Raw genomic sequence first — 111,705 nt, 5'->3', positions numbered from 1 at the left:
AGTTCCTAGCCCCATAACAGGAAGGTCAGGACTACCTATAATTCTAATTCCAGGGATCCAGCCCTGCTTCTGTTGCATGCACGCGCACACACACACACACACACACACACACACACATTTAAGATCTTAAACAGCGAGATGAGTTATTATACATTTCAGGACATTTATGAAATAAATGTAGATTCTAACAGATACATTTATATAATTAGGAATGTTTATGTGTTGATATTAGTAAGACTGGGGGGTGTTTTTGTTCAGGTGATAGTAGCAACAGTTACATAAGACAATATCTTTTTAAGGTTTGTTTTTGTTTTATGTGTATCAGTGTTTTGCTTATATGTAAGTCTGTATACCATATGCATGCGGTGCCTGTGGAGGCCAAAGAAGGCATCAGATTTTCTGGAATTTGATAGTTGTGCCCAGATAGTCACTGTGAGTGCTGAGACTAGAACCTAGGTCCTCTGGAAGAACAACATGTGCTCTTAACTGGAGAATCATCTTTCCGACACCTATATTTTTTTAAAGATGCATAAATTGATTGTTTGGAATTTACTTTAAAATACTTCCTAATGAAATTAATAGGCTTTACCAGCAATGGAGGTGGTGTAACACCTCCTACCAACAATTACTAAATTTGGGGACCACTGGTACTCAACAGGAGGAGCCACAGTAAGGGAAGTTCAGAAGGTATGAGCTAGTACTGGATCCATCCTTGAAAGATGGTGACATCTAGAGAGGGAATTCCAAAACCAGGCCTGTCTGCCACTTAAACTAGGCCTATAAGCAGGAAGGAACTATCCGACCTGTTGGACTGAAGCTCATATAGAGTAAAGTGGATTTTGTGTACATAAATGTTTTATCTCAGTGACTAGCTATCCTGCGATGGTCAGCTAGTTAAACCATGCTTTCCAACCTAGTTGGCTATTTAAAAATTTAAAAATACGATGGGCGGGCTATTGGTGGTACATGCCTCCAGTACTCTGGAGGCAGAGGCAGGTGATCTCTGTGAGTTCAAGGCCAGTCTGGTCTACAAGAGCTAGTTCCAGGACAGGATCCAAAGCTACAGAGAAACCCTGTCTCAAAAAACAAACAAGAAAATTAAAAAATACCTCTTTTTGTTTTGAACATCTAACATTTAAGTCAGGCACTGGGCAGTTGGTGGTACATGCCGCTGAGACCAACCCTGTCTCTGTCTTAAAATGATCACACACACCTTTTTGAGTACTATGAGGCAGGGGCAGGTGAATCTTTGTGAGCTCAAGGTCAAGCCTGGTCTACACAGCAAGTTCCAAGACAGCCAAGAGAAACCCTTCCCCTTACCACCAAGGCTGCAGATGGTGGCATATGCCCCCAAAGGAAGCACTAGAGACAAGAGAGGCCAACTTACATTCCATAGTGAAATACAGAGCAGGCTACATCATGTCTCAAAACAGTGAATTCACCACCTACTAAACTATTCCTATAGTTTATTTATGCTTCACAAAATGACACGAGAAAAGTGCCGTCTGCCCTCAATGAGCTCTAATTATAGGACTTGACACAGGGTTTTTTAATAGCTTCATTTCGCTGGGTATGATGGCACACACCTTTATTCCCAGCCTTTAGAAGGCAGAGATAGGTAAGACTCGGGGCAGCCTGATCTACACAGACAGTTCAATGCCAAGCCACCCAGAACTACATAGTGAGAATGACTCAATAAAATAATGACAACAGTAAGCAGAATTATCAAAAAAATCACAATTATCTTCAGAACAAGAAGCTGTGAGACTAAACAAGATTTAATGTAATACAAGACCCTACGTTTGATCCCTAGCACTGTCCCAAAATAACAAAACCAAAAAAGAAAGTTTATAGTAATAAAATATATAAGTTGGTTGGTAATGATTTCCTGGGGAAACTATGTGGAGCATGGGGAGGGGAGTGGGATGTTAGAGATGAAGATGCCTGTTAAGAGAAAATAAGGTATGTGAATTCTCAAGGAAGATGCTGAATCGATCTTCAAATGAAATGGGGCAGTAATAACTATTGATAGGGCAGCATGAGATGAGGCAGGGCTATCACAAGGTCTGCAGACCATACTAAAGTGTGGTGGCACTAGTCTCTAATTCCAGGTTACTGCTCGGGAAGATGAAGTTCAAGGCCAGCCAGCTTCAGCTACATGGCAAGTTCAAGACCCTGAGCTATATGGGACCTGTCTCAAAACTAAAAATGGGCTTGTTCTGAAAGTAAAGGAAATGTAAGCAGAGGGTAATATGTGGGGAACAAAGGTTATAGATTTGTGCCTCTTTATTCACAATGACTGAAGATCTGCTTGCCTCTCTCTCACACATGCATGGCATTCACTGAGGCCCCAGTTCAGTCTGTCTGAGGTGGGGCTTGGAGGAACATGATCACAGATGGCGCTGTAAACGGATCCTATTTCTGGCTTTCAGAGATTTAAATTTTAGTGAAACTACCTGAAGACTTTAGGGGAAGCGAGCAGGGTGATTCTCTGCTGGCTTTACATCTGAAAAGGGGGCTAAGGGAAAGAGCAAGGGGCCTCCCTGGTAGTGCATAAGCCCTGCACCAAGTAATGAGTCTAGCCAGGCTTCCGGGAGTTTAGATAGTTTTTGTTGCGGATTTTTTTTCTTTGTTTGTTTTTTTGGTTTTTTTTTTTTTTTTTTTTTTGGTTTTTCGAGACAGGATTTCTCTGTGGCTTTGGAGCCTGTCCTGGAACTAGCTCTTGTAGACCAGGCTGGTCTCGAACTCACAGAGATCCGCCTGCCTCTGCCTCCCGAGTGCTGGGATTAAAGGCGTGCGCCACCACCGCCCGGCTTGTTTTTTGTTTTTTGAAATAAGGTTTCTCTGTAGCTTTGGAGCCTGTCCTGGAACTTGCTCTGTAGACCAGGCTGACCTCAGACTCATAAGAGATTCACCTGTCTCTGCCTCCTGAGTGCTGGATTAAAGGCGTGTACCACCGCTGCCCAACTGGGTCTTTTTTTTTTAAAAAAAAGATTTATCATACATGTATGTGTGTGTGTGCCCAGTGCCTATGGAAGCCAAGAAGATGTTAAGGTGTTGAATCCCCTGGAATTGGAGTTACAGATGACTAAACCACCATAGGGATGCTAGAAATCAAACCTGGATTCCCTGCCGGAACAAGTGGACCTAACTGCTGAGCCAGCTCTCCAGCCCAGAGCTGAGCATAGTTTTAAGAGACTGGATTAAAATTATTGAATCATTTGGATTTTGTCTGCTAGCAATTAAATTCCAATACAGAAGTCAAGCTGGGGCTTAATGTGATAGATCTGAGGCAGGGTTCCCAGCTGTGATTAACTTACAAGAAATTAGGGCCTGAGCCAGCTCAGAGGGATGAAGCGGAAGGAAAAGGTTTGAGAGACTGGCAGATCTGCCCGGTAGCTTGAAGACAGAGGACATGCTCCTAACATCCCTTGACCAAGCAGATCATTTTTGTGGCTTCAAAGCCATTTGAAATAATTGCAGGGAATAATTATAATTATCTCAGTCTGTCATACTCCTAAACTTCCCAAGTCCAGTTGAAACCTAAGGGTGCCGTCTTGTACCCCTCTGTCTCTGCACATGCCTGCCATATTCCTCACTAGACTTTTCACTCCCTAGATAGTTAGGTTGTACCTAGACTCAAAGCATGTCTGCTTCCCCACAGTGGGAGGGCCTCTTTTTTTTTCTAAATCTGTAGAAAAAATGAGTTTTTTGTTTTTTTTTTTTTAACATACATGTGTGTCTGAACCACATGCATGTGGTGCCCAATGAAGCCAAAAGAAAGCATCATAGCCTCTGAAAGCAGAGTTAGAGCTATGGGCTGCTATGTAGGTGCTGGGAATTGAACCTGGATCCTCTGGAGAGTAGCCAATGCTCTTAACTGCTGTGCTATCTCTAGCCCTGGGCCTCAGATCTTTAAGTTCTAACAGGAGCCAGTTTACTGCCATTGCACATTCCTTCCTCAGGTCTTCCTTGTCCCTGGAATGAACTCGGTGAGATTTTCTAGAACAAGGCTTGGAAGATGTGCCTGAGAGACAACAGTCCTATTCCTGATCTGCAGTCATCACAACACACACGTTTCCTCCCACTGCTTCCAGGGCAGACTAAATCCCCCCAGTGTCTCTGGGGACTTTGCTCCCACTGTCTATATGTTCTGCAGTTCCTCTTCTCTGGCTTTCTCCTACCACCTACAGCTTCTGAACTAATGGACACATAATGAGCTTTGACCCTGTGCAACTAACTCTCTCTTGTGCAACCTCCCAACCTTGCTTAGTATTTCTCTTAAGTGATAATGCCTCTTTAAAAAAAAAAAGGCTTGATAATCTTTCCATTAAGGAAGTACTATCTGATAATTCAGCAAACTTCAGAATCTGCACCTCTTCAAATATTGTGTATTGTGTATTGAGTCCTAGTGCATTCAAGGCCCACAGCTGTGTGCACTGGATATGTTCAATAAATATTTGCTGTTTGGTTTGATTTCCCTGAAACCCAAACTGAACTTTCTAACTGTTCCGAGGACTGGGGCAAATTCCAGTAAGACACTTCAAGAACCTGTGAAAAACGGCCAACGTGATAATGCATGGTTTGTTTTTGATAAGCTTCATCCCACCTTAATTGTCACCCTAAGATGCTATTATTAGTCCAAGATCTTTTTTTAACAATCCAGAGGAGCTGGAGATTCCCTTGCTTTTGTGCTATGTGTTGTGCCAAAGCTCCATGGAAAGGCCAAGCCTTGAGTTACTCAGTAACCACAGGAGAATCCAAGCTACTCTTTGCTCCTTGCCAGAGTCTTACTGTGGGGGCCAAACAGAACACATAGCCCAGGATATGAGACAACAGGCAAAGACCACATGAAACACCTCCACAAGGGTTACTACTCACACTGGAGGCTGGTGAAGAAAGGAGCTAACTGACCTGAAGGAGGTCAGAAAAAATGAGAGTGGGGAGGGTGGTGGTGTGACACACACTTTTAATCTCAGCACTCAGGACGCAGAGGTAGACAGATCTCTGAGTTCTAGGCCAGCCTGGTCTATAGAGTGAGTTCTGGGACAGCCAACCCCTAATAGCAAAGAACGGGAAGACCCATGCATGCTTTCCAATCTTGCTTCCACTCAGAGTAAAGAAAAATGATGGGGATCCTCCCAAAAATTTTTACCTGATAAAAGCATTTTAGGAGCCAGAAAGATGACCCAGGAGGTAAAAGTGCTTGTGATGCACACTTAACCTGAATTCCATTCCTGGAGCTTCATACAAAGCCAATTGCAGTGGCACACATCTGGAACCCCAGTACTCCAATGGTGATATGAGAGGCAGAGACAGATTTCCCCAAAAAGTCAGTGCCAAACTGCTCTGCAAAAACAAGACAGAAGGGGAAAATCAACTCCCAGAGAATTATCCTCTGATTATACAGGTTTCATAGTATATTCACAGCTGCACATGTATCAGACACAGTAATGAAAGGATGTTTTTAGAGTTTTGTTTTTAGTGTTGGGGATCAAACCCTGGCTACCCTTACAGAGCCTGCACTCCACTTTTGAACTGCATCCCTGGCCCCCTTATAAAAAGTTTGCCCCCAGTTCCAGATACGACTAAAGTTTCCAAAAAAAAAAAAAATAGAACTTTTTCTTTTATTTTATACAATTATTAAAATATCAGCCAGGCAGTGGTGGCACACATCTTTAATCCCAGCACTCGGGAGGCAGAAATGGGTGGATCTCCATGAGTTTGGGTCAGCCTGGTCTACAAAGTGAGTTCCAGGACAGCCAGGACTGTTTTACAGAGAAACCCTGTCTCGAAAAACCAAAAAACAAAAACAAGACAAAAAAGCAAACAACAAAAAAATATTCTTCATGAGAGGGGGAATACAGTCTCTTGTTAGTTTGCCTGGTATATAGCCTTTCCCCCTTTTTTGAACCAGCCTAAGATGAACCAAAAGAAAAGAGATTTGGGATCCTTCAATGCAGCAGAAGCTGATGGGAGCTGTGTGTAAGAGAGAGCTGAAGCCAGGCTGGCAGGAAGGACTCCCAAAGAACTCTGGGAATTCTCGAAAAGCTGCTGCAGTATAGAGATGAGCACAGCAGCATTGTCTCCTGGCTGTGATGTCTTCCTGATGGCAATGTTGGACAGCGAAGAGGACTGTCTCCTGGCAGTGCTGCTGTCTTTCTGATGCTAATTTTGGATAGTGAAGAGGAAAACAGGTATTTGCTTCTTGGTCAAAAACATGGTCATTTCTTTTAGAAATGGAATCCCAGAAGCCAAAAACATTGGGTTCAAGAGCTGTAGAATCAGGAATATTTTGGCTGGTAACTTCCAGGCCTTTGAAGTAGTTAGGACTTCATCGTGCAATATGCAAGCTGAGCTGCTAAAAAGAATTGGTTACACGAATACAGAGGCTATACTGTGGCCATGCTCATCTGGGATGCATATCAGAGACAAGCATACTCTACAATATCTGTAGCCAAAGAAACAGCCTTTATGTTCATTTCTGGGACCTGGGTTTTGAGAGCATTATGAACAAACTCTGACTATCCAGAGGAAAAGAACCAAATGGTGGGTGAAGGTCTAAGCTTTGTGTGAAGAAAAACAACCAGTTGAGGAAAAAAGACAAAGAGTTTGGTACTAACCTTGTCTCAAAATGAGGGAAGGGAGGAAAGAAAACCAAGTGAACCCTATTTTGTAGCCAGGGAAGACGTGGACATTTCCTTAGTAACACAACAGAAGAGCAGCTGGAGAGAGATGGCTCAGTGGTTAAGAGTGCATGTTAAAAAGATCTGTGAGTTGGGCTGTGATGGCGCACGCCTTTATGCTCAGCGCTCAGGAAGCAGAGGCAGGTGAATCCCTGTGAGTTCAAGGCCAGGATGGACAACCAGGAGTACACAGAGAAACTCTGTCTCAAAAATCAAACGAAACAAAAACAAAAACAAAAACAAAGGTGAAACGGGCATTTAGATAGTGGCTTGAACCTTACCACCCCCTACTGTGATGGGGGAAAAGTACTCAAACCAAGTAAACAGCAGTTTTTCCCATCTGTAAGCAGAGCACAGTAACATCCCGGTAGAGCAGATGGGGTAATGTCTGGAAAGCAGCCAGCAGAGATTCTGGTATTTATAGTATTTGAAATGGCACCTATCACCCTTGAATATTTGGAACATGATACAATCCAATTGCTGACAGCAAAGTAATGTTTACAGACAATAGAACATTATTAACTAATAGAAATTATTTTGCTAGGCAGGCACCTAAATACCTCTCCTTGACCAGCAGACTGAAGTGGGCTTTTCCTATTCTCCCTTCCCAGCAGCTCAGGGATCAGTCAGTCCCTCTTCTTGGGTGCTGCCACCCTCGTCCTGCACGAGCCCCCCACCTCAAGCCTCTGTGACACAGCATTGACATCCTTGTTGCTCATCAAGTCAAAATCTTTCTGCAAAAGTGACAAATCAGAAAACCACCTGGTGGTGGTGGTGCACACCTTTAATCCCAGAACTCGGAGGCAGAGGCAGGTGGATCATAGAGTCAAGCTAGCTTTATGTCAACTTGACATAAGCTACTATTTTGGAAGAGAGAACCGAAATTGAGATGATGCCCCCACTAGATTGGCCTCTGGGCAAGCCTGTGATGCATTTTCTTGACTGATGATTGATGTGGGAGGGCCCAGATCACTGTAATCACCCCTAAGCTGGTAGTCATGAATGGAAGATGCTATATCAGCCTGCTATAAGGTGGCAGGCTGAGCAAGCCAATAAGCAGTGTGGGATTCCCCTCTGTATGCTGTAAATATCAACAAAAAGCAGGAAACAGTATGGAGACAACTACGCACCTATTCCCAAATCCTGTCTATAAATTTTTATTTACACTTAAAGAGGGATATGCTATCAGTATTTGCATATGGATCTTGTTTATTGATACAAATTTAAGGTCAATTCTGTTATATGTATATTTCTGCTCTTGATTAAGGTATTGTGTTTGTCTAGCTCATTTAAAATGTAAAGTAAAATTAAGAAATACAGGTTAATAGATAATTATCTAAAAAATAGATAATCATCTATAATAGTCAAGTTTGTGGTCGTGTTAGTTAGATTTTCTAGATGGACAGATATGTATTTCAGATTGATGGGCATTCTTCAAAGCTTTCAAAGACTACAGAATATGACATTTAGAATATTTTAAGAGGTTAAGACTTTTCATGACAGTGAGACACATATGCTCCTGGCAGCACCAATTACTTAAAGAGGATGATGGGCATCGGAGAGACTCCTTATGGAGTTGGTTAGCTATTTGGGCAAGAAACTGCTCTTGTCTGGACTGCTTGTTGAACTGGACATTCGGGACCCACAGAGAAATGACTGCTGAAATTGCCTAAAGAAGGTGAGAAATTCCTTCAGGGTTCCTGCTTCATTAAAGAGTCTGCTAGACATTCTGCAGGACACAGAAAATGTGACTGACAAACTGACAATATAGGCGGAACTATCTTTGAAATTTCCTACTTCATGGAAAAGTCTACTGGATACTAAGGGCCTGTAGGCTGAAGATGGATGCCCCAATGGTACAGAAGAACTTTGGGTGACTCTCCAGGCAGCGAGATGTCTCTATTATTTCTAAAGTTTTGGGAGTTGCTTACAATGCACTTCCTGTTTAGTTAGGTAATATTATACCCTTCTGGAGTCTTTGATGGAGTTGAAGAATTTATAGTTATAGTTTTCCTTAGTTATAATAAAAGATATAAATATTATAACTGTAATTCTTGCTTGATAACTGTTTTGTTATATGTAATTTTTCTATGTTAAAGTTAAAACCTTCCTTTTTTATTTAAACAGAAAAGGGGAGGTGATGTGCGATTCCCTTCCATATGCTGTGATTACCAATGGTGAATAAAGAAACTGCCTTGACCTGTTGATAGGGCAGAATTTAGGTAGGCGGGGAAAACTAAATTGAATGCTGGGAGAAAGAAGGAAGAGTTAGAGAGAAGCCATGGAGCCTCTGCCAGAGACAGACATGCTGAAACTTTGCTGGTAGGCCACAACCTCATGGTGATGCACAGATTAATGGAGATGGGTTAAACTAAGATGTAAGAAATAGCAAATAAGAAGCTAGAGCTAATGGGCCAAGCAGTAATTTAATTAATACAGTTTCTGTGTGATTATTTCGGTTCTGGGTGGCCAGGACGAACAAGCAGCCCTCCTCCAACAAAGCAGTGTCCTTCTAGCTAGCCCCTTTGCTTTAGTTTCTGCCTCCAGGTTCCTACTTGCCCTGACTTCCTTGGATGAGGGATTGTGATTGGGGGTTGTGATGAAATAAACCCTTCCCTCCTCAGGTTGCTTTTATGATCTTATCACAGCAATGGAACCCTAAAACAGACATCAAAAACAAAAATAGAAAATCCAGTTGGTAGACTGCTTGCTTAGCATGCAGGAAACTCAGGGGTAGATCTTCAGCACTGTGTAAAATGGGTATTGGCAGAGGCAGGAAGACCAACACTTCAGGGTCAGCCTTAGTTATGCCTCAAGGCCAACCTGAGATAGCGCAGACCCTGTCTCAAAGAAATAGGGGCTGTTTACATATTTTTGGGTCTTACACTGTTTCCTCCACCACCCTCCCTTCCATTACAAAGGTGCAGTACTGTAATACCTGCAGTCCCTTTCTTCCCACTTAGATGCTTAGAGATCTTTTTTTTTTTTTTTTTTTTTTTTGGTTTTTCGAGACAGGGTTTCTCTGCAGCTTTTTTAGAGCCTGTCCTGGAACTAGCTCTTGTAGACCAGGTTGGCCTCGAACTCACAGAGATCTGCCTGCCTCTGCCTCCCGAGTGCTGGGATTAAAGGCGTGCGCCACCACCGCCCGGCTGCTTAGAGATCTTTTAGCAGCACAGTATTTTCACAGTAAGGTAGTTCTCATCATAGGGATGCTGCTATTCTTTATTTATCTGGTCACCTCCATCTGGGAATCATTTCCAGTCTTTTGCTATTACAATCTGGGTTCCAGACAGGTAGTGCTAGTGCATGCCTTTAATTCTAGCTCCAACACTTGTGAGACAGAGGCAAGCAGATCTCTCTGAGTTCGAGGCCTTCATAGTCTATAAAGCAAGTTCCAGGACAGCCAGGGCTGTTACACAGAGAAATCCTGTCTCAAAAAAAAAATTATCAGCAAGCAGCTTCCAATTGCTGATGGTGGAGTTTATGCTCATATGTAGGTTGGATTCCTGATGTGGAATGGCAGCTCAAAGGGCAACTTTTCTATCAAGACATTCTGGCCATTTTTATTCCTCAGAGCAATCAGTGAAAAGGCCAGCTTCCTCATATCTTTAGAAATGTGTGTCCTCCAGTTTGAATTTTTTTTCCTTTCTCTTTTAAAGATAGGGTGGCCACTGTGTAGCTCAGGCTGATCTCCCAACTCTCAAATCCTGCCTCAATTTCCTTATAGGTGTGCACTACTCTGTGTGTGTGTGTGTGAGAGAGAGAGAGAGAGAGAGAGAGAGAGAGAGAGAGAGAGAGAGAGAGAGAGAGAGACAGAGAGAGTATAGAACCTCTTTTGGGGTGATAGAAATAATAGAAGAGAAATAGTACTTAAATATCATGCAAAAAGTCAGGCGGTGGTGGCACACTCCTTTAATGTGAGTCCTAGGGACCAAACTCAGGTTGGTGGCAGGTGCCTTTACCAACTGAGCCATCTTGCTGGTCCTATACCCACTTTGTGTATATTGTGGTTCTGTTCATGGCTACTCCCTGACCCTAAGGAAAACCTCACATGGTTCCTAGCACATGCCTGTGCTAAGTCGTGCCCCTCCATTTGCTAAACAGGCAACTTTTCAGTTTTCTTTGGTCAAGGATGATGGATTCCTGTGAGCAACCAGCTTGACTATCTGTCCTGGAAGTATCCTGCTCCATCAGGCAAGAACTCAACATGGCTGCAGTCTTGATGCTTTCCTGTCCAGAAAGGGAAGCATTCCCTACAGTTCTTGAGGACAATGCAAGTCCTCACATCATAGAACATTGAACGCAGTAGCAGTCATTCTGGTGATAGGATTTTTAACTATTTAGAAGAGGAAAACAGGGGCCAGGTGGTGGTGGCACACACCTTCAATCCCAGCACTCGTGAGGCAGAGACAGGCGGATCTCTGTGAGTTTGAGGCCAGCCTGGTCTACAGAGCAAGTTCCAGGGCAGGCTCCAAAGCTACAGAAAAACCCTGTCTCAAAAAACAAAAAAAAAGAAATAAAGAAAAAAGAAGAAGAAGAAGAAGAAGAAGAAGAAGAAGAAGAAGAAGAAGAAGAAGAAGAAGAAGAAGAGGAAAAGGAGGAGGAGGAGGAGGAGGAAGAGGAAGAGGGCGAGGAGGAGGAGAAGGAGGAGGAAAGTAGAAATAAATAGCCCTTTGTCTCCATTAGTTTGAATTTACTTAGCTCCCCCCCCAAAAAAAAACTATTAGTAATAACACAACTTGGCTTGTTTGGTCTTTAAGAACTATTTTGAAGTTGGGCAATGGTAGCCCACACTTTAATCCCAGCACTTGGTAGGCAGAGGCAGGTGGATCTCTGAGTTCGAGGCCAGCCTGGTCTACAGAGTGAGTTCCAGGATAGCTAGGGTTAAACAGAGAAACCCTGTCTCAAAAAACAAACAAACAAAATAAAATATTTTTTGTCATGCTGATCCTACTGAAGAGTTACCATGCTCCCTCCCTCGCTCCCCCAAACTGAAGACATTTATGGACAAGAAGTTATTGCTGACATTAAATAGTGGCAGACATGTACAAGGAGTTCTGTGGGGCTTTGATCCTTTTATGAATCTTGTGATTGGAGAGTGTGTGGAGATGGCAGCCAGTGTATGCGACAGAATAACACTAACACAGTGGTCATCCGAGGAAACAGCTTCGTCGTTTTAGAAGGTTTGGGAAGAGTCTAGACACTGGCCATTCAGTAGAGGCATCAACATGGTGTCCCAAAGGGCCTGTTGACTTTGGTCTAGAATTGGGCTGTGTACATATGAAACTTCTTTGCTAAATAAACTTTTGATATTAAAAAATAAAAGGAAGATATTTCAACAGCTGCTGCTCTTGTGGAAAGGAAACAAGAGGTGGAGGCTCACACCCGTAATCCCAGCATGTGGAAGGTAGAAACCAGAAGATCAGGAGTTCAAGGTCAATTTAGGCCAGCCCACTGAGGTGGGGAGCCATAACAGCGGCTGTTCCCTGTTGCTGCCCTCCACTTCTGCTATCTCCTGATTTGATTAATCAGACTCTTGTTTTCCTTCAGAGCCCTCCTTAGTCAGGTACCTCCTAAGCAGGTTTGAATTCTCCGTGTTCTTCCCTTTTCCTCATAAACATGATGGGAGAATGAAGGGCTGTAGGCAAGAAAGGGGGACCACACTTTCCCTAGGCCTGACTGAACTTTAACTTGCCTACTAACTAAACAACACTGAGTTCTATACTTTGCTTAACCCTGGGAACTGGTCATCGGCCTTTGACCTCAGCCCTTCTCTCCTGACCAGCTCCCTCCCCCTCCCCCACCTGGCCTCTGGACCTCTGTCAGATTTAGAGGAAAGAAGCAGTTTTCAGAGCGACCGCCTCAGCCAGCACCATCTCCTGTCCTCCTCTGTAGAAGCGCATCGGCCATGTATTCCAGTGGGCTAGGGAGTGCAGCTGCTGGAGACAGGTAAGGGATCTCACTGAGTTTTCTGAAGGACTCACAAGGCTGACCTCTGACACTGAGAAGACCAGGCCCTCTCCCTGGTAGTTAATGACCTACTTGGAAGATGTCCTTTCACCCAAGCCCCATCTTAAGTTCTTAGCTCCCGACTCAAGGGAGGCCTTCCCATGGGAAGAGATGGGCCATGCGGAGGACGCAGCCAGGGCAGCCATCTAATTTGCTTGATGCTTCTCTCGGAAGCAACTGCCCCTGTCTCGGGGACCTCTGACTAATGCCCAAAGCCCTGTTCCCTTTTCACAGAGAGACTCCCTCCTGGATACCACACCCTTCTTGATATAAGTGTTGAAGGAAGCTGGAAGCCAGGACAGCCTGACCACTGTGGTTTCTATTATGCTCCCTCTTCCACTCACGTTTCCAAATGCCCCGAAGTACAAAATGAGTAACACCAGACAATGGAGAGATAGGGGCCATCTCTCTCTCTCCCTTTTCTCACCCCACCTCTGTCTTGTCACCCTACCTTCCCCCTTTCCCTTAGTGGCTCCACTTCTCAAGCTACAGAATTGGTTTCAGACCACACAAAAGTCCACATACCCTTTGCCTGCCCTCAGCCTCGACAGCCCACCGAATCTCCCATGGAGCAGACTTCCTCAGCAAGTCTTCTGCGCTCTGTACCTGACTCTTTCATCCAGAAGGGGACTGGAAGGACTCAGTGCCCAGATACAGACTCCCTTCTGGTGGCTCAGGTACCCCAGAGCAACTGGGGGTAGCCTGGCCCACACTGTTTTAGCTACAGACGTATTCTGGGGAATTTATTCCTTGGTTTGCTTTACTGAGTGTCCAGATTCTCTTGCCTATCTCACTACTTCATTTTTTTTTAAAATTGAGGTATTATGTAGTTCAGGCTGCTCTCGTTCTCATGATCCTCCTACCTCAGACTCCCAAATATTGAGATTAAGGATATATACCCTACCACACCTGGCTACTATTTCGGTTTTTTTTTTTTTTTTTTTTTTTTTTTTTTTTTGTTAGAAAGATATCAAACTGGGCATTACACCTGCCTACCATCCTAGCATTTAGGGTCCGGAGGCAGGATAATCAGAAGTTCAAGGTCATCCTTAGCTGCACAGTGAGGATGAGGCAGCCTAGGCTCCTGAAACCCTATTTAAATCCCATCTTTACTTTTAGTGACCCCTGTTAGAAGCTATGGGGGAAAATTCAGGGTACAGAAAAGATTGAGGGCAGTAAAGGTCAGAGGGTACAGAAGTGGCCTTAATAGAATCTAGGGTCAGAGTAAAATGAGGAGGGGAGGGATCCAGGGTGACTTCCTGGTTCAGGATCCATGGGTTGCAGGATGGAAGAGCAGATGTGTGGGTGGGAAACCAGCTCAGCAGGTCACATCTCACGATGGCAGCACCAGGCCTTCCAGACAGGACTGTCTGGCCAACAGTCAGGCTGGAGCTATGGATCTGGTTACCTTCAGCAAGCAGACACTGAACTGGCTGCATTCACTCTCTTACCCTCTTGGGCAAAGCCTCCCAGGCATCTAAGATTCTGGCTATACTCCATCTGTGTCTGGGGGCTGTCTCCCTTTGCTCTCTGTCTCTCCAGAAGGCACATGTGTGTCTTCCACTTTCCAAGGGAAACTGCGTTCTCCTTTTCAGCGCAAGAACACACACATACTTCTAGTATATAACTGTGTCCAGGCAAGGAGCCTAGGACTGGTCTTCTGGACAATGACACTTTGTTCAAAAGCAAAGACAGGAATCCTGTGCTTCTCGGGGATGAGGCTGTGGTGGCCAATGTGCACGGGTAGTCACAGTTCTGTCCCCTTGCAGGAAGGGACGTCTCCTCTCCCTGCTACTCGTTGGTGCCTGGGTTTGTGTGATCTGTGACGGAAACTCCGTGGATGACATCTGCATAGCGAAGCCCCGGGACATCCCTGTGAATCCCATGTGCATTTACCGCTCTCCAAACAAGAAGGCCACGGACGAGGACGGCCTAGAGCAGAAGATCCCAGAAGCCACCAACCGCCGGGTCTGGGAACTGTCCAAGGCCAATTCTCGATTTGCCACCACCTTCTATCAGCACCTGGCAGACTCCAAGAATGACAATGACAACATTTTCTTGTCCCCCTTGAGCATCTCCACGGCTTTTGCTATGACCAAGCTGGGGTTGCCTGTAATTTACACCCTCAAGCAGCTGATGGCGGTACAGTGTGAAGGTCTCTACCTCTTTCCTTGCTGGGAGCATCTCTCAAACTTCTTCATGTCTAACGATACGTGTAGGCGACACTCCACTGTGTGGGTTTATGACATTCTTTGAATCATTATTTCATGTCTTGGGATTTTTCTTTCTTTCTTCTTTCTTTCTTATCTTATTCCTTACTTCCATTCCTGAATTTTGCTTTCGGATTTCTTTTATCTCTTTTCTTTCTTTGTCTTGCCTGCATGTGTCTCTGTTGGTTCCCCTGGAACTGGGAGTTACATACAGACCAGTTGTGAGCTGCCATGTGGGTGCTGGGAATTGAACCCCAGGGCCTCTGGAAGAGCAGAAGCCAATGTTCTTAACCACTGAGCACTCTCTCCTGTCCAGGACTATTTTTCAAAATGACCCTTCAGTTTTTGAGAAAGGTTTTCACTATGTAGCCCAGGTTGACCCCACACTTACTATAAGTAGCTCTGACTGGCCTTGAACTTGTGACGATCACTTGGCCTCAGCCTCATGAATAGCAGAATTACAAGTATTAGCTACCATATTGCTATTTTTTAAAATTAGTTAAGGAGTTACTACCTGAATGTCTTCTTCATAAATGTTTCCTAGTCTCTGCTTCTAAAAATTATTTTACTTATTATTATTTGAGTGCTGTGGCATGTGTGTGGAGGCCCAAGACAACTTTCAGGAGTTGGTTCTCTTTTTCTATCTTGTTGAGCGAGGGTCCCTCATTTCTGCCCCTCTGCAGAGTCCAGGCTAGCTTCCCTGCAAACTTCCAGGTGATTCTCTGGTCTCTCCACCTCATATTATAGGAGCACTGGGATTACAGATGCAAGCTACTCATGTGGCTTTTTGTGGGTTCTAGGGATCAAATGCCAGCTGTCAGGGTTGACAAGAAGTGCTTGTACCTGCTCACTCCTCTTGCCAGCCCATGCTCTGTACTATTTATAAATGGGAGAAGGCTGGTGTCGCAACTTCTCTTGTTAGCCATTCTCTCTCATTCACTCATTTTTTGAAACAATGTCTCACTCATGTTGTGATGTGGGATTTCCCTCTGTATGCTGTGAATACCATTGGTTAATAAAGAAACTGTCTTGGCCTATGATAGGGCAAATGAATAGAGCTAGGTGGGGAAAACTAAACCGAATGCTGGGAGAAGGAAGGTGGGGTTGAAAGAAGCCATGTAGCCCTGCCCGAGACAGACGCCGGAACTTTACCTGATAAACCACAGCCATGTGGCGATACACAGATTAATACAAATTGTTAAATTAATATGTAAAAGCTAACCAATAAGAAGTTAGAGCTAATAGGCCAAGCAGTGATTTATTTTTTTAAATATTTATTTATTTATTTATTATGTATACAATATTCTGTCTGAGAGTATGCCTGAAGGCCAGAAGAAGGCACCAGACCTCACTAAAGATGGTTATGAGCCACCATGTGGTTGCTGGGAATTGAACTCAGGACCTTTGGAAGAGCAGGCAGTGCTCTTAACTGCTGAGCCATCTCTCCAGCCCCCAAGCAGTGATTTAATTAATATAGTTTCTATGTGGTTATTTTGGGAGTCTGAGCAGCTGGGAAATGAACAAGCGGCCTCCTTACAACAATATTGTCCTTGAACTTGTGGTCCTCTTGCCTCTACTTTCCAAGTGCTGGGATTATATGTATGTACTACTATGCCCAGTTATGTGTATATTCATTTATTTTATCATTTATATGTGTGTATATATGTATATGTATAGTGTGTGTGTGTGTGTGTGTGTGTGTGTGTGTATAGCAAGATAAGAAATACTATGAATGAAGTGGCCACTGGTATCACCCTAAACCATGGGTGGAAACATTAGAGTCTTACTCTGCCCTTGACTTGAGTGCCCTGTTGTCTTTTTTCAGGTTGAATCTTATAGACAGAGACAGCTTGTTCATTTCCCAGGTCCCCAGACCCAAAGGAATTATACAGAAACTATATTAATTAAAACACTGCTTGATCTATTAGCTTAGGCTTTTTATTAACTAACTCTTACATCTTAAATTAACTGATTTTTATTATTTTAAGTATTGCCACGAGGCTCATGGTTTACTGGTAAGGTTCCAGCATCTGTCTCCTTCAGCAACTACATGGCATCTCTTTGACTCCACCTTCTTCTTTTTTTTTTAATCTCTGCTTAGAATTCCCATCTTGCTCTATTCTGTGCTGCAATAGGCCCAAAGTGCTTCTTTATTAATCATTGGTCATAAAACATATACATAGCATACAAAGGGGAATCCTACATCAGAATCTCACTCTGGAAACAAGGACAAATGACAGGGAAGGCAGAAGACCCTACAGCATGGCGTATAGTGGTCCTGTGAATCCAAGTCACTGAATTCTGGAAGTTAGGAAGGTTTACCTCTATCTTTGCCAGTGGCCGGTTTCCACTAAACTTCATTTGTTCAGCTCAGGGCTGAGGGAATGTACACCTGCTCACCACAGAAGAGGGCTCAGCTTTCAGAGGCTCCACGCTGCTTCTTCCGTGTCACCAGCACAGTGGACAAGAGACTGTCCTTTCCCTGTAGTCTGTTCCTGGTACTCTTGTGAATGACGCCAGACGGCACATTAGAAACTTCTGTCACAAATGCTGCCCCCTATCAGTAAGTTCCCATACACTGGCCTCAATATCAAGCAGCTCCTGTCCCTGTCCCCAAATGTGAACTTACATGTGATCCTTCCTATGAAAAGAAACAAGAGCTAGAGACGTGGTTCGGGGAGAGCACTTGACTAGTAATGCACAAAGCTCTTGGCTTAATTTCTGTCAACGCAAAATAAAAACAGGAAGAAAAACCCACCAGAGATAAAACAGCACTTGTAATCAAACATGTCCCGAGTCTCTTCTACAGCTCTTCCCAATGTGCACATGTGATGTCAGACATAGAAAAACAGTGTGACTCTCTCTCCAAGAGAAACCCACAGAGCTTTTAACCAAGAGTGATTCAAAAGGGGCCTGGGGAGAGGGTGAAGAGCTTGCCTTGCAGGCACAAGTCCTGAGTTTGAGCTCCAGACCCATAAAGCTGGGCGTTACACACATGCTTGTAATTCCAGAGCTGGGGCAGTAGAGACAGGTGGATCCCAGGGCTGGGGCAGTAGAGAAATGGCGCGATCCCAGGGCTGGGGCGGTAGAGACAGGAGGATCCCTTGTGGCCAGCCATCTCACCTAATCAGCCAGCTCCAGGCCGGGAGAGACTGACTCACATAAGGGAAAGATGGGTCTGGAGAGTAGAGTTCAGAGGTGAAAGGAGCTACATTCTCTTCCAGAGGACTCAAGTTAGATTCCCAGCTTCCACATCCGGCAGCTCATAACCTCCTGTAGTTCCAGCAGCAGAAGATCCAGAGCCTTCTTGGACTCTTTAGGCACACCCACACACGAGGCATTCAGTCACCACCCTCCAAATAAACATTTTTTTAAGGAGGAGAGAAAGGTGTGTGGTTCCTGAGTAACAAGACTCGAGGTTGTCCTCTGACCTCTACATGCGTGTGTGTGTGTGTGTGTGTGTGTGTGTGTGTGTGTGTGCGCGCGCACACCCACGTGCACATGACACACACACAAGCACAAAGTACATATTAGAACAAAATCAGGAAAACCTGAATTGCAGAATAAATAAAACCGAAAAGCCTTTTCCCACCAAGGACAGAGCATAGAGGGGGAGGGGTCAGCCTCCCCACTGTGTGCTGGTGATGAAGAAGGTGGTTTGGGTCTGTGGCAGCTGCTATGGCTCTGATTGGTATGGGGGACTTTTAAGTCCTTTTAACCCCAAGACTCTGATTCTGGGTTCATTTATTTCCTTGCTGACGCAATCTTTGCCTTTCTCAGCCCTTCCACAGCCAGCATTGCAGAGCCATGAAGAGGTGCTGCGGAAATGCTTGTTTACAGTGAGATACACTATCTTGGTTCCTCGATCTGTCGAGAATTACCAAGATGCTTTCTCCCCTTGTGGTCGGAAAGTCCCCTGGGCTGGTCTGCAGTCCCTTAAGGAGCAGGTGGCAGTCCTGTCTTTTGGTCTTTCCCCATTACATTACATTTCCCTCCTTTTACTCTTCTTTTTCTTGCATAGTCGTTTTCAAAACATGAGCTGCTCATGCTGTGCCAGGCACTGTACTGGAAGGAACTTAGCTGCTGTTGGCTGTTGGTCCAACACTGTACCTGGTACCCATGGTAACTGGGCTGCCCGATCTCACCGACTGTTTTCTTTGGTCACTATAGGTTTTTAAGTTTGATACCATCTCGGAGAAAACATCTGATCAGATCCACTTCTTCTTTGCCAAACTGAACTGTCGACTCTATCGAAAAGCCAACAAGTCCTCCAACTTGGTAGCAGCAAACCGCCTTTTTGGAGACAAATCCCTTACCTTCAACGAGACCTATCAGGACATTAGTGAGGTTGTCTATGGAGCCAAGCTCCAGCCCCTGGACTTCAAGGTGAGTTGTAGATGTCAGAGTCCTCTCCACTCACATTGAGAAGGGATCCAAATGAACACTGCTCTACTTGCCAATGGCTGGTGGAGGCTGAGGACAAATCAAAACCCTTGGCACACTAACCCTTACTCCAGACTTCAGAGAACAACGGCACTCATGCCTTCTGTTATAGCGGGTACTCTAAAGAAGTTGTATAAGACATTACTTTTTCATTTAATCTTACCAAGCTCAAATATGTCATGGTAAAATAAAATTGGTGCATGCCCCCTTGGAGCTTCATGAAGCACCCAAGCCTATAAAGTATAATACAACAAAGAAATACCTGACTTCTGTCTTAGTTACTGTTCTATTTTTGTGAAGAGATACCACGACCAAGGTGACTCTTTAAAAAGAAAGCATTTAGCTGGGGGCTTGCTTACGGTTTCAGAGCGCGTGGTCCATTTTCATCATGGTGGAAAGCGTGGCAGCAGACAGGCAGCCACAGGGCTGATCACAAGCAGGGAGAGAGACTGAGGCTGGCATGGGCTTTTGAAACTCAAAGCTGATTCCCAGCTACATATTTCCTCCAGGAAGGACACACCTAATCCTTTCCAATAATCCTTCATCAGCAGGGGACTAAGTATGCAAACATATGAGTCGATGGTGCTGTTTCCATTCCAACCACCAAGCTTTATTCCGTCAGCATTTTATTTCACTCTATAGACCAGGCTGGCCTTGAACTCACAGAGATGCACCTGCCTCTGCCTCCCAAGTGCTGGGATTAAAGGTGCGCGCCGCCACCACATTTTCTAAACTTATTTGACTACACAGGACTGCCCCTCCCACCCTCTTAACCACGTCGTCACTCATTACTTCCCACAGACCATGTTTGGAGATGATGCTCCTGTGAGTCCAGGTTTTCCTGCATCAGAGTGGATAACGCCGGGCCTTCTGCCCTTCAGACTGCATTCCTCGTCCTTCTTTCCTGATCCTTGGTCTCCTCTTTCTTTCTCTTCTTCCAACATTTATTAGTGGGCTGGTTCCCAATTTGACCGCCGGCATGACAAAAGATTAACCATAGGAAATCACAAGTAACAGCGTCTGCGAAGTGCGGGGCTTCCCCCTGTGGGCTAAAGCGGCGGCCTCTCAACCACACACTGGACGAGGGCAGAGAAATGAAGAACAAAATGCATTGTGCAGGGGGGACCTGAAATTCAAGGGTAACTGAGTTGCACAGGTCACAGGTTACTTCTTTTTTTTTTTAATTTATTTTTTTTTCCATTCAAAAATTTACACTTCCTTCCCTCCTCCCATTCTCCTCCCGCTCCCCCACTCACCCTCCTTGTTTTCTTTAGGAAAATGCAGAGCAATCCCGAGTGAGTATCAACGACTGGGTAGCTAATAAGACTGAAGGCCGCATCAAAGACGTCATCCCCCAGGGAGCCATCAACGAGCTGACAGCCCTGGTGCTGGTTAACACCATTTACTTCAAGGTACTCCAGTTGGTCCTGGAGAGACCCCTGGGACTTCTCCTCACTATGAAGCTCACCCACTTCCACATCTTGGGGCATGTGTAGTCAGATCCCTCCTGAGAAATGGTCCGTGCATGATCTAGGCAACCATATAAATTTTTGAAGACCCTTAGAGCACACAGTTAACATTGTAAAGCCATTGGCTCTTTCTAATGCCTAACTTGCTGGTGAGAAACCACCACTCAAAAGAGTTAAATGACTTATTGCAGGAGCAAAGAGTCAGAAAATGAGAAAGAATGGTGCAGGAAGTCAGGCAGGATGTACTGTCTGCATGGTATGATTTCCAGACGGATTCCTGGTCTTGCTGTCTGAGTCTGCCCTCTAATCCATAGGAACAGAACACCGAGCTCTGGAAGCTGTCAATAGAAACACAAGGCGGAATGTACTTGCAAACAGGGTTGTAGGCTAGTCTTGGACTTAGACTTTTCTGATAAAAAATAAAACAAAACAAAACAATACTAGGTTGGCAAGATGGCTCAGCTGATAAAGGTGCTTGTCACCACGCCTGGCAGCCCAAGTTCCAGCATGGAACCCACAATGGTGGGAAGAAAGGACCAGTTCCCGCATGTTGATAAGGTGCCCTTTGATGTCTACACACGCACAGGGGCAAGCCCCTCCTCTCACATGTAAAAGTAATAATACTAATATCGCTGGAAATCTGAAAAACATAGAAATACACAGAAGTAACTGTACCATTCACACATAATTCTTAGCCTTTTAATAGATATTTAGCTTTTCTAATAGCTGCATTTATATGTTGATGCACTCAGACAATGATTATGTCCCATATCAGGAAGTATTCAGCTAGGATATTTTTGATCTTGCTTTATGGTTCTCCAATCTGACATCTTTTAGGGCCTGTGGAAGTCAAAGTTTAGCCCTGAGAACACAAGGAGGGAGCTGTTCTACAAGGTTGATGAGCAGACATGCCCAGTGTCTATGATGTACCAGGAAGGCAAATTCAAATACCGGCGCGTAGCAGAAGGCACCCAGGTGCTGGAGCTGCCCTTCAAGGGCGATGATATCACCATGGTGCTCATCCTGCCCAAGCCTGAGAAGAGCCTGGCCAAGGTGGAGCGGGAACTCACCCCAGAGCTGCTGCAGGAGTGGCTGGACGAGCTGACGGAGACCATGCTTGTGGTCCATATGCCCCGCTTCCGCACTGAAGATAGCTTCAGTCTAAAGGAGCAGCTGCAAGACATGGGCCTTGTGGATCTGTTCAACCCTGAGAAGTCCCAACTCCCAGGTTGGTAAAGGAGAAAACTGCCTCCTCTCTACTCCAAGGTGAAGACTTGACCACACGTGGGAGAGTCAAGGAAAGCACAGAAAAGAGTGTCAAATCAGGATACCTGGATTCTGATCTGGGCTCTGTGATCAATCAGTTGTGGCAATCCCTTGCCCTTCCCAGCCCCACTGTGAAAGGCGGTGTTTCCCAGAGTCCAGTCAGTACTGTCATCCTGTGATTTTGTATCTAATAGAGGAGAGGATACCAGGTGGAGAAGAACTGGAAAAAGCTTTGGAATTCAAAGAGACAGACATTAAAAGCAAGGCATGCTGAGACATGCCTATAATTCCAGCAGTTGGGAGGTAGGGCAGAAGATAGTGGTACAGGCTAGCCTGGGCTATTTAAGAAGCCCTTGTCTCAAAAGTAAAATAAAAAAGAGGCTAGAGAGATGGCTTAGAAGTTAAGAGCATGGATCATTATTGCAGAAGACCCAGGATCAGTTTCCAGAATCCAAGGCAGACATCTCACAGCTTCCTGTTACTCCAGCTCCAGGGGATCTGATTTCATAGGTGCCTACATACACACACACACACACACACACACACACACACACACACACACACACACACAGAGAGAGAGAGAGAGAGAGAGAGAGAGAGAGAGAGAGAGAGAGAGAGAGAGAGAGAAATCTTGAATAAAATAAAAATGAGATGACAGTAAATTAAAGCTAAGAAATGGACCTTATAAAACACTTTTTATTTTTTCTGTTTTTGGTTGAGACAGGGTCTTAGGCAGCCCAGGTTGGCCTGGAAACCACTGCGTGCTGGGATTATAGGTGTGTGCCACCACGTCTAGCATTATCTTTTGCTTATCTATACACTTATCTGTGTATGAGGATGCACAAGTGCCACGGTGTGTGTGTATGTGTGTGTGTGTGTGTGTGTGTGTGTGTGTGTGTGTACAACTTTCAGGTGTTCAAAGCCTGTGTATCCCAGGGATTAAATCAGGTTGTCAGGGTTGGGGGCAAAGAGCCCTTACCCAATGAACAATCTCATTGACCCCCGATATCTCTGTCAAAAAGAAGCCCAAAGGCATGGTGGCACACAACTATAATCTCAACACTCAAAACTGTCACGATAACAGTTTAAAGCCAGCCCAGGCTACCCAAAGAGACTCTATCTTAAAAAGGTATCAACCAGGTAATTGGGTTTTATCTTTACTGAGTTACCTTTAAACTAGCTGTCAAAGCCAAACCTCTCAAAAATGTTACCAGTCTGGGAAAACATTTTTATTTGATATAGTCAGGTTTTTCTTTAAGAACAGAGTCCCACCCTTCCACCTTCCCCAAGAAGCTGACATGAGATTAAATTCACAAGATCCAGGTCAAAGAAGTCCAAATACCTCCCTGTTTTTAAGAGGTATCCATTGAGGGGGTGGAGGTTATTACTAGGGGAGTTCAGCGTCCTACTTCTCAAACCACCCAAAGGGATGTCTTTATTCAGACTGATCTCCTGTGTGCCTGGAGTCAAATCACACACCGCTTTCCTGATCTTCCTTTCTAGGGATTGTTGCAGAAGGCAGGAATGACCTCTATGTCTCTGATGCATTCCACAAAGCATTTCTTGAGGTGAGTTCATCTCCACCTTCTGCCTTTTCTGCATTGTTACCAGTCTGCACGACTGTCTGGAGTTTCCCGCTGCACTCTTAGGCAGACACAGCAGGTCTGTTAGCAGCAGGACAGAATGGGGAAGAGGCAAGTTTGCAACATTCCTTTAATCATACACGTGGAGAAGCTTGAAGCCTTCTCCATGAGGTCTGCCTGTGTATGGCATTCAAACTCCAGCTGTTTGACCTTCTCTCCTGCCAGAGAAGCATATTTAGAGGGAAGCCCAAGGAAAAGGAGCCAGCACAGGTCACTGAGAGGGAATTCTGGGATGTTTCAGGAATATGGAAAGCTTGGGGCAAAAGACTAAAACCCAATCTGGTCAGAATGGGGAGGGGCGTGTGTTTAAGCGAAGCAGGTGAAGAGCAAATGAACATAAGAAAGAGGTAACTAATGAGTGTGGATCACCTTAGTGTTCCCAGGTGTGTTCCAGGAGACTCTTGTGAGAGACAGCATTTCAGGAAACTTAGTTAGGCAGGCACACTTGATCCTGAGAGATTAACTACACACAATAGTGTACTGAGATCTGAGAAGTCTCAGTGAGGAAAATCGTGGAGTGTTGCTCAGCCTGTCTTCCCCCAACCGAGGCGAGCACAGAACTCTTAGGGTAAGTCATGCCAGTTTGTAGTTCTGATTCTCAGATACTGAAGTGTGGCTCCTCAGCATTAAGTGGAGATCTTTACCCTTGGAGACTGATGGGGGTGGGAGGAACCCAAGAATCTGTTTCTTTACACAGATCCTCAGGGAGTTTTCACATACGTTCAGGTTGGACACCGAGTGGTATAGGCTGTTCATCCTGGGAGCAAAGACTGAACAGAAGGAAATGGGCCAACATTAGACAAAGTTTACAGGGCTTGAGTTTGCAAAGAAAAGCTGCAATCAGAGAGAAAGGTTCAGAATAAGTGCCAGAGAACTAATCGTAGGAGCCAAGCTCAGTGGGACCTGAGGGAAGCAGAAGGATGAGGGACAGGAAGTGGGAGCCAGCTATATCTTATCTTCACACTACTTGGAAATTTAGTCCTAGCATGAACAGGGAATAGATGTGGGACAACCAAAGGGAAGGGAAAGAAACATTAACCAGTCCCACAAAGCACAGAGATCACAAGTACTTAATGGTCCAGGAGAGGAGGCAAAGGCAGGAGGATTGGCACAAGATCCAGGCCAGCCTGATCTATAAAGAAAGCTAAGCCGGGCGGTGGTGGCGCACGCCTTTAATCCCAGCACTCGGGAGGCAGAGGCAGGCGGATCTCTGTGAGTTCGAGGCCAGCCTGGTCTACAAGAGCTAGGTCCAGGACAGGCTCTAAAAAAGCTGCAGAGAAACCCTGTCTTGAAAAACCAAAAAAAAAAAAAAAAAAAAAAAAAAAAGAAAGCTAAAAGCCAGCAAGGGGGTATATAATAAGACTGTTTAAAAGAAACCAGAGTAGATCCTATCCCAGAGAAGACAGTAACACATAATGTTATCAATGGTCAGATTTTTCTGAAAGCAGCCTGCCCTTCAGATGTGTCATTCAAACACCCTTTGCTCAGGTTATTACTCCAAGAAAAATATCTCATCCAACTGCGGCACTGGCTTTTCATAAGGCACAGCTTCTGTGTAGCTGTTTGGGGGTAGTTATACCAAGGATTTTTTTTCTTTTTTTGGTTTTTTCGAGACAGGGTTTCCTTGTAGTTTCTAGAGCCTGTCCTGGAACTAGCTCTTGTAGACCAGGCTGGCCTTGAACTCAGAGATCCGCCTGCCTCTGCCTCCCAAGTGCTGGGATTAAAGGCGTGCGCCACCACCGCCCGGCTACCAAGGATTTTTTTATACTTCAAGAGTAAATCTATTTCAATTATAGATGTCTGATCTCGCTCCTGAATTTCTATTAGCAGCTGGTTCAAAACAATGCCATATGATAGCGTTCCACCATGCTATCAGACTGTGACTTCTAGTTCAGGAATCACACTTGTACAACTCTCGCAAGACCTTGGATGAGCTCAGTGCATTACATCCACTGGATGTAAGAATGAGGAGGTTTCTGGAGGGAATCATTTGTGTCCAAGCATATTAGGGCTGAAGAGATGGCTCAGCGGTTACAGCCTTAACTTCCAGAGGTTCAATTTCCAGCAGCCACATGGTGGCTCACAGCCATCTGTAGTGAGACCTGGTGCCCTCTTGAGGAAGAGACCTGGTCAGTCATCCTCATCAGCTTAAGACCATGAAACCCAATATGGAGAAGTTCAACGGAACCATCACGTATGGGCTGCAGCATTGCCAGGGCATACATTTCATTCATACTAGCTACTGGAAAACATCAGTATGAGGAGCTGCACAGTCTGTGTGTGTGGACTAGCAGGGTAGCTAATGCTTGTTTCCTGTGTGACCTGCAGGTGAATGAGGAAGGCAGCGAAGCAGCAGCGAGCACTGCTGTCGTGATTGCTGGCCGTTCACTGAACCCAAGCAGGGTGACCTTCAAGGCCAACAGGCCCTTCCTGGTCCTTATCAGGGAAGTTGCTCTGAACACTATTCTGTTCATGGGGAGAGTGGCTAACCCTTGTGTGAACGAACACAGTCTTTGATCTTTTCCTTTTGCTGTTTGTGACCAGAACTAAAAATAAATATGGCTGCCACCTCACAAGAATGGGCTCTTCCACTCAAAACGAAGACGAGAGAGGAAGCGCAGATTAAGATGCTGTGGGGGAATCTGGGAAAGTGACATTTCCAATTTTTCTCAACCCAGTAACAACGTCTGGGTAAATAAAGGGGAAGAGGCCAGCCATGGTGGCACACACCTATATCCTAGCACTCTGGAAGACAGAAGCAGAAGGATCAACAGTTGAGGCTGGACTGCATAGGGAGAGACCCTGTCTCAAGATGACTCCCTTTCCCTAAAAGTAGAACAGAAAACCATAAGAATAAAAGACGTAATATGTTATTATTTTATTTTGGAGGAGAGCAGGCTTCTTGAAAGGGTAAAGGGCCTTAAATTCTCAGTCTTCCTACCATACTACAAAATTCCAAGAGTATAAACAAATTAATCTCTATATATAGAAAAGACAGATTCAAATTTGAGTATTAAACCTTTTATTTCTCAAACCACTCACATGCATAATGTCCTTATACAGTGTCAAAATAAAGAGGAAATGCATTTTTATACAAACAGAATTTCAAGTATACATTAATAGACGTTTCAGATTACTAGCCAAGTTGCTAAGGTTTCATTCACATTGTTCTTAAAGCTGTTCAATGAGAAAGCTTTTGCTAACTGCTTTAAATATGTTTACATAAACCCACATCTTAACTCTTCTTTAATTTCCCTCCCCTGGCCCTCCTGCCCTCCCCCCCCTCCCTGACACAACAGGGCTCTAGGAGACATGCTAGCCCTCCAAGAACTATTGGCTTGTCACCAGGGGAAAGACAGAATCTACAGGAGGAGAGTCAGAGGACACCTGCTAAATTAAGGAGAATTGAACCCGGTACTTAGACATGACGTAATTCTGAATATTTTAGTGCTATTGTATTTTCATTTGATTTTTAATCAAAAAAAGAAGAAAAGAAAGCTTACCACAAAATAACACAGACTTTTCTTTTTATACTTTGGTAGCTAAAAAAATAATTCAATAAAAATAAAATTTCCCTCAGGAAAAATTCCAAAATCAGGGTAAGTATTTTGGACTCTTTTATTTAGTGGTTCCTTCCCCCTTTGGCAGGAGTGCTCGGCGGCAGTTCACAAACAGATGGTACTTTGTGTTCACTTTAAGATACTTGTGACTGGGGCAGAAGTTGCCTAGCATGTGTAAGGCCCTGGGCTCAATCCCCAGCACTAGGGGGTAGAGGCAAAGACATTTGGTTAAATCTTACAGGGTCTGGCAAAGAGTTTCTTTCTTCAGCTCTCCTCCTGAGTTCTGGCTTAAGGGCCAGGAACAGCCACACTCCTTAGGAATTAAAGTGCATACCTTTTGTGGTTTTTTAATATATATATATATATATATATATATATATATATATATATATATATATATTTTTTTTTTTTTTTTTTTCTCAGTAAAGGGGTAGAAGGGCTTACACTGAAGTGACAGTTAAAGGAGGCTGGGGAGAGAAACCTACTCCTATATAGATCCTTATAACCAAGGTCACAACAACAAAACACAAAGTCTTAGGAGATAAGATGCACACAGCCCACCTGGCATTCTCAGAGGTGTGGGAGCGCTTCCCGGGGCACCTTTTCTGAGGCATCTTTACTATGAACAGAGGAATTGTTGTAGATGAAAGACAAATCTCAAACGTTAAGACTCTTCACAGGGAGAAAACTGACTGGTAAGTTCTTATAGTTAAAAATATACCCCATTCCCGTCCAGGACTAATGTCTTAGAAAGTGATTGTCTGTTTCAGTATGCATTCAGTATCCTTGATGAACAGCCGTGGAAACTGTCTAGGTGAGTCTGCTGCTTAGAACCGCTACTGTGTCAGCCTCAGAAACAGGAAGAGACCGCAGTTGTTCTTGCTGTCACTCAGTAGCAGCTGAAGTGAAATCTTTCTGTGATTTCTTAAGGTGACAGCTATAGCCCAAATCTACTTTTCTGTTTTCTTGTAAATGTTTTACTGTTTCCTGGGAAGAAAACCCTCAGAGTTCTCAAAGAGAAGTTAATGCTACATTATAAGCTGCATGAAGAAGTAATGGGCTCAGGAAGAGGGATCTTGTCCTGGATTCTGGCCTCTGAGTCCAGTGTGACCTACTTTTCACAGTGACCAGTGGGAAGGCACAGTGCCAGGGACAGGTAGCTGGGAGGCAGCTGTCACCCATTAAGTAAGCACCATAGAGTAGTTGGAGCTCCTTCAGAACAGGCCCATCTGAAGGAAACCAGCTTTCTGCTGCACTGACTTTCCTCTTCCAACCCTCAGCCTTTGAGAGGCAGCACCTGAGTGGGCCCCATCCTAAGACAGAAGCCAGGAGATCTACGTGCCCTGCAACTGCTTTTCCCTCACTTAGGTAGGCTACAGTGCTGCTCTTAAGATGTCGTAAGGGGAAAGGAAGCCACTGGGCCCTGAGTAAAAATCCACCAGAACAGAAAACAATGCCAGACTGAAGCTGTGAAGAGATACTGCAGGTGAGAATGGACGCGGAGAGAACACCCCTTGGCCTAGAGTTCAGCAATGACTTTTGCTTTTACTGAGGGCCAGGAGATGGAGCAAGGTCACACTGTGATCAGACCATCAGTTGCTTAGCTATTTCAGAAAGGATTTGGATCTGTAACTATATAGCTCAGTGGTAGAATGCTTGCCCAGCATGCTCCGGATTCTTGGGTTTAATACCCATTTAATACCCAGCACTAAAGGAAAGACAGGCAGGGCCAAGAAAGCAAGAGGGCAAGGAGGAGTGAATGAATGAATGAACGAACGAGTAAGACAACACATTAGAGCAGAAGATGATCTGACTTTATAGTAGTGCTAGAAATCTCTTTTACCCCTTGCTCGAAATATCAAAAGCTAACATATTTACCGTTTACTGCCACTTCCCCACTTTCCTCTTTTGTCTCCTCAAAATCTTCAAAGTCCAGTGTGGTATAGTCCACACAAAGTTCAACAGCTCCCCAGTTCTCCACAAAGTTCTCCAGCATGAAAGCTCTAGGGTTCAACAGTACCTGCTTTCCTAGCCCACTCCCTGCCAGCAGTTCAGAGCTTCCTGAGGCTAGGGAGGCAGCTGGGTCTCTGATGCCGCAGGATTTATACAGCCAGTCAACACCAAAGCCTTTATGCTACTCAGGACAAGTGTTCATAGTCTGGTGCTATTAGTGCTCCACTCTCACCAGCTTTTTCCCTAACCCTTCTTTTCTTCCACCACCTATTTCTGAAGTCCAAATTATCAATTACTAATTGGCAATACATGAACAGAATTTTCTGTGTCCAGGATTTGCTGAGAGTCTGCTCCACTGAACTTGCTCTCGAAGCACACATTTCTTTCAGCAGACAGAAAAGCTGCTTCTTAGTAGCTACTTTGACAAGTGGTTTCCATTTTTTATGGCTGCTGGAACAACTCTTCCTTCCCTATAACCACAGGTAAGGTTGCCATAGGCAGGTAATAAGGTGTCATGGCCATTACACATCTCTTCTACTTAGGGTAAGAATGGAAGCTATAGAATCTCACTCTGGAATAACTGGGTTAGGTCTTTTAACATTCTAGAACAAAGTGTTAAAATGTCACATACTAGTCAGAAATAATTAAGCCTTGGCTAGTTCATTTCATTCAGAAAGAAACAGCTAAGGAAAAGCAAGAGTCCCTTGACAAAGAAATTCTACTAGGCTGAGACAAATAATCCAAAGGGTTATGATTGCCCAAGACAGGATTATTTTTTCACCATTAAGTAGCAACACAGCTTGTTTGATTTACAAAGAAAAGTAGCCGCAGACAGCTTGGACTTGGACTTGTGTTTCTACAGTCTACTGAAGTGCTGCTCTAATTCAGAACTGAGCAAGCCTCACTCAAGTCACATATGCAGAGGAAAAGGACTCGAGAGAACAGAACTGCTTTCATTTACTTAAGCACACTTGGTATTTGGCACAGAGGCTACTATATCGATTGTAACATTTCCCTCCAGACATACTCTGAGAAGAAACAGATGAGTCTGAGCTCTGGCCCACAGCCAGCTTTAAGAGAGATAGCAGCAAAGGTACCTGGGTCAAGAAAAATAGCTCCAGGCACTTTTCTCCAAGGAGTTCTTTCTCTTTTCAAACAACAATAACCGAACAAAACCCACTTCTGTTTCACTTGGGGAGTTGGGGAAGGAGATACTGCTACTTGAGGCTATCCAGCCCAAGACTAGGAATGACTACCCACAAAATCACTTCCAACCCTGACTGTACATCAGAACCATTCAGGCAGGTTTCTATTGTTGTTGTCCAGGGAAATGAACCCATGGTCTTGTGCATGCTAAGAACCCAGGGTCTTGTGCATGCTAAGTAGGAGCTCTCCAACAAAGCCACAATGCACGCCCACTCCATCCCTAGAGAACTTTTGAAAGCCTGGGCTGCAGAACAGATCAGTCAAATGTGAATGTCTGGAAGGGATTTCAGGTGATTTTAAACGGACAAAAGTCAATGCTCGTCCAAGCCAGAGAAGAGAGTAAAATTCTGTTTCCTTCTAGATTTGTGAATTTAACGTAACTTAGAAAATTATCTGGGCACATCTTTACTTTTTTCTTTCCAAATAAATCAGTTTGACCAAAAAGGCAGCAACACTGACAAAGTATTATTAGGTAAGAATTAAGCATGTTGTTTTAAAGTATAGTTTATAGCAAGACATCAGGGGGCAGGCCTAGGACAAGACTGTGCAAAAACAATATGCCGGAGGAAGAAACTTTCCTAAGCAAACTTAATTCCTGAGTCTGAAATCCTAGCATGGCTAAGACTGAGAGCTACTATGGTTCAGCATGGAAGAGCTGTGAACAGACTCATCATGTTTGTTTTACCTGCCTCTCTCCCTGGAGAACTCAAGTGGATTTACTCACACACTGCTCACAGCCACTTACATGGAACGCTTTTCTCCCTGTTGGGAGTTTCACATTGTCTGTGTTCCCTACCTACCCTTGCCTCATGTCACAAGAAAAGAAAACAATACCCAGAAAAAAGTGGCAACCCTAAAGATCTGAAAATGGATAATTTACTAATTTTCATTTCTAACCAGAGAATTCCTGGTTTTGGACATAACCCAGACAGAGCATGAGAATGAAAAAGTAGTAAGCATTCTAGGATAGCTGTTAGAGCCAGCAGTTACACCTCAGCAGTAACAAGTGTTTAAAAGGTAGGTAAGCTGACCCGGGAACTACTACCTCAAGGAAAAATCAGTTCTGATTAGGTGGCATTTTACTGTTGAAATGAACTTTTCTGCCATGTACAAAATCCAAATCTTGATTATTATGATAGTAATTGGTATTTTAAAAAGCACATCTCTCTTTAGAGTAATCAGAAGCAAAACAGATCTTCCAAAAATCCTTTTTATGTATACCCACGTAAGATATTGGTAGCAGGCTCATTATCGGGAAAATGTAGTTAACATTCCAGTCCCTACAGAATGAACTGTAAATGGCAATGAAGGGACAGTGATGCTCAGTCATTCAAAGGAGTTGGGGGCGTCTTAAAGACCAAACACAAAAAGTGGGTGTGGTGCCACATGCTGGTAGTGGCAGCACTCAAGAGGCCAAGGCAGGAACAGTAAGAGTTGAAGGTCAGCCTGAGCTGCACAGCAAGGCCTACGGTTCTTCCTTGGGGACATCACAAACAAACAGCAAAAATGGAGGGTGAGTCAAAAGGACGGAGAGCTTGAGGCCAGTCTGGGTAACACAGGAAAACTGCACATGTGCAGCACACACAGACAGCAAACCAGGAAAGCCTCTTCTCTCCTCTACTGGACACTTCTACTAGACAGGTGCATGGCTTGGGCAACACGAATCAAACATCAACATCTACATGATAACCTCTGTTCTTTGAGTCTAGCTTTCCCCTGCTTGCTACAGAAAGCTAACCCGATTTTTTTCAGGCAAATGCCCAGAGGTAGAGGAGCTGAAATGTAGCTAGAAAAGGATGGGGGTAGAGGAGCTGAGGAATTAGGCTCATGTCCATGGGCTACCGGGCAATCTTGAATATGCTAATTTTCATATTGGTGGGAGGTAGGATATTTTACATTGACTTATCTGCCTTCATTAAACATCTTTTCCTTACATACATGTAATTCACACACATACCTGAAAACCCAGCAACATATTGCAATTCACAGCAACACTAAGTTTATCCCAATAGCTACTTTCAGGTTGTGTTCTGTATTGATCCCTAACCCTTTTCAGGTAGCTATATGTATATTTTCTTTTTTGAGGGCTTTAAGCATATATATCATTTTAATACCTACATCTGCTGGCTCTAAAAAAGCAGCTGCACTAACTACTAGATGTGTTATAACATCTTTATAAACAGAAAGTGCAAGAAACATTTTTTTAAGCCCAAATACAAAGTTAACTAAAGCTCTCATAGCCCACTATGCCAAGAATTTAATTTTTAGTACAACACAACAAATGAAATGTTTCTATGCTACCAATATCTAGGTGGGTGAGTAAATATGTTTATAAACATACATTTATGAAAAGACATTAAGAAAATAGCTAAACTTCCGATAAAAGTTATTTGCATGAACTATCTTCAGTATACCATTCTGTGTTTAATACACATGCATATACAACTGAATTCTTTAGTGATATTTTTATTGAGCCATTTTTTTCTCAAAGAAAACAGGCTCATTAAAACAACAACAAAACTCATTACTGGATTTAAAGTTAGTTTTGTAAAAACACTAGAAACTCCATATAAATTCTAGGTATGTCGCCATCTGCTAGCATTTCAGAGGTGACTTTCAGCACACTTTTAGTGACTGCTTTAGTAATTTGGCTTCCAGAGAAAACACATTTAAGCTTTCTTCTCTGCATAGCATTTCTGTTTCTGAGTGGTTTTTAACCACTACAGTTGGGTTTCTATGACTTTGGGAACAGACCATTCTCTCAGACTGCTGTGACCGTGATGCTGAAACCAAAGACTGTCAACAGCAGGACTCTCTTTTCTCATCTTGCTCTTTTTCTATGCAACCATCCAATGACTGCAAACTTGAGACCACAGAGGTTCCAGAGAAGTTTCCAATGAGCCAGAAAACAACCACAGTAAAACTCATTTCCTGGGACTGCAATTTCAAAGTTTCTCTGTCAAGAAGGGCAGAGTTTGTTGGGCTACTGTAGCAGTGTACGCCTTTAATCCCAGCATTAGGGAGGCAGACAGTCAGGTCTCTGTGAGTTTAAGGTCAGCTTGGTCTATACAGAAGCCCTGTCTCGAGAAAAAAAAAGGGGGGAGATAAATTATATTATGATGGAAATGAGAATCAAGAAAAAAAAGTTTTAAATTAAGTTCTATTCTTTCTTTTCTTTTGGAAGCTCTGCTCTTTTTATTCACTAAAAACTTCCCCCAATGTTTACATGATAAAATCTACTTAATCTCCACTCTACCTTTGGATATCTAACTACAAGACAAGTCCCTGGCTTCTAGAACCCTTCCATTTCCCTAGGCCTCACTTAGCAACAGACACCATTATATTGCATGAGAACTTGGAATCTACTCTCTTGGAAGGGTACTGACTTGGGATAACTAGCAGTATCCCTAGAATGAGTACAGCTCATTCTCTACCATCTTCTCCTCAATCCAGAACTAGTGTAAGTTTTTCAGTCTGATTATTTTAAGTCACCAGGGGCTTAAATAAAGCATTATAAATCTGACAACTCCAGCCTCAAAAAACTTCAATGAGAGAGAGGCTGGTAACTGCTGCTAAAGACTAAAGACACACAAAATTGGCAATTGATTTTCCTGTAAGAAAAGCAGTAAGAATGGGATCAACCAATTCATCTTTAAGCACAAAATTATATGAGAAGTGGTAGAGATAGAGATGAGATAAAGAGAGTAAAATGTTTACTATCATAAGCTGCAGGTGTAGCTCAGTGGTTAAAGTGTGCGTTTGCCTGACGTGTAAGACCTCCGTACAAGAACCTTTTATGATCTCAACAATATGATATGTAGCCACACAACAGAAATTCCTGAAAACGATTTAGTAGCCACATCACGGGAATTTTCCACTTAAACTTAAAATACAGCTGTCTCAAAACAAACAAACAAAACCCCAAAATTTCAAGCAGTAAGCTTTTTACTTCCTTGGGAGTATTTTTGGCTCAGCCTGTCTATCATGGTTTCACGGCAACTTTAGCAAAGGCTCACAGCCTGGGACATAGTATAAAGTGGAAAAGGAAAGACTGCTTTAAAATATGTAGAATCTGAGGTAAGGCTAATAAAATGAGCCTCAAATATTTGTCTCATTCTCCTTCTATATCTTTTACTATGCCACAACAGATCTAATAAATGGCTTCAATGGCACTAATAACTGACCCTCAAAGGTTTAAAAAAGAAAATTCAAAACCTAATATTTCCTGTACACAATTCAACATGGCCTTGAATCTCTTCATATTTTTCATAAGTGTTAGTGTATTTCCTTTCTTCTAAGATCTGGGCTCACCACTGACTAAAGTATGACAGTGCCCTATGATGATTGTAGGTCTGGCCTTTAAGAAGATCAGATCTTTTGTCCAGCTTTTAGCAGTCTATTAAGAGCTGCCATATTAAGAAGCCCAACTATCTGCCAGGCAGTGGTGATGCACACTTTAAATCCCAATACTTGGGAGGCTGAGACAGTAGATCTCTGATTTAGAGCCCAGCCTGGTCTACAGAGCTAGTTTCTAGGACAGCCAGGGCTAGAGAAACCCTATTTTGAAAAACCCAAACTCCTTGAAACTCGATGGAAAGGCTAAAGCCAGCTTTTCAGGTCTCCCCACATTAGGCATGCATGACATATACTCTTGGACCTTCCAGACCAGTTCAACCACCTGCCCCTTCTTCTTTAACCTATAACTTTTTACTATGTCAAGATTTATAAAATGGTTGTTAAGTCACTTTAAACTTTAGGGTACTTTGTTATGCAGCAACAGATAGCCAGAAAAAAGATTCATTTTAAAATAGTTACTCACCCAACTTACTCACAATTAGACATTCCAATGGGCAATTATTTTGAGTAAGTGGGCAATATTCCTACTCAAGTCTGCATAGAGACCAACTACAAGACTCTTTGAAGAAATTTGCTAATAACTTACTCTTGGGTTATACTAAATTTTACTTATGTCTATGGTTGTTTTGCCTGAATTTATGTCTTTGTACAATGTGCATGTCTGTACCTGAAGAGGTCAGAAGAGAGCTCTGAATCCTCTGGGATTATAATAACAAGCTGTGAACTGTCATGTAGGTGCTAGGAAAGCAAATCTAGGTCCTCATGAAGAATAGTCAGTGCTTTAACCACTGAGCTTTAACCATTTCTCCAGCCTCTACCCTTGATCTCAAGTTCACTAAAAGTAGGAATAGTACTAGATACTGTACAGAAAGTAAATGTGATATACTGGAGGTAGTCAGGACTTTGGAATTGGATAGGTAAATACAAGCTGTAAAGTTATATACCCTTAGGCTCATCAGCTTTCTCATCTATAAAATGTGCCATAATTATACTCACTGAAGGCGCTAGAGGCTATCCAGAGAAATCTGGATGAAGAAGATGAAGTGTGTCCTTCTCTCTGAGATGAAGGTAACAATAATCCCAACAGACTGACGGGAGGATTAGATAAATTAAGAAATCGTGTCTGGCACATAAACACCCAAAAATGTTGGCCATTTTTCTTGTACTCTTATCACCTCAGGAATATTTTGACATAACTGCAGTCATGCTAATAGAGCACACAGTATAGGTAAGTACTTCTTTAGAACTCTCTCTATAGTAAAAAGTGCAAGCTCTCTGAAAAATCATGTCTCAGACTCCCAACAAGTAGGTTTGAGACTCTCAAGAATGGGATGCCATGCTGGGTATGGTGGAGCACACCTTTAATACCAATACTCAGGATGCAGAGGCAGCAGATTTCTATGAATTCAAGGCTAGCCTGGCATATGTTCTAGGTCATCCAGAGCTACCCAGAGAGACTGTCTCTCAAAAAAAAAAAAAAAAAAAAAAAACCAAAAAAACAAAACAGAAAACAAAACAAAAAAAAAAAAACCCAAAATCCCCAAACAAAAATCCCAAAAGAATGGGAAGCCACAACTAACTAAAGCTGGTTTTGTTTTACAAATTCCAACCACATTGTCAGGTACCAAAAGTATTTAACATTTTTTAATGGACATAGTTTCCTATATATTACCTACCAGTGAAGATAAGTAGTTGCATGTGTTTCTATGAGATACTTTAACTTCTGGCATTATGGAATAATTCATATCCTAAGATTCATGGCATTAAATTATGGTATTGGTCACATGGGACGCTTAATATAGATTACCTATGCACTTAAGGGTCCTCCATAGGACCTGTGAGTAAACACAGAGAGCAAGCATTAGAAAAGCACCTACCACACACACTATGCTCTGCCTTCCTGTTAGCTTTGCTGTTTAAAGCTTGTACTAGTTGAGCTACTGGGGATCTTGTAACTGTGTTAAGAAGTATTTTTAATATAGAAGGGGAAGGATGTGAGATTAGAAATTATTTATAGCCGGGCGGTGGTGGCGCACGCCTTTAATCCCAGCACTCGGGAGGCAGAGGCAGGCGGATCTCTGTGAGTTCGAGACCAGCCTGGTCTACAAGAGCTAGCTCCAGGACAGGCTCTAAAGCTGCAGAGAAACCCTGTCTCGAAAAACCAAAAAAAAAAAAAAAAAAAAAAAAAAAAAAAAAAAAAAAAGAAATTATTTATAAAAATTCTTTATACCCTCTGTAAAGGTAATGTAGATTTCAGGAAATTGTATGTGTTTCTAGCATTGCTGTATATCATCTGAGAAAAGATGGTCTAACACAACTGAAATGGATGATCTGTACAGACACCTCTAAGGGTTTCAAGTCACTGTCCTTAGCAATAATTCTTCTTTGTAATGTAACAAGCTCAGGTATTCTAACATACACACACTTTTCAACTCTGGCCTGTCCTGAGGAAGAAAGCCTACTGACTATCTTAAGTAAAACACCAGCCTGGGAAAAAGCACCATTTAAAAATCCTGCTCTGAAGATCAGGAAAAACACTAGAAAGCAGAGAAGCAAAAACACTGAGAATTAGTCACAATGCTTGGCAAACTCCAATGCTTTCAATCAATCCCTAAATGACATCTATTAGCAAAACCTCAAATAGTGCACAGCTGAAATGATTCAGCCAAGTTCTCTCTCAAGTAATACGTCCCAGATCAACCAGAAAACCCATTATGACTAAGTGTAATGTGCTCTGAGACAAGTAGACTTAACTTAGATGAATATTCTGAAACTTTACAATGAGGATTATCTATTTTTCAGAGGTGATATCACATAAAACACAGTAATATCTTATTAGAAGGCAACTTTAAGAACAAAGCAGTGGTCAGCGGGGTAACATATGCCTTTAGTCCCAGCACTTGGGAGGCAGAGGCAGACAGATCTCTTGTGAGTTCTAGGCCAGCCAGAGTTACACAGTGAGACCATGTCAGAAAACAAATAAATAAAAAACAAAAGTAAAAAAAAAACAACAAAAAATAGCAAAACTAAACCAAACCAAATCAAACCAAAAGAACCAAAGACATGTCTTATGTGGAGACTAGTGACTCATCCTATCTTTATCTACAACAATAGGACTTATAGCAACAAATCAAACTCACTGTACTGCGTTAGCATAGTCTAGAAAACCACCCAAATGAAACTCTGAAGCCCACGTATTTCCAAATGGGGAAGAATCATATTCTCTTCTTACAAGGATTTCTATGAAAACATTTAGCATTTCACATTTCTCCACACCTTGTGTAACACTAAGAATGAATCTTCCCTAAGTAAATATGTAATAGTCCAACATGTATTTTAACAAATTAGACAATAGCAGTTATATAAGAATGAGCCTAAGAAATATTTGAAATCTTGACATTTTACTATGCTTTAAAACATCCAAAAGAAAAAGATTTGAGTTTTTTTTTTTTTTTTTAGTCTAAATGAGGACAGAGTGAATTTACCTAAGAAGATTAAAATGAAGGGAAAAATACAGGTATCTAATCTAGAAAAACAGTACATCTGATAAGAATCAAAACATCTTTTGTTTTGTTTTTTTGAGACAGTCTCACATAGCCTTGGCTACCCTCAAACTTTCTGTAGTCAAGGATAACTCTGAACTCCTGAGCCTTACCTTCACCTTCCTTCCTAAGTGATAGAATACAGGCAAGAGTCACCACAACCAGTAATAACTATCCATAACAGAAATTACTCTTTAATCCTAAGAGGTTAAGTTCATTTATGCCACTATTATGCAAATCAGTTTAAGCAAGATCAGAAATGGCAAAACTTACAAAAGCATGAACTTTTTGAATAGGGTACCCATTTAACTCCACACTGTTATAAGTGGGAATTTTTCTTATAAGGAGATGTTTTGTTATAAACAACTACTATGCTAAACTTAATATACTTATACCTTTCAGGCAAGGGCAAATCATAATCCAGCTTCTTTTTGGCTTATAACCCATTCTACTTTTCCTTTCTGGACTGGGAATCAAGCAGAAGAAAAAGCAAGAGGATTTATGGGGATCTAGGAAAGATGACACACTCTTCTCAAGTATCCAATGCAGATGTGATTATGAAGTTAAGGCCTCAATCGCACTATGCTAACGGTGAAATATTAGGAGTAATAATTTAGAGTCAACCTTACAAAAGTAAACTGAAGATGGCAAACCTTTGACACCTTCCAGACACAGTATTTTCAGGTTTTGTTGGCCAAGTACTCAACTTTATCATCATAGTACAAAGAAACCATAAACAATAGCTAAACAAATAGGTGTTAGGGTATAATTTTCTTCATATTTGATTTTAGGGCCATGGTTTGCTGAACCATGATTTAACCCATAAACCCTAGGGATCTGCTTTGCTGAGGACTACTCTCAAAGTCAGTGATTTACCTGGCAATAGCTTGCTGTTTCTTTCCTAACTCAGGGATGAAAATATTTTAGTATTTTAAGTTCTTTTCCATTGTGGCCTCATGTAAAAAGCTCCATTTCCAAAGACTGCTCAATAATGATTCACTGAATATTCCTTGAATAAATAAGTGCACAAATAAGAAAAAGAACATACTTGGAAGAGAAAAGTAAATTATGCCTGCTTACGTATAGGATATCAACTCCTTCTCATTAAGAGGTTTTCTACTACATTGGGAAGTCTTTCCTTGCCAGGCAATAATAGCAAATGCCTTTAGTCCCAGAAAAGGCAGAGTGTGAGGCCAACCTGGTTTACAGAGCAAGTTCCAAGACAGCAAGAACTACACAGAGAAACCCTGTCTTGAAAACCAAAAGAACAAGAAGAAAAAAGTCCTTTTCCATTTTCCACTGCTTCTATTTCTTTAAATTAGACCTTCTTGTTAAACAAGAAATAATTGTGCCAGTTAAAAGAAACAACTAGTATGCATTAAAAAGTAAGGCTGTGCAAAGCTATTTTGTGGACAAAGGACTACTCAGTTATTACAAATGAAGTTTTAGACATCACTCGTCCACCAGACAGTCCCAACTAAAGCTGGATTCCCACTATGAAGAGGCAGGGACAGTCTCCGTTTACTCTCATACCATCTTTGTTTCACTGACGTCAAGGGAACTGGAAACGGAAAAAAAGGCAAACATACAAGAAAACTTTTCTTAACTGCTTTCTTTCTTTTTTGTCTTTTACAAACTAATTCAGTTTTATGTAGTCCAAATTAGATTTAGTTCTTTAGTAAAACAAAATGGAATGGGGGCCAGGCGTGGTGGCACATGCCTATAATCTCAGTACTTACGAGGTTGAGCTCAAGGCCCTGCTGAGCTATCTAGTGAGGACCATGACAGCAAGGGGCTACATAGCAAAGACCCTGTCTCAAATACTAAAAACAACACAAGATCCCCCCAACTATGAAGTTGCTTGGAATTTATATAAAATAAAATTCAACTTAGCTTAGAGGTAATTATGGTTCTGTGTAAAAAGAGAAGAATTCATTAGGAAGAGCCTTTCTGAGTAAATACAGTGTTACTGCCATGTGAACGCAACAGTTTATATCAGTATCAGAATTTAGAGAGAATACAAAGTCTATTTAGAGTAAAAACAGAAACACATGTGACCAACTCTCTGCTTTTGATGACAATACTGGATAGCTTCTCTGCTGGTGCCCCTCAATGATAATAGTCCTGATACTGCAATTCCATGGCATTAAGTTATCTACTGATTTAGCTCTCATTGCTAATGCAGTTCCCCTCACAAGGTGACATGTGCAAGTCAAGATTTGGTAGTAAGTTTCAGCATCAGCTAAAGCCCATTTAGTACACCCTTAATGAGCATACTCCTTGTGCATACCAATATTCATTAATATATATATATAATATATATATAATATATATATATAATATATATATATATATAGCATTCTACTTATGACCCGACAGTGATGCTAGCAAAGAAGTAGGGCGATCTCACAGTGAATCTGGATAAGAATCCTGGATATTTGAATTAGGTACCACTTCTAAATAAAACATGTTATTTTTGAAAACTTTGTTTCAAAGGTAGCCTGGCTACAAGTCTCATGAATTTCATGGCTCTGGCTAGGCCAATTAGAGGAGAGACTAGCAAAGAAGATTGTGCTGATGTGGTCTTAGGACCAGAAGCACTCTATTCACAGTATCAATATAATGAGAACCTATTAGAAAAGAATGAAAACAGAAGGGAACCTGCCAAACATGCCTGACATCTCAACAGTCTCTATCCATTCAAAGATGTTAGTGGCTGAACTTGATGGAGTTTCTCTTTACAAAATTACTGCACCTGAACCTTTATAATTTGGTGATAGTTAAAAGCTCTATTTTCTCATATATAGCCTAAAAAGTTAACAATGCAAAAAACAACTTTTTAGCATACGCTTAACTTTTCAAAAGTAGGGTAGATGTAAAATATTTTTGGCTGGTTTAAAAAAAATAATCTAAAGCAGCATTTTTTGTACTTCCCAGGTACCTGCCTGTTCAGTAATGACAACGCCTGTCCACTGAAAGTCTTGAGTATAAGCTAAAATGTTTCCGAGAACTTCAACTCTATGTTTTTATGCCACAGAGCATAGCAATCCCTAAGGTAACTCTACGAGACAGTTTTTACTCTATCATGCTGTTGTCTAACTAAGTAGCAAGAAGCCTGACTATGATGATCAACAATAAGACACAACTCCTCCGTGCTGTTTTTGAGGGCAGGCTCTTCTATTGGAATACTCCTTTTAAGATGAATTTCTTTTCTTTTTCCACAAGAGAAAACCTTTCTCTAGTGATACAGTATATACAATTATCAGATTGCTTAAAGCTACCCTTTGCATTCCAGTTTATCACCAACAATGCATTTTCTCCACTTTTCCATACCCAAGGTGCTCACAAGGAGCACAAACTTCACATTGTCATAAATGGCTCACTAGTGCAGGCAGGACCAACCCCTCTCCCAAATCTCTTAGAATCATCCATATCCCTGTACCAAAACAATTACTTAAACCATTACACCTTTAAATATTCTTTAAAAACCACTCAGAAGAAACTAGAGACTTCTACTTGCACTGTAGACTTCTGGCATCTTTTTGCCTGTACTGTCTAACATTCCTGCTCCTCTCTCTGCATGCAAGACAGGGCATATAAAGCTCTATGTGTTTGGTAAATTCTTTCAGAGCTGGGTTAAGAATCTCAGAAAAACTCAAAATCACTAAAATAGTCCCTTGATGTTTTAAAAAAATCTTAGGAATGATTATGTAACCACACCTGCTAAAAATTGATCCCTTGATCATTTATTGCAACATGATTGTGCAAGATATTGTCTTGTAAGTGAAGTGCCCTGTAGTGTATTATTTAAAAAAAAAAACTCTTAAGAGTTACCAGCAATTTGCTAATTGGTTTATGAATTATATATAGACTTGCAAAACCAAGACATAGATTTAAGTGAGGTTCTTCATTGGACTGAAAATATAAAGTACAAAACACGTAGAAGGGAATGAAACTGTGGTTGCAATAAGAACAACGGTGTTGAATCTCTCTTCAACTACAATATTGTGGAAAAAAACGTTTAAAAACTTCATATAAAAGTTATCAAATGTGGAGACCTGTGGATTTAAAAATACAATCCAGGCTCATTTGACTGAAAAGTGACGTTTCTGATGTACAATATTGCTGTTATAGGAAACTAGGAGCTGAAGAGGAATTTTGGTAGTCAGCCTAACAGGATAACTCATAACTAGAAACATTTTTGTAACACCCAAGGAGGCATGCAAGTGTTATGGTTTACAAACACCAATCAGAAAGTTGCAGTTCAGCTCTGCGATGTATAGTACTTGCAAACGTAAGTAAGAACACTTTCTTCCCTGCTCCTCCTCCTCAAGCTCCCAGATGTGTAAGCGTCCACTGAAAACGCTTGGCTTCTCACTTTACTTCTACCTACCTAACGAGCTTCAGGTGATGATGCTTGCTAGTAGATAGCCAAAACAACAAGACCAAGTATTAGATGCCTCCCCAGGGCAAAGACAGTCTAACCTTTTAGAATAACAAGAACCACCAGTATTCACTTTTTTTTTTCTTAAAATACGGAAATGCATGCTCTGGCAGGGAAGAGGAAGGAAAGATTCCTCTTTCTCACTGGTGTGACTACCTTTCCCACTTCTGATAGGCTGCTTCCGTTGGCCAAAGCTCCTGTTGTTGTTGTTGTTTTTTTTTTTTTTTTTTGATTGTTTTTTAGATCTAGTATTCACCCATCAAGATGATATGAACCTAAGTACAGTGTTCAATCATGACGGGTAGATAAATGACCATTCACTGATCAGTTTAGTTAAAAACATTTTTTTCTTATAAAGTTAACAAACCAAGGCTGTTGATCCCTGAATTAGAAGCTGATTTGCTTGATTATTTTCCAAAGTGTGAGTGAGGTGGGAAAGAGGAGAAGAGCCTTTCGTTCTTTCTGCATGTTGATCCTCTAATTTGGCAACACCATGGGAACATCTTCTAGTCAAGCGATGTGGCATTTTGTCAATCTAAGTACCAGCCCATGATTTTGATATAGGCTGCTTACCGCCCAGAGGGGAAGAGGGTCTGCCCCTTCCCCCTCAATGTTTCAATCTGGCCCAGTAGTAGACACTGAGCCCTGGGCAGATTCCCCAGGAGCAACCATTTCTTCTTGAGAAGGTGACCCTTCCTCAGCTTGCCGGGATGTGACAGTTGTTTCAGGAGAAATGCTATGAGGCCCTTCCAGGGGTATACAGCCAGGGTGGTTTTTTCGAAAGTGTTGATTCAAGATGGCCTGGAAGGGGAAACTTTTGCCACAAACATGACAGTGAAAGGGCTTGTTGCCTGTGTGCTTGCGGATGTGATATTCCAGCTGATCTTTCCGGGTATACTTTTTTCCACACATGCGGCAGACAAAGGGTGTTATTCCCATATGCAGACGCATGTGGCGGTCCAGACTTCCCTTTTGGTTGAAAGATTTGGCACAGTAGATGCAGGTGAGGCGGGGATTATACCGGAACCAACGCTCAGATACCTCCTGTTCTCGGAGATACTCCACATAGCCGCTAACTCCCATCATTGCTGACTCTTCTACCTGTGACAGAAGAAAATAAGCTAATATTATATAACATTAAGCATGTTAAAAGCAACCCAATCTACCTATTCTTGTTACTAAGATATATACATTTGTGTGTCTGTGTGGTGTAAGGACTAGAATGTAGGACTTTGTGCAAGCTAGGCAAATGCTCATTACATTCCTAGCCCAAACACACTTATTTGTAATGGAGAGCCAAGAGGGTAACTCATTACCAAAAAAGTAAATATATTAACATAATAATTTAAGAAGAATTCTGAGAGTATTCTTTTATTGTTGTAAAAAGAACAGAGGGGCTGGAGAGATGGCTAGTAGTTGGGAGCACTGACTGCTCTTCCTGAGGACCAGGGTTCAATTCCCAGCACCCAATAGCACCCAAACAGCAGCTAACAGCTGCTGTAACTCCAAGATCTGATACCCTCACACAGACATACACCAATGCAGGCAAAACACCAATGCAAATAAAGTGAAAATAAATAAATTTTAAGGAAAAAACAATAAAGAACAAGCAACACAAAGTTCTGGCTGATGAATTGCATGCTTATTAAGCCTCTGCTACACTTGAGAGGTAGAAACATTAGAATTAGGAATTCAAGTTTATTTTTGGTTACATAGGGAGTTGAAGATCAGCCTGAACTACATGAGACATGTCTCAAAAACTAAAACCAAAGTCAAACTGAAAACTTCTTCTTTAATACTATTTTACAGTAATAGGAAAATATGAGCCCATAATACCATCCTTTGAGTCTATCCTTACAACTATATTCTAGACAATCAACCACAGAGTATATAAAACTTTCTGTGATGGAAATGTTCTATAATTTGAACTACTCAATGTAGTAACCAAATGGCTATTAGCATTTGTCATGTCTAATGCAACTGAGGAAAAATTTCAATTGCTTTTAATTAATTTAAACAAAAATTCAAATGTGCTTATATGTCTACTATACATGAAAGAATGGAGTATATAAAGGCAAATACAATCAAATTTCCCTTATGATACTATCATTACTATGTTAACCAGCAGTTATCTACCTTTATAAAATATATGCAATAATGTAATATCAGCACATCATTATCATGCTATAAACTAAAAATCATTTCTTTATATTTTTTATTTTATGTTTATTTTTATTTTATGTGTTTTGCCTGCATGTATGTCTATGCACCATGTGTGAATGATGCTCTTGGAGACCAGAAGTGGGTGTCAGGTCCCCCAGAACTGGAGTCACAAACAGTTGTGAGTACCTTGCGGATGCTAAAAATAGAATCTGAGTCCTCTGGAAGAGCAGTCAGTGCTCTTAACCACTGAGTTATCTCTCTGGCCTCCTAAAAACTAAAAAGCTTTAAGTGATTTCAGACTAAATTGGCTGAAGACATGGTGTTTTCCCATCTGAAAGCTGGAAGGATAAGAACATATTCTTTGTTTATTTGTTTTGTTTTTTGAGATAGGGTTTCTCTACCTAGCTGTGGAGCCTGACCTGGAACTTGTTCTGTAGACCAGGCTGGCCTTGAACTCACAGAAATCCACTTTTTTCTGTCTCCCAAGGGTTGGGATTAAAGATGTACACCAACATCGCCTGGCCAAGAATATATTCTTTTAAACAAGTAACTTATGAAATTTTAGATTGGGGTCTGGAAAAATGGCTTAGTTTTTAAGAGTGTACATAACTCTTGCAGAGGATCAAAGTTTGGTTCCTAGCTCCCATGTCTGGTGGCTTACAACTGTCTGCAGCTCCAGATCCAGGGGCATCTGAAGCTTCTGGCTTCTACAGGCATCTGCACATAGCCCCCAACCACAGAAATAAGCATAATTTAAAAAAATAATAAAGCAGGGCATGGTGGTGCATGTCTTTAATCCCAAAACTTGAAAGGCAGAGACTGGTAGGACTCTTTTGAGTTTGAGGCCAGCCAGGACTACATAGTCAACTCTATCTAATAAATAAGTAAATAAACCAATAAAAATAAATCTTAAAATATGTTTTAGAAGCCGGGAAGTGGTGGCGCATGCCTTTAATCCCAGCACTCGGGAGGCAGAACCCACTTTGTGAGTTCGAGGCCAACCTGGGCTACAAGAGCTAGAGCTAGTTCCGGGACAGTCTCCAAAAGCTACAGAAGAAACCCTGTCTCAAAAAACCAAAAAAAAAAAAAAAAAAAGTTTTAGAGAGATAAACACCTTTAGCTCAAAATTCTATATTAAATACTACTATTCAGAAATTACTAATTTTTCTGGGTGGGGGGCTGTTGACTACTAAAGTCATTACAGTCAATTTTCTTTCTTTTTTTTTTTTTTTTGTTTGTTTTTTTGAGACAGGGTTTCTCTGCAGCTTTAGAGCCTGTCCTGGAACTAGCTCTTGTAGACCAGGCTGGCCTCGAACTCACAGAGATCCACCTGCCTCTCTGCCTCCCGAGTGCTGGGATTAAAGGCGTGCGCCACCACTGCCCGGCTACAGTCAATTTTCTTAAACAAAATCATGCAGGAAATAATTACAATTTTGAACAGAATCCAAGGTATTAATGCAAAGAAAATATTGTATTAACTAGAGAAAGATTCAACTAGTTAACAATTCCATAAGCTTTAGTTCCTAAAAGCAATCTTTTGTCTCTTTCTCACATGCTAGCCTGACCGGGCTTTTCAGCATTTCCAAAGGAGGCAGCTCCTCAGCAGATCTAGAAATCAGTACATAAAATCAAAGTTGATGGTTTTTTGTTTTTGTTTTTTTTTTTGGTTTTTTTGACAGGGTCTCACTATGTAGCCCAGGCTGGTCTTAAACTTTTGGCAATCTTCCTACCTCAACTTCCCCATGAAGAGAACAGACTATGATCTGTAGCATCTAGCTTTTGAGTTGTTTCACAAAGAATTTTTATTAATTTCCCTGGGCCATCAAAATAGAACTCATAGAAAGAATAGGAAGAATCTTACTAATAATCCTAAGTGACCAAGGACAAAACACAGGAATTTCTCTGGGGTTGTTTTTTCCATTCATAAAAAGGTCATCAAATGTTGCTCTAACTTTATAGGTTGAGATTAAAAATTGCTAATAGTACCTTGAGATATATTTTTAAGAACCATAAAAGACATGATGGCTCATACTTGTAATCTGTAATTCCAGCACTGAGGTAGACACAGTTAGATTACCAGAAATTCAAGGTCAGTCAGGACTATGTGTGAGACTTGATCTCAAAAAACAAAACCTTATTTTAGCAACAGAATCTCAATGTATTTACCGGGATAGCCTCAAACATTCCTAGCTCAAGATATCTTCCTGCTTAGTCTCCTGTGTGGGTGGTATTATATTATCAAACTCAGGTACTTTGGAAAAATCTGAAAGCATTACATCACACAACAGTTAAGAGTGCCCTGGGTTCAAATTTGAGTTCCATTTATTATCCTTAGTTTTCTTAATCATTTCCTGCAGAGGCTGTGTTGAGCATTGAATGAACTAATACACTTGAGCACTTTAGTTCAATAAACAGTGATAACTAACACAAAATCAAACAGGAAAGAAATAATTTATATGAATTAGTAGAGAATCAGGAAAAGGTAAGAGGCTAGGGATTTTCTTTGGTGTAGAGCGCTTGCCTCCATCAAGAAAAAAAAAAGGAAAAATAATGCAGTGTGTGAAATGCTATAATAGTTGTTTAAGAAAAAAAGGATCAGAAAACATTTAGGAGATCTTTGGAGTGGGACTTTCAGTAGATTCACAAGAATGAGGAATCTCAGACTAAAGACAGAGAGAATCTGATGTAGTTATAGTATGCACTGAGAAGTCTACAAGTCAAAATAAACAGCAAATGCTGATTAGTGGGACAGCTGAGCTGGAAAGACTGTAACTTACATGGATAATTAGCCAAGTGGTAGTGGTAACTTTCCAATGGTAGAAAAAAAAATGTTTTTAAGAAAACTTTGGTATCTGTTCCAGATTCACCCTTTATAGTCAGAGTCTAGTCTATCAATGAGTTAGAAATCTTTTATTGCATTTATTTCTTTGTATGTCTGTTCATGAACTATGTGCACAGAAGTCAGAAGACAACTTGGGGGAGTCTATTTTCTCCTTCTGTCATGTGGGTGCTGGGGATGGAATTCAGGCCATCAGGATTGGCAGCAAGGGCTTTTACCAGCTGACCCATCTTGCTGGTCCCAGTTGTTTTTTTTTTTTTTTTAAGATCAAATCCAGAACCTAATACATGTTAGGTAAAACTACCTTTCAACTGCTGGGATTAAACATGTGTGCCACCATTGCCCAGTTGCTCCAGGATTTTCAATACATCAGTTTTCTTTTGTTGTTGTTGTTGTTGTTCATAATAATGTAAGTTGGCCAGTTGAGATATCTTAGCAGGTCAAGGGCCTTTCTGCCTGACAATCTAAGCTGATTCCCAGTGGCCCACATGATGGAAGAGAACCAACTCCTGCAAGCTGTCCTGATATGTTTTGTGGCATGCACATGTGCATATCCACCACCACCACCACCCACCCACCCACACCCCTCCCCCCCAAAAGCAAATATAAATCTTTGCTCTGCTTTGGTCTTCTGTAGCATAGGGAAATAACTGGTAAGTGGATTTACCATAATAAATCTCCTTATATATTAAATTGTATAGATGTATTTTATCCTTTGAATCATTTCTAGATAGTATTTTTTTTAAATATTACATTTATTAGGGAGAGATGGCTTGGTGGCTAACAGTATTTGCTGTTCTTCTAGAAAACCTATGTTCAGTTCTCAACACCTACAATATCAGACAGACTCCTTGGGCACTGTCCCCCAGCTATACAATTTTTAAAAAAAATTCTAAGATTAAATCTATTTATAGTGAGAAGGGGGAGAGAGGGAGGGAGGGAGAGGGAGAGAGAGAGAGAAAGAGGGAGAAAGAGGGGGAGAGAGAGAGAGGGATGGAGGGAGAGAGGGAGAGAGAGAGGGGGAGAGGGAGAGAGAGAGGGAGAGAGGGGGAGAGAGGGAGAGAGAGAGGGAGAGGGGGAGAGAGGGAGAGAGAGAGAGAGCGGGAAGAAGGGAGGGAGGGAGGGAGAGAGAATGTATGTGATGTGTATGGAGGTTAGAGGACAGTTTACAGCACCCAGTTTTGGCCTTACCTGAGGGAGCCACTGTACTAGCATTATGTAGTACTATTTACATTCTATTTCTTTATAGACTATCTCTTTTGTTTTAGTCAGGTAAACACCCTTATGTACTCCAATTTTATTTCTATCCTAATCACAATTGAAAACTGTGGCGAAATATTGCTTGTGTTTTTAACAAACATAGCTTTTCTGAAGATCAGAGTGCGGAGCTAGCCACACTCGTTAGCCGTAGAGGCCAGGCAATAGTGGCACATACCTTTAATCCCAGCGCTCGGAGACAGAGATATATAGATCTCTGTGAGTTCAGGCCACCCTGGGCTACATAAGACTGAATCAGTCTAAAAGACAAACAGAGCCAAGCGATGGTGGCTCACACCTTTAATCCTAGCACTAAGAAGGTAGGAACAGAAAGTGATATGGCTAGGTGGAGAGAGGAATATAAAGCAGGAGGAGACAAGAGCTCAGGATTTAGTCTGAGACAGGATACCCATTTCCATCTGAGGATTTTGCAGAGTTAAGAACTAGTGGCTGTATCTTTCGCTTCCATCCCCTAATATCTGACTCCAGGTTTTTATTATTAGGACCAATTAGGTTTGTGCTACAGAAAACTACATTTAGGCCATGATGGTGTTGTATTTTTGTTAATTCCAGCATTTGGGAGGCTGAGGCAAAACTCAAAAACATTTAAATCCTGACAGAGTAATGTATAACAGCAGCCCCAGTTATTTGGAGAAACTAAGGCAGGCAGATTTTTAACCCAGAGTTTAAGAACAGCCCGGGCAACATAGTTTCCTATCTCAAAATAGGGAAGGATGGAGCTAGACATATTGCTCAGTAGTTAAAAAAGCATTTGTTGTTCTTCCAGAGGTCCTGAGTTCTATTCCCAGCATTCACAATCTCTTGAACTCCTGGAGGTGTCTTAGGGTTACTATTGCTCTGACGAAACACTATTGCCAAGGCAGTATATACAATAAAACATTTAATTGGGGGCTTGCTTACAATTTCAGAGGGGTAGTCGATTATCATAGGTGGGATTATAACAGGCATGGTGCTGTAGTAGTGGCTGAGAGTTCACATCTGATCCAACCCTTACATAGGAGGCAGAGAGCCAGATGGCCAGGTGTGGACTTTTAAAACCTCAAAGCCTACCCTTGGTAACACCTCTCCTCCAAGGCAACACCTCCTAATCCACAACCGGGAACTAAGCAGTCAATTATATGCACCTAAGGGGGCCATTCTCATTCAAACCACTCCAGGCACCAAGGCTCTCTTCTGGCTTCTATAAGCACTTGTACTCATGTGTACAAAACTACACATAGATACAGATAATTAAAAATAAATCTTTTTCTTAAGGAAGAGGAAGAAAAGGGAAGATGGAAACTGCATTTAAAATCTGCTTAGTTAGAAGAAAAAAATCCACAGCTGGGAGATGGTTCAGTTAGTAAAGTACTTACATGTCATGCAAACATTATGAGTAAATTCAATCCTCAGAACCTATGTAAAAAAGCTGGGTGTGGCAGCACGAGTTTTTAATTCCAGCCCCAGGAATAAAGAGACAAACAGGGATCCCTGGATAGCTAGCCTAGCAGAGCCTTTGAGTCTGAGGCCAGTTAGAGACCCTTTCAAGAAAAATCAAGGTAAAAGGTGCAACGTCTGAGGTTTACTTCTAACCTCCACATATATATGTGTGCATCACTCTATGCACAAGTACCTTCACACACGAATACACATCTGTTTAACTGTACTTGCATTATGTGGACACTAAGTCTTGTAAATGCCTGTAAGTACTTGTATTCTTTTAGGACATTTGTATGATTAGTCTATAAGGCTGTTAATATCTGCCCTAATCACTGCAACTATTTGCATAACTAGTTACCTCTGCATGCTATTATATAAGATTTGAGAGATGGGGAGAAAAAGCATTCTTATTACTTTTCCACTTAGCTCTTAACATTTTTCTACCACTCAAAACTAAAAAATAATGCAGTATATTGGCATACATCTGAAATCCAAGTCCAGAGAGGCAAAGTCAGGAGGATTATGTTTGAGGTCAGCCTGGGTTATGGAAACCCTGCCTCAAAACATCACTACCACCACTAATAACAACAACAAAAACCCCCAAACTAAAAAATTCAGAGTGTAACAATACCTTACTGCCAGTACCATACCATCATACACAAAAAAATATCTCCAGTGGCTTAGATAACAAGAAATTGTAATGGAGGTTAAATAAGCTATCTTTTTTTGTTGTTGTTGTTAAAGATAGGGTCTTACCATCTAGTCCTGGTTGGTTTGGAATTTGCTATGTAGACCAGGTTGGCTTCTAAATGACAGAGATCCATCCACCTGCCTCTGCTCCCCAGTGCTGTCATGTCTGCAAGGTAGGCAACCTTTTTTTTTTTTTTTTTTTTTTTAAAGTTTTTCGAGACCGGGTTTCTCTGTGAAGCTTTGAAGCCTGTCCTGGAACTTGCTCTATAGACTAGGCTGCCCTCGAACTCATAGAGGTTGACTTTCCTCTGCCTCCTAAAAGTTAAACAATCTTTTTTTTTCTCCCAAGTCAGGGTTTCTTTGTGTAGCTTTAGAGCCTGTCCTGGAACTCACTTTGTAGCCCAGGCTGGCCTCGAACTCACAGAGATCTATCTGAAGTTAGGCAATCTTAACCTACTTGTTTTCCTTTTTACGGACTAAAGTATCTAATTTATTGCGTTCTATGTTGTTACAGCTTTGAAAAAAATCAATTCTCAGTATTAAATGTCTGTAAAAGACAAACAAAAATGTCAACCAATCACTTCAATAGCTAAGGAGAGTTGGGAAGAATACAGAAAACATCATTTTCATGAGTCTTTGTGTTTTTAAGGATGGGGTTTTACTCTATAGCACTGACTGGCCTGGAACTTATTAAAAGCAGCTTAGGCTGGCCTCAAATTTGCAGCAATTCTGCCTCCTCTATTTCCCAAGTGCTGGGATTAGAACTGTGCACCACCACATCTAGCCTTTAGAACTTTGTAGTAAGATAGAAGATTCAGGATGCAAATACATAAGAAGATACATTCATACAAAAGAATACATAAAAATGCATAAGCAATTTACTTATATGTACAAAATAAATATTATATAGACTAACAACTATATACCCATATATATTCCCTACATAGCCTAAATCAAATTATTTTTAATCTAAGTTCTAAATGACCCAAAGGTATAAGGTTAAGGAATTAATTTTACTCTCAGGTTTATAGGTATATCTACAATCAGGAAAAAAATTCCACATTTAAAATACTTATTTTTGTGTAGAAGTGCTTTGCCTACACGCACACACACACACGAACATAAATGTGCCTGGTGTCTGCAGAGGTAAGAGGAAGAAGGCACTGGAACTGGAGTTAGAGATGCTTGTGTACTGGGAATCAAACTAGGATTTTCAGCAAGAGCGGTAAGTATCTTTAACTGCTGAGCCATTATTCCACCCCCACAGTTATTTTTTTTTCTTTCTACATCTCAAATCCTAATTCTAGCATGATACAAGTAAGATTAAGAAAAGACTAATATATATCAAATCCAGTATTTAACAGGGCCACTGTTGTTTGTCCTACACCTTTCTTATTCATTATGTTCTGTTTACTCAGTGACAAGTTCTTCCACCAACACAGCAACCCTAAGTCCAAAACTACATACCTGGGAGCTAAGTTGCTTAGGCTCATCCACTCTCCCAGGAGACTCACTTCTGGCTCTGTATCTTTCTGTCATGGAAACAACACTGCCGGAGGGACTAAATCTGTTGGAAAAGGAGCATAAAGGGGACCAATAGACAAGTAGTGCCAAAGAACTTGAATGCTGTTTCTCCTCTATCTTATAGCTGAGGAATGGGACTAAATCACACAGAAATATTTTCAAAGTGACAAACAGATCATACAGAAGGTGAAGATAAGACTAAATACAAGCTTTCTACCCTAGTAAGCACTTTAAAGGGAATAAAAACATGTATGAAACTCAGTCGTCATTTTGTTTTGCTTCTATGAGCTATGGTTCTGTTATGAAGCCTTTGGGGGTCTGGTACTCATTATAGAGGCTCCAAAGTTGTCCTGAATTTATAGCAATCCTTCTGGTTCAACACCCCAAGTGCTAGGATTCCAGGCATGTTCCATTATGCCTGACACAACTTCAGTTCTTTTATGTTAACTATTGGGGTTTTGGCTCTTTCTTCTCTTATGGTAATCTACTCATAGTTCATATAGACTAAAGCTTTTTTTTTCCAACTTCTGATATAGTTCTAATATAGGACAACAGTTTCTAACACCGGGGATGAATATATATTCTGTGTTCAAGAATATTTAGACTATTAAGGTCACATAATGGGAAATACTCAAATCAAGACCATCTATGTGGCTAAAATCTCCTACTAAATGTCTACATTAGTTATAAACCAAAGAAATGATTTAGTTGGTTTTAATTGCTCCGAAGATCAATTTCAAATTTATTTGTTTATGAAGCATATATGTGCCAGCATATGTGTAGAGGTCAGACAGCAACTTATTAGAGTCCGTTCTTTCCTTCTACCATGTGGGCTCCAGGGACTGAACTCAGATGATCAGGCTCTAAGTGCCTTTACCCATTTCAATCTGTTTCAAGAATAGATTATCCTGTAATCTAGGCCTGGATGCATAAGGTAGGAAGAATGCATGAGTTTGAGGCTAGCCTAGGCTACATATTAAGCTATAGACCATCTTGAGCTATGGAGTGAGACTCTGTCTCAAAGCTGGGTGGTGGTGGTACACACCTTTAATTCCAAAATTCGGAAGGCAGAGGCAGGTGGATTATCTGTGTTCCAGGACAGCCTGGTCTGCACAGTGAGCTCGAGGACAATCAGGGCTACACACACAAGAAAAAAACCTATCTCAAAAACAAAACACAATCAACAACAGCAACAAAATCCAAATATGGTAGCTCATGCCAGTAATCCCAGAACTGAGGAGGCTGAGGCAAGAGGACTACCCTGAATTTCAGAAAAACCTGAGCTACAGAAATATTTTCTCAATAAAAAAGTGAAAAAAAGAACATAAAAAGTTACCAATCTAAACTAATAACATTTTTCTTCCAATTGACTAGATGAAAGACTGCTTTTTCCATCAAAAGGAAATGTTCTAAGATTTGGTACATTAGGAAGAAAACAGTGACGGCCATGGGCCATGGCAGCACGGGGGGGGGGGGGTGGTGGTGGTGGGGGGGGGGGGAGGACACTCAGGCCTAGAGCAGTAGCGATTCTAAGGGAAACATCACTAGGTGAGATGACACTTGAAAAAATTCAAAAAGCTTTTACTGTACTATATTATTCTAATCTGAAAAAGAACAATCACTGATAGCACCAGACTCTAATTTGGTAGGTAAGGGCAAATGGAAATAACACACAGTGCTATAAGGAAAGTAAAACTCCCCAAGGTTACCTACCTGTGTGTGCTCTATAGAGAAAGGACAACGTTACTAGGCACCTTCTGACAATCGGCTCCTTGCCTAGAATCCAGAGAGCCCTGGCAATAACTGATCCTAGAGTGGCTGCAGATGCTATCTGATTCATGGTAGAAGCTGATTTTACCACAGTTCTCATAACATCATGAACTTCAGAACCAGGAGCTTCCTGCTTTGAGAAAATAATGCAAGTCTTCTGACATATTTCCAGTCTCCCAAAGTAAGTTGAATAGGAACATCAGGTAAGAAAAATGCTCTCTGTAACACAGAAGGCTCATTTAATTATGTTTACACAATAGTTTTAAATAGGAAAGCAAAACTTACCTGTCAACTTCACTGCTGGTTGGCCGAGCTACCTTGGTTCCTGAAGACCCTAAAGTGTAACTTTCCTGTCCTATAGAACCATGGCCTGTGGTGTCAATCACCATGGCTGTGACTTCTTCTGCACTACTTCCATCTTCTCCAGAAGGCTGATTCTCGGGCCCAAGCCACTCTTCCAGATTTTCAGTTTTGATGTGCACTGCTCCAAGAACCCTAACTTCATCACTGCTCCGCGCCCCTTGGTCTGCTATTCCTGTTTCCACATACCACTGTCCTGCTCTGTTGATTCGAAGAATGGGCTCCCGGCTCTCTACATCAGAACTCTGCTCAATTATCTGAGGACTGGTGGACTCCTCAGGGGGACTAAGCTCTCTGATATCCAGCACAGCACTGACCTGTCCTCTCCAGTTTCCCTTTGTAGCATTATGTCGTGGGCTAAGTGAGCGGTTTAGAGGTGGTGTAACCCTGTGAGACTCTGGAGGTCTCTCTGGGTGCTTTGTCCTTGTTTGACTTAATTCTGCTTCAACCTCAGCCACATTAATTTTGAAATGAATGCCCTCTAGGATCTGTGTACATTTGTCTATAATATGCTGCATCTGCAGAAAACTAGCAGCTGTGAGGTAGCTGATAATATCTGCTAGTTGCAGGCATATCCGTCCTGTGTAACAGAAAGAAAGGAGCTGTTCAAAAACAGTAGGGTTCTTGATGACAGAAATGGACACAGTACTCATTTCATTCAAGGACATGTGATCCCGGAAATAAGGAGAGCTGGCAGCCAGAACTACTTTGTGAGCCCGAAAAGCTTGTCCTTGCACGTTGACCACGATATCACAGAGACGGCCTTGCATTCGCAGCTGGTTGAGATGGCTCAGAACAGAGTTGCTGAAGTCAGGGATCTCCAATTGTATGTTCCCACTTTTCTCCATGGTCATGCCTGGAAGTACAGGCAGACATTCAACCCTGCTGAGAGAGCAAACCATATTCTTAGCACCATCTTTACTCCCTTTGTGCTTTCTAGTTTAAACATCCCTAAAAATGTAAAATCTCCTGGCCAGGAGTGCCAGGTACGCATATATAATTTTAACACTGGTGCACTGAGGCAGGGGAATCTTGAGTCTTGGCTACATAAATGAAAACTTGTCTCAGAAGAAAAATTGAAATCTCCATGTACGAAGAGGTACCTTCCTCATGATGCTTGGATGCAGTAATGGAATTGCCAGCAGGTATTTTGTTTTGTTAGAAACAAGGTCTCATTCTAAGGCAGCCCTCAAACTTGTGACTCTCCTGATCCCACCTCCAGTGCTAGGATTAGTGTGAGCTGCTAAGCCTGGCAAGAGGTGTTACAGACTTCACAGTAAAATACAATCAAAACAACAACAAAAAGTGATTGCTAGACTGCTAAAAACATAAGCTACAACCAGACTTAATAAGCTATATAATGTCAAGAAAGGAGTTTATCAAGGAGGGCTATCAAACAGAAGAATTTCAGACAGAATACAAAAATCCATTATCTTTTTCTAGAGGAAATAAATTTTAAAATAAATGTAATTATATGCAGGTTGATTATAATTTACATGTGGCACAGGCTGTTTAAGGGACTAATTTCCTATGTGAATGGTCAGTGTTATCACTTTTTTTTTTCAAGACAGGGTTTCTCTATGTAGCTAGCCCCGGCTGTCCCGGAACCTGTTCTGCATATGGAACTCAGAGACCTACGTGCCTCTGCCTCCCGAGTGCTGAGATTAAGACACCACAGCTGGCATTTATTTGAGACGGACTATTTCTGGAAACTCACTATGCAGATAGATCAGGCTGCTCTCTAAATCAGAGATCTGACTGCCTTTGCTGAGATTAAAAAAGTGTGCCACCCCCATGCCAGGCTAGGCAAAAACTAGGTAAATCTTTCTTTATCCAACAAACTTGAAGTTGGGAATTCCAAAGTGGTAATATTACTTTAATTCAGGAAGTTGGTTTTCCACAGCTGACGAGGATAAAGCATAAAATTTTACACTGACTGCAAGTGCATCAAACGGTCTCAGTTGAGGGTAGCTCGGGGATATCACAATGATTTTGGCTCGCTGTGCATCCAATCTACCTCTAAATTTATGAGACTACACAACACACCAGGAAGTGGTCCTAACAGACTCACATTATCACCCCGCATTGACAACACACTTAATGAGTAAACAGGGAAGTGCAAACACCGCTTTCAAGAAGCAACTTTAGCCAATCTGACCTTTTTCCAAAGCGTTATTGTTTGTTTTGAAACTTTTAATCCATTAAGAGCCTCTGTCGATGCCATCACGAATTCAGATGTTTATTTTGGAGCCTACACCAGCGCCTTTTTGTTTGCTCTTTCCAGCAATTCCCCAGTGAGGAAGAAGCCCCTGGAGTAAAGTCTTTCTCTAGCGTCGGCCCTGGAGGGGCGAGAGCTGTAAAAGGGAGAATCGGGAACGCTTGGGGTTGGCCAGTCAGGTACCGGAGAGGCTTCCGTGTGAGTCAAAGAGCACGGGAAAAGCGGGGAGATGGCACAGAACCCGGGAAAAGAGAGCAGAAGGAGCTAGCGGAGGAGCGGGAGCTCAGGTGCAGGGGGAAGGGGGCGGCGCCCCGGGACCCGGTGCAGCCCCGGCCGCGGTGGGGGTGTGTCTGGGTGTGTCCCCGCCGCGGGGTCCTGAGGGAGGGGCTGGCAGGGGGCGGGCCCGCGAGCTCAGCAGCCCCGAGCCAGGGGGGGGGGGAAAGGTCGCCGAGTGCTTGGAGGGGGAGGTGGGGCGGAGCAGCCGAACGCCCCGGGAGCGGGCTGCAGCCGAGACGCGGCCGAGGAGCGTCCGGTGTAGGCTAACGGGGCGGGGGTGCGGGGACCGAGCCCAGTCAAGGAGCAGCACCTACCTCCGGGGGTGGAAATGGGCCGGAATGGGCCGGAACACCGTCCCGGAAGTGAAACCCCCCGCCCCCCCCCACTCCGGAGCGGGCGGCGTGCCGGAAGGAAATCAGTCACCCTCACGCCGCCCCTCCCCCAGCGCTTTCCTGACGGGAGCCCCCTCCCCTCAACCCTGACTCCTCAGGGAGGCAGGGGCCGGGCTGATGTGATCGCGGGGACTCCGCCCTCCGGGCCTTGTAGGGCGGGGCCAGCGGGAGGACTGGAGGGCGGGAAGGAGGTGGGGCTTGAGGAGGAGTCTGAGGGTCTGGGAGGGACTCCTGTGGACGCATGCTGCGGACGGCCGTGCGTCGTGACGTCAAGGAGAGCTTAAATACTGGACTCAGCCGCCATATCGGTCTTTCGGAGCTCGCAGCTAACTTGGAGCAGGTAATGTTTATCGTGTGCATGGGTGGTGTCGGCACAGGCCTTGCATGTTCTGCGGTTGGAGCCACAGCAAATTGGCGGGATTTCGCGGACAGTAATGCGCTTGTAAGGTGCTGAAGCTGAGGGGAACTTGGCTTTGCGTGCATGCGCGAACCAAAATAGTACTTTTAGCTTTTTTATTTTTTTTTGCTCTTTTACGGAAAATCTCCATAGAAGACTTGGCATCTGTGTTCTCGCTGTGATGAAGATTATGTTGGTAGGGACAACTGACCTTGTTGATGAATACCAACAACTCTGATGGGGGACCATGCTGAGTAATCTCTCGAGGCCTTTTGTAGTGACTTTATTGTGCGGTTAAGGAACGCACTTCAATGCTATCTGATTGTAAAGATCACAAGGTTAAAGCCTTTAGCGAACAACCGGCTCAAAGTGGGATTTGGTAAGAGACTTAAGAAATCCGCAAGCGCAGTCTTCGGCAAGGTATGCGGTAGAAATTTGAGATACTGAAAGATGTATTCCACGGTACCACTTAGAATAGTTTGTGAGCTTTACACTTGTGTAAAATTGGTGTAACTAAAACACATCTAAACTGGCATGTTTTCTTTAGATATGTTGCCGTGTACCTGTCTGGGACCGTTGGCATCATACAGACAGGTAAGAATTGAGTAGTAGGGTGAATGTCTTAAACCACTATCAACCTAAAAGCCCATGATGGTATGAGAGTAGTGGACAGAAGGGATTTCTGAAAAACACTGTTCTGAGGCTTTAATTCGAAGAAAAGGAAAGGAAAACGCTGGAAAGGGGAATCTTAATATTACTATGTTTTTTTTTACAGTTCTTCGGCAAAGTTGGATGAAGAGTGAGGTAAGTACTGAATTGTGCACCTGAGAATCCTTTCAGGGAACAGTGCCACAATGATGACATTGTATTTGCTACTCTTGACAGTGGGATGACGATAGCTTTAAACCACCAAAATTGTAACTGAGGCATACAGGGTAATGACTAAGGGGTTTCTTACAGACTTCACAGATTTTTACATTAGGCTGTTTTCCTTCCAGGCACTGTGAGAGAAGCTGGATTAACCATGGGTGTGCTAGTAAGAAGCTTCTTTATGTCCTATTGAAAGACATCTGTTAGCACAAAGGAAAGGTTGGCAAATACAGGGAACTGACCTGGAACTAGCCCCTAATTCTCAGATCTGCCTGCATCTTAAGAGTAAGTGTAGGTTAAATTGGTAGACCTCAGCACCTCAGTTCTCATTCTTAATTGTTCAGACTCACTATCTCATTAGCTACAGTTATGCTTTCAAAAGACTGGCGCTGCCACCAACAGCTGGCTTTCCCTTTATTAGGTGCTGTGAAGTCAGTCCTTACTCGCTAGCTGCCCTGGGTGTGGGATGAAGACAGTCTTGAAACTAGATCTATAGACCAGGATGGCCTTGAGCTTAGCTCCATGCCTATACCTTCCAAGTGCGGGAATTAAAGGCCTCTTGTCACACCCACCTGAGCAGAAACTGGAAGGTTCCCCCCAAGCTAACCGATGCAGAGACAGTATTGTGGAGTACTTGTAGAAATACCTGAAGCCAAGTAGGCGATTGCTGTTGCCTAAAGCTGTCTGAAGAGGTTTGAGTTAGCTCGACATAGCTATTCATGCAGTGTCAGAATGGTCGGTGGAAAACTCCCATTTGGAGGGCTCTGGGCCTTATAAAGTGCTCAGTCATGTAATAACTTTAACCTGCATGTGGAAGGCAGAAGCAGGATGGTCTGCGTTCAGGCCCGCCTAGCTTACAAAGGGAGTTTCAGTATAAGCAGAGTGGTGGCGCATAGTTGCAGAATAAATCAGATTCGCCATTTTGTGTCATTTTTCTGGTGATTGTACTGACCTAGATTTCTTCCTGTTAAATTGTAGGTGCTATGATGGAAAAACAAGATGAACTGCGAAAAGTATTGGAGATGGCAGATAAATGGGCAAACATGGCTTGGTATGGTTGTATGTTTTAAATGTTGCTTGCTATGTTTTAAGTGTCCTTTGAACTCAGCCTGCATGATGACAAGCAAATGCTGACTAACATGAAGGTCTTAATTAGCTCTATCTGATAATGGGCTTAGTTAGCATTTCACACGTCTAATTCTGCCTTTGACCATACTAAAATTGATTTTTTTCTTAGGTGATGGAATTACTTGGACAACTTTTCAAAGTAAGTATTGGGAAACAGTGACTACTAATTTAAAGACGCATGCAAGGATTGTAGATCAGACAGCGAACATTTAGTGTCTCATGGATGTTTGCTGTGCTCTAATCAGGGTTTCTGTAATGATGTTGATCAAATGTCTGACCTGAAAAAAACCTGTAGAGAACACATCTTAACACTGAAGAGCCCTGGCACAAGCAATTAAGGATAATTAAATAATGCTTAACATATCTGTAAGAAGTTTTTCCTTTTAATTCTAGCTACTGGTTGCATGTTTTCATTTGGATGGCTTGCATGGGTAAGAAGCCAGTTTATTGACTCTTGTGCTAATGAGGGTTGTATATAATATTTAAACAGTAAATTTGAACATGCATGTGTTTCTTCACCAGTACTATATGTTGCCTTAATTTTTTCAGCTCCAACTTGGCCTTTTAAAAGAATGTGTATTTTCTTAGGTATGAATGCTCTGCCTACATACCAGAAGAGTGCATTGGAGAAGCAGCCTTTGCTTTTAAAAGTTAACCTTTTAAATGAAGGTAAGAAATATTTTTTGTAGACTAATTAGAAATAACAATACTACTGTTAGTGATGTATAAAGTTAAACAGATGGGAATCTCTCTGATTAAGATTGAAGACTGATTCTTAAGCTGAAACAGTACTGAGGAATTTTAGTGTGTGTACGTTGTGAATGGCTTTTTATAAACGGGGTTTAATTTCTACAGGTGTCTTGGATGGCTTGACTGAAGGCACCAGGAAGCTTTAACGTGAAGGTAAGTGTACTTTACTTTGCTCATGAAACATGGAAATGACGTGATAGTGTTTTTTTTTAAATGAACAATTCTAAATGAAAGCCGATACTGTGATGATAACATAGTTCAGCAGACATAACCTGATGAACAATCCTATGTCTTTCGCTCCTATCTGATGTATCTGGCTGTAATGTTTGAAAGATTTTTTTTGTGAAATTTGAAGTATTAGTATACAGTAGAAGTGTGATTTTTGTGGTTGTAAGGCTGAAGGACAATCACAGGCACATGGAACCTTGGCATTGGGCTTTGGTCTCAATCCCAGTTCATAAATTGTCAAGGCTTTTTAATTGCCAGTGTAGTTTTCTAAGTATGGTGGCAAAATAATCAACCAAAAATGGTGGCAAGATGATTGAGAGCTAATCTAGACCCTGTCCAAACTCAATACCCAAAGAATAGAAAAATGGACTGAATGGCTCACTCCTGGGCTGAAATTTTTTTCTTGTCTTCAAACAGGTCCTTCATTCTCAATTTCAAGGTAAGTCACCTTGGATTTTTACAGATTATAATTGCCTGTAACCAGTGATGCGATGATTCTGCCAAATGATAAAAAGTGATATCACCTTTAAAACCGTTCCATTTTATTTCTGAGGTTACTATAGTAATGTGTAGTCTACAGGTAGTCTAAGCCAGAGAAATGAGGTTTTGTTTTTTTTAATAGGGTTCCCATGGCAGAAGTGGACAGATGCCAATTTCACCTCACTATTTAAAAGGTGAGAAATGAAGATGTTAACCATGAATCTACTACAGAATATGTGATGATCTCACCACAACTTGAACTCTCTCACTGATTACTTGATGACTGTAAAGGATCTGATATTCTGTCTTAACAATTACCATTTAAATGAAAATGTGGAGATGTGCCTAACAGTTACCTCTGTTGCAGGCTACTGGATGGAGACTCAGAAGATAATACCTCAGGCTGTTTTCCCATCATAGTTAACTTCAAAAAGTTATCAATAAATGGAATGGAATTAAATACAAAGTGTGTGTTTGGTTCTCTAACAGGAATAAGACTGTTCAGGCATGGGTTTATGTCTACTTGTGCTCCTAAGCCTTTCTCAGGATGAGCTTTTAAAGCAAGCACAAAGTGTCCTGACTCATAACTTCTGTTTAAAAAAAGTTTTCCTAAACTATGGGCCTTGGCTTAGGTGTTTGGTTTCATGTTGGCAGGTAGTGGTGCCTGCTTGAGTTGCTAGCACTGAAAAGGTCTGGATTCCGTTGATAGCAACTAGAAAAGAGGTGTGAGGACCGCAGGTTAACTATCTCAAGTTACTGGAAGCATTTGGTTTGGGAACTATTGGAATGGTTTTGTTAAGTTGCAATCAGCCTGTCTGCTTTGTCAGAGTTCTGATGGAGTCAGGACTTGATAAAGCAAAGAGGGAAGTCCAATCCACCAGAGAGGGGGCTGGGAACTCCCCAGTTGCTTTGATAGACTGACCAGGAAGCTTTGGGGATCTCCTTGTCCCTTCAGTGTTAGAATGATTTGTCCCATCCATCACTTGCCTCACGAAAGCTGAACTACATCACTGATTAGCAATATTCCACGTCAACTCTATTTTTGGACCCTCGTGTTAGGTTTGCATGTGGATGGAGGACCAGTCTTTTTTTTCACCATGTAATTTAAGTGGACAAAAACCAGGTCTAGATTTGAAGGCAAGCACTTTTATCCAGTGTGCCATCTTGATTGACTGGTTTCTTTGGAAATAGACTCATTGTGTTGCCTTAGCCTAGGATTCCCAGTGTAGATGAGGCTGGTCTCACAAGTGCTAAATTTTTTTTGTATGCAGTGCTGTCTGCACACATGCCTGCATGCCAGAAGAGGGCCCCAGATGGTTGGAGATGGTGAGCCTCTGGGTGCTGGGAATTGAGCTCAGGACCTTGGGAAGAGCAGACTTTTTATCCCTCCTCCCCCTTCCCTCCCCTCAACCCATACCCCCCCCCCCTCCCTCTCCAGGCCAAAGAGCCATCAGGGTTCCCTACACTATGTTGAGTCCAAGGTCCTCCCAACTCCCTCCAGGTCCAGGAAGGTGAGCAACCAAACTGACACACAGAGTCTGTCCTTGTTGAGACCAAGCCCATCGCCATTGTCCTTGGCTTCTCAGCCTCCACCGTCAGCCACTTTCAGAGTCCGGTTTGGTCGGATGTTCCATCAGACCCATTCCAACTGGACTTGGTGATCTGTTCTGTCTCGCTGTCTCAGTGGGTGAATGCATCCCTCACGGTTCTGACTTTCTCATGTTCTTCCTCCTGCACATCAGGACCTTGGGAGCTCAGTCTGATGCTCCAATGTGGGGCTCTCAGTGTTCTTAACCGGAGCCATCTCCAGACCCTAAAAGGGCTTTATGGTCAGTTTCTTACAGAACACATAATGTGACCTTTCCCTATAGGGAAGTGTTGCATCCCAGTATTTTAGCCTGTTAAATTTGTAGGAACAAAAAGATGGACTAGTTGCCAAATAGGTGCTCATTTTCTTTGGTCCTTCCATCAACATCCTGAGCACTGTATAATGGGATGATGCTGGTGATTGAACTACAAGTTGTGTTCTATACAAGTGGTTTACCACTGAGTTGCTCTGGTGGTTTGACTAGGCCCCAGTAAGCTCATTTGAATGCCTAGCAGTGAGTATCACTTTTTTAAAAGTGGTAAGGGTTAAGGGGTGTGGCCTTGTGCGTTTCCAGCCCTGCTTTACAATATTCCAAGTCATTTCTCAACTGATTGAGGCAACATAGGTTCTGTAAAATAGCCAGGACAAGTGTCATTAACATATGAAAGTGACAAAGGCTTAAGAATTTAACTTGCTGAAGGTACAGTACTGTAGAGAATTTTGAGATTTTTTTCCCAATTCTATTGTGCCTACTTCGCAGTATATTATACTAAGGTCACCATAAAGCTCAATTTATATGGTTCTAGTGAGGCTAGATGAATTTAAACCCTCTCCTCACATCATTTGGTAGTCTACAGAGGTAAATATTCTGTATGACTGACCTAAATAATCTATCTGGGTTATGTAAAACACTAGAAAACATGAAGACTTGCCGGGGTGGTGGTGGCATTCAGAACTTGTGAGGCAGGCGTGAGTTTGAGGACAGCCTAGACTACAGAGCAAGTTCCAGGACAGATTTCAAAGCTACACAAACTGTCAAAACAAAAATTCCAATAGGTTTTCTGTTTTTACAACGCTTCAATTAAAACTTCCACAGAAAGTCCTAATGGTACATGTTAACAAATCACAATTGGGTAGCTTCTGTTTCTTATGAAGCAATGATGACTACTTCCACTCTGGAACTAAGAAGACAAAATTTAAGAGCTCAAGTTTTTGGAAGGAGTGGCTGCTGCATTCTCCTCTTCTGAGTCTGCTGGCCATGTGACTTGGATGTGGTAAGGTTTCAGTTCTTCAGGAGGCACAGAATCTGGGGCACTGCTCATGAGGTCATGTCCTCGATAGGATTTGGGGAAGGCTATGACATCTCTGATGCTTGGGGCTCCAGTGACAAGACACAGCAGTCTGTCTAGCCCTGTGATATAAAATATAAAGTTAACAGACGAGAAATGCACAGAACTTAACTTTTGGGAAGAACCTGATATTTTCTACTCTCCTTTTTGGAGATGAAGTTTTACTATGTAGTCCTGGACTTGCCCTGTTGTCCAGGCTGACCCTGAACTCACAGAAATCTGCCTGCCCCTGCCTTCACAGTGCTGGGATTTAAGGCATGTGCCACTAATGCCTGGCCCAGTGTTCTTTCTTTAAAAGATGTAGAGAGCTTTTTTTTTTCTTAACCTTGCTTCAAGCATTCTAGACAAGTACTGTACCGCTGAGTTGTGAAAACCTCAGGCCTATAGAGAACGTGTATTTCATTTTTTGTTTTATTTTTGAGAAGATTTCATTCTTTGTAGGGGTAAGACAAGGTTTCTTTGTCTAACAATCCTGACCTTCCTGGAACTCACACTCACTCTGTAGAGCAGGCTGGCCTCGAACTCACACATCTGATGCATCTGTGTGTGTGTATGCGCCACCACCACAGGATTTCACGTACTCTCGGCTGGCCTGGAGCTCTCATATTTTTACTATTTTTATTGTGTTATCTGTGCACATAAATGCAGGTGCCCACTGAGGCCAGAGGGGTCTGATCCCCGTTCCCCAACACTGGAATTATATGGAATTCTGAGCTGTCTATGTGGGTGTTGGAATTAAAATTCAGGCTGTATCTGGTGCACATAAGAAAGCAGACTGGCTGTATGCACAGACTTAAGCCCGATGGGGGTCCCAGTGGTGAGAGGGAAGTGGACATGAGCTCCCCTCTCCTCTAACTAAGAAACTAGCTCTTATCAACTTGAGCTTCCCATCCCTAACTAAGAAACTATCTTCAATCAACTTGTAAAGGAAACTTAGTCATCTCGAATTGAATCCCAGTGGGTATATTAACTGGCAGGCCCCATGCCCAGCAGTAAATGGTAACACAAAAGGAACCTAGTGATATTTTTATAGAATTTTTATAGACTTTCTGTCTCATTGCTCTGTTCAGATATTCTTTATCTTTCTGGTCTTTTGTTTGTATATTATAGTTTCTGATTTTGTGTTTGTTTTTTTTTTTAAATATTTATTTATTTATTTATTATGTATACATTATTCCGTCTGTGTGTATGACTGCAGGCCAGAAGAGGGCACCAGACCTCATTATAGATGGTTGTGAGCCACCATGTGGTTGCTGGGAATTGAACTCAGGACCTTTGGAAGAGCAGGCAATGCTCTTAACCTCTGAGCCATCTCTCCAGCCCTGATTTTGTGTTTTTATGTTTGTTTGGTTTGTGTGTGTGTATGTTTACTGATGTTTTTTGTTTGCCTGTTCTCTCTCTCTCTCTCTCTCTCTCTCTCTCTCTCTGTGTGTGTGTGTGTGTGTGTGTGTGTGTATGTGCGCGCGCACGCGTGCACCACCACACCTAACAGTAAAATAAAAATGAAGTGTGTTCATATCTGCACAAGGCTCTGGGTTCAATCTTGCCTCATAAATTACTGAACAAAATGAGACTCACATGGAACTCTTGGACTCAGCTCCTCCCAATTCCTTCCCCTTAAACTGGGAGTCTGAATTTGAGACGGTGGAATTTGAGATGGAATGGAATTTAGTGTACAAAATGACAAATTATTTACCTAAGGCAATTCCTCCATGAGGGGGTGCCCCATAGTCTAAAGCCTGGAGCAGATGAGAAAGCAATTTCACATCTTCCTGAAATGCAAAACACGTTTCATTTAAATATACCGAATGCAATTCTTTTGTCACAGACTGAAATAAACAGTAAGGGAAATGAAGTTCATTTTAAACATGACATGACTTAACACACTGGGAGATGTTAATATAAACACAACAACAAAACTTTAAGAGGGTTAAAGTTCAACGGATTAGGACAAGTCCACTCCAGCACTCTGGAGAAGGCAGGGAGACAATGAGTCTCCTGGCCTGAGCGACAAGCCTTAACCCAAAAGACTACTAAGTCCACAGAGGTCCACCTGGCTTTTCCTCTTAATGTTATCATTCACTGGGAATGACACTTCAGGAGCTTGGTCTTGAGAGTCGTCCTTCAGTTCCTATACCACCTGAGTCAGGGCTTTAGTAGCCCAAGCTGACTCAGCAACTCTACCTCAGCCTCTTGAAAGCAGATTTCAGGCTCGTGCCCCTCTGTGCTTTGTGACTTGGCCTAGCACCTGCCTCAGTTTTTCATCTTTAAAATGAGCATAATGAGGGCATCCACTCACAGAAATTGTGAAGGTTAAATAACACATCAGTGAATATATGGTACTGTTTTATTTTGTTGGGTTTTTTTTCTTCATTTTTTTAAATTGATTTTTGTTGAGTTCTACATTTTTCTCTGCTCTCCTTCCTGCCTTTCCCCTTCCCTTCAACCCTCTCCCAAGGTCCCCTTATTTTTTTCTTTAAAGATTTATTTATTTATTATGTATACAACATTCCTTCCATGTATGCTTGCATGCCAGAAGAGGCACCAAATCTCATTATAGATGGCTGTGAGCCACCATGTGGTTGCTGGGAATTGAACTCAGGACCTCTGGAAGAGCAGTCAGTGCTATTAACCTCTGAGCCATCTCTCCAGCCCCCACCACCAACCATCTTATTCCCTAAAGCAGTGCTCTTAACCTCTGAGCTATCTCTCCAGCCTCCCCCCTTATTTTGTTTTTAAGTCAGGGTTTTGTTATATAGCCCAGGATGGCCTGGACTCAAGGCAATCCTCATATTTCAACCTCTAAGTGTTGGAATTAAATGCATGAGCCACCATATTTGGCAGTATATCATGTAGCCCCTGGCTCATGGTAAGCATGGTGATTTGAAAGAAAATGACCCCATAGGCTCATAGGGGTTGGCACTATTGGGAGTTGTGGTCTTGTTGGAGTAGGTATGGCCTTGTGAAAGTAGGAAGTGTGTCACTGGGGGTGGGCTTTGAGGTCTCACGCTCAAACCACACCTGGTGTGAGCTGTCTTTTCCTGCTGCTTGCTAATCCAGATATAGAACTCTCAGGTCCCTCTCCAGCATCATGTCTGCTACATGCAACCATGCTTCCTGCCATGGTGATAATGGATTAAACCTCTGAAACTGTGAGCCAGCCCCAATTAAATATTTTCCTTTATAAGAGTTGCCATGGTTGTGATGTCTCTTCACAGCAATAGAAACCCTAACAGTAAGCATTAATAAGCAAATAATATTATCATTTGCTTGTCTCAGTCCCTACATATAAAAGCCGACATTTTGTATCTAGTAAACTCTCCTTTTTAAACAAATGCTTCATAAAACAAATACGTGATCAAAAGAAAGGCAAGGTTAGAAGGCATTTGTTACCTTTAATAATGTTGCCAGGATGTACCTCTGTAGCTGTGCATCATGAATTCGGATAGAACCACCTCCTATCTCACTGCCATTTAAAACCAAGTCATAGTGTTGGCCACGAACCTACAAGATTCACAGGATTTCCATGTTAGAGAAAATTCCCGACTTTCAATTCTACAGGACCACGACATTGTACTTAAAAACAATTTATTAACAGTAGGCTCAGTTTTCCCTTGGTTCTCCTGAGTGAATCTTGAAGTCCTTTGTGTCTATTTAGATAATTTCCTTTTTATCTGGAAGAATAAAATAAAAGATCAATACCTTTTCAGGCTCAGTATAGAGGAGATGAATGTCACTAGGGTTAGGAGCAGTGAATGGGTGGTGGGCTGACTCCAGCTCTGTGGGACTCTCTTCCTTAGTAACGAAAAGTGGGAAGTCCACCACCCAAAGGAAAGCAAACAGTGCTGGGTCGCGGAGGGCCGCCCCTCTCGTTTCCAGAAGCTCTGCACACTGCAGTCGTAACTTTCCCAACAAAGAGCACTGCAAACAAAGACACAAACAATAAGTTAGCTTTTTGTCAGAGTGGGCATTGGATAGACAACCTTTTTGAAGGTCAATTTTGAAGGTCAGACTCTAGTAAAAGACTGGCCAATTATTAGATGAGACACATTTTCTCAGGAGACAAAGATTATAAGCACACACGACCAGCAGCCTGAGCTGACTGTGTGAGCAGCTCATACTGGTGACCAGGAACACAGGCTCCAGAGCCTCACAGACCAAGGTCTGAGCCTGTTTGTCTACTTACTAATTTCTTTGCATCTCATTATAAGTAAATGGGGATAAAATACCTACTCCAACACTGAAGTGTTGAGGTAGGTAGGGTATTGCTTTATTTTCCAGGTTGGCCTTGAACTACTGAACTCAAAACTGGTTCAACCCTGAGAAGCTGGGACCACAGGTGCATGTATAAGATTTGTAAAGTTAAGTGAGACAAAGTACTTAAGATACAGAACCCAATAGAGTATGGGGGTCAGTTTCATTCATTCTAATCATTATCATTACAATTTTAGTTCCTGAAGGGATATGGTGAGGATTTGGTCAATGTCTGATATGCACTTAATAGTCAGAAACTGTCGGCTATGATTAGAGGTGGCATGAGTTAGAAGTTGATATAAGGCTGAATTCTGAGGGTTGGGAGGCAACTTGGAAAAATGCCTGTCAAGAAAACATGAGCACCAGCTGGATCTCCAGTACCCATGGTAAAAGGCAGCTATCTATGACAGCAGCACTTGTGGGGCAGAGACATGATGTGGGAGGTCCTTCTGTATATGTGTTGCTCTTATTGGTTAATGAATAAAGTTGCTTTTGCCTATGGCAGGGCAGAATATAGCCAGGCTGAAAGAGATATATATAGAGAGAGTAGGTGGAGTCAAGATGACGCCATGTAGCTGCCGAAGGAGACAGAAGTCAGAACCTGATTGGTAGGCCACACCCTCATGATGATACATTGATGGGCAGAAAGGGGATAAATTAAGATGAAAGAGATAGCAAGGAATATGCCTAAGTTATTGGCACTCACAGGCACTCGTGTGTATACACTCACATATACACACATATCACACACACACACAAAATGTGAATTTGGGAAACAGTTAATGATGTAGATTTGATTTCTCCACTTTCTAGGTGTGTTATGATAAGAAAACCATTCACCTCTATATCTCTGTGTGGTCTCAGTTATGTGGCCTAGGTGGCTTTTCTTCCTGCCAAGGTCTTCTGAATGCTGGAATTACAGGTGTGAGCTAGCATGCCCAGTTCTACAAGTTTTAATATTCATGTGGGTTTTTCTGTAATGTTTTGTATATTTCACAAGGACCTTTCTAACCACATCCATTCTTGATCTACTTCATGACAGAAGAGCCAGATCTGACTGTATAATGCCAATCAAGTTGATAAGTGATAAAAACTCCAGTTTTAACGTTTTCATTGTGTGTGTGAGAATGGGAGAGCTGGGGATGGAGACAGGAGGACAGAGACAGAGAGAGAGGAGACTTTCGGAAGTCAGTTCTCTCTTACCTTGTGGGTTCCCAGTGACTGAACTCAGGCCATTAGACTTGGCAGCAAGTGCCTTTACCCACACAACCACCTCACTGCTCCAAGACCCCAGTTTTGGCTTGCTTGTTTTAGTTTTGCTTTATTGAGACAGGATCTCACTATGTAGTATAGGAGGGTCTCCTGCTCTCCATACCACCACCATGCACAGAATGGCTCTAGTTTTTATATAGTGTATTATAAAGTAGTGAAATACATTTACATAACAAGTTATACAGAGCAGCCCTACTTTATGAAACTAACAGTCCACTTTAAATACGTAAACAAACATGGGGAAGAGGCAGCCTTTCGCACACAGCCATGTGCTGAGACAATTTTACTTACTGCTTTCTCATGTTCCCCAGCAGTCAGGAGTACCATGTCTTCCTCTTGGATCTCCATCAATCTGGTTAATTCCAATCTTTCGTCCTCCACTATGAATTTGGCAAATGGTGAACTCCAGTTTCTCTTGGCATTCAGGAATACAGGCAGGACTTCCTTGGTAAAGAAAAAGGTATATATATATATATATATATATATATATATATATATATATATATATTTTTTGTTCTTTTTTTTTTGAGATAGGACTTCTCTGTAGCTTTGGAACCTGTTCTGGAACTAGCTCTTGTAGACCAGGCTGGCCTCAGACTCACAGAGACTTGCCTGCCTCTGCCTCCTGAGTGCTGGGATTAAAGGCATTTGCCACCACTGCTCAGCTATTGTTAATTTTCAAAAGTGAGATGAATTTGTTTTCTCACAGAACAAAGATTTCTTGTTCAAAGCAGAAGACAACTTACATGATACTGTCTTATCCACCATGAACCCCTTCAAAGTGATACAAAATAAACAATTTAAAAGTTAGGCCTGAGGTGTAGACATGGAAGCTCAGCTACTCAAGAGACTCCAACAGGAGGCCTGCCTGAGCTACAGAGTGAGCCAAGGCCAGCCTAGGCAACTTAGTGAGACTCTGCCTTAAAAAAAGGAAAAATAAAAGGACAGCAGAGGAAATAACTGATCTTAATAGCAGAGCACTTGCCTACTTGAGAGAGGCCCTAGAAGTGATTTTTTTTTTCCTTTCACTTTTGGCGGACTGCAAGTGAATGGAATAAGAATGACTGAGTTGGGGGCCGGTGAGATAACTCAAGTGTGTAACCTCAGCATGTATCCCCACTCCCCATCGTGTACACACACATATATACAATAATAAGTCAATAAATTTTTTAAAAATGTAGTAACAGTCCCACCAAGTAGAGAATGCTTTGGTCTCCCATGTGTTGGGATCATAAACATTTCACTTGTATTTGTTTGCAATAGGGTCTTGCTACCTAGTCCAGGCCGGTCTGGAACTCACAGCGGTTGTGCATTAACTTCCTGAATACGGGGTACAGATGTGTGCCACTATGCCCAGTCTAAAAGAATATCTCTATAGAGAAAAAGAGAAAGAAAGGATGGTTCCTTCATTTTTTATAAATAGTTTTTCAGTCTTTTATTTTCTAAAACTTTGCCTTGATCCATTTTGGAAATCCCTTTCCTCCTTGAACTGATGACTGAACCTAGGGCCTTGTATTGCTAAGCAAGCACTCCCCACAAGTACCACCCCAGGCAGTCTCAGTATCTCTCTAAACTTAAAGTTTGAGACAGGGTTTCACTATGTTACCCAGGCGGCCTTAACTCACAAGGTAGCTCAAATATGCCTTGGACTTGTGTGACCTTCCTGCCTCAGCATCCTGTTCTCGTGTTGCCTTCTTATTAAAATATCTTTATCCCGATTTGAGCTTAAGTTACAAGGCAAGTGAAGTAAGCAGTCCACTTAAAAAGAAATTTGAGTGGTGGGTGTTATGGTGCACACTTACAACCCAATACTCAAGATGAAAACTTGATCAAGAGTTTAAGGAAGCCTTGGCTACATAAAATCTTGCCTTAAAAAAGCAAAATAACAAAAACCAAAAGGAACTTTAATACTAATTTCTTTATACCATAACTTATCTAAGCATCCCTGTATGTTCACTCTGTTCTTGTTATAAATGATACTGTGGTGAGCATAAAATCTCATTATATCTTGGATATTTCAACTAAAATATATCACAGAAAACTTCTGACACTAAGAGCATGACTCTTCATTTTATTTTCTGGGTTTTGTTTTGTGAGACAGAATCTGAAGTAAACCAAGCTGCCCTTGAACTCCTACCTACACATAAATGCTAAGACTAAAGAGTATGCTATCATGCCCAGCTGCCAGGACTCTGGTTCCAAAATGACATTCTTACATGTCCAGTGATGTAAGAATTTTCTGCTCCTGCTCTTTATTTTAGTAAGATTATCCCCTAAGCCCAGAACGTAAAAATATGTTGGTCAAAGGTGTACTCATAATTTAAAAATGGACACAGGGAGAAGAACCAGTAAGGCTTTCCACCCTAGTCATGCCACTGTCAACCTTGACCACCAAGGAACTAGTCATGTATTCAATTTCTAAAAAATAACCTATTTATTTGTATTTTATGTACACTGGTGTTTTGCATGCCTGCTGCCTGCATGTCTGTGTGAAGGTGCTGGATCCTCTGAAACAGGAGTTATAGACAGTTGTGAGCTGCCATGTGGGTGCTGGGAATTGAACTGATATCCCCTGGAAGAGCAATCAGTGATCTTAACTGCTGAGCCATCTCTCCAGTCCCATTTATTTAAATTTTAAAACTGGATTAAAATACTTTTGTGTATCTTAAAAGAATATGGCTTAACTTTTAGTATGATAGTAAATTCAATTGTTGGCTGGAGAGATGGCTCAGCAGTTAAGAGCAATGGCTGCTCTTCCAGAGGACCTGGGTTCAATTCCTAACACCCACCTGGCAGTTCACAACTATTTGTAACTCCTGTTCTGGGGGATTCGACACTCTCACACAAACACACATGCAAACAAAACACCAATGTACATAAGATACAAATTATTAAAAAATTCAATTGTCTAAATAGGACTCTTTCAGTAGAAATGGATGCATAGTAAAAACATGATCTGAAATAATGACTCTCAAACCTAGGAGCTCAGCAGTGAAGGGCACCAGTTGCTCTTGCAGAGGATCTGGGTTCAGTTTCCAGAACCCACAAGGTGGCTCACAATCATCTGTAACTTCATTTTAGGGGTTCAGAGGCCTTTGTGGGTCCACAGGTAGCAGGCATGCACTTGGTGCACATATATATATGCAGGCAAAACACCCACACACATAACAAAAATAAATCTAAAAAAGCAAAACCAAACCAGAACTAGAGCGCTGCAATTGTTAGTAGAACAGATTCCCACAAAACGCTTCCCCTTACCTGACTGAAATGGTGAGTTGCAAAGTCTCTAATGAACTCAATGTCTTGCTTTCTCAAGTACTTCTGATGAAAGAAAATCAAAGTAAATTCTTCAATATGACCCTCAGCTTTATGAACAGGTTCACAATGTCAAATAAGAAGATATAAGCACATTTGTTCCATGTCTTACCAATACGAGTGGGAATTAATAAAAATTTTAATCTCTTCTTCAAAATGACATAAGTTTTAAGGCTTGCTGCAACTTTCACGGGATCGCACTGTTTCCCAATCATAGGTCTCATGGAGACTGCTGTGACTGTCACCAGCAGACTGTCATGCAATGTGCAGGACAAAGACAAAGGTGAGTTCTACAGCTATCAGATCAAGAGGATCCAGATTTTTTTTTTTTTTTTTTTTTTTGGTTTTTCGAGACAGGGTTTCTCTGTGGCTTTGGAGCCTGTCCTGGAACTAGCTCTTGTAGACCAGGCTGGTCTCGAACTCACAGAGATCCGCCTGCCTCTGCCTCCCGAGTGCTGGGATTAAAGGCGTGCACCACCACTGCCCGGCCGAGGATCCAGATTTTGATGATTTCTGGTTCCATTAAATATATATGTTTTCTAAATTATCTGAATTTTTTTTTCTTTGTAATAGGGTCTCTATATAGCTCAGGTTATCAAGTGTTTATGTACTAATATTGAATATGTTCTCTTTCAAAATATACATTCTAGAGAAATCATAGAATTGTGCTTTACTTACTGCTCCTTCAGGAACACAGATAGCTTTGACAGTTCCTTGGGGCTTGGCCAGTGCATCTTGAAGAAATCTGATCTGTGTGTTTCTGAACACATCACTGATATCCACAATCTATTAAACAGATAAAAATGGATAAACAAAGCCATTTTCACCTCAAAATATTTTTACAAATAATGTTTTTTTTGCTTCTTTATATTTTCATATGTATTTGTGTGTGTATGTATGTGTATATGTACATACAGTTGCACTGTTGCATATATAGAGGCACATGTATGGGTGTACATGCACATATGTGCATGTACATGTAGAGGCTGGAGGTTGTCAGGAATCATCCTCAATTGTATCTTTTGAGACAGAGTCAATCAAACCCAGAGCTCCTGATCAGCTAATCTTGCTAGTTCGCTTGCTCTGCCTCCACTCTTAGGTGCTGGAATTTTATAGGCAGGCCCCATGACTATCTAGCATTTACATGGGTTCTATGGATCTGAACTCAGGTCCTTACATCTGTGTGTCAAGCATTTAACCACTGAACCAACCATTTCTCTATTCCACAGGTAAGATATATATATCTTACACACACACACACACACACACACACACACACACACACACACACACACACGCATGCACGCGTCTTGCTTTTGGAAAGGGAACTTGAAAGAATAAGTAGCGCAACACTAACATGCTATTATTCTTTTTGTTATAGTTTGTTAACAACAGAGGTAACAACATAAAGGAACATTAAGAATATTATCCAAAAACGTAAGTTATAAATTTATTCAAAATGTTTGAAAAGATGGATGAACTCCTTGGGGGGTGGTCCTGGAAACATGAAGAAAGTACCTTCATCCCAAAGCGAATATCTGGCTTATCAGTTCCGTAGGTGGCTAGTGCCTCAGCGAAAGTCATGGAAGGAAAAGGAATCTCCACAGGATCTTTATCATCAGGCCAGGAATACTGCAGCAAACCCTCAATTAAACGCTGAATGCCAGTTTGGTCTACAAAAGACATCTCTATGTCAATCTGAAACCAAAATAACATGGAAACTAACATGAATAGTCACAATATATATTTCTTGGCTTTAAGTTACCATATAAATAACTGCCCAGAAAAAATACATAGTTAAGGGTATAAATATCATTATACTTCAGTTTTATGACTGCTATTGCATAACATACACCAACTTGTTTAGTTCCCATGGCTAGCTCATGGTTGAGTCTCCGAGAAGCTAAGTAAATTGCTTGCATAATAAAGATCCTGATCTTTATTATTCCAAACTTGTGATTTGTGCATTTAATCACACTAATGTGATCTTAACAAAACCAAATAAGGGTTTTGATAAATCTGTAGCTTAGATAAATATCATCATATAGAATTATCTGCTTTAAAGGTAGCATTGCCCCCCTTTTAATATTTTATATGCATGTGTGTTTTGCCTGTATGTGCACATACATACTTGGTGCTCATGAAGGCCAGAAGAGGGTATCTGATTCCCTGGAACTGGAGTTACAGACAGTTGTGGACCACGTAGGTGCTGGAAATTGAACCCAGGTCCTGGGAGAGCAGCCAGTGCTCCTAACCGCTGAGCCATCTCTCAGCCCCAACTCTGTCCTGTTTTTGGTGGAATATTGATTCTCCTTTTTAACTTTATTTTTGTTGTTGTTGTTTGGTTGGTTTTTGAGACAAGGTTTCTATGTGTAGCCCTGGCTTTGAAGATCATGCTGGCTTCAAACTCAGATATCCATCTGCTTCTGCCTCCGGAGTGCTGGGATTAAAGGTGTGCACCATCACGCCTGGCTTAATTTGTTTTATTATTCTGTTTGTGAATGTATAATGTAGATGTAGGACAGGTGTGCTACAGCACACGTATGGAGGTCAAAGACAACTCTGCAGTCAGTTCTCTCCTTCTATCTTTATTTGGGTCTGGGGCACAAACTCAAGCTGTTAGGCTTGCCTTTTCTTTTTTCTTTTCCTTCCTTCCTTCCTTCCTTCCTTCCTTCCTTCCTTCCTTCCTTCCTTCCTTCCTTCCTTCTTTTTTTTTTTTTTTTTTTTTTTTTTCCGAGACAGGGTTTCTCTACAGCTTTGGAGCCTGTCCTAGAACTAGCTCTTGTAGACCAGGCTGGCCTCGAACTCACAGAGCTCTGCCTTTCTCTGCCTCCCTGAGTGCTGGAATTAAAGGTGTGTGCTACAACCACCCAACTCAGGCTTTACCTGCTGAGCCAACTCACTGGTCCCTGGAGTACTAAGTTTTGATGGATAAGATTTGTTTTAAGGACTTTATCATATCATAAACATTAAAACACTAGGAATATCTGACATGCCTTAGTTGATGACCACACTCCTTATGAAAAGGATGAAAAGGATGAATGAAATAGATTAAAACTACTTCGAGATTTTGTCTCTCACCTGGCAGAATGCCAAGAAATCAATTGAGATGGAGGGATGGTTCATCCAGCAGGTAAGAGCACTTTCTGCTCTTGCAGTTTATCTGATCAGTTTCTAGCAACAACACAGCAGACAACCATCTGTAACTCCAGTTCTAGGGTCTCCCATGAGCACCAGGCATGCACATGGAAGCAAAATATTCACACATGTAAAATAAAATCTTGCTGGGCATGGTGGGGCACCCTTTCATGTCAGTACTCAGGAGACATATGCAGGCAGATCTTTATGAATACGAGGCCAACTTATTCTAATTAGGGAGTTCAAGGTCAGCCAAGGCAACACAGAGAGACCTAGAACTTGTCTTAACTGTGCTATGCCTGGAAAAAAAAGGGTTAAAAAATCTATTAAAAAGATCACAAATGACAATAGATGCTGGGCAGAAACTGGGGAAATAAGGAGCCCTTATTCACTGCTGGTGAGAGTGTAAACTGGTGCAGCCATTATGAAAATTAGTATGTAAATTTTCAAAAATCTAAAACCAACTACTGTACAATCTGGTTTCCCTGCTCTTGGTTATATACTCAAAAGCTCTAAGACAGCACAGAGATACTTGCACATCTGTGTTTATTGCTGTACCATTTGTAATAGCTAAGAACCCAAAACAGCCACGATACCCATTAATGGATGAATGGATGAGGAAAAAGTGTTTTATGTACATACACAATGAAGTTTTACTGAGACATAAAGAGAAATAAACTCATGACATTTGCAGGAAAATGAAATTGGAAATTATGTTCGATGAAGTATCCCAGGTGCAGAGAAACAAGTACCCCATGCTTTCTCTCATATGGTAGATCCTAGATTTTAACTGTTACAATATGTGCATATATGTGTGCAGATATAGGTCATGGAACTCTAAGAGTGGAAAGAAGGGATCTTAAGGGAGAGCAATAAAAAGCAGGTAAGATGCAGGTGATGTAAGGAAGGAGGAGGATGGCAGGGGAGGCAGAACAGTGGGGACAGAGCGGACTAGAGAAGAATGAACGCAAGAGGATCAAGAAAAATGAAGTGTGTATGAAAATAAAACATGAGACCCATTACCTTTTATGTTCATTTTTAAAAACTCATAAAATTATTGTCCTAGTATTGAAAATCCTTAGTTGTAGCAAACATGAATTTGTAAGAGCAAGTGTATATAACTGAGTACCTGAGTAAACTCCGGCTGTCTATCTGGTCTCGAACCTTCATCTCGATAACACCGGGCAACCTGAAAATATCTGTAATTGAAAACTAGAGTTAAGGGCTAGAGAGATGGCTCAGAGGTTAGGAGCACTGGCTGCTCTTCCAGATGTCCTGAATTCAGTTCCCAGTAACCACAGGGTTGGTGGCTCACAATCATCTGTAATAAGGTCTGAGGCCCTCTTCTGGTGTGCAGGCACACACAGGCAGAACACTGTATACATAATAAATAATCTAAAAAAAACAAAACAAAACAACAAAAAAGAAAACTAGAGCTAACCTAGCCTTGATTTAAAATGACCCAAATAATTTCCCCCAAGGTTTTGGCAATTCAGGCTATGAAACAGAAATACTGCTCCTTAAAAGAAACTTTAGTTTTTCATTTTATTTGTGGTGCTACAGCTCAAACTCAGGCCCCTGTACATGCTAGGCAAGCACTCTACTATGAAGTTGTATTCCAGTCTCAGGAGCTTTATTTTATGATGCTCAAATCTAATCAGATACATAGCTGACCTGTGAGAGGCTAGTACTTTATAGATGGATTTCAAAGTATAACACCTTTGGATGCTCATATATTAGATGTGCATTCAAACCGGCCCATGTTTCTTTACATATGTACTTCTACAAGCTGAAATACTGCTTTATCAATGCATGGAGTCTTCCTGTGCTGTGCCATTCCAACTCTCACCTTCACCTTCAGAGATGAAGTTCTCTCTGTCTCAGCGGATCTAACACACAAGGCTTTCTTAATTTCTCTTTAAAATTTTTTAAAAATTGAAATTAAATTATGTGTATTGTGTGCATGTCTATGTAGGGGCAATACATGCCTCCAGAAGTTCATAGTGGCCAGAGGTGTTGGATCACCCTGGAACTGGAGTTACAAACAGTTGTGAGTGTCTGACCTGGGTACTTGAAATTGAATTCAGGTCCTCTGCAAGAGCAGTACATCTTCTTAAGCCCCAAGACATTACTCCAGTCTGATTACAATGCTTACTGTATTTCCCTAAACAATATAGCTTCTTTTTCTTTCTTGAGACAGGGTCTCTCTTTATATATAGCTCTTGCTGTCCTGGGACTCACTCTGTAGACCAGGCTGGCCTTGAACTCACAAAGATCTGCTTGCCCCTGCCTCCTGAGTGCTAGGATTAAAAGTGTGTGTCACCACCACCCAACCAATATAATTTCTAACAATTAATATTTTGTAAATTTCAATATACTTTCAGTTTATATTTTGTTTTTTTCACAGTTGTTTTTATTTATTATCCCATTTTATTTACTAGTCTTATTCATTGGACAGCAGAACTTTATTATTTACTTATTTATGCATGCGCAAGGGCCTGAGTTTGAGCTGTAGCACCACAAATAAAATGAAAAACTAAAAGAAAGTTTCTTTTAAGGAGTAGTATTTATCTGTTTCATAGCCTGAATTGCCAAAACCTTGGGGGAAATTGTTTGGGTCATTTTAAATCAAGGCTAGTTTAGTGCCAGCTTTCTTTTTTTTTTCTGCTTTCTTTTTTGTTGTTTGGATTTTTAGATTATTTATTATGTATACAGTATTCTGCCTGCATGTATGCCTGCACACCGGAAGAGGGCACTAAATCTCACTATAGATGGTTGTGAGTCCACCATGTGGTTGGTGTTTTTGGATACAGGGTTTCTCTGTCTAGCCCTTGATGTCCTAGAACTTGCTATGTAGACTTAGATTGGCTTTGAACTCAGAGATCCGTCTGCCTCTGCCTCCTAAGTGCTGAGATTAAAGGTGTGCACCACCAGCAGTCCAGCTCAGAACTTTACTTTTAATCCCCTGTCAGAGCTACCTAATGCCAGCTTTCTATCTAATGCCAGCTGATAAACTTTAAGAGATTACTACTACAATTTTTAGGGAACAAGCAATCTCAAAATTCATGTGCAAATTTTAACCTCCTCAAATCAGAAAAGTTAAAAATTTTCTTATTACTGCTGAATGACAGGTGGGGTATACAGGTGTGAGGGCACGAATGCAGGCCAGGACAGCTTCGTGGAGCCAGTTCTCTCCTTCTGCCTGTGTGTGGGTTAAAAGGGTTGAGCGTACATCGCCAGTCTTACGGCAGGAGCTTTTAGCCTCTGAGCCATCTCACCATTCCCAGAGCAGAAAAGTTTTGTTCCTTCTCTCCCCCTTGGTCTTTCTTCTTCCCTTTTTGGATGAATAATAGCATTACCAAAAAACAAAAAGCTGATTTACCTGTCTAGACCACCAACCATCAGAAGTTGCTTAAATTGCTGAGGACTTTGAGGGAGAGAATAAAACTTTCCAGGTTCCCTGGATGGTACTAAAAACTCTTTGGCACCCTTTTAAAGAGAGAGAGAGGTAGAAGAGAGAGAGAAGAGAAACATTACTGAAAAATAAACTAATGAAAAACCTAAGCCAGGTACGGCAAATGCCTGCAATTCTAACACTCAGGAGACTGAGGAAGAGGAATAGTAAGTTTAGGGCATCCTGACCCACATGCAAGACTCTGTCTTAATAAAACAAAACAAAGCAAAAAAATTCCTGAAACAAATTAACAACAAAACAAACTCGAAAGTATGTGACTAGTGCATAGTGCAAGTAAATACTTAAACACACCAAGGAAATTAAAGAGTAAAGTTCCCGATGACAGACAATTTCTGGTTCATCTTATAGCCCCTAAAACAATTTGAATACAATTACATAAATTAATTAATTATTTTTTAGAGACAGAGTCTCACTACGTAGCTTGGTTGGACTGGAACTCACAGAGATCCACTTGCTCCTGACTCTTAAGTACTGGAATTAAGACACGTACCATGACCAGCTACAGTAAACTTTATCTTTTTTAACTTATTGTATTTTTTACATGTCTGTGTGTGAGTGAGCATGCAAATGTGCATGTGGGTACACACAGGCTAGAAGAGGGCATCCAAACCTCGGAAACTGGAGATACAAGTTCCCGAGAACCACTTGACTTGGGTGCTGGAAACTGCACAGGGACCTCTGGAAGAGCAGCAAGTGCTCTTAACTGCTGAGCCATCTCTTCAGCCACTAAAATAAGCTTTAAATACTGCTTGTATATAGTAGTTATTAGCTGTGTATGTAAACAAATTCTCAATTTTACTATTAGCAGAACAAATTTTATGCAACATTGTACTTCCTAAGTAATTCTTTTCCTTAATTAATAAAAAATTTATGTGCATTGGTGTTTTGCCTACATGTATGTTTGTATGAGGGTGTTGGGTACCCTGGAACTGGAGTTACAGACAGTTGCCATATGAGTGTTGGAAATTGAAGCTGGGTCTTCTGGACGAACAGACAGTGTTCTTAACCACTGAGCCATCTTTTCAGCCCTAGCAAATAATTCTTAAATGTTTTTCTAAATGAAAAAGTAGGTATTTCTTTGTTTTTGATCTTAGGACCTTGAACTTGTTACATGGACACTGTACCACTGAACTATATACCTAGGACATAAACTGTTGTTGTTTAAGATTCATATATTTTGTTTATGGATATGAGTGCTCAATCTGCATGTATGCCTGCATGCCAGAAGACGGCATCTGATCCCACTATAGATGTCTGTGAGTCACCATGTGGGTGCTAGGAATTGAACTCAGGACCTTTGGAAGAGCAGCTGGTGCTCTTAATTGCTGAGCCATCTCTCCAGTCCCTAAACTGTTTTTTGTTTTTTTTAAAGTCTATAGTGAATAGTTATTAAATATCAGTGTTTTTGTCTTTTTTAAATCTCAGTTCTTTTTTGACAGGATCTATGTAGACACAGTCTCAAAGTTGTGATCCTCCTGCTTTAGCTCCCCAAATGCTGGTCTCTCAGGCATTCATTACCTCGCCAGGTTCTTTTTTTCTTATTAATATGGCATTTGTTTTCCTTGTGTCAAATCCCAAGCCAACCATTTTCTGTGGAGACAGATCCTTCTGCCTAAGGGTGATCTATCTTATTCTCTCCATTCTGTCTCTGCTCCCCATCTTTCCCATGTAGCTATTCTTCCCGATATATTCTTTTCCTGTACTTTTTTAGGAAGTGGGCAGAAAATAGCCTAGTTTATGTGAAGATTATGAGGTAGCAATAAAAGTAAATAAAAATGAGCCAAGTGATAATAAAGGCAATGCAATCACTTTTATAATGAAGAGGCTATTAATAGTAAGATGATAAGTAATATACACACCCCTGGAGTCCTCTTAAACAGTGTTGGGGTTTCTACATCCACAAACCCTAAAAAAAGAGAAAAAGCAGTTAGTACAGAGGAATTTGTCAAGTATGATTGCTGTAATCTGCTGGCCTGGTCTGTCACCTGGGTGCCCTGTCCCTTTAAGAGACAAGCTCCGCCCACTCCCAACCTCCCTTCTGCCAAGGCAAGGGGATCTCCCATCTCTCCCTCTCCCCCCACCCCTGCTCTTCTTCTGGAGAGGCAACTTCTGCCTCTCTTCCTTCACCCCCCTTCACTTCTTCCCTTCCCCCTCCATACTAAATAAACCCATCTGTCTCCCCCCCCACCAGACAAAGGGACCTGCTATAGCCTCAGGCAGCCTGCTGCTGCCGCTTGTGAGATGGGCCTCAGGTCCCACCTCTTTATAAATGATAACAATGATGTCAATAGTAAAGTACAAATTAGAGGCTAAAACTTGTAATTCTACTCATAAAGCTGATGCTTATGTCAGGAAATGATCCTAAATGTCTGATGGATTCATGTCTACTGAAATGCTCTGGTGTTCAGAATGTTCTGCTAGTGCAGCAATGATGAAACAATAGAAAGTACGCAGGAGCAGGAGTGTGCTACTTAACTCATGGGAAATTCCAGACTTCCCAACAAATGGTGTATAAGCATGGGCTTTGGTCTACACCTGAAAGCCCAGAATTCAACAGGCTGAGGAGCTGTGGGTTCAAAGTCAGCCTGAACATATCTCAAACAAACAAACCAATAAATTAATAAAAGTTGGGTGAAGTTGCTCATACTGTAATTCTAGAACCTGTGAAGCTAAAGCAGGGGAATTGTTTCAAATTTTAGGCCAGCCTGGGTTACATAGTAAGGTCCTGTACCCTGGACTGCAACCATGAGACCTTGTTTCAAACAAAAAGGAATTACAAAAACTTAAACTGTTAGAGGTGGGGGTGTTGTGGAGGCCCAAAAATATGAGCCCATTTCCACCTTGTCTGACGGTCAGAGAGTTAGAGGTTGCTAAATGACTCACAAGTGTAGTTGCACATCCCAATGCACGATTGATTGCTTGTTTCTCTTAACATTAAAATAGCTCATTCAAGTAGGTCCATGCCATCCTGACAGGTGGTTAGAATATGCAAATGTACTTCTGCTCCTTCTTTTATAACTATGAGTTCACCGGGGGAGGGGCTGCCTTCAGGATACATGACCTAGAGCAGCTTTGCTACCTAGACATCAGAATGCTAATGATTTGATGTCTCAGAGTGATGAAGCCATGGGCTGTTTGAGTTGTCGTGTATCATGTTAATAAAGCCTTTTGTTACCTTCCCATCCCCACCAGTTTGTATTGGGTATAAGAGCTATGGAAAAATAAATTAGGTGATTTTCAGTAACCACTGGAATGCCCTCCTGGTATTATTATATGGTTTCTGTTCTGTTATTCTTCATGTGTCTCCATATTTATTACTTACATTTCTAAATTCCCACACCCCTACACTGGCAAGAGGTGTTTTTGTCGAGGCCAGTCCTCAACAGGGTGTAGGAGAGAAACTTACTACATAGAAACAAACAAAGACTGTCCTCTAGTGACTGGAAATACTAGCTACTGTAATAAACATTATTACCTTTAAAGGACATGTTTGTGACCAAGTAAGCAACCAGTCTACACATTGATCTAGACAGACTTTTGGGAACAGGTGACCCAACAATGAAGAGTGTATATAATGTAGCAGAATGGACTCAGGCTTACCGTGTAGATTGCAGAGATATTCCCGCATTCTCATGACTATCTGGGACCTCAGTCGCAGGTTATACTGCATTTGGAAGCTTCGCAGGTCTAAGTACCGATACTGCAAACGAAGAGCCTCCGTCTTCTACGCAAATGAAAGATTTTTTTATGCTTAAACATTTTGGAACATTAAAAAAGGTAGCTGTCTTTAATTTTTTTAACTTATTTTATTGGTGGAGGGGTATGTGTAGGTGCGTGTGTCTGTGCTGAGTCTGTGCACATGGGTGCAGGTAGCCTTGGAGTTAGAGGCATTCCCGGAAGCTGGAGTTACAGGTAATTGGGAGCCACCTGCTGCACTTGCTGGGAATCAAACCCATGTTCTTTGTAAGAGCAGCACATGTTCTCAACCACTGAGCCATCTTTCCACTTCAGGTTTGTTTATTTTCAGGGCTGTAAACCCTTATATTTATTTTTTTTACTGAAAACAAAAAACAAAAAAAAAAGTCCTTTAATGTAGGTAGATTGATTCTTTCATACCAGAAATAGTAAGAAATGCCTATAACTTCTTTTTCTGAACGTTTACTTTAGGAAATTTATTTTATTTCTTTGCCAAAATAGGACCAACTTTGTAATTATTTTTTTTCAAGCAATAAACTTGAATATAAGACTTAGTGGTCATATAATTAAAAATCTCTTAATAGGGCTGGGGAAATCAGTCTAGTGGTGTTTAGTTGGTGTTCGGTTTAATGAAAGCAACGTCAGGGAGAAAGTTTACTTTGGCTCTCAGTTCGGGTTCAGCCCATCACTGCAGGGAAGTCAAGGTAGCAGGGACTAAAGCAGCTGGTCACATCACATCCTCAGCCAAGAACAGAGTGCAAGATATCAGTGCACACATGCCAGTGCTCAGCTGACTCCTTTTCACTCAGTCCAGGGACCAGGCCATGAAATGATGCCACCTACTTACAGGGCTCATTTCCCACATCTATTAATCCAATTAAGAAAAGTCCCTGAAGGCACGCTCACAGGCAACCTAATCGAGACAATCCCTGATTGAGACTCCTTTCTCATGTGATTCTAGGTTGTGCCATGCTGACTTAAAATCAACTATCACTGCGGGTAAAGGATGTGTCCTGTGAGCACAAATGCCTAAATTCAATCCTTAGGACCTAAGGAGTTGGGTGCACACTTGTGATTCTAACACAAGGCAGCAAAGATGGGCAGATTCCTGGGGTTTTCTGACCATCAGTCTAATCTACTTGGTGAGTTCCAAGGCAGTGAGAGACCCTGTCTAAAGGTAGACAGTGCCTGAAGAATCACACTCAAGGTTTTCCTTTAGCTTCCACATCCACACGTATGTGCACATGCATACACACAAACACCTTAGTAGACTGGCTTAAAAAGTAGGTACATAAACTGGGCTTAGTGGTGCATGCCTTTAATCCCAGCACTCGGGAGGCAGAGGCTCTCTGTGATTTTGAGGCAAGCCAGGTCTACAGAATGAGTTCCAGGACAGCCGAAGCTACCATAGTAAGATCCTGTCTCCAAAACAACAAACAAAAAAAGGTATATAAAAGTATAATTGTGACAAAGTTCAAAATTATCTAGATAGACTTTTTTTTTCCTTTTTAAAATTTGGGTATAATCAGTGCTGACTACCTTTATCATGCTTTAAAACTTTTGGCTAAGATCATCCTAAATCCAGAGCTAGAGAGATGGTTCAGTGGTTAAGTGCATTGGCTGCTCTTCCAGAGGACCTGGGTTCAATTTCCAGCACTCACATGGGAGCTTACAAATGTCTGTAACTCCATTCCAGAGAATCTGATATCTTCACCCAATACACATAAAATAAAGTTGAAAATAAAAAAAAAATCATCCTACATCCATAATTCTATGGTTGGTAAGTCAAGAATTGCTCTAAGCATCTATTTTATTACTGTTAGCAGTTTCAACCTTAATAGGAAAAAGATTCCCCTATGCAACTTAGCCATTTCCAGACCAGATATAATATTTCTTTCAACACTTTAAACAATAGCAATGGAAGAACTTGAACAATAGAATACATCAAGTTTTGAAGACAAAATACACTTCAACCTGTCTGGACTCCAAGAACGTAAGTTGTCAGTATTATAGAATTCATTAGGATAACTGATAATAAAATACTCATCTTATAGAAGGTAAACTTCTTTAAAAAAGAAGTATTTAAAAACATGATACTTTTTGATCATTACTTTCTAGATACTGTATTTATGAAGGTGAGACCCTCACCTTCACAAAGTCTTTAATCTCAAAGGGTAGCTTCTTGCAGGCATTCAGGAGCTCAGCTGTTTTAACTCTGATTTCAATCTCACCTGTTGGCATTTTCTAAGAAAAGAAAAAAAAACTATTTTAGAAAATCATTTTTCAGGACATGTATGCAATACACATTTGTAAAACACATACATTTATATACATATATAAGATGTGTCAAGCTACACTGTAGGTTATAAATAATAAATATATAATTTTTACATTCTTATTTATATCTGTGGCTCCTAAGACCAACAAATATCTGTCAAGGTCGACATGTCTCTTTGTGCACACTTATGTGGATGGTTCACATCTGTGAGTTCATCTGTGGAACTCAAGAGCTTTAATTCTAAGTGTCCACAAGGAACTCAATCTTATGTGGTTAATGTATATGCACACAGACAAACTTTCTATAAACTACTAACTGGATTCTCTTGTCCCGGAGGCCGGGAGATAACTGTCCCAGTTACTTTCACCACAGATTCCACAGGGGCTTCACATAAAATCTTCTTCACAGACGCTGCCGACTGCAAAATGAAGGGGACAGGGGTCAGTGATAAGAACAAATGAACTTACAGAACTCTTCAGTAAGCCTATAGTTTAGAAAAATGGAATTCACAGTTTACTTACTTGGAGTTGTCTCACTGATGTTATTACAAGCTTTGGTAAATCCCATTGCTACTCTGGCTCCATAGAGCACTGCCAGTAAGACCACCAAGAGTTCTCCCTCCCTCTTTCCCTTGGACAGGGTCTCAGCCTTCCTGCCTCATCTTCCCAAATGCTGGGATTGTAGGTATGCACTACCATGTCCCCTGGCTACTTTTTTTTTCTTTCTTTCTTTTTGAGACAGGGTTCACTATAGAGCTCTGGCTGTCTTGGAACTCACTATGCAGATGAGTCAGTCTGGCCTCAAACTTACAGAGATCTACCTGCTTCTACCTCCCAAGTGCTCGGATTAAAGACATGTGCCACTATGCCTAGTTTGCCAGCTATCTTTTATTTTGAGACACAGTCTAAGTTGTCTAGGCTGGCTTTATTTAGTGTGTGTTTGAATGACTGCACACATATGTGCACATGCTTGTATGTAGAGGTCAGAGGACAACTTGGAGGAATTGGTTCTTCTACCACATGGGACCAGGGATCAGCCTCAGGCTGTCAGCTTGGTTGCAAGAATTTTTACCCACTGAGCCACCTCCTAAATCACACCTTTGCCTTTGGTATACTTCCATGTATGTGTGTGTATGTGTGTACACATTATCTATATGCATTTCAGATAGGGACTCATGTAGTCCAGGATGGTCCTGAGGGACTATAATGATGAAGCTGGCCTTGAATTCTTGAGCTCATGCATCTGCTTCCCAATGATGAGATTTTAAATGTATGCTATCATGCCTGACTTATATTTTCTTTGAAAATGATTTTTAGGTTATGTTTTCTATAAATTTCATCTGCATACTCTGGGTCCTTTATTGGTTTTTTGGTAGCTAGTTTATGACATTCATTTTGTGTGTGTGTGTGTGTGTGTGCGTGCACAGGTGCTCACGGCAGACGTGGAAGGCAGAAGACAACTTGTGGGAGTTGGTTTTCTCCTTCTACCATGTGGGTTTTGCACTCACACAGTCGCATGGCGGCAGGCACCTTTATACCCTCTGAGCCATCTTGCCACTTGGGGCCCCCGCCTCCCCTTTTTGTATAGTTTTTTTCATATTAGAGAAACTGGCCCTTTGTCTCTGGTATTAGCTGTCTGCCAGATGTGAGTATAATATACATAAGCCTGGTGTCCTAGGAAGCCAGTGAGAACGCTGGATTCCCTGGAAGTGGAGTTAGAGATGGCTGTGAGCTGCCATATGAATGCTGGGACGTGAACCCAAGTCCTTGACAAAGGCAGCAGGTGCTCTTTGCAGATTAGCCAGATCCTTATTCCCTCAGTTTGTCATTTCATAATGTTGTACATAATAGTAGTTTCCAGTTTTTATTAACAATTAACTTCTGAAATTAACACTTCAAATATGCTGATCAAACTACTTAGCTTACACTACATCCTATCAAAGAAGCTCTTAGATAATGGTAGGAAATCTTTTATTACCTCATCCTGGGGAATGATAATTTGAACAAGACCGTGGCAATCTCTTAGGACTAAGAAGGTGTTTTGCCTGAATAATGGAAAGAGAAAGAATATTTTAGGATAAAGTCTCTCAGCTCAAAATTTAAAGACAAAACCAGCAATAAAATTCCATGTAATTTCCCCATTTTTATAATTATGTGCTTTCATAAGCTATATTCATGCAACTATCTTATGACTTTTTTTCTTTTTGAGGAAGATCTTGTTGCTCAGGCTATCCATGAACTTGAGACATCTTCCTGCCTTAGCTAAGATTATAGGCATAGACTACCATACCTGGCCAAAGTGTCTTTTTTTCAACTTGAATTTTTATTAATTATTCATATAGTTACTAATTTGCTATATGTATATGGTTTATTCATGACAAAGGAAATTTAAATTAATTTTTTTTGAGACAAGGTCTCACCGCTTAGCTGTGGCTGGCCTGGAATTCATGCCACAACTCAAGAGATCTGTTTGTCACAGCCTCTCCAGTGTTGAATTAAAAGCATGCACCACCACTGCAGGCTAGAGTCCAAGTTTTCGAGTATGGATGCTGTCAGCATCTCTTCTGAAGTGTCAGGGGATTGTGCAATCACTTGTTTGCAACGAAATTCCTCAGAGACTCTGTGCACCAGGTTCTTAAGGCATCATGAGGAGTATGCGAAAAAGCAGAGGTTGCTATTGAACTGGAAGTTGGGAGTCATGGCAAAGAAAAGCATGAAAACTATTCTTAAAGATCCATCTTAATCTCAATTGTGTGTCTGTGTGTGGGTATGTGCATGTGAATGCAGGCACCTCGAAGGCTAATGGCATCAAATTCCCCTGAAGCTGGAGTCCAGGCAGTTGTGAGCATGATGGAAGTGCGAGGAGACCAACTATGGGTCCTCTGCAAGCGCAGAATCAACCTTAACTTCTGAGCCACCTCTCTGGCCCCGAAAATGATTCTTCATCTTGTCTGTCATATTGAAAATGGACTTCTCATATAAGGAAATTGAGGACTATGGATTCTGTCAACTACAGCTGTGAAGACGGTCATGAGATTTGATGGGTTCTGGAGAAGAGTTTTTTTATTTCTCCCTGATGCCTTTCTTCTTAATTGTAGAAGACAATGAACCATCTTTCTCATTTGCACTAGTATCTTACAGGAACTCAATGTGCTAAAATCAAATAAATCTTGGGAGTATGGTTGTAACACAGGGTCTGGAACCAGCTTTAACTATACCCTGTGCAAACAATGATGTACTCATATGATGCTTAAGGGCTGCCTGACTTCTTCATCAGGCACTGTACTGTGGTCCCTGTTCTTGAAAGCAGTTGACTCTAAGTCTTTTCTCTGAGAGACCTAATGGTTCAAGAAGGAATCTGGGCACAGCAGTTTTACTCAGATTGGGAGTATGGTTTTATTTTTCATAATAACTAACAGTTAGCCGGGCGGTGGTGGCGCACGCCTTTAATCCCAGCACTCGGGAGGCAGAGGCAGGCGGATCTCTGTGAGTTCAAGACCAGCCTGGTCTACAAGAGCTAGCTCCAGGACAGGCTCTAAAGCTGCAGAGAAACCCTGTCTCGAAAAACCAAAAAAAAAAAAAAAAAAAAAAAAAAAAAAAAAAAAAAAAAAAAAAAAAAAAAAAAAAACAAAAAAAAAAAAAAACAAAAAAAACAAAAAACAAAAAAACCGAACAGTTAAATTGATGGTCACCGGATATGGTGACACATATCTTTAATCCCAGCACTCGGGAGGCAGAGGTAGGTGTATTTCTGTGGATTCAAGGCCAGCCAACTATACAGTAAGATCCTGTCTCAAAACAAAACCACAACAAGAAAAACCAAGATTGCTGGTTGCCTGGCATAGAAAAAGGGGAAGGCAGCTTTTAGCAGTTGCCCCCTTTAGTAAGAGCTGCTGGATCAAGGTGTGAAAGCATCAAGAACACCGAACACCATTCTAGAGCTCACACTGTTGTTCAGGAGTACATGGAGCACCTGTGCAGAGGCTGAAATACAAGGAGTTTATGTTGCCAGCTACGTTAACCAGCATATCGCTTACTTTAGTTTTGTTTGCCTATTCTTTCCTATAATGTCTGTAATCATGAAAATGGAATAAATTCTGAGTAAGTTTTTATTATTTAAGAAACTTAAACTTTTCCTTTTTTTTTAGTTTATTAATAAAGGGAAACGGGATGGAGATGGCTCAAAGGTTAAGAGTGTTTCTTGCTCCTCCAGAGGACCCAGGCTTGATTCCCAGCACCCAGATGGCAGCTCATAACTGTCTGTAACTCTAGTTTCATGGAATTAAGCAATTTTGACTGGCCTCTGTGGGCACCAGGCATTCACATGGTACCCAGACAAACATAAATGCATACTTACACCCATGCACATAAAAATAAATAAAATCTCAAGTGGGGGGGGGCAGTGGAACAGCCATCCTCCAGTAATACATTAAAAAACAAACAGAAAGGGAAAGAGACAGCCAATGTATGTTCTCTAGGTCTCTTGGATAGCAGAGGTATTCCTTTGTCCACACACATGTGACTCTGCAAGGGGGACATTGCAGACATCAAGGGAATGAATTTAAAAAGAAATGCTCTAAGAATGTTACTATGGAAAAACTATAAGGGTCTACACTGTCACTCAGCATAGTGTTGACACAGTTACGAATAAGGAAGTTAAGAACAAGATTAATTGCTAAGACAATTAATGCCTGTACTGAGCAAACTGAGTACTCTAAGATCCAAGGTAAACTTTTTAAAATGGCAAATATCTACCCACATTTTGGACTTTTTCAATATGAATGAATGTGCTAATATGCTTTGGAACATACAGATGAACAACAAAAACAATAAATGGGTTTTGAACCTAAGGAATCATTCACTGCTTTTTCTATACTTAACTTTTGACTAAAGTAGATTCTTACTCCCACGCTATTGCCGCTTCTCAGCTGGCTTACAGATTTTTAGTCCGCTCCCAGTTGCAGATTATAAGAATTTTCCCACGTTAGTGAAAGATTATGTTAATCCACTGGCGGCTCAGGTTTTGTCACTACACCCTTTAACAGACGACACTGGTACTTAGTGCGAGTGAATTTTCAAATTCTAAGTGAACTTAGAATTTTCAAAACAGAACAGACAGAAAATGCAATGAATTCTGAGAACGAGGAAAGTGGCAAAATATAATTCTCTAACTGGATAAAAATTAGTAAAGGTTGGAACAGTTTGGGAATAAATCCAATTCATGTATTCCTAAACCATTTGCCTCAGTTTACCTTCGGTACTGAATCCATCCACACAGAGTGACTTCTTGGCCTAAGTGGGAAGAACGCAATTCTCCACATGTGTTGGTCCGAGCAACAAAGCTACTAAATTCTTTAAAAAAAGAAAAAAAAGTATAAGGCAACACTAAAAATATTTGTAGTCTGTTTAAAATATTTCCCATTCATGGTACATTAGTTGTTTCAGGTCAATGGGTGAAGTTGGTAAAAAAAATTAAAATTACATTTGTGTGTGTGTACCATACAGGTGGGAGCCCATGTGTCATGGTGCACCTGTGGAGGTCAGAGGACAAGTTGTTGGATTCTGTTTTTGCATCCACAATGTGGGCCCTGGAAATGAACTTGGGTCCTCGGGCTTGGTAAGTGCTTCAACCCACTGAACCACCTTGATAGACTGATGAGATTTATAAATAGGCTACATCATACAATTCCTCTATCGTGTTTACCTGCAAATGTGCTAAAGCCAAAGTGGATTTTGCAATGTTTAGAAATCTAAACTTTCTACATGACCTAGCACTTGCATGGACCTAAAATTGTAATTGTCCAATTTTAAATACTACGTTTCCTTACCAAGTGAAATATGACCTTAAAAATTATCTAAGTTTGAAAGTGCAGTTACGATTCATATTTTTTTTTTGTAGTATTGATTTGAATGATCTGCTATAAATATGCAGTTAAGACTGGGAAAACAAGCTATCGAAAACAGGCGGAAGGTTGTTACTGCTTTCACCTGGAATTCTTTGCGCACCCAACGCCAGACTTCTGGAGAGAGAACCCCAGATTGGCTGCGTGGACTTTCCGATGGGTCTGGATAAACCCCGGCATAGACGACTTAACCAAGAACCAAGATACATGTTGAAGTCGCAGGACCGCGAGAGACAATCAGGAATCCTATGCTGCGGGTGTGATGCTCAAAACTCCGTTTCTGGAATACCCGGACCCTTAAAATTCTAGTTTCCAATCAAATGCATCCAGACCCTCCTCCGCAGAACGTTCCAGTATTTACAAAGTAGATTAATCCGCAAGGTCTCTAGGGCCCTTGGGTGAACGGATAGGGTAAAACCTTTGCTTCCTTCGGTGCATCAGTTTCCACTTAATTAAACAAGGCTGCGGCAGGAAGACACCAAAAGATTCCAAACCGCAGCGCTAGCCGGACCCAGCCCAGTCCAGGCGCGGGGAGGCCGGTCACCAGGAGCGCGTCCTTCCTTTATTTCCACGTTTTCGCGAAGGTGACCAGGGCATAAGAAGAAGGCAGTTCAACCTCGTGAAACACGAACTTCTGAAGGCAAGCGGAACGGAAGAGGTTCGGAGGTTCGAACCCAAACACTAACCGCGTTCCGAAGCCAGTCCCTCTAACGCCCCGCGAGCGCCAAAGTCACGTAAAGTATTCGGCCAATCAGAACGAAGGCGCCTCCGCCACGTTTATTGTGGGCGGAAATTTGAGAGCAAGCTTCGCAGCGGTTGTAAGACGGAAGAGGAACGCGGCGCAATCGGGAATTTGACGGGACAAGCCCTGCCCTCAGTTAAAATGGCGACTTCAGTTGCTAATTTACGTGAAATCGGCGGGCCCGAGGAGAGGCTGCCTGCGTCGGCCGCAGAGCATGTCGGGAAATAGTTTTAAACTGGTGGGCTTGGAGTTCGCGGGGCTGCGCCTTCGCTCGCGAAGGGAGATTTCAAGACTACTTTCGATCACAGGAGAGCTTCTGATCTTGTCTTTCGTGGGCAGACGCTAGCTCCCGGGGAGTGAGGGTCGCAGAGCCCGCCCGCTAGGGAAGCGGAACTGTCTCTCCCAAGGTGAAGTCGCAGGTGTTGCCCGCGTCTGAGGGAGCCTAGGTTCCCTCGCTGGCCTTGATGTCCCTTCTGAAGTCACCAGGGTTTGCTTCGGTTCTCTCTGGGCAGTCATTTTGGCCGCTTTCTTTCTTTCTTTTTTTTTCACAAAAACAAAAAAAAAATCAAAATTTCCTCTCGTCGTAGTCTTGGAGCCAGACTTGAAGAATGATTCGTGAATCCGGAATGGATGACAACGTCATCACGACATATTTTTGGTAAGATGTTTTGGGTGGGTCCTGGATTGGCTATGTACTGCCTTGAGCTCTGTTGTGTGGTCATTGTCTTTGCAATGCTTTTGTGTATTTAAATGGGAACCCAGAGGAGTTAACGTGCAGGTAAGCGTTGGTATTGGAATAGTCGATTGACAGTTGTGGCAGTATTACAGTGGTTAACACAGGGGCCCTTTTTTCATGAACTAGCCATGAGAGAAGATTGGCGAGAGATGTTCTGTGGATACTAAAGAACTGCGGAGAGGGTTAAGACTTGGGAAATATTTCGGACCCTCCCCTCTGTCAACTGGCAACACAGTAGCTTTACATAATGGGTCATTTGAGGAGTAAATGCAACGATAGTACCAGATATGTCCCTGTGTAAGGGAGGCTGAGGCAAGAGAATTGTTGTGAGTTCTAGGCCAACCTAAGCAACACAGTCATTATAAACAAAAACACCCCCAAACAAAATGAGAGTAGTTGTTAAAGGCTTGGTATTTGTTAAGTAATTACAATCAAACTTGGAAAATAATGAATGCTTAGCAATTATTGCCCCAAATAGCACACTTCATAGAAAAATTCTGTAACCTAAACCTAACTGAAGTGCACACCAGGAGGCTCACCAGGAATGTGGCCAAGGTCACATCATGGAAATACTTTGTGTCTATGGCAAAATGAAAAATGCCTGTTTAAATGCTGCTTCCCCATCTGTGATGGTTTTTATTTTATTTCTTAAACATTGTACATGTGTGTTCACATGTGCTTTGGTGTGGGTATGGTGTCAGAGGAAACTTGCAGAAGGCAGTTCTCGCCTACTGTTTGGGTTTCAGGAACTGAACTCATGTTATCTCACTTGGCTGCAAGTTCCTTTGCTAGCTGAGCCATCTCGCCAGCCCTGGAGTTTTGAGAATCCAGGTAAAGCTAAGGGGCCAAAGCAGATGGAGGAGGAATTGATGATGAGGTTACTGTTCCCCTAATATAGACAACTGGCTCTTCCAGGTGATTTACCCTCCCTAGAGAATGTTGCCACCACAGAGGTATACCACTCCTGTGGAGTAGGAAATGGCCATGCCCCTTGAGGTACCTGTGCAGGGCATCTTGCTTTCCAGACCATCCTTGTTATGAGAGCGACTTTAGTCTCAGTTTGTCCATTAACAGGTCCGTTGACAGTTGCACCATCTTTATATCTTGTGTGGCTCAGTTTTGTTACATTTCTGGCTGAAGGAGGGTTGGTAAGAAAGGAAATCCCTCACACAGGCAGGTTTGGAAAGCAACAGTTGAGGTATTTCCTCTGCAAGTCAAGTTTTAGCTACAGGGTCTTGCTGGTTTGGGATTGTGACTGTAAAGATACCCTCCAGTTTTTTGACTAGAAAGTTCACCTTGTTCTGGCTGCTGAGGGTGTTAAGTGGCAAAGCTTGCAGGATTTAGCAGTGCTTCAGCTTGGGAACATGGTTTTCTTTCTCTTTGTTGATCTGGGGCCAGTCTAGTGCCTGAACATTTGGTTGCTGTTGCTTTGCAACCTCCTTCAGGAAAGGGGGTGAGACAACTGTGAGGTGGCTGCCTTTTCTCTTAGGACCAGCCTTTGCTCCCTTGGGTCTTCCAACCTCTAAGGGCCCTGGAAGAGAGCCATCCCCCCCAACCGTGCCAGTTGTCATAAATGTTCTGTCTTTCCATGTGCTCATGCAAACTCACCTCATGTCTTCCCTCTCCTTTTGAACTGGGCAGGCCGATTTAGAGGCAGCTCCAGGGTCATCATGAAGCCCCTGCTGTGCCCCTGTTCATGGTGGTCTTGCAGCTTTCCTTGGCCAACATAGATCACGTATTTTGACTTACTCTAGAGCTTGTACTGTAAAGTTGTTGTTTTGGTATTTCTCATCACAGCAAGAGAGCAGTGACTCAGGCAGGAACTAAGAGGATGTTGTGGAAAAGGTGGGAGTGGGAAGGAAACAGAGTTGGACGTTCCTGTAGAGCAGTGTGCGGCAATTATTTTAGTGCTTAGAATTCTAGAGTTACTTTTTTTTTCTTATTGCAGACTATGGATTCTTATAATTCACCTGGACCAACTTCTAGACGAAGGACCTCAAATCTGAGAGACTATTTTATAGGTGCCACCCCTCTGCAGAAACGGCTGGAATCTGTCAGGAGGCAGAGTTCATTTTTTCCCAGTCCACCTCGGAGAAAATTACCCCAGTGTTCACAGTTGCAGGTATGTTTTGTTTGCCTTTGGGACCGTCAGTGATTGAAAATATATGAATAAGGATATACCATTTACATACCAATTTCTAGCTGACAGGTAATGAGGAGCAGTTCAGGAAATAATTTCACATTTTAACCACAGTAGCTTTTGTTCCTCTTAATCTCCATTAATCCATTTCATTTCCTCAATATTTTTCTTCTATGACATTGGCATTTTTGAAGAATACAGACTCATACTTTCCCCTGTTTGACTACAATGTTCCTCATTTTTGTATTTCTTATGTTTCCCAATGTTTGAAGTTTGTATTCTTGTCTAGCATTTTTGATAGGTTCGTTGGATCTTTGGTTCTTTGGTACCTTCAATGTAGCCTTCTCCTCTTGCCCATGGTGTGGGTTAGGAGTCAAGTTTTGCTTCTTATGACGTTTTGAAGAGAAATTGCTAGTGCTGGTACTGAAAGTAATAGTTCTCAGCCAGAAAGCTTTTTGGGAGTTTAGGATGGGGCTACTGGGGTTTTAATGCAGAGCCTTATATATGTTAAGCTTAGTTCTACCCCTGAACTATATCCTCAGCCTGAGAGACTTTATCCTTTCTTCCTTCCTTCTTTCCTTCCTTCCTTCCTTCCTTCCCCTCTTCCTTCTTTCCTTCCTTCCTCTTGCGAGCTGAGATTATGTGTGTGCACCTACCTGACTTCCAAGTGTGTAGTATTTTGCCTGTATGTATATATTGTACCACATGTGTGCCTGAGTAAGTGAGAAGAGGGCACTGGGCTCCTAGAACTGGAGTGGCTCATGTTTGTGACCATCATGTGGGTGCTGAGAACCAAACCCAGCTCTTCTGCCATTTCTCCAACCCCTCTGAGATATTTTATGTAAAGATAGAAGTGTCTAGTTTAGTGCTTTTTTTTTTATAATTTTCCCATCTATTTAATAAGAAAAAGTATGTAACTATTTCAATGAATCTGTAACTATGACAAACATTGTTCTCAAATCACACCCACCCACACACATGCCCTTTTGTTAAGTAAAAGATAGCTGGAGCTGTGAGACCTGTCAGAAAGTGTGGACTGAAGAATTTCCTCCCGAGGAAGCTAGGAGCTTTGAGACTGTCAATACTTTTATACTCTCCTTGGGGTTTTCTGTTTGTTTGTTTTCCATTTGTTTACTTTTGTTTTTATTTCTTTGAAACAGAATGTTAGCTTATAACTCACTGTGTAAACTGGGCCAGTTTGGCTTTGAACTTGTGGTTGATCTTTCTGTGTGCCCCAGAAGAGCTGGGGTTACAGTCGAATACCACCATGCCTGGCACACATTTATGTTTTAAATTAATTTTTTTAAGTGAGCATACAAACTGGCTGATTTTCCCGTGGAATGCTCATATATATGTTATACTTCATTGTTATCTATCTTCTCCTCCTTCCTGCCGTCTCATCCTATTCCTCCTCCCAAATAGTTCTCCTTTCTGTATGTTATCTTATTATCCCTACCCTTATGGGCTCTTCCTTCCCTCTCATGGTCCCTTTTCTACTTCCATGACTACAGACACACACACACACATGCACGCACGCACGCACGCACATACACGTAAATTCTGAATGTTAGAGAAAACATGAGGTACTTGTCTTTCTGAGTCTGGCTTACTTTGCCTAACATAACAATCTCTAATTCTGTCCATTTTCTTACAAATGTCATGACTTCATTTTTCTTTACAGCTTAAAAAATTTTCATTCTGTATTTATACCACATTTTCTTTTTCTTTTTCTTTTTTCTCCTTTGCCTTGGCTGTCCTATATAGACTAGGCCGGCCTCAAACTCACAGAGATTCACGTCTCTGCTTCCTGAGTGCTAGAATTAAAAGCAAGTCTGGTCTAACACAATTTTTTATTTAATATGCACATAAATTGAGCATGTATCTTTCTAGTGTGTTATTCAGAGTCCTGTGGATACATACCCAAGAGTGGTTAGCTGAGTCATCTTTTAATGTTTTACAGAACCTCCACACTGACTTCATAGTGTGCACTGGTTTATTTTGTTTTTGATGGCACTTGTTGTTCTAATAGAGAATAGACAAATGTATTTCCAAGTGTTGTTGTATATATTATCCTGAATCAGGCTTTGTTGCAGAAAGTGAACTTGCTGTCAAATAATTCTTTAAATTACTCAAGACTAATCAAACTAGATCCTTCAGACCTTCAGAAATATTTTTGGTGTCTGGTGGAAGCTCAGGGCTGTGAACGTGTTAGGCAAGCACTGTGCCATTAAGTGACAGTACCACTATTTTCAAGATATATATGTAGTAGAACATAAGTGTTCATCTGTGAAATAGTTATTAAAATCCTGTGGAATGCCATTCATTTATATCCAAGCATCCAGAGTCAATAAAATAGATAAAACCCTGTCCCCAACAAGCTTATACTCTGATTGGAAAGGGAGACAAGAAAAATAACACACACATGTGCAAATGTGCACGCGTGCATGCACGTGCGCAGGTGTGTCAAATGACAGATCATAGTAAGTGCTATGAATAAAAGTGAAAGGCTTAGGAGATAGTGACAGACTTGGCCTGATACATTTACTTTAGAGTGGCCTCCTAGATAGGAACTAAGGACAGATCTGAATGAAATGGAGAACTGTCTTGTATGAACATTCAGAGGAAGAGTTTTCTATACAGGAAGGGAGGCAAAGGCAGAGGACCATTTAATGACCTATAAAGTCCTGCAAGCTCCATTTGAGATTAATCTTTGGACCACAGAATCATGTATCAAGTAGTAAATTTATATTAAATATATAAATTGCTATGATTAAATTTTTATTGATGTTTTTACTTTTTAATACTTTTATCTTAATTTTTTTGTTGTTGTTTTAGGAAGAAATCGATCCTGAGAAGGTGGCATTTCTCCTCCACAAACAATGGACTGTATATAGTTTAACTCCCCTGTATAAATTCTCCTACACTAACCTCAAAGAATATTCTAGACTTCTAAGTGCATTTATTGCTGCTGAAAAACAAAAAGGACTTGCTGTGGAAGTGGGAGAAGACTTCAACATCAAAGTGATTTTTTCAACTCTGCTTGGAGTAAAAGGAACACAAAGGGACCCTGAAGCATTTCTTGTGCAGGTATAGTAATATGTATGTAGCATTTGCTTCACAGAGGGAAAAAAAAAATCTGTGTTTTGTTGGTTTGTAATGGAAATTATAGTGTTTTCTTATTGCTTGTCTTTTTTATTTTTAATTCCTAATTTTGAGATATAAAAAGTTTTTTGATTACATTTATTTATTTAATTTTATGGGTATTTGTATGTGATTGTGTGCCACTGTGTGCTTGTGGAATCTGGAGAACTTACTAGAATTGGCTCTCTCTAACTTGTAAGATCCTGGTGATAAAACTCAGGTTTTTAGTTGCGGCACCAAGTGCCTTAATTTGCTAAGCCATCTTGCTGGTCCAAATCTTGTATTTTGTTTTGTTTTGTCTTTTTTTTAAATTTTATTTTATATTATAATAATTAGATATAGCTAACATAATTTGTTTCCTACATGTGTAAAAAAATTTTTAGTGGGTGGAATGTGATGTTGACTTTAGAAAACACACAGCGGTATAAAGGAAGTTTAAGAAACTTGTGCTTGCAAGATGGCTCAGCAAGTCAAGGCACCTGGGCAAGGCTGGAGGTCTGAGTTCCACACCTGGAACCAAAGGTGGAAGGAGAGAACGGTTTCCACAAAGGTGTCCTCTGATCTTACATTCCGTTCTGGCACACACACCCTTGAATCATGCATTCACATACACACAAGAATACCTTTTTAAAAATAATAATTTAACATTTTGGTATACATGTTTGTTTATCTGAATCAGTATAGTCTTAACATTGGGATCTAACTGTCCTTCTTTGTGTTTTGGCTGTAGATAATTACTCATAATTAGTAATTCTACATTTTTGTAGATATAGAGATGAATGTTCTAGTTCTTTTCTTTCTTTCCTCTGTTTGTTTGTTTGTTTTTCAAGATAGGGTTTCTTCCTGTCTATCCTGGAACTTGCTCTGTAGACCAGGCTGGCTTCGGACTCACAGAGATCCACTTGCCTCTGCCTCCAGAGTGCTGGGATTAAAGGTGTGTGCCACCACTACCTGGCTTCTACTTATTTTCCATTGAGATAAAACACTGACCAAAAGCAACTTGGAGAGGAAAGAGTTTATAAATTGGCATACCCATCCAGTACATACAGTTCTTGAGAAAAGCCTAGCCAGGAACTCAAGCAGAGACCAGAAGGAACGCTGCTTACTAGCATTCTCCCCTCGGCCTTTTCAGTTTGCTCTCTTATACAATCCGGGCCCATCTGCACACAATCCCTTATCAATCATTAATCAAGAAATGCCCCAGAGACTTGTCTACAAGGCCAGTCTGGTGTAGAAATGCCTCAATTGATTTTCCCTCTTCCCAGATGGCTATATGAAGCACGATTAATAAAAACTCAGAGAGAGAAGGTCCAAAAAGCAAAACAGCCAGCCACTGGCTCTTAACAGTGCCTCAGTGCAAAATAGCCATCCTGCCTCCAGGAAACCTCAGAATGAGACTGAGGCTGAGAGCTGTCTCTTTCCATTTTATATTCCTCTCTTGGACTGGGATTAAAGGTGTGCACAACTGCCACCTGGTTTCTATGGTGAGCTAGTGTGGCTACTGGTATTAAAGGTGTGTGTTATTGCTGCCTGGTCTATAAGGCTGACCAGTGTGGCTGTTTTATTTTTCTGTGATCCTCAGGCAAGTTCTATTTATTAAAATATAAGTGAAATGCCACTACAGCTGTAGCTGTATCAAGGTGACTGAAAACTAACACACTATTATTCATTGGATCTTTTTTTTTTAGGTTTTAGCTCATAGAAGAAAAAATTTAATAAAATCATGCGCATTATATCATCCCATATGGTATGTGATGCCATGTGACTCTCAGAAATACAGTGCTTCATATCTTTTCCTGTAAATTATGCAGGAAAATCTACCTTTTGATTAGTTAAGAGATTTGCTTTTGTTTTTGAGACAGAGTCTCACTATATAGTCCTGGATTTGCTGACTTAGAACTTCTGTATTGACCAGAAGGTCCTGGAACTCAGAGATCCCCTTGAGATCCTCTTGAGATCCTCTTGAGTTCAAAATTAAAAGTATGTCCTGCGACATTTGTGCCCCCCCCTCTTTATTTTCTTTTTCTTGACACAAGGTCTTCCCGTCTAGCACTGGCTGGCCTGGAACTCACAGAGATCTGACTGTCTCTGCCTTCTAATTTCTGGGATTAAAAGTTTGTGTGACTGTGTCCAACTCAGATGAACTAATCTTAACCTTTGAAAATGGAAATTAAATGTAGCAAGAATAATAAAAACCCAGAGACAGATATTGGGATTCAATCTGAAGATTAGAAAAGCAAAGCAGCCAAGCCACTAGAGAGCTCTTACCTCTAAGAAATCCTCAGACTGAAAAAGAGCAAGCTCCTGTCTCATCCCGCCTTATATTCTTCTCTAGTGCTGGGATTAAAGGTGTGTGACTCCCTAGTACTGGGTTTAAAGGTGTGAGCTGCCGCCACCAGGATCTGTTTCTGCATTGATCTTGTATAGCTCATTGTGGCCTTGAACTCAGACATCCATCTGCTTCTGTCTCCCAAATCCTGGGATTAAAGGTATGTGACACCAATGCCTGGCCTCTGATCTTCAGGCAATTAATTAATTAAAACAAATTAAATATCACTATATTTCTCTTTTTTGTCTAAAATAAAAGGGGCTATTACTAATATAAGAAAAACTATATGCAAAAGTACAATAACTATAATTTATGCAGGCAATAGATACATCAGCAATGTCTAATCCATTTTCATTTGACAAATTCAGAGAAAATACTCCATATTTATCCTATCTTGGTGAGTTCAAAGTCTTGTACCTAATTTAATTTCTATCATAACTTGCTTTATTATCCAAAACTAGCTTTTGATATCTCTCCCCCTTATATACCTTACATTTTTTTTTTTTTGGTTTTTCGAGACAGGGTTTCTCTGTGGCTTTGGAGCCTGTCCTGGAACTAGCTCTTGTAGACCAGGCTGGTCTCGAACTCACAGAGATCCGCCTGCCTCTGCCTCCCGAGTGCTGGGATTAAAGGCGTGCGCCACCACCGCCCGGCCCTTACATTTCTTTAGTGAATTTCTTTTCTGAGTCTCTTCTCTGAACCAGTCACTCCATTATAATTGTGGACTGGACTTTAAAATATCTTTAACCAGATCTATCCAGTTGTTAGGAATAATTGTATTACAAACTGACCATGAGTTTAACTTTTGTTTCACAAAAGGTAAATGCTTGCCATATGAGACTATTGCTTCCTTCAATCTCCTTAAATCTAACATTGGCACAGTAGTCCAGTTAGTTGTAACAGAGCCTCTGCCATTTGGCAATTTCTTTAAGGTTACTGGATATATTAAGGTTGGTTGTTTGAAAGCCTTGGGCTGTTCCTCTCTATTCTTATAATGCAGTGCTGACTCTCTATGAGATTCTTCTGTCTGGATTTGAATATCTCTGTGATTTATTTGTTTTTCCTAAGACCTGTATCTTAGCACTCAGATTAACCAACTATTAGTGATAAGATGAAAATGATAAAGCTGATGTTTACAATTGATATTACATAAATCCCATCTAAATTAGATATCCTCTCATTTAATCGTTCCATTTTTAAAATGTTAAGCATATTATCATACAGAGACCCAAATTTCTCCATTGTAATGGTTTTTTCATTTTTTTATTTTGTAAAGCTTGAGGGTTTTTTTTGTATTTTCTTCATCCATAAGCTTTGTAGATTAGATTAGTGATAAAGATGCCCATAGCTAAGGATAACTATGCCACGTTATTATTAAATTGATGTAGTTACTTAAAATCAATAAAGAAATGATTTTGCCAAAAAAAAAAAAAAAACAACGAAATTATATAGCCAGGCATGGTGATGCATGTCTTCAGTCTCAGCATTTGAGAGGCAGAGGCAAGCAGATAGGTCTCTGAGTTTGAGGCTATCCTGGACTATGTAGTGGCTTCCAATACAGCCAGTCTCAAAAACAAAGCAAAGCAAAGCAAAATAATAATAATAAATGTGGCTGAAAGTGTAGAGAACTTGGAACCCTCATGCAGTGCAAAAAAAAGTTTTGCAGCTAGGGCTGGAGAGATGGCTCAGAGGTTAAGAGCACTGACTGCTCTTCCAGAGGTCCTGAATTCAATTCCCAGCAACCACATGGTGGCTCACAGCCATCTGTAATGAGATCTGGTGCCCTCTTCTGGCCAGCAAGCATATAGACAGACAGAACACTGTATACATAATAAATAAATAAATAAACATTGAAAAAAAGAAAAAAAATCTATTGAAAAAATAAATAAAAATTTAAAACGTTTTTTGCAGCTACTTTAGAAAGCAATGGGTTTTAAAATCTCATTTCTTGATAAGCCTACAAGACCTACTTAGGTCATGAAAGTGTGATACGTATGGTACATTTGGTCTCGGAGGTGTTTAACTCCTTTATAATCTCTTGAATAAGGAGATATGATAAAAGAAACTAAATGATCCTTTATTAAGAAATATGTTGGGGTCAGGCGGTGGTGGCACATGTCTTTAATCCCAGCACTTGGAAGGTAGAGACAGGTGGATCTCTGAGTTCAAGGCCAGCCAGGTTTACAGAGCAAGTTCCAGGTTATTTTTATCTTTGGAGGCCCACTACCCAGCTACCAAATAAATACACAGAGACTTATACTTACTTATGAATGCCTGGCCTTAACTTGGCTTGTTTCTAGCCAGTTTAATTTATTCCATCTTCCTTTTGCCTGTGGGCTTTTACCTTTCTCTGTTCTATATGCCTCTCTTTTCTTCTTACTCATGGCTGGCTGGGTGGCTGGATGATTGAGTGGCTGGTGGCTGGCTCCCGGCGTCATCCTTTCCTTTTCTTGTTCCTTCCTCTTCCCTCTCTCTCCTCTTATTTGTTCTCTTTGTCTGCCAGCCCCACCTGTTTCTCTCTCCTGCCTAGCTATTGGACGTTCAGCTCTTTATTAGACCAGTCAAGTGTTTTAGACAGCCAAAGTAACACAGCTTTACAGAATTAAACAAATGTAACATAAAAGAATGCAACACATTTTTACATCATTAAACAAATATTTTACAACATAACCCTGTCTTGAAAAACAAAAGCTATGATGGAGCAATGATTTAAATGTTACCCTGGTTTAATACTTTAACAAAAACTATCATGAATGTTTTGAAGGTATATTTGCTATGTAATTCACAATGGGAAATTTGAATCTTTGGGAAAATAAGATTTTAAACTATCTTAAACAAATTTGCACAATGGACCAAAATGAAAGAACTTTAAATTTGGTAGAAGTAAATTTACTGCCTTAATCGCGGTTGAGGGGAGATTTACATTTTACATATAATAGCAAAAATGAATGTATTAGGCCTTAAATTTTTTAAATTAGATTTATTAATTTTATGTGTGTTTTGCCCGTATGTATGTCTGGCTACATGTGTGCTTGGTGCCCTTGGAGGTCAGAAGAGGCTATCAGATCCCTTGGAACTGAAATTATGGATGGTTGTGAACCACCATGTGGGTGCTGGCACTCAAACATGGTCTTCTGCAAGAGCAACAAGTGCTCTTCACTGCTGAGCCATCTCTTCAGCCCTGGGCATTTTCTTTAAAGCTGTCAACTATAAACTAGAGGTCTGTAATCTTAGTTATATTAATAGTACAATCTAGGTCAAAGATGGTGGTCTAATCAGATTTTTTTTTCTGACCTAGAGCCTTGTATACATTACATACTTTTCCATAGAGTTTGTTTCTTAGGGCCTTGTGTGTAAACTTTTCTGAAATAAATATATTCACTTTTAGATGGCTCTTATGAATAAGAAGTTCAGAGAAGAGTCTGTGAGTGTATGTCCTAGGAAGAATGATTGAAGGCAGTGGAGACCTTGAATTTGACCGTGTATGTGTTATGGACCAGCAGGAGTCCGAAGGGCCTCTCCTATAGAAGAGAAATTAGGTTTTATTTGTCTTACATGCCCATAACGAAGAAGGCGATGCAGTGGATGGGAACTGTATGGAACAGTTTAAGCTGATGGAAAGAGCTGCTATGGGAAATGGCAAAATGTAAGCTGTTGGTGTAGGGAACTTGTGTAGCCCTTCTAGAGTCGAGTTGTTATTTTTCTTCCCCAAGATATTGTACCTGAATGTACCATATAAGGATTTCCTAATTTGATTTTTGGCAAGATCTTGTCATCTACTTTATCTGTAGTATAGAAAAATATTGGTCAAAAGTCATTATTTTGATAAGCCCTAATAATGATTAGAGAAGCTCCTCTTTGTGGTTTTGTATCAACTATTGTTATTACTTTAATTTAGTTTTTTTTTTTTTTTTTTTTTTTTCGAGACAGGGTTTCTCTGCAGCTTTAGAGCCTGTCCTGGAGCTAGCTCTTGTAGACCAGGCTGGTCTCGAACTCACAGAGATCCGCCTGCCTCTGCCTCCCGAGTGCTGGGATTAAAGGCGTCTGCCACCACCGCCCGGCAATTTAGTTTTTTTTTTAAATGAAGCAAAGTTGGGGTTTAAGAGTCAGTTTTAGTACATATTTAGTTACAGATATTAGGGGAGAGAAACAGTATTTAAAAGGACAGTATTTTAAAAAAGGAGCCAGACATGGTGACTCACACATGTAATCCAGCACTTTGTTTTGGGTTCTTGTTTTGTATTCTTTTTTAAAAATGTGTTATTAGCATATGTAAATTACTTATAATAATGGGTTTCATACATGTGTATGATGTATTTTTATCATTATCCCTGTGTCCCCTCCCCAACTCCTGCTGTTCTCCATCCTCTTTCCAACTAGTTCCCCTTCTACTTTCCAGGAGTTTAATTAGGGCTGCTTACAGGAACATGGCTGAGGGGTTATTTATTGCCACATGGGCACCTCCAGTGGCTTTTCCACTAATGAAAACCATTAACTGCCTATATATCCTTAGGGGAGAGTGGGGCTTTGTGAGTTTTTCCCTCTTTCAAGTCAGAATGTTTATGAACCCAGTCTTCTGCAGGTAATCCCAGCTGCTGAGAATTCAAGAGTGCAGTGCTAGGTGCTGCCCAGAAGACAGCATGCCATATCACTTCCACCTCTTCCTCTGGCCCTACTCGCCCATGCGTGCTATTCCCCAAGGGTTAGGAGTGATATAGGTCTATTTAACCTCCACTTACTCTCAGCACTGGCCAGTTGTAAGCGTCTGTGGTAACTGTGGCCCACAGCAAAAAGAAACTTCTCTGGTCAAAGATGGCAGCAGTATTCATCTATGAGCACAACATATTTTTAGAAGGCAATTTGGTAGGGACTTTATGTCCACTAAGCAATAAAACAGAAGCACTTTGCCCACTAGAACCTATGTTTATAGTCCAGACATGAACTTCCTGTGGAGCAGGCCTCTAATCGGAATTGGTTGGCTACCCCAACAACCGTTCTGTTACTATTGGACTATTCTCTCTGTCTCTGTCTCTCTCTCTCATTTGAGACAGTATCTCATAGATTAGGCTAGCCTCAAACTTGTTCTGTAACCAAGGCTGACCTTGAACTCCTTGTCTTCCTGATTCAACCAGGAATTATGAGCATGTGCTACTATGCTTGGCCTTGTTTTTAATATACTCATTAATTTTTTTATAAATCTTTTTTATTTATTTATTATGTATACAGTATTCTGTCTGTATGCCTGCAGGCCAGAAGAGGGCACAAGACCCCATTACAGATGGTTGTGAGCCACCATGTAGTTGCTGGGAATTGAACTCAGGACCTTTGGAAAAGCAGGCAGTGCTCTTAACCTCTGAGCCATCTCTCCAGCCCCCATACTCATTAATTTTTGAGAAGATAAAATTTAGGAGCAAATGGTCTTTTGAACTTAATGAACTTGTTTTACTTTCCCTTATAGATTTTCTCAAAGTCTCAGTCATCACGTGAGCACAGAGAGGGTAAAGTACTGTGGACTGGTTGGTTCTGCTGTGTGTTTGGAGATAGTCTTCTGGAGACTGCTTCCGAAGACTTCACCTGTCTACCCTTGTTCCTTGCAAATGGAGCAGAGGCCAATACATCCTTGATTGGAGGCTGGTTTCAGAAGACTTTTGACTGTTACTTCAGTCCTTTAGCAATCAGTGCATTTAATCTTTCCTGGATGGCTGCCATGTGGACTGCTTGCGAAATGGACCGTTACACAGCTACCACTGAATTTTTTTGGTCTGTGCCCTGTAGCCCTCAAAGCTTGGATATTTCTTATGCAATTCATCCAGAGGATGCAAAAGCTTTATGGGACAGTGTCCACAAAACACCTGGGGAGATTACCCAGGAGGAAGTCAACTTATTTATGGACTGCCTTTATTCACACTTCCACAGGCATTTCAAAATTCACTTATCAGCCACAAGATTGGTTCGTGTCTCAACATCTGTAGCTTCAGCACACACTGAAGGGAAAATAAAGGTTAGTTTGAACACATCTAATTAAATTCCTTCTTGTCGTGCTTTCCATATGTGTGGTGATTATATTTTTACATGGGGAAATACACTTGACTGCATAGTAGTTCAAGACAATAGACTTATTTTCTGCTTTATACATGACCTCCCAATGCCTCTGACCACCTAGAGACAGTCTTAAAGAGGAAGGGCACTGTGTACTGTGCACTGTAAAGCTGAATAATGTGAACTACCCTCAAGCAACTGAAATTTTCAAAATTGACAGATTTTGAAATTGATGTAGGAGGGTCTTCTGTCTATCTGTTGCTTTCATTATTTAACTAATAAAGAAAACTGCTTAGCCTGATAGGTCAGAACATAGGTAGGTGGGGAAGACAGAACAGAATTTTGGGAGAAAGAAAGCAGAGTCAGGCAGACACCTTGAAGCTCCGGCCCAAGATGGATGTAGGTTAGAATCTTCCCGGTAAGCCACCACCTCGTGGTGCTACACACATTAATAGAAATGGGTTAATCAAGATGTGAGAGTTAGCCAGTAAGAGGCTAGAGCTAATGGGCTAGGCAGTGTTTAAATGAATACAATTTGTATGTTGTTATTTCGGGTGTAAAGCTAGCCGTGTGGGAGCCGGATGGGACGAAAAGCAGGCCTGCTCACCTCATCACTACATGAAATAATTATTAAAGCAACAGCATTTTATGTGTGGGATAAGATTATAGCCAGTGACAGAATGTCATCTTTGCCTTTTAGATTTAAAATTGCTATTAGACAGGAAGTCACAGAGAAATGGTTTTTATGTTCTATAAAGAAACAAATAGTTGGCTCCTAAGATGTGTGTGTACATGTGTGTGTGTGTGTGTGCATGTGTGTGTGTATATAAATTTTTATTTCTGTACATGGGTGTTTTGCCTGCATGTATGTCTCTATGTACCACGTGTGTGCCGTGCCCAGTACCCATAGAGGACAGAAGACAAAACCTTTGGATGCACTGAAACTGGAGTTTGGTTGTGAGCTGTCATGTGGGTGCTGGGAATTGAATCTGGGTCCTCTGGAACAGCAGCCAGTGCTCTTAGCCACTAAGCCATTGTTCCAGCCCTCTTAAGACATATTTAAATACATGTTTCTATATACATCCAGGGACTGTTGCTATTATTTTGTCATTGTTAATACTCTTAACAGAGTTTAATTCTGCCTTTTCTTTCTACTTTTAAATTTTTATGTGTATTTGTTCTTTTGTGTGTGTATGGTAGGAATTCAACATAGTGTCTTGAACACTGGGCAAGTACTCAGCCATTGAGCTACATACCCTCTTTCTGTCATATTTGTACATACTTATCTGCATGGTATGGCACAGAAAAAGTGAGTTATAGTAATTAGCACTCCTATCTCTATCTTATCCTAATTACTTTGAAAAAGTTAATAAATTATAGACTATAGTTACTCAACTATGCTATAAAAACATTAGAACTAATTCCTCCTAACTGGGTGTATTTTGCTACCCATTATGTAACCCCACTCCATCTCTTAGCTGTTGGTGACCACTATTTTCTTCTATGAGATTTGTTTTGTTTTGAGGAAAGGTTTCATGTAGCCCAGGCTAGCCTTGAACTCATTAGCTGAAGATGATACTGAATTCCCAATCCTCCTGCCTCCCCTCAAAAGTACTGGTATTATAGGTGTGTACCACAACTCATTGAGATCAGTGTTCTTAGCTTTTACAGATGAATGAGAGCATGCCATATTTGTCTTTCTGTGCCTAGTAGATATTAATTCTAATTTTTAGAATTACACTGTATATTTAGTCTATGTTTTATTTTAAAACAAGGAAATCAAGGCCAGCAAAAGTTTAAGTGGCACATTCAAGATAGACCAGAAAGAAAAGGATGTATGGGGCTGGCATTGTGGGCATGGTATGGCTCAGTGGGTGAGGACGTTTACTGCAGACCGAGTAGGATGACCTGACTTTGGTCCCTGGATCCCACATGTTGGAAGGAGAGAACTGACTGCTGAAAGTTAGCTTCTGACTCCCACACATGCTGTGGCATGCACATACATCCACAAAGGCACAAAACAATTTTTTATAAAAAGGAAAGGAGTCACTATTTGAGTACTGAATAACTCACATTTTTAAACTGGAGGTCAAAATGAAACAATAGACTGGAAGTAATTTTGATGAGAAGAGCTAAGGATTAAAAACAAAAGGAACTTAATATAGTGGGATATGCTTCTAATTCTAGCCCTTGGGGGTAGAGGCAGGAGGATCAGTAGTTCAAGGTCGTCCATGGCAACATAGGGAGCACAAAGCTGGCACTGGCTACTTCACATCCTGTCTCAAAAACTAAAATAAGGCCTGGAGAGATGGCTTAGTGATTAAGAGCATATACTGTTCTTGCAGAGAACCGGAGAGTCTAGTTCCTAGTACTCATACTGGGTAGGTCACAACTGCCTGTAACTTAGCTCCAGAAGAACTGGCCTTTTAAAATTGGTTTTAACCAGGCTCGGCTGGTGGAGAACTGCATTGCTCTTGCAGAGGATCTGAGTCTGGTTCCCAGACCCACGCCAGGCAGTTCACAACTACCTGTAAATCCAGCTCTGGGAGAGCAGTGCCTCTGGCCTCTTCTGGCACTTGGACTCATGTGCGTATACCTACACACGCAACTATGTGATTAAATAAGTAAAATCAACAAAAACCATGGCAAAAATAAAACAGAAAAAAACGCAATATCAAATTGCTTTGTCATAATACTATCTTAATTTTAAATTTTTTTCTTTTCTTTTACAGATTCTGTGTCATAAATACCTTATTGGTGTGTTGGCCTATATGACAGAACTGGCAATTTTTCAAATTGAGTGAATTCTAGTATGGACTCTAAGTGATGCATTATAAACCCTTTCAGTTACTTTCTGAGTTGCTATTCCAAGTGGGACAGTGGAAGAAATGTAGCACCTGTTTTCTCATGGTGCCTTTGGAGTTGCCTGGGTGGATCTGAAACACAGCAGCGGTCGTGGGTGAGCCATGGTTATGTGCTTGTGTGTCCATAGATCACTGTGGTCCCGTTATGTATAAATGCTGTAGAAGATGCTGAATTGTTAACATAAAAGTATCCAGCTTAATCAAATAAACATATCTAAAATCTGGTCTCTGATTTAGGTTATTTATTCTGTTGGTGAGGCTTGCCTCTGAGGTTCCTTTTTTTTTTTTTTTTTAAAGATTTATTTATTTATTATGTATACAACATTCTGCCTCGGTGTATGCCTGCACGCCAGATCTCAGTACAGATGGTTGTGAGCCACCATGTGGTTGCTGGGAATTGAACTCAGGACCTCTGGAAGAGCAGCCAGTGCTCTTAACCTCTGAGCCATCTTTCCAGCCCTCTGAGGTTCCTTTTTAAGTTCCTCAATTTTCCATTTCCAGATTTCCCTTAGATTTTTAAAAAAATTAATTATTATTGATTCTATTTCCACTTTTAGATCTTGAACTATTTTTGTCAATTCCCCTCCACTATTTGTGTTTTCATAGATTTCTTTAAGGGATTTATTCATTTCCTCTTTGGAGACCTCTATCATATTCATAAAGGCTATTTTAAGATCTTCGTCTTGCAATTCAGCTATGCTGCACTTCTCAGGGCCTACCATGGTAGGGTTGCTCGGCTGTAGTGGGGACATTGTCCTGTTAGTAACATTCTATTAAACTCATACATCAGTGTCTAACTCATCCAGCATTGGAGAAGCGACTTCCTGCAGCAGATAAGGATAACAGAGACCTACAACCAGATATTACACAGAGGATGAGCGACCTTGGAACACAGGCCTAAATTAAATGTTTCCCTTAAGGTTCGCCTTGACCCTCATTCTTAGGGTTCTGGGACCCCTGTGGAAGAGGAAGATGGAAGAATACAAGAGTCAGAGGATGGAGGACACCAAAAAATAAATCAAGATTTTCTAAAATTTAGAGTCTAAATCAACATGACCAAAGCTCATATGAACTTGCAGAGACTGAAGCAAGTGCACTGGGTCTGCACCAGGTCCTTTGCAAATATATTATGGTTTCCAGTTTAGTGTTTTGTTTTGCTTTTGTTTTCCGAGACAAGGTTTTTCTGTGTAACCCTGGCTGTCCTGGAACTCCCTTTGTAGATCAGGCTGGCCTCAAACTCAAGAGACCCATTTGTCTGTGCCTCCTGAGTCTTAGAACTAAAAGCATGTGACACCACCATCTGGGTAGTTTAGTTTTTATTGGATTCTGAGTGTGTGAATGAGTCTGTTTCTGTGCCTTCTCTTGGCACTGTTCTCCTTCAGTTTGCTCCTTTTGTCCGATTCCAATGTGTTTGTTTTTGTTTTATTATTATCCTTAAAAGCCTGTTTGCTTCGTGGTTTGTGTGTGTGTGTGTGTGTGTGTGTGTGTTTTCCCCAGATGGTTGTGAGCCACAATGTGGTTGCTGGGAGCTGAACCTGAGTCTACAAGAGCAACAAGAACTCTTAAACCACTGAGCCATCTCTACAGTTCCCTTGTGTGTTTTCTAATGAGAGAGGTACATAAAGTGGATTGGGACAAGAGGGGAGGTAGGGAGAAACTGGGAGGAATAGAGGGTAGGGAAACCATAATCAGAATTGATTATATAAAGGAAAAATATGTTTTCAATAAAAAATTAAAAAAATTTAATCTCTTTAAAAGCATCTTAGATTTGTGTTAACATTCTTTGTTCCTTCCTCCTCATCCTCCTCTTTCCTTCTTTTGGAGACAGGGTCTCATAGCCTAATCTGGCTATGTAGTTAGGGAGTACCCCAGCTCTGG

At 41.4% G+C, this 111,705-nt stretch overlaps 4 protein-coding genes, 1 long non-coding RNA gene, 9 other non-coding genes and 1 pseudogene across 20 annotated transcripts; 13 read left to right on the top strand and 2 right to left on the bottom strand.

Annotated features, from left to right (window-relative positions):
- Positions 1 to 11,683: 11,683 nt before the first annotated feature.
- LOC119827518 lies at positions 11,684 to 11,886 on the top strand (annotated as a pseudogene).
- Positions 11,887 to 12,482: 596 nt separating this feature from the next.
- On the top strand, positions 12,483 to 26,302 carry Serpinc1 (serpin family C member 1). The gene is made up of 7 exons (XM_038349269.2): positions 12,483 to 12,635; positions 14,465 to 14,837; positions 19,076 to 19,291; positions 20,623 to 20,760; positions 21,655 to 22,045; positions 23,587 to 23,651; positions 26,055 to 26,302. The coding sequence occupies exons 1-7, from the start codon at positions 12,595 to 12,597 to the stop codon at positions 26,241 to 26,243; spliced, it is 1,413 nt and encodes a 470-aa protein (XP_038205197.1). The 5' UTR covers positions 12,483 to 12,594; the 3' UTR covers positions 26,244 to 26,302.
- Positions 26,303 to 43,115: 16,813 nt separating this feature from the next.
- Zbtb37 (zinc finger and BTB domain containing 37) lies at positions 43,116 to 57,835 on the bottom strand. 4 transcript variants are annotated; one of them, XM_038348882.2, is made up of 5 exons: positions 57,639 to 57,834; positions 56,989 to 57,184; positions 54,756 to 55,715; positions 52,644 to 52,743; positions 43,116 to 43,888 (listed from the first exon to the last, which is right to left on the bottom strand). In XM_038348882.2, exons 3-5 carry the CDS (start codon positions 55,682 to 55,684, stop codon positions 43,403 to 43,405), a joined length of 1,515 nt encoding a protein of 504 aa, XP_038204810.1. In that variant the 5' UTR covers positions 55,685 to 55,715; positions 56,989 to 57,184; positions 57,639 to 57,834; the 3' UTR covers positions 43,116 to 43,402. The 4 variants fall into 4 exon arrangements, 3 of the variants coding, with proteins under 3 accessions (XP_038204810.1, XP_038204808.1, XP_038204809.1); XM_038348880.2 differs by having other exon boundaries at positions 54,756 to 55,712; positions 57,639 to 57,833; XR_005287636.1 differs by having other exon boundaries at positions 43,874 to 43,888; positions 54,414 to 55,712; positions 57,639 to 57,835.
- Positions 57,836 to 57,916: 81 nt separating this feature from the next.
- Positions 57,917 to 62,029, top strand: LOC119827314. Of its 2 annotated transcripts, XR_005287637.2 has the most exons (12): positions 57,930 to 58,056; positions 58,661 to 58,707; positions 58,889 to 58,917; positions 59,112 to 59,149; positions 59,962 to 60,034; positions 60,221 to 60,250; positions 60,505 to 60,542; positions 60,700 to 60,780; positions 60,967 to 61,014; positions 61,507 to 61,528; positions 61,712 to 61,763; positions 61,937 to 62,029. It is a non-coding gene; the product is annotated as an uncharacterized LOC119827314 (long non-coding RNA). The 2 variants fall into 2 exon arrangements; XR_005287638.2 differs by lacking the exon at positions 60,505 to 60,542 and having other exon boundaries at positions 57,917 to 58,056.
- Positions 58,281 to 58,360, top strand: LOC119799596. Its single transcript, XR_005282879.1, has one exon. It is a non-coding gene; the product is annotated as a small nucleolar RNA SNORD74 (small nucleolar RNA).
- On the top strand, positions 58,757 to 58,818 carry LOC119799613. Its single transcript, XR_005282895.1, has one exon. It is a non-coding gene; the product is annotated as a small nucleolar RNA SNORD75 (small nucleolar RNA).
- On the top strand, positions 58,961 to 59,042 carry LOC119799586. The gene has a single exon (XR_005282869.1). It is a non-coding gene; the product is annotated as a small nucleolar RNA SNORD24 (small nucleolar RNA).
- LOC119799597 lies at positions 60,092 to 60,150 on the top strand. The gene has a single exon (XR_005282880.1). It is a non-coding gene; the product is annotated as a small nucleolar RNA SNORD44 (small nucleolar RNA).
- Positions 60,362 to 60,430, top strand: LOC119799610. The gene has a single exon (XR_005282892.1). It is a non-coding gene; the product is annotated as a small nucleolar RNA SNORD78 (small nucleolar RNA).
- Positions 60,822 to 60,902, top strand: LOC119799590. Its single transcript, XR_005282873.1, has one exon. It is a non-coding gene; the product is annotated as a small nucleolar RNA SNORD79 (small nucleolar RNA).
- LOC119799598 lies at positions 61,096 to 61,177 on the top strand. Its single transcript, XR_005282881.1, has one exon. It is a non-coding gene; the product is annotated as a small nucleolar RNA snR60/Z15/Z230/Z193/J17 (small nucleolar RNA).
- LOC119799595 lies at positions 61,568 to 61,645 on the top strand. Its single transcript, XR_005282878.1, has one exon. It is a non-coding gene; the product is annotated as a small nucleolar RNA SNORD47 (small nucleolar RNA).
- Positions 61,798 to 61,874, top strand: LOC119799589. The gene has a single exon (XR_005282872.1). It is a non-coding gene; the product is annotated as a small nucleolar RNA SNORD81 (small nucleolar RNA).
- A 2,127-nt stretch (positions 62,030 to 64,156) lies between the features above and the next one.
- On the bottom strand, positions 64,157 to 92,553 carry Dars2 (aspartyl-tRNA synthetase 2, mitochondrial). The gene is made up of 17 exons (XM_038350142.1): positions 91,922 to 92,553; positions 91,186 to 91,285; positions 87,912 to 87,978; positions 86,251 to 86,352; positions 85,805 to 85,900; positions 83,561 to 83,684; positions 81,820 to 81,866; positions 79,868 to 79,974; positions 77,615 to 77,684; positions 74,866 to 75,045; positions 74,026 to 74,133; positions 73,291 to 73,353; positions 70,324 to 70,476; positions 68,209 to 68,427; positions 67,900 to 68,010; positions 66,203 to 66,278; positions 64,157 to 64,568 (listed from the first exon to the last, which is right to left on the bottom strand). Exons 1-17 carry the CDS (start codon positions 92,043 to 92,045, stop codon positions 64,354 to 64,356), a joined length of 1,962 nt encoding a protein of 653 aa, XP_038206070.1. The 5' UTR covers positions 92,046 to 92,553; the 3' UTR covers positions 64,157 to 64,353.
- A 197-nt stretch (positions 92,554 to 92,750) lies between these two features.
- Cenpl (centromere protein L) lies at positions 92,751 to 110,051 on the top strand. Of its 3 annotated transcripts, XM_038350145.2 has the most exons (6): positions 92,757 to 92,985; positions 93,166 to 93,236; positions 95,263 to 95,436; positions 98,290 to 98,541; positions 106,383 to 106,925; positions 109,696 to 110,051. In XM_038350145.2, the coding sequence occupies exons 3-6, from the start codon at positions 95,266 to 95,268 to the stop codon at positions 109,765 to 109,767; spliced, it is 1,038 nt and encodes a 345-aa protein (XP_038206073.1). In that variant the 5' UTR covers positions 92,757 to 92,985; positions 93,166 to 93,236; positions 95,263 to 95,265; the 3' UTR covers positions 109,768 to 110,051. The 3 variants fall into 3 exon arrangements, with proteins under 3 accessions (XP_038206074.1, XP_038206073.1, XP_041909931.1); XM_042053997.1 differs by having other exon boundaries at positions 92,757 to 93,236; XM_038350146.2 differs by lacking the exon at positions 106,383 to 106,925 and having other exon boundaries at positions 92,751 to 93,236.
- Positions 110,052 to 111,705: the final 1,654 nt, after the last annotated feature.

This window comes from Arvicola amphibius, chromosome 12, assembly GCF_903992535.2.
Source record: "Arvicola amphibius chromosome 12, mArvAmp1.2, whole genome shotgun sequence".
NCBI lineage: Eukaryota > Metazoa > Chordata > Mammalia > Rodentia > Cricetidae > Arvicola > Arvicola amphibius.
The sequence above is the reverse complement of the archived record's forward strand: the minus strand, read 5'-3'. Positions and strand labels throughout refer to the sequence as shown.

What these genes read in the sequence shown, in the direction of transcription:
- Serpinc1 (XM_038349269.2), top strand. Translation starts at nt 12,595, where the DNA reads ATGTATTCCAGTGGGCTAGGGAGTGCAGCTGCTGGAGACAG. An exon ending in CCCTCAAGCAGCTGATGGCG is followed by an intron (nt 14,838 to 19,075) that starts GTACAGTGTGAA and finishes TGGTCACTATAG; the next exon opens with GTTTTTAAGTTTGATACCAT. An exon ending in TCCACAAAGCATTTCTTGAG is followed by an intron (nt 23,652 to 26,054) that starts GTGAGTTCATCT and finishes TGTGACCTGCAG; the next exon opens with GTGAATGAGGAAGGCAGCGA.
- Zbtb37 (XM_038348882.2), bottom strand. Translation starts at nt 55,684, where the DNA reads ATGACCATGGAGAAAAGTGGGAACATACAATTGGAGATCCCTGACTTC. An exon ending in ACCAGCAGTGAAGTTGACAG is followed by an intron (nt 52,744 to 54,755) that starts GTAAGTTTTGCT and finishes CTTTTCCAACAG; the next exon opens with ATTTAGTCCCTCCGGCAGTG. An exon ending in CTAAGCAACTTAGCTCCCAG is followed by an intron (nt 43,889 to 52,643) that starts GTATGTAGTTTT and finishes CTTCTGTCACAG; the next exon opens with GTAGAAGAGTCAGCAATGAT.
- Dars2 (XM_038350142.1), bottom strand. Translation starts at nt 92,045, where the DNA reads ATGTATCTTGGTTCTTGGTTAAGTCGTCTATGCCGGGGTTTATCCAGA. An exon ending in ATGGTTGGTGGTCTAGACAG is followed by an intron (nt 77,685 to 79,867) that starts GTAAATCAGCTT and finishes TTTCAATTACAG; the next exon opens with ATATTTTCAGGTTGCCCGGT. An exon ending in CAACTCACCATTTCAGTCAG is followed by an intron (nt 70,477 to 73,290) that starts GTAAGGGGAAGC and finishes TTCTTTACCAAG; the next exon opens with GAAGTCCTGCCTGTATTCCT.
- Cenpl (XM_038350145.2), top strand. Translation starts at nt 95,266, where the DNA reads ATGGATTCTTATAATTCACCTGGACCAACTTCTAGACGAAGGACCTCA. An exon ending in CCCAGTGTTCACAGTTGCAG is followed by an intron (nt 95,437 to 98,289) that starts GTATGTTTTGTT and finishes TTGTTGTTTTAG; the next exon opens with GAAGAAATCGATCCTGAGAA. An exon ending in ACACTGAAGGGAAAATAAAG is followed by an intron (nt 106,926 to 109,695) that starts GTTAGTTTGAAC and finishes TTTCTTTTACAG; the next exon opens with ATTCTGTGTCATAAATACCT.